General features: G+C 42.3%; 1 long non-coding RNA gene across 3 annotated transcripts; it reads left to right on the top strand.

Annotated features, from left to right (window-relative positions):
• Positions 1–31,555: 31,555 nt before the first annotated feature.
• Positions 31,556–108,305, top strand: LOC311230601. 3 transcript variants are annotated; one of them, XR_014619821.1, is made up of 6 exons: positions 31,560–31,622; positions 32,682–32,742; positions 33,642–33,741; positions 60,322–60,421; positions 66,550–66,662; positions 106,666–108,305. It is a non-coding gene; the product is annotated as an uncharacterized lncRNA (long non-coding RNA). The 3 variants fall into 3 exon arrangements; XR_014619822.1 differs by having other exon boundaries at positions 31,561–31,622; positions 32,682–32,761; XR_014619820.1 differs by lacking the exon at positions 32,682–32,742 and having other exon boundaries at positions 31,556–31,622.
• The last annotated feature ends 35,874 nt before the right edge of the window (positions 108,306–144,179 follow it).

Genomic DNA, 144,179 nt, shown 5'->3' with positions numbered 1-144,179 from the left:
GACTACTTCGGGCACTAGACCAAGCGCTCTCGGATATCGTATTTGATTGTGTTATGTTGTACGTACGTATTTATTTACACGTACGTATGTATTTGCCCTGTGAGTTGCGCACGGACCGTGGAGCTGAGATCGAGCGCCCATGAAAAGGGGTTGGAGGGGGCTAGGCCGCTAGGGGCCAGGGGGCGTGAATACTTTCCTTTCTTCTTCTTCTTTTAACCAGGGAGGGCGGCGGCATAGCGCCCCCTATTGACCAGCCGCCACTGGCATGATGAGACTGAGTCAGAGTTAATCAAACCGTGGAAACTTTTTAGAGCTACTATGTACATTGTTTTCAAAGCATGATGAGATCCAAATTACGGAAAACGTTTCCTTCATTGCCGTCGGCACCGCAACTTGTGAACGGCCTTTCCCAATGAGGCGCATCCAAAACTGGCTAGAACAATATGCGCCAGTAGAGACGGTCAACTCTGAGTCCGCTTCACATTGAAAGTGATCTCACAGACAAACTTAAAGCAGAAAAGATCATTGATGCGTGAAACGTCGCATTTTTTTTGTTGCATTAAGGTAAGACAATGGTTAATCATATTGGATGCCTTCATTTGAACAATTAATTTGCACTATATGAAATGAGTGGGGCTCACTGTAGTAGCCTAGTAGTGTGTGTGTGTGTATATGAAATCAGAACCTGGACAGCACCATTTGCGTGCAAGCAAAAAAGAAAAAGGGAAAATTTTGCGCGCTCCGAGCAAGGTCCATCAATAATAGCCTCCTACCCTAATGTCCAGCTCACCCGCCGCCTATGCCCTCAATGTTTATCCAAAATGACTATTAGCTATTATCACAAGTTATTTTACGGTAATTTGCTGCCCATCATAATGAATCTGTACTTTCTACTAAAGTGTGGTCTCTACCTTGTACTATGTCGTGGCAAACAACATATATTTGGACAAATGTTGGGACAGACTGATGGACCTTGCTTGGGGCGCAGATAAAACACACCAGTGATGTAATTTACTACATCAACTACTGTCTTAGCAGTATAGTGTTTGCGTGCCTCTCGTATAATCTTACACACTGATACAATGCTCATTTATGGAAATAATGTTGCCTTTTCTTTCTTTGTAGAACGTCTCTCGTCAACTATGGAGTTCACTCAGCCCCGACGCTGGACTGTTGGCTCACGCTTCCGGAGGCTGCTCTGCAGAGGGCGCTGTCCGACTTCATTGCCACTCAACTTTAATAGGGAACATTTTACTCACATAATACTTATAATTCTTATAATATACAGTAAACACCATGTCGTATATTCCTAATGAATATCTACTGTTAATTACAGCACAATGAGGTTGCTAACTGGATGAAGGGAACGATCACAGAGTGATAGAATGGTCTCCTCATCTGACTCCCAAAAATAGCCAGTAGAGAATAAACTTGTGCAGCCAGACAAAAGAGGAACTATGGTCCAAACTTATTTATTTTGCAGCGCGGCCAAGAGTGGATAATGCATTAGTTACATACAGGAAATGTATTTCAACATAATACATGATTGTACAAAAGGATTGATGAGGTAAATCACAATAGCCCTTACACGTTGGCTCTCTACATCAAGACAGTATTGCACATAAAGAGTATTCATGTTATGTTATGAAATAAGACCATAGTACTTTGTTGCCGTCATGTGGTAAACCTGATCTAAATAGACATCTTCCTATATAGTTATCACCAACAGTGATTATCATACAGTTTACTTACATAGCGGCAACGTAGAGACCATGGTCGGTGGAGAGGTGGAGACCAGAAAGACCCCCTGGGTTGGATGTGGCGGGTCTCAGCTGGCCTGGCCTCTCTCTCACTACTGTTCCAATACTTATAGCTTTAATGACCTCACTATTCTTAAACTAGTTCAACCAATCACAAGTATCTAAAAACAGGCAGTCTTCTTGTTGGGGCTTTCTGCCCCAACATGTCCTTGTCGTGTGGGTGCCTGTAGCAACCGGGGGGGGGGGGGGGCCCTGGTATGTTGATGAGTTGGCGTCTTCTCCCCCCTGACTTCCTTTCTGGTGTCTTCTGGGAGGCGGTCCCAGTCAGATGATCTTCAGTGTGTGGTTTTGTTTCACAGTTCCCCAACTGTCTTCAAGACTCCTTGTATGTGTCACAAACAGTTTTAGCATGAGGGGGCTTTTATGACCTGCCCCCGGTGTCTCCAACTGTTCTTCTAAATACCGTTGAGTAAGTAGTTTTAGCATGGGGGGTTTGCCTGAAGGCTCCCCAGAATGTCACACAACACTGCCGCCTGCTACTGTTTGTTCTATCACTCTGAGGGTCCGTGTTATGAACTATTACCACAGATATTTTCAGTTTTCAGGGTTAATCTAACAGTTTTGATTATGAAATCTCAGTCAAGGGTACCACAACCATCTTTGAACTTACTACAAAATGTTTACATGCAATTCACCCCTGATCTAATTCCGTCTTCCATCCCTTGATTCTACTTGCTTCGACTGTTCAAATGAGATGTCAACCATCAAAATTTAACAAGGGGTTCCAGAGATATCACTGTGCAAAACACCGGTCAATTTAGACTGAAAATAGTATGAGAAGAGGGGTATGACCTAACGCAAGAAAAGGGTTAAATTCGTTTTTTGGGGGAATGTAAAGGAATATAACCATTCATTGCATCTTCAATGTTGAATATAAATTTTTTGTATATTTTTCTCATTCATCATTTTAATCAAATTAAATTCTGTATTTGTATTCTGTTATTTTCTTGTGAGGACCCCAGGAAGACTATATATGGTCAAAAAGGGCAACAAAAGCCAGGTTAGCAACTACAGGCCAGTGTCAAGCCTGAAAATGTTTCAAACGTTTTTGAGAGACTAGTGCACAATCAACTAGAAGAATATCTCCTCAAAAAAAACTGTTCAAGTACCAATCAGGTTTTCGAACTGCTCATTCCACAGACACCTGTCTGATAGACCTTATAAAAATGGAGTCAGAGAAAGGCGACTACACAGGTATGGTCATGCTAGACCTACAGAAAGCATTTGACACCGTAGATCACACTATACTCTTGATGAAACTAAAATGTATTGGACTAAATGAAATATCTGAACTGGTTCAGATCATACCTATCTAATAGAGAACATGTGTGCAAAGTAGGAGAGGCTCTATCAACAGTCAGTGAAGTTACATGTGGAGTACCACAGGGATCCATTTTGGGTCCTTTATTATTCTTAGTGTATATTAATGACATGCCAGCAGCAGTATCCTGTATGACAATGATCTATGCAGACGACTCCACCTTACTTGTGTCAGGAAAAGACCCAAACAACATCGAGGTAACTCAGTAGAGAACTGACCCTTACCTAGTGGACTGGCTGATAGATAACAAACTCTCATTGCATTTAGGAAAGATTAAATCTATTTTATTTGGAACTAAAATGAAGGTCAGGAAGAGGAAAACGATCACAGTACAGTCTGAAGGGAACATCATAGAGTCCAAAAAAAGTGTGAAATATCTAGGAATTGATTGATTGAATATTGTATTAACAGATTGCAGAATGGGTACAATACAGTACGGCTCAATACACAATTGTTAAGGGGATGCAGACCAGAGAAAGACTTTCGTCTTGTTTACATCAGGGTCCCCCATTTTCAATTCATCATAACATATATGACATACAGATAGACAGTACTGTTACATCCAGACATTTATGACATACCAGATCTAAAAATATACAGTACTGTTTAAGAGTACAACGCCTGTCATATAGACCCTGGAGTTGGAAACTCTGATTAATTGACAGATTTTCTAAAAAGAGAGTATATACATTATACATTTGAGAGTATATACATTTGAGGGGGAAGAAACTGTACATTGGAGGCAGTTGGGTAGGTGGGGGGGGGGGGGGGGGGGGGTTGAGTAGGTGGGGGTGGATGGGGTTGGGTTTGGACATTTACAGGGGCCAGTTTTGAATTGCAGCCTCCCATAGGTGCTCTTTGAGAGCGATTTTGAAGGTGGGTAGTGATTCACATTCCTTTACAGCTGTGGGTAGGGTGTTCCGCACTGATGTGGCGTAATTGCGAAACTAGTCCCTTGTTTGAGCTGAATCTGGGTTTAACATGATTTGTGGAGCTCCCTCTGGTGTTGTGGTCATGGTAATCACTGACCTTTGGGAAGTATTTTGACATGTACATCTTAGTGGTGTAGTGTATCTTGTAGACCAGGCCCAATGCAAGTTGCTGTACTCTGTCGTCTACTCTAAGCCATCCTAGGTTGTCAAAGTGGGCAGGGGTGAGGTGGGTTTTAAGAGTGAGGTCAAGCAGTAGTCTGACCAGTTTGTTTTGTGATGTTTGTAATCTTGGTACCATGAGGTGCAGGCATAGTCGTAGTACCCTTGAATGAGTGCTCCTGTTCGAGTCTTCAGGGTATTCTTGAAGAAGATCCGGTACAAGAATCTTGTTCGCTGGTTGACTTTTTTTATTACATTGGTTGCCATTTTGTCACAGGAAAGATGTGCCTCTAGGATGGAACCCAGGTATGTAATTTCATCCTTCCTTGTGACAATAATTTTTCACCCACTGTAACAGAGAAGCCGTTGGTCTTGCTAAGTTTGTTATTTGATCCGAAGAGAATGGACTCTGTTTTGCCCAGGTGTAATGATAGTTTGTTATCAGCGAGCCAGGTGCAGATTCTGCCGAGTTCAGAGCTGAGGGGTTTTTCAACCTGCAACTTTTCCCTGTCAGAGACCAGCAGCTGAGTCGTCCACGAACAGGAACAGGTTGCAGTCACAAGCTGAATCACTCTTGACCAGTCTGTCTCTGGAGAAGAAATCGCAGTGACAGTCCTGTCCAAAGTCACAAAAAAAGTTTAATTTCTATATAGATACACACATGATCTAAACCTAAACGTTCTAAAATTATTAGTTGCATCTCTAATCCAGTGTAATTTTGATTATGCTTGTTCTGCATGGTATAGTGGTCTTACCCAAAAGCTCAAAAATAAACTGCAGGTTGCACAGAACAATGTGTAGATACATGCTAAACGCCCCTCTCAGGACACATAGGACCGATAGAAAGAAAAGTAGGACTATTAGTATTTAACAACTTAAGCTAAACCACATGCATAACATTGTTAACGACAGGGCCCCTGAATATTTGAAAGGTCATGTGGTTATAGTAAGAGAGCTACACAATCATAACACCAGAGCTAGAATTATGTCTTGCAGTGTTCCTAAAGTTAGAGTAAGATAGCAAGCTCCTTTTTTTTTCACAGGTGTAGTACTCTGGAATGAACTACATCTGCCTACCAAGCAAAGTCAAACCAAAAGCATTTAAACAAAGGTAAAGGCTAAATTATGAGATTAAATTAAATTAAAAATCAGATTCCAGGGCTAGAGTAGAAACTCTAGTTCTTCCTAGTAGGCTGTGTTTTTATGTTAATTTATTTTTTTATGTCTTTATGTTTGTCTTCCATCACGGACCACCTTGGAAATAAGTATTTTAATTAATGCTTTTAGGTGATATCCTCAGGAATACAAATTGGTCATGATAATTAGTTTTTATGATGCGTTTGTAATTTCCAAATAAAAATCAAACCAAATACAGCAACTTGCAAGGGGCCTGGTCTACAAGATACACTACACCCCAAAGATACCCATGTACCTGTCGAAATACTTCCTCAGTATCAGGTCAGTGAAGTCCACAACCACAACACCAGAGGGAGTTCCACAAATCACGTTCAACCCAGATTCGGCTGAAACAAGGGACTAAACACGTTTCGGAATCATGACACAATAATGTGAATCCCTACCCTGAGTTGGGTAGGTGTGTTGGACCCAGGTGCAGTGTAGAACAGAGGAGACGGAATGCAGGGGTTGATCTTCACAATATAAACAAACTCTTTATAGCCGAGTAGTGAGTAGCATGTAGCAAACAAAAGACGAGACAACTGTCTCTGCAAAACACGATAGCACGTAGCAAACACAAGGCGAGACAACTAAAAACACGATACGAAAACAAAAGCACTAGACAGGGGAGAAAGCAAGTCTCCAAAACGGGATAAGCTAGAGACTAGCATAGCGATTGATGGTGCTGCAGACAATGTATACTTTCAATGATTATTTCGCACGACAACAAAGCAAATGGAAAACGGACATATTCCTCATGGCAGGAGCGATAAATCTTCGTAAATCACAAAGGTGTACTCACGGGTAGGTTCAGTGAACGACTGACAATCTGAGTAGTAAGCAGGGAGGAAAATAAAAACAACGATATTCCGAGTGCGGTCCCTACCTCCTTTTTTGCAACTTAATTAATGTTGGACTACGCACCTGTCTGAGCACAGTGGTTACCCCCTTTTTCTAGTAAGCAGGGAGGACATATAAAGCAAACTAAACTATACACACCAGGTACCAATCGAGCAATCAGGGCAGATAGACAGGAAATTACCATCTGGTAACGCTAGGGCTTTTGCCCCCTGACGAGAGCAAAACCCCAAATGTTACACTACCCTCCTTCAAAACCGCTCTCAAAGAGCACCTACGGGTGGCTGCAATTAGAAACTGGCCCCTGTAAATGTCAACCCCCCCCCCCCCCCCCCTCTAATTTACAGTTTCTTCCCCTTCAGATTTCAATTTGTTATGATGTTCTCTCTTTCTTACACAGTACGGTATATTATTTGTATGTCATAAATGTCTTGATGAATTGAAAATGGAGGACCCTTATCTAAACAAGACGAAAGTCTTTTTCTGATCTTCATCCTCTTAGCAGTTGTTTGTATTGAGCTGTACTGTATTATACCCATTCTGCAATCTGTTAATAAAGTTTTCAATCAATCAATCAATCAATCCCTACTCGCAAGTTTTCCTCTATTTAGTAGAAAAATTATTGTTGAATCAGTCTTTTTATCAGTTTTGGACTATGGTGATGTAATTTATAGGCATGCTGCGGCATCAACTCTTAGAATAGACAAACATTTGTTAGGAACATCACCACTGGCATACAAACATAAGATATAGCATGTGCAAAATAATAATGTCAATAATAATAGTAATATAGTAATAAAGTATCAATGTCCCAATGTCCTCAATATATAACATACCATCATTTGTTCCAAGTGCATTTAGTGCTAGTGCAAATAAATTAATAAATATAAATATTTCAGTCCAGTGAGTTGATGGAAGGAGGGGGGGGGGGGCGTTGACTTGCAAAGGATGAAATATTGTATAGTGCAGCAATGCAAGTCCGGTTCACAGTTATTGTTGTAATGTGGGAGTGGGAGTTATGTCACCGGGGGTGGGATGCGGGGGGGGGGGGGGGGGGGGGGGCAAGTTGATGTTCGTCGTTGAGCATCCTGACAGCCCGTGGGTAGAGGCTGTTGGTCAGTCTGCTGGTTCCGGACTGGATGGATCTGTACCTTCGACCAGAGGGCAGCAGTTGAAAGAGATGGTTTGCTGGGTGGTACTGGTCTTGTAAGAAGTTATTTATACGCCGTAGGCAGCGGGAGGTAAAGACTGTGGAGATATCTGGGAGGCTATCTCCAGTGATCCTCCTCGCAGCCTTGACCACTCTGTGGTCTTAAACCTCTGGATTCTGCATATCACTCAGCTCTTAGATTTATTACTGGTGACAGATATGATACTCACCATTGTGTCCTGTATGATAGGGTGGGTTGGCCTTCTCTTACAGAAAGGTGCAACAAACACTGGTATTTATTTATTTTTATTACATGGCGTTTTAACATTCGCCGAAATGCTTGATTGTGATTGGTCAATAGCCCCCGACAGCGGTGAATTATTTTTCGATAACCACCGGTGATTATTGTTTTTCGCAGCTGTTCGCAATCAAGCCCACTGACACACACTGGAGCAGTGCAATCAGTCCACACACCTGCCGGCGATAATAATAACTTTATTTGGGCTGACAGCGGGCGGAGCCACAGAACAACTGCGTCTGCATTTGATCTCGTCTCGTCGATGGTGTACAATGAATTAGGTATATTGTTAGTAAGTTAGCCATGTAATAAGCGGGATAATGTATAGCTATACTCGGTCATTGTCGCAAAATAATTGACCTTCACTGACGTTTAAAACACCTCGGCGAGGCGCTTCTGTATTTTAAGCTCTGTGTCGGACAATGACCTCGTAGCTATACATTATCCCTTACTTAACTCATTGACCGCCACGCTTAAGTGTGCGAGAGGGCGCTAGAGCGCCACCGCTTTAATCAATGGGAGGACTGGGAGATTTGCGAGTGCTTAAAATATATCTTAAATTATGGCTATGGGTCTAATACACTCGTCGATTATCAGTGAGTTGCTTGCAGTCAACAGGTACAAAACGGATTGTTTTTTCATCTGTACATTTCCGTTTTATACCGTTTTGAATACGAGTGTAGTTTTGGTGAGCCCTTTAGTGGACTACACAAAACACGTTGTCATTTTTCGGCTGATTATCGAATCTTCCTGAAATCAACGCTAGATCATCATTATTGTCCTTCCTCGTGCATACATGATATGATATGATATGATACATTTATTTATATTGCGCCCCTCAACCAATAGTTACATCGGCCCGGGGCGCATCCCGGGAGAGAAAGAGAAAACAAACTAAAAAGACAGGAACAAAACGAAAAACAGAAAAAATACAGGCAGTCCAACCAATCAGATAGAGAACGACAGACATAATACACCACCCATCAATACAAAAAAACTAGCTCATGGATTGTTTATGGCGAATAGGTGGGTTTTGAGCATGGCCTTTGTGGAATAATATAATGATTCCCCAACTCCCTCATGTAAAGACATTCCCCTCCCTTTTCTCCCCTATCCTGTGTCCCCCCCCCACCCATTTGACCTTTCAAATGGGACCACACCCCCCCCCCTTTTAACTATATAAGGCTCCTCCCGACTGCAATCCAGGTCTCTCTACCTGGGTCATTCAGCTGACCACCTGGGGAGAGCCCCTCAGCCATTCTCTCTAAATACTATGTGTATATTTCTATCTGTCTGGATAATAAACCTTATTATCTTGATCTCGGTTGACTGAGTACATTCTTCAGGATATCCACGATATCCCACAATTGGCGTCTACGAACTCGTGACGGACTCTTTGCGTCCTCCCAGCGTGCCGTCTCTATACAGAGAAAAGTGAGTATATAGATGGTCGACCAAAATGTATGGCAAGGAATTAAAACCTTCCCGCTTTTCTCTGCGCCAGGTGAATATTACGTTCTGTATCGTTAGTGGCTTAGCTTGGCATCGCTACTGCACTATCTCGCGTACGTGCACGCGTACTGAATAAACCACAAATGTACCTCTAATACCAGTATTAGTCTGACCACACCCCTCATCAGCTTACCTTCATAAGCAGGTGTGTGGTCACCTGCTCTCCTCCTTCTCGCTTTCACCACAAGGAAGAAGTGCCTCGGTAGATCCCCACACTTGACACCATGATGGAAGAAATTGGATTAGGAACAGCTTGGGAAACAAGGATACGTTGACATCATATCTTTATTTTCTCTCTCACTATTTTCGAGAAAATACGGCGATATTGTCTTCGTACTGGAGTGTCTAGAAGATGATGATCATTCTAAAAACCCTCCACCGGTTTTCGTATTGGGAGCACGCCGCTGCATGCTTCTCAACTGCAGTTCCTTGCTGTGTTTGTTGGGGTGAAACCTGTCAGGCCACAGCTGAACTGTCGGACATGCCGCTGTTGTGAGGAGCGGTGCGTTCCAGGTTGGGTGAGTAGTGTTTGCTGGCGGGCTCCACTTGTCTGTTAGTGCTATGGGGGCTACTTGACAAAGTTTATGGAAACCGGCCCCAGGCTAGGGTCCTTTGTTTAGCCGCCTAGGCGACAGAAGGCCTTGGTCTGGCGACCATTATAGTTTTAACTAGTGGGCCGCGACCATTGACACTGGTGATCCCTGTGTGTTCTGGACGAGTGGATTCTCTCTGTCACCGTGTTAAGACCCCATCTTTCATATCCAAATGAGAGTATTCCTTCACGAGGGGATATGTGCATGTAATGTGCGATAGCGGCAGATTCATGTTCAAAGTCAGCTATACAGGCCAGTTGGTACTGTGCTGATTCCGCCGGACGTGGTAATGTCACCGTTGTGAAGCGGTGTTGACGTCTTGTTTTCTCTTTTCTCTTAAAAAGTGAGGAGGGGTTCAGAACGGCGGCCTGTCTGGGTGAGTGTTATGTCATTGTTTACATGTTCATGGCTTACGGTTAGCCGGTCAGTGGCCTGGCGCGGGGTAGCTTAGCTTCTCGCGCGCCGCCGGGAGCTCGCTTCTGATCGCGTGCGTCGTTAGATCGGCGTCTCGCGAGCGGAAGCAATAGCACCCGAACGGTTGGAGCAGCCGTTAGCTTGATGCTATTCTGTTGAACGTGCTTTGATTTTAACATGTTTTACACTCTTGACCACGACGTCATCCTTGACAGGGGATGTTCGTCGACCCTGCCCTGTGCCTGGACGGGGATTGCGTCAACAAAGAGGACTGTAGCGACTGGGGAGCGGCGACGCTGCCCGGATCGAACAACACAGGACGGCTGTGTTCTACGGTGTCTTGTGACTGCACTTCGCTGATCTGCGTTCCGGGTAGGTACGGGGTTGGCCAGACCTCATAACACGTCTTCTGGTTTTACTTGGCTAAATGTATTGTGAATAACGGTGTTTTTTCCCAAAACGTGTGTTGTTGCAATGCATTTGGGATACGTTGCGGGTTATGTGTGAGCTGTTTTTGTCACTGGCAGTTAGCTTCTCCGTGCAGATCGTGATGTATTGATCTGGTTGTTGTGTGAGGAACATCATGGTGTTTATGTGTACCATGTACTCACTACTAAGGCAACTAACCTATGAAGCTATGCTTGGTGACAAGTGAGTAAAAGAATCTTCTTTCTCAGACTGTAATGACAATGAACAGTGAGTTCACACATTAACAGGTTTTCCTGTTTTAACTGGCCGTATTGTGGGTAAAATAGGAGGATTGTGTTTTCCCCCCCGGTTCCCTGGGGACTTTATCACCTCCTATCAGACATGTTGTGCATTAATTGTGTCTTTTGTGTGGTAGGGATACGATGTAACTCTTAGCTTGATTGCTGAGGTTGTGCTAAATCTGCTGGAGAAACTTATTTCCTAAAGGGAAATTGGTTTGGTTGCTGTCATGTGTGCTTAGCAAGGCCTGTGGTCGATACTAATCAAGAATGATGTATTCTCTCATTGTAAAAAAACGGCGTTCCTCTGTTGAGTGTTTTTGCCATTTTTTGTAGGTGATGATGGGTTGTGTGTGTCATGTGACCTACAACTGGGTTGTACTGGCCACAGAAGCACATGTGTATGTTGGACCGGGGTTCTTAGAGCCCTCTCTATTCTGTGTTTTTCCTTAGTAAAAATCAGATAGCAGGTTAGCTCGTGCGCTGTGTGGAGCTGTGAAACGCTTCATAGAGCTGACTATGACTGTGTCATATTCTCTTTTTGTCGTTACGTCGTATCATGGGTGTGGGGTCGTAAAGGGGTGAACTGGTAACCTTTCCTCTCCCCATTGTTCTGTCGGTCAGGGGTACACCCCCTGTCCTTCAAGGTTCCCGTCACGTGGCGGTTCGGCACGTTACGGGGGGGGGGGGGGAGGGAGTTCCTGGTCCCACGGCCTGGTATATTGGGCGTGTGCACCGCAGGAATTCCCCCGCCATAGAGTACGTCACCGTGCGCGTCTCTGTTGGTAGGACTTCCGTGTGCTGTTCAGGTCCATGTGATGGATCTGTTTTCAGGGGGGGTGGTCAGGGCTCCTCCTCACCAAGCGCCTACTCAGGCCTTCTGTGAGTTCGGACTCCTTCTTCCATGTGAGGAAGCCTCCATCAGAGTACAGAGCCTTCCTCCTCAGATTGTCAAAGTGAGTGGACCCTCTAGAAGGGTCCTTTTCTATTGTATGTATATTCGATTCAATTCGTTTATTGAGTGTGTATGGGTTCGGTGCCTCTTCCCCGGAGGCCCTAAAACCAGTTTTTTACATGGCTCAAGGTGCAATATATTCTTTTCAATCTGTACAGCTCGCGTGGGAAGTCTCTCTGGGGATCCCCGTCTCTTTCCTATGGGAGGGTGGTGGGATGTAAAAATGTGAACATTTTTTACCCCGGCTGTGTAGACTGGGATACATACTGTTGATGCTTCCTTCTTTCTATTCCAGAAGTGTTGGAGTTAGGGAGTGTCACACCCCTCTTGTCGTTCCCCTGGGCGCCTTGGGGATTCAATGACGGGTCTAAATAGCCTGTTCATTGATGGGGGTGTGTCCCGACGCACGTATAGTGCTAGCTCGCTGTAAACAGGCGATTGACTGGCACGCCTTGGTTGCTTGTGGTTGAAACAGCGTTTTTATAAAGCAACTGAGATGGGGGTTTTTCCTCTTCCGGCGACCACATCCCATGACCTGGGTGGGTTGTCGACGGATTCTCGTTCATGTCTGGGGGATGATGACGGGATGGATCTGAACATATGTAGTGGGGTCTCACGCCCTTGGGGTGGGCCACCAGGCGCGGTTCGTCCGAACGTCTGGGTGGCGCCTTCTTTTCATGTTAAGATCAACACGCATATCTGCCCTTCTCCTGGAGTAGGCATGTCGGCGTGGTTAGGGCACGGGACTGGTTCTGGTCACGCTGGTCCAGATCAGTTGAACCCGTTGTCCGCCGGGGATGCAGATCTGCTGTTCTGGTACCCTGAGGGACTTGGGCTTTTTTCAGGGGGAAAAATGCCAGGTCGGTCTGGGTGTCACAGGGTTAAGCGCTATGGAGACCCTGGTTGGGTATGTTTTTACTCAGCACTGTCGTCATGGCTTACAGCCATGCCATTCTGTACGCGCTCGATCTCGTCGGATCTCGGCCGCTACACAGGTTGGTCCTGGTTAGTACTTGGTTGGGAGACCGCCGGGGAATACCAGGTACGGTGTGCTTAGGGGCTGGTTCTCCATTATTTTTCGCTCCTCTCTCACGCATGGCGAAGAGGGGCCTGTGGGGGTGGTTTTTTGACCTCCTCTGGTGACCCTGTGCTTCCCGTACCGCCAGGCCCGGTCCGAAGTGATGTTTGCGACCCGTAGGCCTGGGTTAACCCTTTTTGGAAACTGAAACACTTGTACTGCGGTATAGCCGGTGTATACCCGCAGGTGTGTTTTGGAGTTTTTTCTTGAGGGGTTATAGGAACAACCACCGCATTGGGTAACACCGAGGTGGTTGATTCCCTGGTGTGTTGGAGCAGTGTCAACTCCCGGGTTCACCGTTTGAGGGTGCCCCTGCACGTTCATGACGTCTGCCAATCGTGTCAGCCTTCTCTGCCTCGACCCCTCTGGGTGGGGGTTGTTAAATGGAGGCTTGGTCATGCAACACCGCCAGCTTACGCTCCTTCCGCCGGGGCGGCTGTGTTCAGCTGTCCCCTCTGGCGCCTGTCTCGTCCGCAGTCTCCAGGCTAGGGTTAACAGCCTGTTGCCTGGTTTTTCCCCGGTGCGCTGCCTGCTTCCGTTGGTTAACCTTTTTTGTGTGCTTACGGCCATGCTGACTGCCTATTCTGCAGGGTCAGTGTGCCAGGCGGTGTACTATTGGGGGGACGGGGCCCGCTCGGCTTACGGCCATACCGACCTGAACACGCCCGATCTCGTCCGATCTCGGAAGCTGGGCAGGTTCTGGCCTGGTTGGTTCCACCTGGGAATACCAGGTGCAGTAACTGAGGGGCCTTTGTCCGAATACGCTGGCGATGTGGGGGGCGGGGCACTACGTGCCCACCTGGTGGGGTCTTGATGCTGGCATCATGGACTTCTCCGGGCCCCCATTCTAGGGAGTCCAGTCCTTTTGGTGGGTCTGGGTCTTCCTTCGTGCTCCGCTGCTACGGCCTTGCCACGGGGTTGGGTTTGCCCTTGACCCCGTGATTCTGGGGGCAGTAACGAGGTTGTTCCTCCGTTCGTTCCCGGGTGGCATGCGGGTTGTGCGTGTGTGTAGTCGTGGGGTCAAGCCACGGTCTGCTCACCCTGTGCGTTGAGTTGCTTGAGTGCCTCTTCGCACGGTCGGGTCCGTCGCCCTCCCGTGACGTCCCTAATAGGGGGGCTACCCTCCATTAGGGGGGGTCGGGGGGGCTCGGCCCTCCCTGTTCTGATGGTTTTGGGGGGCTGTCAGCGGGGTGTATTTGTCAGCCAAGTGGCTCCGCTTGGCCTCCCTTGTGCAGTAGCGATGCCAAGCTAAGCCACTAACGATACAGAACGTTAGGTTATGACTATAACCAAGTTCTGTTAGTTAGGGGCGATGCTTGGCATCGGACGGCCGCTGCAGCCCTTGTCCTCACCTTGTGGTGAAAGCTTGGGAAGGAGGAGAGCAGGTGACCACACACCTGCTTATGAAGGTAAGCTGATGAGGGGTGTGGTCAGACTAATACTGGTATTAGAGGTACATTTGTGGTTTATTCAGTACGCGTGCACGTACGCGAGATAGTGCAGTAGCGATGCCAAGCATCGCCCCTAACTAACAGAACTTGGTTATAGTCATAACCTAACGGTATGTTGTCAAATATTGAGATCATGGCTGAGCGAGAGTATTAATGCATTAATATATCTGATCTGTATTGAGAATCGTTACGGGGGAAACGCGTGTACTCCGGTCCTTATCAGGCGGTTCTGAGAGGATTTTTCTGGGTTGTAGTGCTATTCCCGGTCGAGCTGGTGCCGACCGAAAGCTAAGGCACAACATAGGTTGTTGGATTGCTATCCCTAGTCTAGCTGGTGCAGACTGAAATATAGGCAACAAGGTAAGATACATGGGCTTATTAGACGTGATATCCTTGGAAAACGCTACTCTGTTAGAAACTGTTCTATGATTCTTCGGCAATAGGCAGGAAGAAGACCGAGAGCTAGGAGTATCATGATTAGATTTACCAGAGTAACGTTGTAATATTCATAGTTTCAACCTCAAACTAAGCCCACGACCTCTTCCATTCCTGAAAACGATGTATTTGGATTAGGTGAACCAATTGATCAATACAGATAGCGGGAAGCTGACTACGGGACGTCCCGGTAGGACATGTCCTACATTAAACGGGACATTAGTCGCGTGCTGAAGAGACCGTGAGTTTGATTAAATGGTATATTGAATCTAATATAGCGCTGTTAAATTTCGAAGTTCAGGTTCGGTCGTTATGCGTTAATAACGGTGTATAGTGTAGATCAAGGGTATAAAAGCCTTATCGCAGCATGGTGCTGGTCGATTAAACGAACAGCGATCCGATACAGATAAGGTATACACACACGTTATCTTTTATGTATTATTGTTTGTTTGTTTGTCTGTTTACGGTTCGTTTGTATGTGCACAGTATTATAGAACCCGTCGCGTTGCTTTATTAAGATATAAACCGGCTGATATCGCGTTTTTCTTGTCTGTTTGTTTACGTTTCACATGGAATCGCATATGATGCACAGGCTCGTTCATTCGGTTACAAAACGCTGGTTCTAGGTGAATTCCAGGCTATTGAGAGCTCGCGGAAAAGTACTGCATGGATTGCAAAGCTTTATTTCCGAGGTGAATGGGAACGCATGATTTTGATATGAAGCTATCCATGGGCTAACGTGAAGTTTAATATGCCCGAGGCCGAGGGTATATGAAATCCACGTGTAGTATCTGTTTTATTTGTATGTGTATGTACACGCTGCTATTAGAACGTGTCGTGTTACTGTAGCGAGATGCAAAAGAGTTTTTCCAAAGTTGCATTGTCCCAGACCACCGGAGAAACGAGCCGAGCATTGCATTGACGACACGTAGCATGTTACAGCCTCAAGGACCACTATTCGATTGAAGATACACATAAACACAAAAGGGGGTAAGTTATAAGGGTATTCAATAACTGAACACAACTACGAGGACGACGTCATCACAACAACTTGTCCGGTGAGTATGAAACAAACCTTGATGATGCATGACACAACTAATATCAGTCACGGTGAATTACAGCTATCTCAGATCACTTGAGGTTTATGTCTCTTTAATATACACGTTATAAGTCACATAAAGCTAGTCTCAGTGTCTGTCGCAGAATGTTGCATCTGTGAACACACCGGTGGACTCGATCATCATAAATAGGTGTCTACATCTTAGAATCAGCACGAAGCTAGTGAAAAGGCAAATGTGCTAAGGTATTCAACAAATTATTTCTATGTTAAAACAATGTTTTAACTCCCAGGTCTCTATTGTTTTGATACAGGGTACCATAGAGAAGCATGCATCATAACTGAACACAACACAATTTATGAGTAACACACACGTACTCCCATTATAAGACCTTATATAGATGAAGACTAGATGATGTGTTTTTGAACTCAAAATCAAAGAGAACACACTCAAAAATGGTCTTAGAGGAGTGGGAAATTAACATGTGTTTGTGTTTACAGACAACCAAGAGACAGACAGATCTGGCTCTGAGGCGACATGCAGAGCAGTGCAGACACCCAAATGATACAAAAGAATGAAACTCCAATGATTTGCATCTGAACACAGACAGGACACAGAGTGAGACCAGCTACAATCATGTACATTTAGACCCCAAAATAATCTACATTTGAACACAAAAAATCAACCAAGATGGTGTGGAGCTGAAAGACAATGCAAATAGCTAGAGAGGACTCTGACCACACCTAGGGGCTCAACTTAGTATCTCTACTATACTTAGTATAGTATGAAGTATCACTTTAGATGCAGATGTTCTCGTTGTACCCACCGAAACTCACCTGACAAAGGATGGTAACGAAGCACAAAATGCAATGAATGCAATGTTTTAAAATGAACTTATCCGTGTTTATTTATACAACATGAATTAGACACAGGTGATGATATTGCAGTTATGAAAAGCTACCTAGTTCCCATACTAACAGAATAACTAACCAGTCATTTTCATCATCTCTCTGTTCATGAAGGCACATGAATTAGAGATATGAGTTCTGCTTAAAATCAGACAAAGTAGAAGTGCCCAAAATGAAAGATTAATGATGAAAATAACATAACTTGCATGCTATCTCCTCCTTCTATCCTCTGCTTATAACCACTAAATCCTTGCTATTTCAAGTACTTTCCATGACTGCAAATATCCAAACCACCAGTTGGAGCACAATGATCAAAACATACAAAGTGTACATTTACATGGTTGTCATTTAACTGACACTTTTATCCAAAGCGACTTACAAGTTCTGTGCGACAGGTCATCAGGAAGGGTACAACTCTATCAGCTGAGTAACAACGTCCATCAAAGTATTGAGTACTACAGTGTAGGTTAGTTTATTAGGACAAGTGCATGACAGCAAGGTTAGTTAGGGTTAGATTTATTTGTATCAGTTGGAAGCAGGATAATCATTTACACAATGATTATCAAAATGCACAAGATGTATTAGAGGTAATTGAATTAATGCTACTTAAGAGTAGACGAGAAAATGAATGGATGTATTTCATGCAAAAATAACTGCCTGGCTGCCTAGAGGTTTGTGTTTGTGTTTTTCTCTATGCTAATATCGTGTCACATGAGCCACACTAGAGGTGTGAGGAAAGCCAGAGAAGTCGTGACGAGGTAAGTACACCCATCGCACGCATCCTGAGGTAAGATCAACTTCAATTTGACATCACAGATTATAAAGATAAAGAGAAATTTTTTTCTGATTCCATGCAAAGATCGGATCCAAACATATAAAATGCATGATGGTATTACAACAATGAATTGAATTAACCCTAAATGATTTTCCACTTTAACAGAAGGTGTTGAATCATGTAAGGAGTTGTCTAAGGCAGGTTTTTATCATCCTCAGATCATATATTGGTGAGAGGACAGGACGAGTGAGACGACACGTGACCTGAACCACGAAAGACAACGGGACCAGGCAGAGAGGAACACAACCCAGAGACCTGAGCGACCCACAACAACAGAGGACCACGAAGAACACCGCCAAGGAGCCGGGGGAGAGCCGCCATCCAACCCAGCCCACACGACACAGACGTCCCCAAAGGAAGGAGAGCAGAGACAGAAAGGACGACATGCAGCCTCACCCCGCAGCCCACGGCAGACCAAACTCATCACCTATAGAAAGGAGCTGGAGCCCCCGACCATCAAGGTGGACATCCATGACAAGATTACCATCCGTGTGAGAGAGAGCGTCCTACTGACGGGCCACTACACCGGCAAACCCTCGCCCTCCACCAAGTGGTACCACGATGACGGAGAGCGGGGGACCGACCAACATAGCACGTTCAAGAACACCATACCGCCATGTCTCTGGGCCTGATGAAGGCCAAGCGTGAGCACAGCGGCAGATGGAGAGCAACACAGGCTCCGGGAGGGGAATCTGCAGCGTCCCCGTGGACGGCCACCCCACCACTCCCAATAACCCTGTGACCTTTGACGAGATACACAAGGAGTGGATGGCGACCTGAACACACGAGAAACGCCTAACACTTGCAGTAAAACAGGCCTAGCACATATTGTCCACATTGTTATTTTTTTTAGATTACTATCTTACTGTCTGGCGCTGCAGAAACATCAACTGAATGTACGATACATTCAACACACATCAAGACCACCACAGAAGGACGCACCCCTGGCAGAGAACAGCTTGTCAACAGCGAAGCAACATCTGTCAGATTCATGCCTTCACAAACAAGAATTGTATCAAAAATTTTACATATATCTGGAAAATTATGAACTAAGAATGTGATGTTAACACGGTTAGCATAATCATCTGTTATATCATTTATTTTTAATGTTCTCTTTATACACATTAGCCACTAAGGTAATGTCTATTGTAAATATTACTATGTTTATATGTGTACAACCATGATCTTAGCTCCCATAGAAATTATCATGAAGACACATACTTACCACTTAAATGTCTGATTCACGACGTGACTGACTGGAGATAAGTGCCAAGCCAAGATATAGGCCTTCTAATGATTATGTTATTTGTTGTTTGATATCAGAGTTGAGGACCAATCATTGATATAGGTATGAATGAATGAATGAATGAATGAAAACTTTATTTAACAGATTGCAGAATGGGTACAATACAGTACGGCTCAATACATACAATTGTTAAGGGGATGCAGACCTGAGAAAGACGTTTGTCTTGTTTCCATCAGGGTCCCCCATTTTCAATTCATATAGACATTTATGACATACACAACATACATGACATTTATGACATAGGGACATATAGGTATTTAGTACTGATACATTTGTGACATAAACGGTATTCAAATATACAGTACTTGTAACTGAGGGGTACAATTCCCTGACTGTATTATATAAGTATGGTATCATTAAACCACTACTGTCTTATGTACATTACTACTGGCCATACAGTACACAGGTATATCAGATGAACACTTCCCACAATGACACGGTTCCACACAAAACTGGGTTATAATAATATTTATTAGCAGCAATGATAGTATATAACAATACTTTACGTAGGGTCGCGCTTATAAGGCGAAGAATGTGCGTGAGTAAATCAATAACGTAAGTCCATTATCATATTACGCAGGAGATAATGAATACCACCTGTATCTTAGGAATTATATCTATGGTACACTAGTAAGGCAGCGGGAGATACTGGTAGGGTCCCTCCGGTTGTAGGCCAGCAAGGGGAGAGGATTTGTCGGTAGTAGAGTCTGGGTCAACGAAGAATAGGGAGACTCCAAGTACAGGAGACGGTGCAATAATCTCTTGATCCGCAGACGAATAACAGCTATTCTCCGGCATGCAGCTCCGCATGGAAGAAAGCTAGCCAGCCTCAGGCTTCTTAGAGGCGGGCTCGACGTTGCTCCTCACAGGGTAAATCCCACACAATTGTGGGTGTAGACGATTCCCCGCTCCATCAGTTACAGGACCAAAGCAAATATAATCCAGCCGAAAAGGGCTATGTAGTCGTCGGGTAGGTTATCCAGTGTACATGTCCACACGGTCCTCGTCTAGGGCTCCTCGGGTGAAGGCGCCAGGGTAAGCTGCCCAGCCTGGATAAGCACACTAGCTGGTACGAGGAAACGTTGGTGATGCTGGTCACTGTAGAACGGTAGCCGCACAATACACTATACATAAATAGACTATTACTGAATTAATAGAATAGGTCGAACTCGACGGTACAGCGTTAAACTCTGATACTTCAGCTATTAATTCGCACGCGGTCTCAATGCTCTATTTGGGGCCAAACAGGCCATACTTCACCGCACGTTGTATCGTGGGTGAGGCTTCAACTTATTGGGTAACTTAACTTCTGTATTCACCTGCGCCGTATTTATACGTTAGGTGAACAAACTAGTACCAGCCTTATTCCTGTCTCGTATTCTTGCGCAGAGCCGTTCATGTCCAGGCATGTCTTTGGCGGTGACTTTGAACTAGACCTTGGGGGTATGGCAGTGGCGTCTAAGGGACCGCTGTCCAATAGGAGAACGAAATATTATGGTCTGTACTAGGTAAAGGGATATTCCGTGTATATGTACAAGGAATACACAAGGGATATCAAACGATATACAAATATTATGCAATATATATCAAGTAATAAATATATATATTCGGTTTAATCTGATCCTTCGTAACAGTACTGTTACCCCTAGATCCTGACAGAGTATATATGATGGGGAGGGGACTGTACATTAGGAGGGGGTGGGTGGGTGGGAGAGAAATATACATACGGCGGGGAGGGAATATATACATGCGGTGGTATGTGAGCAGTCAAATCAGACCATTATTAATAAAAGAAAAGGGTGATATCTATTCCCACATCTGATATCAAAATAACACACAGACCTCAATCCAGTCAATCATGTCATGAATCATGTATGTAAATAATTCTATTTTAAACTGTTATGCCAACCACCAGATCAAGGTTTTAAAATGATTTCATTCAATAATCCGGTAAACCAACAGATCACATTGGCCAAAATTTTCATTATTTTAATTGTTTTCTATTTCATTCAGTATCTGATAACCGATGGGTTACATCGATCCCATTCTTTTACCATGTATATTCACTTATCAATATTTTACCTGTTCCAAATGATCCTGGTATATTATATATATTAATCTCACCCACATTATGAAGAGAAAAGTGAGTAACTGTTGAATAATATAATGATTCCCCAACTCCCTCATGTAAAGACATTCCCCTCCCTTTTCTCCCCTATCCTGTGTCCCCCCCCCCCCCCACCCATTTGACCTATCAAATGGGACCACACCCCCCCCCCCCTTTTAAAGGGGAACTATTTTACTATTTCTTTCACTATTTGGGCACTTTTACACAATTCCTGTGAGTCTATGGAACACCTCTGTAATATCTTTTTTTTTTTATTCATTGTTTTGTATTTCTAATCAAGTCCTCAAAAACAGCATTTTTCTACCTCAAGATCTCGAGCCGTTTTGAGCCTTTGGGCTCCAACCACTGTGTGCAGCTCATCTTGTACCTCGCCATTATCATGCAGCGGTGTCTTTCTGACATCACAAATCATCACATTTTCAGATGACTCAGTTCAGTGAGGGTGAATATTGTGAGAGGAGAATTGGAAGAATGCGCCAATATGAGAATTAGAGACATAGATCATATTAATATAAGTTCACATAGCTAGGAAACAATGCTAAACACTCAAAAAGGCCATTTATAAGATAGTTCCCCTTTAACTATATAAGGCTCCTCCCGACTGCAATCCAGGTCTCTCTACCTGGGTCATTCAGCTGACCACCTGGGGAGAGCCCCTCAGCCATTCTCTCTAACTACTATTTGTACATCTCTATCTATCCAGTTAATAAACTTTGTTATTATCTGAACCTCGGTTGACTGAGAACCTTCTTCTTCAGGATATCCACAAATATCCCACACCTTAAAGGTCCGTAGGGTGCTTGCAGATTTCAGGTTGAGTGGGAGCTTGTTCCACATGAAATGGACCTCGTAGCGCGGCGCCCCCCCCCCCCCCCCCCCCCACCTCCTGCACCCAACGAAAAACAGCCACACATACACACACAGATACAGCGTCGATCTTGTTCTGATGTAATGCAAAAGAAATAATCCAATTATCTGATCGCCATTTGAAGTACTGGGCGCGGAGGTCCGTGCCACGTTCAACAGCATTGCATATGAGGGGGGGGGGGGGGGGGGGGCAGCCTTGCAGATGTATCGTTGAAATCAGGTTACCTAGCCTGAATATTTAAACCACGCCCGCACGGCTTGGATCGTCCCAGAAAAAAAACTATACCATTCCCAGTGGAGTGCAATACCAGCCGGAAGGCGTAGGGGGCGGTATTTGCCCTTTTGCGATCTCAGACCCATTCCCAACGATAACATCAGGCTGGATGGATGAAAATGAATGGATATCGCTAATAAAAGAAATAACGACCAAAACCCGACTATACTTGTGATTGGCGCTCAAGCGATGGCGAGTTAACCTGACTATACTCGTGATTGGCGCCGAATGAGTTAAAGCCCTTATTGGTAAACAACCTGTTTATATCTCTTCACTGTTAGATTGGAATATTGGAACCTATTCAACTCGATCGTCATTACATTACACCTGGGTAAAACAGAGTCCATTCTCTTCGGTTCAAATAACAAACTCAGCAAGACCGACGGCTTCTCAGTTACAGTGGGTGACAATATTGTCACAAGGAAAGATGAAATAACATACCTAGGTTCCATCCTAGAGGCAAATCTTTCCTGTGACAAAATGGCATCCAATGTAATAAAAAAAAGTCTACCAACGAACTAGATTCTTGTACCGGATCTCCTCTCTGGTAAACAAGAATACCCTGAAGACAGTAAGAAGCATTTTGTATAAAAGTATTCTGTACTTCTGTATGACAACTATTAAAGAAACTTGAAGACTCTGGCAGGAGCACTCATTCAAGGGTACTATGACTATGCTTGCACCTCATGGTACCAAAGCACCTCAAAGGCGCTAAAAACAAAATTACAAACATCACAAAACAAACTGGTCAGACTACTGTTTGACCTTAGTCCTAGAACCCACCTCACCCCTGCCCACTTTGACAACCTAGGATGGCTTAGAGTAGACGACAGAGTACAGCAACTTGCAATGGGCCTGGTCTACAAGATACACTACACGACTAATGTACTAATGTACATGTCAAAACAGTGAATACCACGACCACAACACCAGAGGGAGCTCCACAAATCATGTTAAACCCAGATTCGGCTCAAACAAGGAACTAAACACGTTTCGCAATTATGCCACATCAATGTGTAATGCCCTACCCACAGCTGTAAAGGAATGTGAATCACTACCCACTTTCAAAACCACTCTCAAAGAGCAGCTACGGGAGACTGCAATTCGAAACTGGCCCCTGTAAATGTCCTAACCAAACCCCCTCCAATGTACAGTAAATGTCCTAACCCAATAATACACGAGACCCTCTTCTTGGGACCAAGTAAGGTTTTGTCGATAATCCAATGTACAGTTACCCCCCCCCCCCCACCCAACCACCTCCAATGTACAGTTTCCCCACCCCACCCCACCTACCCAACCCCCCCCCCCCCCCTCCACCCCACCTACCCAACCTCCTCCAATGTACAGTTTCTTCGTCAAATGTATACTCTCTTTTTTAGACTATTTTTGTATCACAAACAGTACTGTATTTGTAAATCTGTTATGTCATAAATGTACTGTAGCAGTACTGTCTATCTGTATGTCATGTATGTCATATATGTTATGATGAATTGAAAATGGGGGACCCTGATGTAAACAAGACGATTCTGGTCTGCATCCCCTTAACAATTGTGTGTATTGAGCTGTACTGTAGTATTGTACCCATTCTGCAATCTGTTAATAACATTTTCAATCAATCAATCAATCAATCAATCAATCAATCAATCAATCAATCAATCAATCAATCAAACGAATTACTGGATGGTTCTTACGGTTCCTCAAGTTTGCCCTGATCTAGGGAAGTCAGCCTTTTCCTTTGATGCCTCTAACTCATGGAATGTCCTTCAACTCTCTCTGAAATTGGAGGTTCTCCCTTCCCTTGGAATGTTTACATATGATTTCAGACCATTGTGTGACTACCTGTAACTGTTTTAGCTGATATCTTTAAATTATTTGAAACGTTTTTTATTTTTTACTCTGGTGTTTACATTTCTGTGAATATTGTTTGTATTATGCACTGTTTACATTTTGTACAATCGTCGTTTCTGTAAATGAGGGAAACCTCAGATTATTACGATTTTTAAATAAAGGTTGGAAAAAAATATAAATAAAATCGGACAACATTATTAACGATAGGTTATGACTATAACCAAGTTCTGTTAGTTAGGGGCGATGCTTGGCATCACACTGCACTATCTCGCGTACGTGCACGCGTACTGAATAAACCACAAATGTACCTCTAATACCAGTATTAGTCTGACCACACCCCTCATCAGCTTACCTTCATAAGCAGGTGTGTGGTCACCTGCTCTCCTCCTTCCCAAGCTTTCACCACAAGGTGAGGTCAAGGGCTGCAGCGGCCGTCTGATGCCAAGCATCGCCCCTAACTAACAGAACTTGGTTATAGTCATAACCTATCGTTCTGTATCGTTAGTGGCTTAGCTTGGCATCACACTGCACAAGGGAGGCCAAGCGGAGCCACTGGCTGACAAATACACCCCGCTGACAGCCCCCCAAAACCATCAGAACAGGGAGGGCCGAGCCCCCCCGACCCCCCCTAATGGAGGGTATCCCCCCTATTAGAGGCTTCACGGGAAGGCGACGGACCCGACCGTGCGAAGAGGCACTCAAGCAACTTAACGCACAGGGTGAGCAGACCGTGGCTTGACCCCACGACTACACACACGCACAACCCGCATGCCACCCGGGAACGAACGGAGGAACAACCTCGTTACTGCCCCCAGAATCACGGGGTCAAGGGCAAACCCAACCCCGTGGCAAGGCCGTAGCAGCGGAGCGCGAAGGAAGACCCAGACCCACCAAAAGGACTGGACTCCCTGGAATGGGGGCCCGGAGAAGTCCATGATGCCAGCATCAAGACCCCACCAGGTGGGCACGTAGTGCCCCGCCCCCCACATCGCCAGCGTATTCGGACAAAGGCCCCCCAGTTACTGCACCTGGTAAACCCAGGCGGTATCCCAACCAAGTACTAACCAGGCCAGAACCTGCTTAGCTTCCGAGATCGGACGAGATCGGGCGTGTTCAGGTCGGTATGGCCGTAAGCCGAGCGGGCCCCGTCCCCCCAACAGTACACCGCCTGGCACACTAACCCTGCAGAACAGACAGTCAGCATGGCCGTAAGCACACAAAAAAGGTTAACCAACGGAAGCAGGCAGCGCACCGGGGAAAAACCAGGCAACAGGCTGTTAACCCTAGCCTGGAGACTGCGGACGAGACAGGCGCCAGAGGGGACAGCTGAACACAGCCGCCCCGGCGGAAGGAGCGTAAGCTGGCGGTGTTGCATGACCAAGCCTCCATTTAAAAACCCCCACCCAGAGGGGTCGAGGCAGAGAAGGCTGACACGATTGGCAGACGTCATGAACGTGCAGGGGCACCCTCAAACGGTGAACCCGGGAGTTGACACTGCTCCAACACACCAGGGAATCAACCACCTCGGTGTTACCCAATGCGGTGGTTGTTCCTATAACCCCTCAAGAAAAAACTCCAAAACACACCTGCGGGTATACACCGGCTATACCGCAGTACAAGTGTTTCAGTTTCCAAAAAGGGTTAACCCAGGCCTACGGGTCGCAAACATCACTTCGGACCGGGCCTGGCGGTACGGGAAGCACAGGGTCACCAGAGGAGGTCAAAAAACCACCCCCACAGGCCCCTCTTCGCCATGCGTGAGAGAGGAGCGAAAAATAATGGAGAACCAGCCCCTAAGCACACCGTACCTGGTATTCCCCGGCGGTCTCCCAACCAAGTACTAACCAGGACCAACCTGTGTAGCGGCCGAGATCCGACGAGATCGAGCGCGTACAGAATGGCATGGCTGTAAGCCATGACGACAGTGCTGAGTAAAAACATACCCAACCAGGGTCTCCATAGCGCTTAACCCTGTGACACCCAGACCGACCTGGCATTTTTCCCCCTGAAAAAAGCCCAAGTCCCTCAGGGTACCAGAACAGCAGATCTGCATCCCCGGCGGACAACGGGTTCAACTGATCTGGACCAGCGTGACCAGAACCAGTCCCGTGCCCTAACCACGCCGACATGCCTACTCCAGGAGAAGGGCAGATATGCGTGTTGATCTTAACATGAAAAGAAGGCGCCACCCAGACGTTCGGACGAACCGCGCCTGGTGGCCCACCCCAAGGGCGTGAGAACCCACCACATATGTTCAGATCCATCCCGTCATCATCCCCCAGACATGAACGAGAATCCGTCGACAACCCACCCAGGTCATGGGATGTGGTCGTCGGAAGAGGAAAAACCCCCATCTCAGTTGCTTTATAAAAACGCTGTTTCAACCACAAGCAACCAAGGCGTGCCAGTCAATCGCCTGTTTACAGCGAGCTAGCACTATACGTGCGTCGGGACACACCCCCATCAATGAACAGGCTATTTAGACCTGTCATTGAATCCCCAAGGCGCCCAGGGGAACGACAAGAGGGGTGTGACACTCCCTAACTCCAACACTTCTGGAATAGAAAGAAGGAAGCATCAACAGTATGTATCCCAGTCTACACAGCCGGGGTAAAAAATGTTCACATTTTTACATCCCACCACCCTCCCATAGGAAAGAGACGGGGATCCCCAGAGAGACTTCCCACGCGAGCTGTACAGATTGAAAAGAATATATTGCACCTTGAGCCATGTAAAAAACTGGTTTTAGGGCCTCCGGGGAAGAGGCACTGAACCCATACACACTCAATAAACGAATTGAATCGAATATACATACAATAGAAAAGGACCCTTCTAGAGGGTCCACTCACTTTGACAATCTGAGGAGGAAGGCTCTGTACTCTGATGGAGGCTTCCTCACATGGAAGAAGGAGTCCGAACTCACAGAAGGCCTGAATAGGCGCTTGGTGAGGAGGAGCCCTGACCACCCCCCCTGAAAACAGATCCATCACATGGACCTGAACAGCACACGGAAGTCCTACCAACAGAGACGCGCACGGTGACGTACTCTATGGCGGGGGAATTCCTGCGGTGCACACGCCCAATATACCAGGCCGTGGGACCAGGAACCCCCCCCCCCCCCCCCCCCCGTAACGTGCCGAACCGCCACGTGACGGGAACCTTGAAGGACAGGGGGTGTACCCCTGACCGACAGAACAATGGGGAGAGGAAAGGTTACCAGTTCACCCCTTTACGACCCCACACCCATGATACGATGTTACGACAAAAAGAGAATATGACACAGTCATAGTCAGCTCTATGAAGCGTTACACAGCTCCACACAGCGCATGAGCTAACCTGCTATCTGATTTTTACTAAGGAAAAACACAGAATAGAGAGGGCTCTAAGAACCCCGGTCCAACATACACATGTGCTTCCGTGGCCAGTACAACCCAGTTGTAGGTCACATGACACACACAACCCATCATCACCTACAAAAAATGGCAAAAACACTCAACAGAGGAACGCCGTTTTTTTCACAATGAGAGAATACATCATTCTTGATTAGTATCGACCACAGGCCTTGCTAAGCACACATGACAGCAACCAAACCAATTTCCCTTTAGGAAATAAGTTTCTCCAGCAGATTTAGCACAACCTCAGCAATCAAGCTAAGAGTTACATCGTATCCCTACCACACAAAAGACACAATTAATGCACAACATGTCTGATAGGAGGATGAAAAAGTCCCCAGGGAACCGGGGGGGAAAACACAATCCTCCTATTTTACCCTCAATACGGCCAGTTAAAACAGGAAAACCTGTTAATGTGTGAACACACTGTTCATTGTCATTACAGTCTGAGAAAGAACATTCTTTTACTCACTTGTCACCAAGCATAGCTTCATAGGTTAGTTACCTTAGTTGTGAGTACACGGCCGTGTTTCTCACACAACAACCAGATCATTACATCCCGTTTGCACGGAGAAGCTAACTGCCAGTGACAAAAACAGCTCACACATAACCCGCAACGTATCCTAAATGCATTGTAGCAACACACGTTTTCGGAAAAACACCGTTATTCACAATACATTTAGCAAAGTAAAACCAGAAGACGTGTTATGAGGTCTGGTCAACCCCGTTCCTACCCGGAACGCAGATCAGCGAAGTGCAGTCTCAAGACACCGTAGAAACACAGCCGTCCTGTGTTGTTCGATCCGGGCAGCGTCGCCGCTCTACCCGTCGCAACGGTCCCTTTGTTGATGCAATCCTTGCCGTCCTGGCTCAGGGCAGGGTCGACGAAAACATCCCCTGTCAAGGATGACGTCGTGGTCAAGAGTGTAAAACATGTTAAAATCAAAGCACGTTCAACAGAATAGCATCAAGCTAACGATCAGAAGCGAGCTCACGGCGGCGCGCGAGAAGCTAAGCTACCCCGCGCCAGGCCATGGCCATAGCAGCAAGCTAACGTTACCTAGCGACCACGACATGCTAGCCCCGCAGCTAACAGCTGACTGGCTAATAGTAGGCCCTAAGCAGGCCATGCAGCGATCCAGCAGGCTAACGCAGCAGTTAACAGCTGACTGGCTAACCGTAAGCTATGAACATGTAAACAATGACATAACACTCACCCAGACAGGCCGCCGTTCTGAACCTCTCCTCACTTTTTAAGAGAAAAGAGAAAACAAGATGTCAACACCGCTTCACAACGGTGACTTTACCACATCCGACGGAATCAGCACAGTACCAACTGGCCTGTGTAGCTGACTTTGAACATGAATCTGCCGCTATCGCACATTACATGCACATATCCCCTCGTGAAGGAATACTCTCATTTGGATATGAAAGATGGGGCCTTAACACGGTGACAGAGAGAATCCACTCGTCCAGAACACACAGGGATCACCAGTGTCAATGGTCGCGGCCCACTAGTTAAAACTATAATGGTCTCCAGACCAAGGCCTTCTGTCGCCTAGGTGGCTGAACAAAGGACCCTAGCCTGGGGCCGGTTTCCATAAACTTTGTCAAGTAGCCCCCATAGCACTAACAGACAAGTGGAGCCCGCCAGCAAACACTACTCACCCAACCTGGAACGCACCGCTTCTCACAACAGCGGCATGTCCGACAGTTCAGCTGTGGCCTGACAGGTTTCACCCCAACAAACACAGCAAGGAACTGCAGTTGAGAAGCATGCAGCGGCGTGCTCCCAATACGAAAACCGGTGGAGGGTTTTTAGAATGATCATCATCTTCCAGACACTCCAGTACGAAGACAATATCGCCGTATTTTCTCGAAAATAGTGAGAGAGAAAATAAAGATATGATGTCAACGTATCCTTGTTTCCCAAAGCTGCTCCTAAACCTTTCTTCCATCATGGTGTCAAGTGTGGGGATCTACCGAGGCACTTCTTCCTTGTGGTGAAAGCGAGAAGGAGGAGAGCAGGTGACCACACACCTGCTTATGAAGGTAAGCTGATGAGGGGTGTGGTCAGACTAATACTGGTATTAGAGGTACATTTGTGGTTTATTCAGTACGCGTGCACGTAAGCGAGATAGTGCAGTGTGATGCCAAGCTAAGCCACTAACGATACAGAACCGTCATTAGTAAAAACGCATGCTTTTATTCCGTAGCCTATGTGTGCGAAGACTCTCTCTGATTGGCTAGCCGCGTACAGCGAATACCCTATCTGATTGGTTTAGCGCCGAAGGGTCCCTTCCGCCTAACCCTAACCCTAATCTTAACTTTAACTTTAACCCTAACCCTAACCTTAACCTTAACCCTAACCGTAACCTTAACCCTAACTCTAAGCATAACCCACTTCGAGAGAGGGCCAAAGCATAACCATTAAACAAGGGACTAAACACGTTTCGCAATTATGCCACATCAATGTGGAACGCCCTACCCAAAGCTGTAAAGGAATGTGAATCACTACCCACTTTCAAAAACACTCTCAAAAAACACCTAAGGGAGACTGCAATTCGAAACTGGCCCCTGTAAATGTCCGAACACAACCCCCTCCAATGTACAGTAAATTACCAAGTATGGTCTTGTCAATATTCCAATGTACAGTTTTGTTTGTACAGTTGTACAGTGTCCCCCACCCACCCCTCCTACCCAACCTCCCCCCCCCCCACTCCTACCCAACCCCCTCCAATGTACAGTCCCCCCACCTACCCAATCCAATGTACAGTTTCTACGTCAAATGTATATACTCTTTTTTTCTGGACTCTTTTTGTATCACAAACAGTACTGTATTTGCAAATCTGGTATGTCATAAATGTATAGATGCATGTAGCAGTATCTGTAAAAAAAGTCAACCAACGAACTCGTTTCTTGTACCGGATCTCCTCACTGGTAAACAAGAATACCCTGAAGACTCTAGCAGGAGCACTCATTCAAGGGTACTACGACTATGCTTGCACCTCATGGTACCAAAGCACCTCAAAGGCGCTAAAAACAAAATTACAAACATCTCAAAACAAACTGGTCAGACTACTGCTTGACCTTACTCCTAGAACCCACCTCACCCCTGCCCACTTTGACAACCTAGGATGGCTTAGAGTAGACGACAGAGTACAGCAACTTGCAATGGGCCTGGTCTACAAGATACACTACACGACCAAGGTACCCATGTACATGACTAAATACTTCCCAAAGGTCAGTGAATACCACGATCACAACACCAGAGGGAGCTCCACAAATCATGTTAAACCCAGATTCGGCTCAAACAACACCCCCCCCCCCCCCCACTCCTACCCCCCCCCCCCCCCCCCCCCCCCCCAACCACCTCCAATGTACAGTCCCACCCCCACCTACCCAATCCAATGTACAGTTTCTACGCCTAATGTATATACTCTTTTCTTTCTGGACTCTTTTTGTATCACAAATACAGTACTGTAATTGCAAATCTGGTATGTCATAAATGTATAGATGTAGCAGTACTGTCTATCTGTATGTCATGTATGTCATATATGTTACGATGAATTGGAAATGGGGGACCCTGGTGGAAACAAGACGAAAGTCTTTCTCTGGTCTGCATCCCCTTAACAATTGTATGTATTGAGCTGTACTGCACTGTACCCATTCTGCAATCTGTTAATAAAGTTTTCATTCATTCATTCATTCATTCATTCATTCATTCATTCATGTATGTCATGTATGTCATATATGTTACGATGAATTGAAAATGGGGGACCCTGATGTAAACAAGACGAAAGTCTTTCTCTGGTCTGCATCCCCTTAACAATTGTATGTATTGAGCTGTACTGTACTGTACCCATTCTGCAATCTGTTAATAAAGTTTTCAATCAATCAATCAATCAATCAATCAATCAATCAATCAATCAAACCACTTTGAAGCAGAGAATATATATGTATGGCGGAAGAGACCCTTTGGCGCTAAACCAATCAGAGAGCGTATTCGCTGTACGCGGCTAGCCAATCAGAGAGCGTCTTCGCACACATAGTCTACGGAGAAAAAAATCACGCAGTAAAATCTGCGCAGACCTGAGTAGGCCTCGCCGATCTCAAACAAGCGCATTATTAGTGCATCCATCGATTTGTGAGTATATTTATTAGGCTAAATTATTGCTTACTCTGTAGCTACGTTCTCTTAACAACATTTCACGCGAATTGGAGACAATTGGTTTCTAAACATGTCTTAATTATTGAACTATATAACGGATCTCGAAATGTTAGCTAGCTAGCTAAACGTTAGCTTAAGTTAAATTCGCTAGCATAGATCGCGCTAGCCAGATAATGAACTGCAAATAAATGCCATTTCATGCACGGGTAACGTTAGCTACGTAAACAATGTACACCTCTTCGTTATTTCCCACAAATTAGACATTTTGGCTAATGTTCATTGCTAGGAAGTTAGCTAGCTAGGTTACTTTCTTTGTTGGGGGGAGCATGTGTCTCGTGGTGGTGAAACCAGGCCTTGTCAGGGTATCCAATCATTTGGACTACGAGGAATCTGAAATAGGACGATATAGAATAAAAATAAGGAAATGTTAAGGCTGTTTTTATGATTCATGGCTGTTTGTGGATGGGAGTGTACACGTTTGAAGACGAGGGACTTCTGAAAACTAGCCCCTTTTGTGACTGCGGTGCTGCGGTGGTAGAGCCCCAGCACCGCAGTCACGAAAGGGGCTATCTAAAAACCTACTAAGTTACAACAGCTAACGTTAGCTAGCTAACGTTTACTGTTAATGCCATTTCATGCATAGGTGCCTTAACGTTAGTAAATTAGAAACAAAGGCTTCTTTCTACAAGTCTTCGTTATTTCCCACCAAATTTGAAGATTTGGCTAATGTTAAAAGATAACGTTAGCTAGCTTAGGATAACGTTAGGAAGTTAGCTAGCTAGCTAACGTTCATTTGCACTGCAGGGGGAGCATCTGCTTTGTAGTCTGGTGGTGGTGGAATGAGGGGATCTCTAAGGATGTGGACAACGAGGTATCTGAAATAGGACAATATAACGTTAGAATGCTGTTTAGGCTTTTGTATGATGCATGGTTGTTGATATGGATGGGAGTGCACGTTTTGAAGATGAGACACTTGCTTAATATTACAACAGAATAGTTGCATATTTGGTGGTGAGTGTTTGTATTATGTTGCAGCCTCACTGAAACTCTGGTGTTGGGCTTGGTGGCAAAGAGAGAGGGAAGTTGGAGGACCTAGGTGAGATTGAAAACACAAGGTATCTTTCAATCATTTAACCTTTATTTAAACAGGGAGTCATTTGAGACTAAGGTCTCTTTTTCAAATTAGCCATGTGTTGTTAATACAAAGAAGATATTACAATATGACTCGGAGTCTTAAAAATATACATGCATATGAATGCAGTGTTTCCCACACCTCTCGTCTAGAACCCCCAGCCAGATCAGGTATTTGATGTGTTCTATATCAAGCAGTAGTTTACATAATGACCCAGTGCCTCATCCGTAGCTTAACACTGTATTGCACTATGTATGTATGTTTTAACGTATGTACATTATACCCGTTATGTCTTATTCTTATTACTTGTATTATTGCACAATCGCTGCGGGCATGACCACCTGCCGTGACAAATAAAACTCTTGACTTGAGCACACCTGATGCAACTAATCAAGGGCTTGAGATGGAACACATCCAATACTTGGACTGGCTGGGGGTTCTAGAAGAGCGGTGTGGGAAACACTGAATTGCATAGGCCGGCCGTGGTTGGGAGTGCTTTCATTCATTGAGGCATTCAATTGATCAATAAATGAAACCACCCCCAACTAAAGTCTGTGAGGGCACAGTGTGGACAATGAGATTGGGCTAAGGACACGTTTGTGTGCACCACAATGTGTTTTCAAGACTTGTCATCTCATAGATCCCACGCATGTTTTCAAACTACACACACTATCTATATTGTAAATCAATGAGCTGATTTCAGTACATACCTCTCGTGCTGTCAATTAATTTCAAATGGCCCGCCAAAACCACAATTAGTTTGGAACTAAATTAAGCCTACATGAACCATGTGACCGCCGGCTTCCGGTTAGCTTTTTGGTCCTCCATTGACGCAACTTTCTTTTTATATGCCTTTGCTATAGGGTGAACGTGCTGCCTGCTTCTCATTCATCATTACACAGACGTGAACGAGAGCAACAGTGTGTCCTGTGTTTGATTGATTCTTCACTTCCCCCTATGCAGGTAAGAATGTGGACAATTGAGTTTTCGTTTGGTTGCTACTGTTATTGCTTTGTACATGTTGTTGTAGGCAGGGACCGAAACTAGAGAGCGCCACCCGCCATTTGCGCTCAGTTTTTACGTTTGGCGCCTCCCACTGAGAGGTCTGACCGCTGTGTGGTGGGCAATCAAATAGTCATGTGAAAACCAAAAATCATGATCCAATTCTTTAGCAGAGTTCTCACTCGCTGTCTCAGCACAGACATGCAGCACACCGCGCACTGCTGCTGCTGCTGCTCCTATACTCCCCACCTGTTTCTGTATGCCTGCATGTAAACGGAGGCTATTGCCTCAGACAGTCACCGTGACATTAGTCTAGTCAGAGGGACCTCCGTGAGATAACGTTAGATACCGTTACAAAATGACCCAGTCAACTATTCACTTAGTTTAATACATGAGGCATTGTGTAACGTTATCCAGCTGGCTAGCTACGGATAGCTCCCGACATCAACAAATGCAATAGTCCAGTGCATAATACCTCCGTTGGCTAGGTAGCTCACTAGTCACTACGAAATGTCTCGGTAAACTAAATAGTTCACTGAGGCGTTGTCCCAACGCCATCCAGCAGTAGCTACAGAAAGCTCCTGACATCAATGTCCTACAACAACAACATGCGTATTCGAGTCCCTGGCTTACATCGCTGCTGAGGGTCCAGCTGTAGCTCAGGAGAATCCTTTTGCATGCTGAATGTAGCGTTTAGGGACCAGCTGCAGCGCCGGAGAATCCTTGCTGGAGCTGGAGGCCACTCGAGTATACACACAGACAGTGAAGCTGTTTGCAGACAGCGAGGTGGCGATGTCTCGCAGATAACACAATCACAAGTATGATTATATAATATATATATATATATTTTTTTTGTATATAAAATAATAATAATTTTTTTTATCAAAAAAAAGTTGGCAGGTAAGAAATATGCTTGGCGGGTAGATTCTTCCCATCTACCCGCCACTGGCCGGTGAGTCAAAAAGTTAATTTCGCTCCATGGTTGTAGGGCTGGGCGATATGGAAAAAATCATATCGCGATAACGATATGATAATGTTATCATATTTCTCTATATCGATAATTATCGAAATTGTTATAAGTATACATTTTTTTTTTATATAAACTGATGTACCGGTATGTTTATTTTGCAGCAATTCTTTGTCATTGCCACCATCTTTAGTGTTACATCCCCTCACACTCCAGTTCTCAGGCTGCAGCTGGTTTAAAAGCTAAAGTAAACCGGCTTCTCTGCTGGCTGTGGCTCCAGGGGAGTTGAACAGTTCTGGCTCTGCTAGTTTATTTTCGATCTTTTGGCGCTTTTTTGGTGGACAAACCACCGCACATGTGCACCGTGACTTGTGACTGGAGTCTAGTTCTGCTAGCACACATAGCCTACTGTGTACAGACGGTTTCAAACTGTATTTTAAATTAGAAAGCAAACAAAATAAATGGACAAGAGAAAAATAAATCTCAATTTGGTCAATATTGTCATTTGGACAAGCAAAGCCATTACTTTAAGTTGCAGGCAAGAAAGACAAGTCTGTCCACTGTCTCTGGTTTTAAAACTGCCCTGTTGCAGGTCACAAAAAAGAAAATCGATTTTTTTAATTTCGATATTCGCTATCGATTATTAACTCTTTCAGTGCCACTCACGAGATTTCTCGTGTTTTTTTATAGGTGGTTGCTAGCCACTCACGAGATTTCTCGGATTTTTTTTTTTTTTTTTTGCGATCTGAAAAATTATTGCATCACCCGAGCCTACCCGAGTATAGCCGAGCGGCGCCGGCGATCACTGTGGAAAAAAGCGCCCCCTATCGTCTCCCAGATGACATAAGTGATTTTGGAATGGACTCAATGAAAATGAATGGGGGAAAAAATCCGGTACTCCACATTTTCCAGTCCACTGATCCAGCCGGGGTTACCACAGTTCATTCTGGAACCTCAGATCCCCGCTGATCATGGAGTTCTACAGTATCGCGTTGGATCCATACACGTATCGATTTTTTCGAATGGTGATCAGGAATTAGAATATACCAGTTGGATACCATCTGATGTCAGGTAAGGACTCTATGTTATCAGTGTTAGGATAATCAGAGTAAGTTTGATGAAGATATAGGCTGTTTTGTGAAATGTCTTCTTTCGGTTTCACTGTAAAAGTCAGAGGAAATCAACGAGGCGATTATCCGTGCGTGGCCGTAATGTGCTTGCGTGCACGTATAATATTGATCATCTAGCGTTTATTTGAAAACGATTCATAAAAAGGCAGACGAATATCAACGTTGTGGAATATTCCACTAAAAGACGATTTTCATAGAATGCTCCAGAATGGGCTGTTTTTTATATCAAAACGGGGGCTTTTCTAACTGCTCTGAAACGGAAACGACGCGATAAAAAAACAATCTGCCTTGACAGCACTGACTGGAAATAGTCTTTGATAATGCGATGGGCAGATTAGACACATAGCCATAATTTAAAACATAGATTAGGCGATATTAACGTTAACATTGGCGCCGATGGTGGCATTCAGCCGGTAAAAAGGAAAACCAGGCATGGCGCTCAAAGTGTTAAAATATATCGCGATATTTATCGTTATATCGCCCAGCCCTATGTTGTTGTGTATGAAAATGCCAATGACATACTCATTTCTATGTAAAGCGAGTTGCCTGGTTGGATAGCATATCTACAGTTAGCCAGTCGATGTTAGTTAGCGAGCATTGACCACTGCACTTCCACGCAGGGTTCGAAATTAAGGGGGGCTTGGGGCAAAATGCCTTTGAAAATTGACCAAATGCCCTTGAAAATCAGTTAAAGGGGGCAAGAAAAGCACCTGACACTTTGCACAGATGTTTAGCCCTTAGTATGCACTAGGGATGGGCATTTTAAAGAAAAATCCAGATCGATTGATCGCATGCTATACTCGAGTGATCGTGTATTACTCGAAAAGGGGAAAAAAACGTTAATAAATAAATAAATAAAAACATTTTTAGATTTTTTTTTGTTCATTCACATATATATGTTTAAGGAAACCAACAAACAGTTATAATCGTACACATACACGTGAAAAAATATGTTAAAAAAATACATTTAATATTTCTTTTTCATAAAAAAATATTGCTAATTTCGATGTTTTTTTCTTTTTTTCTCAGAGCTACGAGTAATCGATTACTCACGCCCATCCCTAGTATGCACACACACAGTATAATATGCATGTAATAAATAGTTTGTTAATAAACTCTGTTACTCGAACAATTTTCACTGTGCTCCTAAATTTCTTGTGTTCCTAAATTTTTATTTAGATTTTATTTATAAAAAAACTATTTAGGAGCACATGTGCTCCTTGGGAAAAAGGTTAGCGTAGAGCCCTATATATGGAGACATTAACATTACCGTACTTTTCGCACAATAAGCCGCACCTGAGCCGCAGCAGCTAAATTGAATAATTTGTACATATATAAGCCGCACTGGACTATAAACCGCAGGTGTTTTAATGTTTAATTACCATAATGTAAGGGTTCGTGCACAGAGGGGATTGTCGGGAAAGAGATGGCTGTTTGAGGAAGCTCCCATTTATTAACATTTTTGTTTAAACAGTAACGGTAGCTAGGTACTAACGATAGCTACTTAGCCAACACTAGGTAGCTATTAACGTTAGCTCACGGAACGATAGCTACTTAGCCAACACTAGGTAGCTACTAACGTTAGCTCACGGAACGATAGAGCCAACACTAGGTAGCTACTAACGTTAGCTCACGGAACGATAGAGCCAACACTAGGTAGCTACTAACGTTAGCTCACGGAACGATAGCTACTTAGCCAACACTAGGTAGCTACTAACATTAGCTCACGGAACGATAGAGCCAACACTAGGTAGCTACTAACGTTAGCTCACGGAACGATAGAGCCAACACTAGGTAGCTACTAACGTTAGCTCACGGAACGATAGCTACTTAGCCAACACTAGGTAGCTACTAACGTTAGCTCACGGAACAATAGAGCCAACACTAGGTAGCTACTAACGTTAGCTCATGGAACGATAGAGCCAACACTAGTTAGCTACTAACGTTAGCTCACGGAACGATAGAGCCAACACTAGGTAGCTACTAACGTTAGCTCACGGAACGATAGAGCCAACACTAGGTAGCTACTAACGTTAGCTCACGGAACGATAGCTACTTAGCCAACACTAGCCAACTACTGCGAAATCGAATGCCAAACTGATGATATCAGACGTTGATATCAGGAGCTATCAGTAGCTAGCCAGCTAGATAACATTAGACAATGCCTCATGTATTAAACTAAAGTGAATAGTCGACTGGGTCATTTTGTTTAATGCTTCAGTTATGTTGAAAGAGGAGCTGCTCATGCACTCTACTGTGAGGGGGAGGAGGGCTCAACTGTGAGGGGGAGGAAGAGGAGCAAGGCGTGCACTGCTGCAGCAGATTTACGAGTCTGATCCGACGGTCACAGAGCTGAGGGAGCGATCCCAGTTAGCTGTAAAAATCCATATATTAGCCGCACCGTTATATAAGCCGCAGGGTCAAAAAAATGGGGGGGAAAGCCGCGGCTTATAGTCCGAAAAGTACGGTACGTTATCAAACATAGGGACGAATACTGTAAAAAAAAAGTGTTGACAATGTTTTATAATCTTTATGTTAATTTTCATCATAAAAATTCCGTGCTCCCGAAATACAAAAAAAGACCCCGAAAATCAATTAAGCGGGGCAAAAAAAGCCCTGGAAAAAAATCTTAATTTCTAACCCTCCATGTTACATTGAGAGAGTGGGGGGAGAGAGTGGGGGGAGAACATGAATGAGGGCCAGTCCACACAATCATGGGTATTTTCGACACGTTAAAATTTTCTTTTTAAATAAAATAAAACTGTCCACACGACTGGTTTAAACTCCGCACCGAGTGATGTATATACATGTAGTACAATGTAGTGTTGTCACGATACTGGAATTTCTAACTTTGATACGATACCTTGAAAAGTATCGATATTCGATACCACAGGGAAAATATTTTAATCTTAACACATTCCCTGCCACGCTTCTATCCATCAATGTATGATCACTGCCACCAGTCTAAGCCTATGGAGATGTTCACCTTCTTTGCAGGGCTATAACTTTTTAAATTGTATTGCTAAATTGACATTACTATGGCCCATTCAACATCGATTATCTATCGTTCAGGATGTAGGAACGTTATACTTTTTCATTCATATATTCATACGAAAATACCGTTTAGAATATAAATATGTTTTTATCGTTTTCTGCAGTAATTCCTAGAACGTGAGTTATAGGCATAAACGCATATATAGATTATCAACTGCCGTTTGTTGGCGATACACGCTATATTAAAAATGTCCACTGTACATGATCCTAAACGTTATGACTTATCATGCGCGGATGAACGGGGGGGGGGGGTCGTTTATAATTCCGCAGTTGTCAGTAAATGCTTTATGTAGTATGGGTGATATATTGATCAGAGCAGTTTGCATTAATAATAATAAACAAACAGGCTGAAAGTAACGTCAGCGTCCTCTTACCGTTCGCCGATGAGACTGGAGGAAAAAGATCCCACTTATTTGACGGCGATCTCCTAAATCCATTTCCGGGTTGTATAATCATAATAAGCGCCCAAATCATATAGATTATTGCGTTATGGCAGCGATCGCTACACACGGACGTGTGTCTAGAGTCCCGTAACAATATGTGAGTGCCAGACGCATTTGCCAGGTACACGGAGATCTCCAGAGATCCATTTCCGGTTGTAACTCGCTGATCATCCACCAGGCGGCAGTATTGAAGCGTTGCAGAGTTGTGCAGGCTCCCACTGCATCAGACCAGGCTCCGTGAGGGAATTATGAATAACATGGCGAAAAATTTAAATATGATCTCAATAACGTCGTACGCCGTGGAATGGCAGAATTAGCATAACCTTGAAACACGTTGTACGACTCAGGTTTTTGGCGCAGGATGTGTTAAAATGTAAATTTCTTTATTAAATGTTTATTTATTTTTTTTGCTTTTGTTGCTGGTCGATTCTCCTCACCTTCTCTCTGGTATTATAAGAGAAGAGAAATATAACACTTTTAAAACCCTTTGTTTTAGGGCTGGGCGATATGCGCCAATCACGTTGTACGACGTGTTTCAAGTTCATGCTAATTCTGCCAGATCACGGCGTACGAAGTTATTGTGATCATATTTCATATTTTCACCATGGTATTCATATTTCCCTCACGGAGCCTTGTCTGATGCAGTGGGACTCGGCACAACTCTGCAACGCTTCAATACTGCCCCCTGGTGGATGATCGGCGAGTTGCCAAACCGGAAATGGCCGGTTGGATATCGGTGCGTCTCCTAAATCCGTCCGGCCACTCGCATATCGTCGCGGGACTCTAGCCACACACCGTGGATATGGATCGCTGCCATAACTTAATAATCGACATGATTTGGGCGTGTATTAGTATTATACAAACCGGAAATGGATCTACTCGATCCCCATCAAATAACTGGGATATTTTTGCTCCAGTCTCATCGCCCAACGGTAAGAGGAGGCTGACGTCATTTTCAGCGTGAGTGTTTATTTTTTTTTATCCACTTTTTCTCCCATTTTCTATATTTTCTCCCATCCCAATTTCGTATCATCCAATTCAACCCTCCCCTGTCACGAACGCCGTTTCTTGCCTCCCACAAGCCGGCTGCAATGTGGACTAAGTCATACATAGCACAAGTCCCCTCCGGTACTTGAGGTAACAGCAGTCGCATCTTTTCACCTGCGCAGCTCGATCTCTCAGTGGCGAGGAGTAACGCGTGGGAGGCTCACGCTGCCCCCGACACTTCCTGATTCTACTGCGCAGGCGCACCAACCGACCTGTAGGAGTCGCTGTCCACAACGCCCGATCCCCACCCATCAGTTTCCCACCCCCTAATACGGCCAATGTGTATTAGTATGAACGACCAGCTAAACTGAAAGCAATGTGGAGCGCTGGGCTCGAACAGGCGAGCCCAGCGTCTCCGCATTCGTGGCGAGCGCCTTGCCCACTATGCCACGTAGCCGCCCAGCGTGAGTGTTTATTATTATCCATACAAACTGCTCTGATCTATATATCACCCATACTCCATAAAGCATTTAACGACGATCACGGAATTATAAACGACCCCCCCCCCCCCCGCTCACCCACACATGATCAGTCATAACGTTTAGGACCATGTACAGTTGAAATTTGTAATATAGCGTGGATCGGTATCAAACGGCATTTGATAATCTATATATGCATTTATGCCTATCTCACGTTCTAGGAATTACTGCAGAAAACGATAAAAACATTTAATTTCTAGACGGTATTTTCGTATGAATGTGTGAATGAAAAAGTAAAACGTTCCTACATCCTGAACGATAGATAATCGATGTTGAATGGGCCATAGTAATGTCAATTTAGCAATACAATTTAAAAAGTTATAGCCCTGCAAAGAAGGTGAACATCTCCATAGACTTACAGTGCTGGCAGAGAATGGTATAAGATGATCAAACTCTGTGGCAGTTAATGTGTTAACTAGAAATAATTCAAAAAAAATATCAAACCAAGATGAATTTCCCTATTGGGATTGAAGTGCAAACCTAACTTTCACCAATCTTCATTTAAAAAAAATAATAATAATAATATATAAAAGGTTACTCTTGATCAAACAAAGATGAATGTCCCTATTGGGATTAATAGTGCAATAACTTGCTTTTTCACCAAACTTCACTTAAAACAAATAAAAGGTGCCTCTTGATCATCAAACAAGAATGAATTTCCCTATTGGGATTAATAAAGTGCAAATCTAACTTTCACCAAACATAACTTTTTGTAAAATAAAAGGTTTTTTGAAAATCAAAGTGCAGAAAGTATCTATTGCGGGAAATTACAGGGCTCCAGACTAACTTTTTACATTGGTTGCACCAGTGCGCCTAACTTTTTCATTTAGGTGCACCAGCACATAATTTAGGTGCACCCAAACATTTTCGCCGCTGCAATAATACATTTTAAGCGTTACCGTTACCTTTTTTGTCAGTTCCCATACACATTAGTAATTTCTTAATGTTATGTAAATTATTGTAAACAGGAATAAAAGGTACAGATAAATGTTTTTTCTTTATTTAAATCACAAACAAGAAATTGTCATAATTATGACACAGCAGGTCTTAAAGTTCAGACAAATGGCTTTCAAACTAATTGTCTCACAAAATTCCACTGGAGCTTAAAATGTAAATAAGATTGCAATAACCTCAATTGTTTAGAAGAAGGGGAAAAAAGGTGCTGTGCTTGACTTGGCAGCATAGACTCCATATGAAAAAATAACATTGTATTACAGTTAGCAAAGTCCAATCCTTCACTTTTTAATGTCTATTTGAACACATTCAGCTCAGCTCCAGTAGCCTAAATCCAGGTTGTATGTCTATTACTCATTATTATTACTCAACATTAACTCTTTCAGTGCCACTCACGAGATTTCTCGTGTTTTTTTATAGGTGGTTGCTAGCCACTCACGAGATTTCTCGGATTTTTTTTTTTTTTTTTTTTTGCGATCTAAAAAATTATTGCATCACCCGAGCCTACCCGAGTATAGCCGAGGGGCGCCGACAATCACTGTGGAAAAAAGCGCCCCCTGTCGTCTCCCAGATGACATAAGTGATTTTGGAATGGACTCAATGAAAATGAATGGGGAAAAAAATCCGGTACTCCACATTTCCAGTTCACTGATCCAGCCGGGGTTACCACAGTTCATTCTGGAGCCTCAGATCCCTGCGGATCATAGAGATCTACTGTGTCGCGTTGGATCCATACACTTATCGATTTTTTCGAATGGTGATCAGGAATTGGAATATACCAGTTGGATACCATCTGATGTCAGGTAAGGACTCTGTGTTATCAGTGGTAGGATAATCGGAGTAAGTTATAAGCTGTTTTGTGAAATGTCTTCTTTCGGTTTCATTGTAAAAGTCCGAGAGGAAATCAACGGGGCGATTATCAGTGCGCGGCCGTAATGTGCGTGCGTGCACATATAATATTGATCATCTAGCGTTTATTTGAAAACGATTCATAAAAAGGCCGACGAATATCAACGTTGTGGAATATTCCACTAAAAGACGATTTTCATAGAATGCTCCAGAATGAGCTGTTTTTTATATCAAAACGGGGGCTTTTCTAACTGCTCTGAAACGGAAACGACGGGATAAAAAAAGAATCTGCCTTCACAGCACTGACTGGAAAATAGTATTTGATAATGCGATGGGCAGATTAGACACATAGCCATAATTTAAAACATAGATTAGGCGATATTAACGTTAACATTGGCGCGGATGGTGGCATTCAAGCGGTAAAACGGAAAACCAGGCATGGCATTGAAAGAGTTAAAACTGAAAATTATATTGAAAAAATAAAACGTAATAATAACAGATTCCATATAGTTAGGGCCCGATTTTTCTCCCATCCCACTGTTAGTCGTTATGCCAATTCCCAACCCCCTTCTTGGTTGTTGCGCACTTTCCCCTACTGTTGGTCCGAGAGGCCGGAGACTGTCGCATGCTTTCCTCCGACGCATGTGCAGCCAGCCTGGCCGTGCAGATTCTCACTGGGAGAGTGTAACGTGTGGGAGGCCGCACTACCTCTCTCCAGATCCTACCCTCGCTGAGCAGGCGCCCCGACTGAACTATAGGGGTCGCTGTCCACAACGCCCAGGACCCACCCGCCAGCTTTCCCCACCCCCTAATACTGCCAATTGTATTAGTGTGAACGGCCAGCCAAGCTGGTGACAACGCCGGGAGCTGGATTCGAACATGCGAACCCAGCGTCTCCAGCGTTGGTGACGAACGCAATCTCCGCTACGCCACCTGACCGCCCCTTCTTTTTTAGATGTGTCTGCAATCACTCCTATGAACTGGGCACAGGCAGTGTCAGTGCTGTACGTCGGGTTGACGTTTAAGCAGTTTTTTTTCCATTAGGGTGATCTGCGATTTGAATTTAGTAAATGCCAGCTCTTTTGTGATATTATAAGCAGTGTTGAATTTGATTTTCATTTCTTCCTCCTCGCTTTTTCTATTTGCCACTGTCTGGCGCTGAAATGCTTTGTGGAGAGGCACTGTTGATGTGCTGGCAACACACCTGTCACGACACAGTATGTGTTTTTTGGAGACACTATGCTTTTTTTAAATATTTCTATTCTGAATGTTGATGATCTGACAGCAAACGCAGTACTGCCAGCCATATTAGGACCAAAACATATATATATTCATAATCGATATGTATCGAAAAATCGATATTTTTGACAACACTAGTACAATGCCAAAGCAGTAGGTGGCGATGTAGTTCAAACATGAAGGCCATTTTCAACCAATCGGAAGGGTTACTTGAGCCATCACTACACGTCCTGCTCAGAAACCCACCATCTTTAATGACCTCGCATGGACCATTTAGCAACATAGCATTTATTTGCAGCAATAAACAAAGTGCAATAAAAGTGCAATTAACAAAAAAGGATACATTCACTGCGTGTTCTTCCTCATTTGTTGATGAACAAAACTGACATCAACACAATTCACCACCAAGAGCGGAGAGTTTAGTCTCACAAAAAGATCTCTGATGTTGTTAGCTACATGCTAATGTGATTGGCATTTTCCATCTATATAGTTAGCATTGAGGCTAGCGTACATTAATGTAGTAACGCTAGTAGAATAAATGGATGAAAACGTTTAACAGATTGCAGAATGGGTACAATACAATACGGCTCAATACAAACAATTGTTAAAGGAAAACTCCATTTGGGAAATTAGCTTATTTGCCATCTATCTACCCTGGAGTTAGACAAGAAGATACATACCTTTTTCTTCTGTGCATGCAGTAGGAGTAGGTAGCTGGAGACATGATCCAATATACTTTTCTAATAGTCTCCTAAACACGGAGAGACCAATCCCAAGTTGATCGGATCGAGCTATAGCAACTTTTTCGCACGTACTCTCCAAACTCCCCAATGCACATGTCTAGACTCTATTATAAAAGTCTATAGGATCATGTCTTCAGCACAGCCGTAGCTACAACCACTTACGTCAACGGCTCTCATCCACATTCATACATTTTCTCTCCCATGATTTCAGAATACCGGAAGTTTTGCGGTGGTCTAGACGTGCATCACGTGACCAGTTTGCGCCGAGTAGTTTCTTTGTTGTAAATGCAAAATGGAGGAGAATAATTTACTGTTTTCTTGTAATAAAAAAAAAGGATTGTAGGAGATCCGGGGCTTAGCCCAAATGGGGAACGAAATGCACACACGGCAGCGTGGAGGGAAACATTTAGCTGCGACACCATAACCTTTAACTTACCACCACCATAACCTCTTAAACCCTAGCCCTATTTTCTGAAAATTTGCTCATTCAGCACCTTCTTGAGATCGCGTGTACAAAAAATCTAAGCAAATGTATAAAGAAGATGATTAAACAGAAGGTTTTGTAGATACAGTACTGAATTCTGCCATCCAGACACATGCAATTTGAAATATGATTATAGAATATCAGGCACATCTATGGATCGGGACAAATCTCCCCTTTCAAATGGCAGAGTTCAATCTGGATTTAGTATCACCAGGCGTGCAGGAAAAACCATAAATGAAATCTACTGCAAGTACAGTTACTTTTTTATAATGTTTTTATAATTTATGGCAATAGCATTCAGGTTTGTTCCACCTGTGAGATATGATCCCGAAAATAAAGAGGGGAAAAACGGAAAAATAAGTCTGATGATTGACAGGGGCTGGCGTGAGCTGGGAAGTGTAGTTTTCTGAAATTCGAAAGCCCTGAGTGGCTGAGTCTCTTCTCCCAAAAGACTACACAAGTTAGGTTGCACCAAATCCTTGCACCAATCATCGCCTTTTGCAGACAATTTTTTTTTAACCATAATCATGTAACTACATATACACAATATCTATATTGTAAATCAATCCATGAATTATTAACTAGTTACACTAGTTACCGTAAAAAGCTGATTTCAGTACATACCTCTCGTACTATCAATTAATTTCAAATGGCCCGCCAAAACCACAATTAGTTTGGAACTAAATTAAGCCTACATGAACCACGTGACCGTCGGCTTCCGGTTAGCTTTTTAGTCCTCCATTGATGCAACTTTCTTTTTATAGGGCTTTGCTATAGGGTGAACGTGCTGCCTGCTTCTCATTCATCATTACACAGATGTGAACGAGAGCAACAGCGTGTCCTGTGTTTGATTCTTCACTTCCCCCTATGTAGGTACGATTGGGTTTTCGTTTGGTTGCTACTGTTATTGCTTTGTACATGTTGTGTATGAAAATGCCAATGACATACTAATTTCTATGTAAAAGCGAGTTGCCTAGTTGGATAGCATATCAACAGTTAGCCGGTCGATGTTAGGGGCCTTTCTCACTCAGGTATTGGGATCGAATCACCGCCCCGGGGCACGGGGGGGAGTGTTCTCACTCACCCCTTTTGGGATGCGAAACGGCGCTCATTCGTTTTACCCCCCGCTGAACGGGGCCAGTTGGATTGAATTGAATTGAATACTTGAATACTTTATTTTGACACAAATCGTATGACAAAAAAAACATTTTAAAAGACAAGACAATAACAGTGTCAATAACGCAGGTCAAAAATGGATAAAACACAATAAAGCCAAGGCTTGTTTCCATTGTGGTCCATACATGGAACATAAAAAGGCACAGAAACACAAATGGACATGTACACTGACAGGACACATTCTTTTTTTTTTTTTATAAAAACACCTAACCTGACAACTCATACAGTTAACTAATGTTAAAAGAAAATCCGCAAACCCTTAAAAGCAACTCATGATAAAAGAAATAAAAGCAAAGTTATGATAAAAGAGATAAAAAAAAACATTTTAAGACCAATTTGAGTTGCTGCTGAGCCATGTTTTTAGGGCGGATTTAAATCCGAGAGGGGAGTTCAGGGCCCTCATTCATCAATGTGTGCGTAGAACTTGACCTATTTCCACACGTAAGCACGGAATGTAGAACTAGTGTACGCACAGGGAAGTCGGGATTCATCACACGGTGCGTACGCAGGCTCTATGCTCCTCCGTGTTGATGAATACCACTTTGTTCTACCGTCAATGCTCGTGCATGATTATCCATATATGGTCATGAAAATGAGGAAACACCCCCCATGGGATGTGAAATAATGGACTGACCCGAGCGGAACTCCGAGAAACTCCACGAAGATTGTTCACTGCTGTCGAACCAAGAAGACACTATCGCGTATTATGGGATAAATAAAAGGCGGACTTGTAAACGGTGATGTCAGATATCAACGGCTCCCTAAGACCATTGCTGCAATTCTGCCTGGACAGCTCAAAATACTAATAAAGACCGTTCGTTGACCACTGTTTGGCGTTGGTTGTGTGTCATTATAACCGTGCTGTAATATGAATGCCTTTATTAGTTGTGTTCGATTGGCTATATGATTTTTAGAGGCATCTATTTTGTTGTCGGCTAATAAAGACCGCGCTGGAATATGACTGCCTTTTCCCGTGTTGTTTGATTAATACCCAGGGATTAAAGTTCTCCTCAATTTTATTCCAAATCGCGATGGATCTCCTGTCAATTTTCTACCTGCTGCATATGATTTCTAGAGGCATACTACAATCTATTTTGATGTCAGTATTGGGTAGCCTATATAAACAATAATAGAGAGCATATACAAGAACAATGAATCTCACTGCATGTATGATGTAGCCTGCCTTTCAATACATGAACTTGAATTCCATCATGTTTGTGTGCGGGACTCACAAGGCTGTTGTCACAATGGGTGGTACCGGTACAGTAATAATTACAGTCCACACAATATCACGATCCATGCCATAGCCTATGTTCTATTAGGACATGATCTGTGACGACAAATGTTCTAGAATGTTTGAAGATATCATACTCTGACAGCATGCCTATGATCAACAAAAACGCGAACTTGAATCCCATCATATACATAGTCTGTCTACTATCTGGTGTCATTGCAATGTGTTTTCTATTCTTTCTTATACAGTAAAAAGGGGGAAGAACACTATATTCATATGACTTGTATTCTGCTTACAGCTTCGAAATTCCACTTGTTTCGTTTAACGTAAAGCCTTTTAAATATAATCAAAACGTTCCCGTGTTTCTGCGGTCTGCGCAAAATAATAACGAGTTGAGCTTTATGATGAATTGAAAATGGGGGACCCTGATGTAAACAAGACGAAAGTTGGTCTGCATCCCCAATTAACAATTGTATGTACTGAACTGTACTGTACCCATTCTGCAATCTGTTAATAAACTTTTCAATCAATCAATCAATCAAGCTACGCGGAGCGCAGTCAGTCAGTAGCCTACACCCCGTATATTCCGATAACGCTATATAAACCATGCTGCTAGGCCTGCCACGATAACACATTTTGCTGGGCGATTAATTGCCCCGAAAATATCGCGATAAGCGATATTATTGCGACCGGTTAGAGAATTTTTTTTTGAGAAATTTATTTCCCAAAACTTTTATTTTGAAGCCCACCGCTCCGTCTTTTCCGGTTTTAGACTTTTATTTTGAAGCCCACCGACCGGAGCGGAAGTATTGTTGTTATTATCCTAGCAGCATCTCGTCCGGTTCTGTGTTTTTGAGCTAATGATAAAACAAATGTTGAGATTGTTGGTGAGCAACTAACTTTAGGTTAGTTTTAACGTTAGCTACTAACGTTAGATGCAGCTACTATAGGCAATCAACGATGAGGAGGAAGCGTCAAAGCCGTATAGAATAGAATAGCCCTGTGGTGCGTAGGCACGGGAGCGCAACTCAATTACCTGTTATAATAAATGTATTCATGTTTAACTTGTCCCCGTGTCCAGTCCTTTGACTAGTCCCACCCGTTCATTGTAAACAATGATGCATGTAATTGTATTAACGTTATTCTGTGTTGTAGCTATGCTATACGTTGTATTTCGTTTGTTAGCTATTTAGCTAATGTTGTTGGCATTGAATGAGCATCAACACTAGATCTTTAATCTTTATTTAGCAGTCCAGTTTCTCCGGGCAGTAGCGAGTAACTACTTGGGTCTAAAAATAGCTAACGTTACACTACAAAGAACGCTATTTGGTTAAAAGGAGCAACACTATTGAGAAATGTAGTTAAGCTATATGTGGCGTTGCTAGTGCCCCACGGAGCTGCCGTGCTGTGCTCTGTAGTAAGGCCAGCGGCCCCCCTCACGGAGTGACTGACGAGGGGTACTGGACTGGTTCCGCCTCATTAAAACAAACGCGCAAATAGCAATTAATCGCGCCCGTCAAAATCATTGCATTAATTTTAATTATCGCGGCAATTAATCGATTTATTGCTTATCGCGGCAGGCCTACATGCTGCATTCATTCTGAGAGAAAGATCTATTATTCCAAATGCTATTTATAGGGTTTTGACCATAATTACACTACTGTTGCTATTTTACAATGAACTATAATGAACTACGGTTCGTACAGAACATCCAGTGTTATTATGCACAGAAGCTCATTTCCTTGTTGTAATAATATATTCTACCACTGGGCGCCAGGTACGCCAGGTCTGACCTGTGCGTAGATGTAAGCACGGAGTCGAGTTCAAATCGAAATTGATGAATCCCACTCTTTGCTTAGAAATGATCGTACGCACAGGGTAAGCACAGATCTGTGCGTAGAACACGTTGATGAATGAGGGCCCAGGAGTTTTATAAATGTTGGCAGGGCATTCCACATTACCGTAGCCGAGTAAAAAAATGCATCTTTCCCCATGCATGTCCTGACTCTCGGCGGGACCAGGTCCGTGGGGCTTCCTCTTGTGGCGTGTTTGTGGACATCTACTTTATTAAAATAATTGACTAGGTACTTGGGGACCGTTTCTTTTAGTACTTTAAAAACCAGTAGCATTTTAAGCTGGTATACCCTTTCTTCAACCCTAAGCCATCCCAGCCTGCTAAAGTGGGCTGGCGTTAGGTGAGTCCTAAAGTGAAGGTTGTGCAGGAGTCTCACTAGTTTGTTTTGGGAGGTCTGGAGCTTTGTCTTCATTTGTTTTGATATGTTGCTGTACCATGAAGTGCAAGCATAGTCAAAGTGACATTGGATGAGGGCTCCAGCTAGGGTCCTCAGAGCGTTTTTATTTATGAACGAGGAAATTCTAAATATAAATTTGGTTTTTTGATTGACCTTAGTAATAACTTTTTGTGCCATTTTTTCGTTAGAAAGTTTGTTATTTAAAATAAAGCCCAGGTAGGTGACCTCCTCTTTATCCTCAATAATGTTTTCACCTACTCTAATTTTAAAACCCTGGGATTTCTTTAGGTTGGCGTTTGACCCAAAGAGTATGGCCTCTGTTTTTCCCAGATGTAGAGACAATTTATTGTCACTGAGCCAGGAGCAGATTTTTTTCATTTCACTGCTCAGGACACTTTCCACTTTAGACTTATCCCTGTCTGAGACCAGGAGTGCCGAGTCGTCAGCAAACGGGAACAGGTTGCAATCGCATGCCGATTTCATGTCATTAATATATATTAAAAACAGTTGAGGTCCCAAAATGCTTCCTTGGGGGACCCCACATGTCACTGGAAGGGACGAGGACAAGGTGCCATTGATGTCTACCACCTGTTCTCTTCCCTCCAGGTAGGACTTGACCCATTTGGCTGACTTGCTATCAAAGCCTATCGCTCTAAATTTTTCTAGTAGGATGGAATGGTTGACCGTGTCAAACGCCTTTTAGGTGGATTAGGTGGTCTCGGAATCGGGCCGTGGGAGCGGGGGGCGTGGCACACACAACGTCGTTACTGTCATGCTTGCTTGAATTTTGGGCAGATAAAACCACACTGGACAATACCCACAAACTATATTTATGGTCAATTTGAGAGTTCAGACCTCAACCAAAAACAAGCATGTGGAACCTCACAGCTCAGTGGATGAAAACATGAAGCCACATTACAAAGCACAGCACTTCTGGCTCGCATTAGGCCTGGCAATTTTTGTTTGCCATGCTATTTCTATACATTAGTTTCTTGTTTGAATGCATTTATTTCTATTAGACCAGTGGTGCCCAACCAGTCGGCCGTGGTCGACCAGTAGATCAATGACATGTAATATAATTGCCACGAGCGATGGGATGTTAGCTGCTGGACAGGCTAAGCTAACTAGCGTTAGCCGTTAGCTTAGCGTTAGCCATTGCTGTATACTATACTTTCTTGTTCGAATGCATTTATTTCTATTAGACCAGTGGTGCCCAACCAGTCGGCCGTGGTCGACCAGTAGATCAATGACATTCAATATAATCGATGCAGCAATGTTACTAGTAAAAGGCTAAGCTAACTAGCGTCAGCCGTTAGCTTAGCGATATCGTTAACCCTGCAAAACGCTCAAAAGCGGACTCTACAACACCATCCATTCGTTATAAAATGGGGTGGGTTATATTGACGAGGCTTGACAACAGAGGTTCAAATATAACTTCATATTTATTGGTAATTTGTTCATTTTATATCAGCATCCAGTCTCCGCAGTAGTGTTAAGACACTTCCTGTTTACATTTTCGAACGTGACATCATCGCCTACGGCAAGCGTAAACGCTCAAAAGGCAAACCGTAAACAGAACCGAAGCGAACCAGGACCGCAGTGTGTACACAAACTAGAGGGGGGAGAAGGGGGTGGGGGGAGTTCGCACTCTGACCCGGAATGAGGACGGTACGGACCGGTACGGACAGAATGAGTGCATGAGAAAGGCCCCTTAGTTAGCGAGCATTGACCACTGCACTTCCGCGTTACATTGAGCTCATGGGAGACAGAGTGGGGGGAGAACATGAATGAGACTCTTGACGTAAGCAGGCATTAAAGCATTCTGTCTTGAGACGGATTCCGTCAATTTGATTTGGAGTCGTGACGGATAATATGATTTGTAGACGGAACAAAATAAGCACCCGCCAAACGCCAATGGCGGGCAGGTTTTAGGTTTGGCGAGTGACATTTGCGAGGTCTGAGAGTTCTGTCCGCCACATGGCGGGTAACAAAATAGTAATGTAAAATAATTAAAGCTGCTGTGTGTTTTGGTCTTACGACAGTCGTTTTTTTTTCCGTTTTTTTTTGCAGCCTCGCGCATCCTTGTTTACTGACGTCACATCCACCACCTGCTTATGTACCTGCTTGCACTGTAACGTTACGCATGCCTGCTATACCGATTAGCTAACGTTAGCTTAATAGCGTTTAAATGGAAGGAGTAAGCCGGCCACTAAAAAGAAAACCCACCGCGTTTTTCTCAGACGAAAAGGATGAGCGGGACCACCTAACAAAAGAAAGTTTCGAGAGGAATGGAAGTTTGAAGATAGCGGTGTTTCAAGAGACTGGCTAGGCTACTGGGGGCTGTAGTGGTGAGTTGTTAACTTGTTCCGTGTGCCGCAACTATGTCAAAAAGAAAAATGGAAACAACACATTTGTCATTGTCGTGTTACTTCACAGTACAAATACGTGAGTCCTCTGCTGTGGTTGTGAGTATCCTTTATTAGCTTAACTCCGTAGCAACATCACACAGGTGTATCTGTAGACGGTCTCCTCTCCACCGTATGTATATATTTTCTCCCCACCGTATATATTTTTTTTCTTCTCCCACCCACCCACCCCCTCCTAATGTACAGTCTCCTCCCCATCATATGTATTAGTGTTGTCACGATACTGGAATTTCGACTTCGATACGATACCTTGAAAAGTATCGATACTTCGATACCATTTCGATACAAAATATATATATATATTTTTTTTAACAAATTTAGCCTTTGTTGCTGGTTGATTCTCCTCAGCTTCTCTCTGGTACTATAAGAGAAGATAAATATAACACTTTTAAAACCCTTTGTTTATCTTTAGATCACGCATTTAAAAATAACTGTTCATCTCACTTCAATCATTTTTATTGCAAATGCAGAACATGGTATTTTCTCAAGCAGACAGATGTAAACACTGTAATCTGTGTTGCATGTACCTGACAAACTGAACTGTTTGTATTACAGTTAGTAACAGTTTCGATTTTTATTTAAAGATAACGAGAGAGAGAGAGCGAGAGGGGGATGGAGAGAGGGAGAGAATGAATGAATGCTCTGAGCTAGGGCTGGGCGATATGGAAAAAAATCATATCGTGATAACGATATGATAATGTTATCATATTTCTCGATATCGATAATTATCGAAATTGTTATAAGTATAATTTTTTTTTTTTTTATATAAACAACAGATGTATGTTTATTTTGCAGCAATTCTTTGTCATTGCCGCCATCTTTAGTGTTACATCCCCTCACACTCCAGTTCTCAGGCTGCAGCTGGTTTAAAAGCTAAAGTAAACCGGCTTCTCTGCTGGCTGTGGCTCCAGGGGAGTTGAACAGTTCTGGCTCTGCTAGTTTATTTTCGATCTTTTGGCGCTTTTTTGGTGGACAAACCACCGCATATGTGCACCGTGACTCATGACTGGAGTCTAGTTCTGCTAGCACACATAGCCTACTGTGTACAGACGGTTTCAAACTGTATTTTAAATTAGAAAGCAAACAAAATAAATGGACAAGAGAAAAATAAATCTCAATTTGGTCAGTATTGTCATTTGGACAAGCAAAGCCATTACTTTAAGTTGCAGGCAAGAAAGACAAGTCTGTCCACTGTCTCTGGTTTTAAAACTGCCCTGTTGCAGGTCACAAATAATAAAAAAAAAAAAAAATGTATATAAAAAAAGAAAAACGATTTTTCGATTTTTTTTTAAATTTCGATATCGATTATTAAAATATATCGTGATATTTATCGTTATCGTTATATCGCCCAGCCCTACTCTGAGCATTTTAGTAACGTTACATTTTCAACAAGATTGCTGCTATTCAAACACTTGATGGAAACGGGGTAACGTTAACCTTATGTCGACTGTAGTATTGTATGACCTCGACATAACGTTTAAACGTTAACTTTACTCCGTTTCCATGCAGTAATTATAACTGTGGCCAGCTAAGCTAAGGGAGCTAATGGCTAGCAGTAGCTAACGTTAGCTGGTAGCTGTAACGTTGCAACGAATCAGCTGTTGATATTATGCGCCATCAGTAGACAACGTATCATGTATTAAACTAGAGTTAATGGTTTAATGCTTCAGTCACAGTGACGTTGAAAGAGCAGCTGTCACGAACCTCTTTCATTTCTTTATGGAGATCCGCGCTGGCACTGCTAAAATGTTTATTTACAAACTGAAGACGGCTCTGTGAGGGGGAGGGCTGGAGCAGGCGGAGGGGCAAGCGCGCTCTGAACAGCGTGTCAACGACTTGTTGTAGAACACTCGCCAGCTGGTACCGATACTGCAGAAAGTATCGGTATTTCGGGAAATGAGTATCGAAGCCGTTTTAAATATTCAGTATCGATATGTATCGATACTTCGATATTTTTGACAACACTAATATGTATATAATCTCTGTTAGGATCTATGGGTAACAGTACTGTATATTTGCATATCGTATATGTCACAAATGTAACAGTACTATATAGGGCTGACCTTCGAAGCTTTTTTTGGCAATCGAAGCTTCGGGGCCGAGCTTCGATTTTAATTTCGAAGCTTCGATTTTTTTTTAAAATATGGCCTGTGTAGACTAAACTATGCACAGAATTATGTCAAGTCTACAAGGTACGGATTCTACATGGTCCGGCAATGTAGACCTTGTAGACTCCACTACAGACCAATTATCAGTGAATGTTCATGCATTTTTAAGAAGGGCTACTTGCACAAAAAAACAAAGAACTCACCAAAACATCTCAGTAGCACCTTATCTAAATGTTCTATTTCATATATGGAGATTCATATTTATTTATGTATTGCATGCATTTCTACATTTTATTTCCTATTTTGTTTATTCATCCCAGTATCTTTCTTATGTGTGGAATTCTACAAGGCATGTAGGTGTTGAGGATGATATCCTTCAAACAGGCAATAGTGATGATATAATTTGGGCAGTGCTGAGCTGGGTTACTTTCCTCCAGTGTATTTGTCCCCCGGCCCCACCCAATGGCCCTGCGCGCGCACACACGCACAAAAATCGAAGTAAAAAAAAATTTGAAAAATTTGAAACTTTTTTATATATACATGTTTTTTAATGTTCGAAGCTTGTGCCATCGAACGAATCTTCGAAGTATTTAAGACAGCCCTAGTACTATATACCTGTATGTTGTGTACAGGGTTTCAGTTAGAATTTTGTGTGGACAAATGGGATAAATTCCGGTCAGAGTTTATTGAGCTTAAAAACAATTGATAGGCCTATATAAAGAATGACATCATCAAGGCATTTATAATATTTTAACTTAAAACTAGGCTACTTTTGCGTATACAGTCATTAATATATTCCAAATAAAATAAGTCCCTCGAGACTTCGTGCTGCTGCCGACTTGAGGTGTCGGTGGGCAGTCTGCCCGACATTAATAAATAGCAGTCTGTTATAATCAAATTTTTATGAGCTAACGAATTCCGTTATATTGGACATTTGTATTAATTATATCAAGCGAAGAACTGAGAAATTTGGCAGAGAGAGACGGCAACATTATCGTGGGTTTGCGTGATGACTCCACCTCCCAACCACTTGGTGCTGGTCATAATGTCATGTGAAAATAATTCCCTCTAAGCACAATTTGATTATTTGAATTGTATTAAAATAGGCAAAAATTAAATAGCCTATGCGATCATTACATTTGTTTCATCGTTGCTTCACCAAGCAGCCGGTCTAATAATGACATCGCTGTTGTCAGCGCGAGCTGGCTGCAGTTAGATTTACGTGAAGCATGGAGCTGCAGACACACAGAGCAGCGGTGTTTTTAGGTCCGGTCCGGTCTGGGCTCAGCAGCGCCCCCCACCCAACAGCTGAATTGCCAATGGCTGAATTGGAGTACTGCACCCTGCCGGCCTGCAGATGGATGTTTCTCACAAATCTAACTGCAGCCAGCTCGCGCTGACAACAGCGATGTCATTATTAGACCGGCTGCTTGGTGAAGCAACGATGAAACAAATGTAATGATTGTTTCGTTCATCGCATAGGCTATTTAATTTTAGTCTATTTTAATACAATTCAAATAATCTAATTGTGTTTAGAGGGAATTATTTTCACCGGACATTATGACCGGAGAGATTAAATATGTCGGACTTCAACAGATTTTGCCGGTCAAATACCGGTAATTACCGGCTAACGGAAACGCTGGTTGTGTATGTCCCTATGCCAGGGCTATTCAACTGGCGGCCCGCGGGATGATTCTGACCGGCCCGCCAAAGATTACATGATAATAATTTTTTTTTTTATTAAAAAATATATATTTCTTTTATTCATTTTTTTTTTTTTACTTTTTCCTTTTCATGTCAACGTTAACACGCACAATTGAGCCAAAAGTCACTCAATTAATGACAGATTTCATTGATAAATTGAGGGAAACTTTGCAAGTCGATTTGATGAATTTGACATGTCCAGAGAATTGATGCATTTTGTAGCTGCTATTTCCACAAAAGGACAAGAGTTCCTTGCATCACTTCACATTGATGAAGGTCTCCTGCAACTTGAAATAATTGACATGCAAGCATCATCTGCTCTGAAGCAGGCACTTGAGAATGAATCCACCACAACATTTTCGATAAAGTGTATTCATGTCAAGACGTTCCCAAAAATAAAAACGCTGGCAATATCTGTGCTAACAATGTTTGGCTTAACATACACCTGTGAATCCAGTTTCTCTCACATGAATGCCATTAAAACAAGCAACCATGCCTCCTTGACAAATGAGCATTTGCATCACTTTTTGCGGGTAGCCCTCACTTCCTATGAACCCTCTTTCTCTGCCATTGCCCAGTCAAAGAAGTGCAATCGCTCTCATTAGATGTGTGTATGTAGGCTAGGCCTGTCTGCCCCCCACCCCCCTGATGTTTGAGAGTTAAGAGTCGACAATAAGTGCTAATAAGATGCTGTGATTTGCTGTTGTTGCACAGACATGAAGCACTTTTTCATAAGCTCAGCTGCACTATAAATGTGTTTTTTTGTTCAAGTGTTGATGTTAGAATGTTCAGATGCACATCATGCACTTGTTCGTTTTTTATTTTATTTTTATATTAAAATGTTGAAGAGGAGATGTTGCAGTTGTTGCACAGTCATAAATGAAGCACTTTTTGCAGGAGATGTTGCAGATGTGGCACATAAATGAAGCACTTTCTTTGAAAAGTATACTACTTTTGCAATGTAGTTAAATAAAAGTTGTGAAAATGTGGTTGCGTGTTGTGTCAAGTGTACATATATTCATAGCACGGGGAGGCGCCGTGGCAGTCCGGCCCATGGCCCCTTGGGTTTCTGACAATGTGGCCCCCTGAACAATTTAGTTGAATAGCCCTGCCCTATGCCATAAATGTCATGATGTCATGTATGTCATAAATGTCACTATGAATTGAAAATGGGGGACCCTGATGTAAACAAGACAAACGTATTGCTCTGGTCTCATCCCCTTAACAATTGTGTGTATTGAGCCGTACTGTATTGTACCCATTCTGCAATCTGTTAAATAAAGTTTTCATTCATTCATTCACTCTGGATCTGGTAGATCCAGTAGCAGAAACGCATTCACATCATTAGGCTATGTCAGAAAACACGTGCACAAATCCTGCATTAGGCCTACTTTAGCGGACAAAACCCAAACAAAACGTATTTCTCACACGTTGATCTACCTCTGATACTCATCGGAGCCCATATGAGCGTGGAAACTTGAATGAATTAATGAAAACTTTATTTAACAGATTGCAGAATGGGTACAATACAGTACAGCTCAATATACACAATTGTTAAAGGAAAACTCCAACATTTTTGGAAATTAGCTTATTTAACATCTTCCCTGGAGTTAGACAAGAAGATACATACCTTTTTTGTCTCTGTGCATGCATTAGGCTTAGGGAACAGCCGCTCCGTTAGCGTAGCTTAGCTTCATCACTGGAAGTGGGTCAGACTTCTACCCTGACGTTCCCTACAGTGCCCTACAGTCACGAAATACACTCCAAATACAACTACAAAACGTTCCTGTAAACATGTTGTGACCTGTGCAGGGCTGTACGCTAAGCTTTTTCACTAGGGGCACACTTGCCCCTAAATTAGAAATTTAGGGGCAAAAAATATGTTTTATGGGCAAATTTTTAAATAACAATTTTACCATTATAGTGCAAAAAAATATGTTCCTCCTGCCTCATTACTGTGGTCCTTTTATTTAACATTTAAGTGCTTTTGTTGTCAGGTTTGTATCTTTTATAATGAACCAACTAGGGCTGGGCGATATGGCCTAAATATGATATCACGATATTTTCTGACCTTTCGGCGATACACGATACACATCACGATGTTTTTCTTTTTTACCCCAAACAATTCATTATGAGGCTTACCAAGACAGTATTTGAGTTTGCAAGCTAACATTAAAGACAAAATAAAATACCCATGCATTTAGCATTTTTATATTATATATTAGATTTAGATTATTGGATTATTAGATTATATATTGCATATATTTAGCAATGAGATATTATATGATTTAGATATGAAATATGATGAATTGAAAATGGGGGACCCTGATGTAAACAAGACAAAAGTCTTTCTCTGGTCTGCATCCCCTTAACAATTGTATGTATTGAGCTGTACTGTACCCATTCTGCAATATGTTAATAAAGTTTTAAATCAATCAATCAATCAATAGCATTTTAGCATTTTTATGAAACTACTGTATATTTGTATGTCTCTAAATGTTTTGATGAATTGAAAATGGAGGACCCTTATGTAAAAAAGCCGAAAGTCTTTCTCTGGTCTTCATCCTCCTGTACTGTATTGTACCCATTATGCAATCTGTTAATAAAGTTCTCATTCATTCATTCTGACGGAAAAACAGAATAATTTTGATTGACAGTAGAGTCTGCCAATTACGTCACAACGCTTGCACCCGCCCTGCTGTTCTTAGCACCAATCGGCAAGCGCATTCGTTTTTGACTTCCTGAATGCCCTGTGTGTGTTGACAACAACACAGCTACATTAGCTCCCCGCGGCCCACGAGTAGGAGACCAGTGCTCTGCAGGATGACTAAATGAGGCATAATGATTTTACCTCAACGAATGTTATAATAAAAGCCTTTCCATACATCGGTCTGATTGAAAACTTTATTAACAGACCGTGGAATGGGCATATCTCAGCACGGGCTGAGATATGAACGAGTAACGTGTGGACCAGATTGACGCGACACAAGGTTTACACAACAGCCCCCATCCCTTGTTTTATTGTATTTGTACCTGTACTACCTGCTGTCAGCTGTTTATCTCTCTCTGTGAGCTTGATTAGCTCACGTTAGCTAGCGTTAGCTCCGCGGCTAACCCTGAACTAAATCAATGACTAAAGCATTTAGAGTAGTTTTCACTGCACATAGAAGCAGCCAAACAGCGGGAGAATTTCGGGAGCATATGGCCAAAACACAGTTAGGAACCATCGATTCCCATCCCTACTACTAACTTTACTTTTCTTCATAGCTAAATCAGACAGTCAGCCAGTCTATCAGTGCTCAGCGTCATCACACGCCTTGGATCATTTAGGAGTGAAATGCGAATGCAAGGCTTGAAATCCCTACTCGCAAGCCCGCCCCCAAATATTATTTACCAATCGCAACGGCCAATTAAAGGGGCAATTTGCGATGAGATCATCGCAGCGTACAGCCCTGGACCTGTGTATTTACCACGTGGAGAAATAAAAAAGAATTGAATTCGACAATTACGTTTTCTAAGCAAATATACTCTGAACTATTTTTTGCCTAACCACTCCTCTCTGGGCGCAGTGATTTCAGTGCTACTTTCTAACGTGACGCCGTGTTTGTTTACATTCTCATTTCATTCAAATGATCCGAACCGATTGAAGTTTATGGATACCATGACTTAAAATCCTCTTACCGTGACGATTAAAAGCCTCCCCAATTTAGAAAACAGTATTCCCATGGCTGGTCTTGATATGCTGCACGCTAACAGAGCTAACCAGCAACCGGACACTCAAGCAGATAACGAGGGTAGTAACTTCCGGTCGGGGAGATCCAAAATAAAAGCGACGTCTATAGCAGCGGAAATATGTTTATTTTGTACATTATCTAACGTTAACACGAACCTAAACTAACGTTACAACTAACCTAAAGTTAGTTTAGGTTCGTGTTAACGTTAGATAATGTACAAAATAAACGTATTTTGCTGGTTAGCTCCGTTAGCGTGCAGCATATTATATATATTTTTTAACCATGATCATGTAACTACATATACACACAATATCTATATTGTAAATCAATGCATGAATTATTAACTAGTTACCGTAAAAAGTTTATTTTAGTACATGCCTCTCGTGCTGTCAATTAATTTCAAATGGCCCGCCACAACCACAATTAGTTTGGAACTAAATTAAGCCTACATGAACCATGTGACCGCCTGCTTCCGGTTAGCTTTTTGGTCCTCCATTGACGCAACCTTCTTCTTATAGGGTGAACGTGCTGCCTGCTTCTCATTCATCATTACACAGACGTGAACGAGAGCAACAGTGTGTCCTGTGTTTGATTGATTCTTCACTTACCCCTATGCAGGTAAGAATGTGGACAATTGGGTTTTCGTTTGGTTGCTACTGTTATTGCTTTGTACATGTTGTTGTGCCAATGACATACTAATTTCTATGTAAAAGCGAGTTGCCTGGTTGGATAGCATATCAACAGTTAGCCGGTCGATGTTAGTTAGCGAGCATTGACCACTGCACTTCCGTGTTACATTGAGCTCATGGGAGAGAGTGTGGGGCAGGGTTAGAAATAAAAAAAAAAATTCAAGGGCTTTTTTTGCCCCCCTTTATTTATTTTCGGGGGCTTTTTTTTTGTATTTCGGGGGCACTGAATTTTTATGATAAACGGTAGGGGTGGGACGGTTCACAAAATGGACGGTTCGGTTCGTATCACGGTTTTGGGGTCACGGTTTTCAGTTCGGTTCGATATACGTAAATTTTTATAAAAAATGTAACACTCAAATCTAAACATGCTTCTCATTTATTAAAAAAAAATTAAAAGGTTTACAGTGTTTACAGCCTTAAATAATGTTTGGCACACAAAGACCGAACTGACTGAAAAATATAGGCTACATTTGTAGTATTAACTTAGTGCAAACAAACAATATGCTCAGCCAGCACTAGACTTTCCTTTCTTTAATATAAACACAAAAAAACAATGTCAACCATGTTTAAATTCCCTGATTGTCAGTTCTTAATGGAAAGATTCGTGTTCTGCTTGAAATTATTATGTATCTGTCTACATTTATTTAGACTAACATTATTTAAATATTGAGTGCAACTGTGGTGGATTACGTAATTCGGTGAGTTGGAACAATCTATGGGTTGGTGCCGGGTCCCCACGGACATTTTAGTGTCACGCACCTTCAGCTCAGGCAATGTTATTATCAGCTCCGGTAGCTCCGGTAACGTTAGGAGGTGATGGCATGCAGTGGGAAAGCGGCAATAGTCCCGGTTGGAGTTAGTAAAACACAGTTGTATGTTAGCCTTCTTGGATGTTGAATAAACGCCTATCATTGTCTTTAAACACCCCGCCTCTCAGACTCCCATTTCCTCCTCTGCTAGCTAGTAGCTACGGTAACATTTCGTTGACTGTATTACCTCGCGGGCTGATTCTATAGTTAAAACGTGCGTCGTGTTGTACAAACTGCTAACGCTATGGCAAGATGTGTGTATGCCTATGTAATGTTAATGGCTATGTTTTTAAAGTCGTAATGAAGATTGATTTAGATTGTGCTTGCCATTTGTACACAAACTGACTAGCACCTGGCTCAGCTGCAGTGCTGCTGCTGCAGCAGCCAGTGCTCACCTCCGCCAAATGATTTTTTTTTTATTTGCGCGTCATCTGAACCGTACGATACACAGACGCGCCATTACCGGATAAATATATATATATAATTAGTAAACTGTCGGGGGCATTTTGTGCCCCCCTTAACTGATTTTCGAGGGCATTTTGTCCATTTTCAAGGGCATTATGCCCCAAGCCCCCGTTAATTTCGAACCCTGGTGTGGGGGGAGAACATGAATGAGACTCTTGATGTAAGTGGTTGTAGCTACGGCTGTGGGGGTGCTGGAGACATGATTCAATATACTTTTCTAATAGTCTCCTGAACACGGAGAGACCAATCCCAAGTCGATCGGATCGAGCTATAGTAACTTTTTCGCACCTACTCCACAAACTCCCCAATGCGCATATTGATAAACCTAGATCTACAATCCAGACTCCGCAGGAAATCTGGGCATGGGGAGTAGGTGCTGAAAAAGTTACTATAGCTCGGCCGAGAATGTTCCGATCGACTTGGGATTGGTCTCTCCGTGTTCAGGAGACTATTATAAAAGTCTATTGGATCATGTCTCCAGCACAGCCGTAGCTACAACCACTTTCGTCAAGGCTCTCATCCACATTCATTAATTTTCTCTCCCATGATTTCAGAATACCAGAAGTATTGCGGTGGTCTAGACAGGCATCACGCGACCAGTTTGCGCCGAGTAGTTTCTTTGTTGTAAATGCAAAATGGGGGAGAATAATTTACTGTTTTCTTATAATAAAAAAAATTATTGTAGGAGATCCGGGTCTTAGCCCAGATGGGGAACGAAATGCACACGCGGCAGCGTGGAGGGAAACATTTAGCTGCGATACCACAACCTTTAATTCACCACCACCATAACCTCTTAAACCCTAGCCATATTTTCTGAAATGAGCTCATTCAGCACCTTCTTGAGGTTGTGTGTAAAAAAAAATCTAAGCTAATTAATAAAGATGATTAAATAGAAGGTTTTGTAGATGCAGTACTGAATTCTGCCATCCAGACACATGCAATTTGAAATATGATTATAGAATATCATGCCTAAATTACCTTATTATGACAAAGTCACACGTCTATGGATCGGGCCAAATCTCCCCTTTCAAATCGCAGAGTTGAATCTGGATTTAGTATCACCAGGCGTGCAGCAAAAACCGTAAATGAAATCTATTGCAAGTACAGTTACTTTTTATAATGTAAATTTGGCCAGCCATTTTCATCAGATTGCAACACCGTTTTTTTGATAAACATTCACAGAAAGGTAGAGAAACTAACTGCGTTCTAATTTATGGCAAGCACGTTCAGGTTTGTTCCACCTGTGAGATATGATCCCGTAAATAAAGGGGGAAAAAAATTAAAAAAAAAGTCTGATTGACAGCGGCTGGTGTGAGCTGGGAAGTGTAGTTTTCTGAAATTCGAAAGCCCTGAGTGGCAGAGTCTCTTCTCCAGGCATTAAAGCGTTCCGTCTTGAGACGGATATCCGTCAATTTGATTTCGAGTTCCGTCATTTGATTCGGAGTCGTGACGGATTTTAACCTGAGCCAATCAGAGGCGTCAAATATCATGAAAAAGGGCTTTTTTCCTACCGCGGTCGCCCCAAGCATAGTCATTTGCGAGCAATCGGCAGGACGCAGCGACTTGAGAGACCGGATTGCGCTAACAGTTCGTCGTCGGAAATGTATAATCGCAAGATGCATTCAGACAGTGTTGGATGAGATCTAACTAAATGGATTTATGGACACATTTATGCCCGGACCACAAAGCTTATCGAAGGGTTAGCGGCGGCTCTACCGGTGAGTCTCAGCCTGTTATGATATGAAAATGTAATTGTAGTGCTGTCAGACCCTGATACAGGTTGTCTTTTCCTTTTAGCTAACGCTATTAAATATAAATACACAGTGTAGGTTAAAATAAGAATGACTTTGCCTGAAAAAAAAGTTCAGTCAGGAGATGTTTTGACGGAGATGACTCATCCCCGCGGGAATAGACTTTACCATAAATCATAGGCTGATATACGCTACATTTTCTTTAAACATACATTCTCTTTAAACATATAATTTGTTACAGGACACAAGTAATAGATTTAATCACTTTTATTCTTTTAAACTTGGTCTGACCGGACCTTCAGCATACATAGACCATGAACAGGCAGTAGATCCAGTAGTAGAAACGCATGTCAGAAAACTCGAGTGCTTGATTGATTGATTGAAACTTGTATTAACAGATTGCAGAATGGGTACAATACAGTACAGCTCAATACACACAATTGTTAAGAGGATGCAGACCAGAGAAAGACATTTGTCTTGTTTACATCAGGGTCCCCCATTTCACCCCCATGCTCCTATTGTCCTAAAGTGTACAGGACAGTTTTAAAATGCTATTGTTTTACTGTATTTGCCCTATACACAATACATCATTTCAACTATACACAATACATCATTTGAACTATACACAATACATAATTTCAACTATAGACGATACATAATTTTAACTATACAATAATACTGAATTTGAATGATACACAATACATAATTTGAACTATACACGATACATAATTTGAACTATATACAATACTGAATTTGGACTATACTGAAAACTCATGTCAGAAAACACATCCTGCATTATGCCTCCTCCACTCTGGAGTCAGAGCCACTACACCTGCTACAGCCTCAAAATCCTCCACTCCTGGAGTCAGAGCCACTACACCGGCTACAGCCTCAAAATCCTTCTTCTCCACTCCTGGAGTCAGAGCCACTACACCTGCTACATTTGAACTACATAATTTGCATTCAACACCTTAGCCAAGTCTTTGCCAAATGCAGTGAAATCTGAGGAGCTTGGTCAACTGAATGAAGAGGTGCGAGCCTACCAGATTTAGGAGCACGGGCCAAACACTTTGAGGAGAATACTGAACGAATCGATGTTGACTGGTGGAGTAAGATCTTGGCCATGAAGACGCCAGAAGGAGGGATGATATTCCCCATCTTAGGGAAGTTGGTAAAGGCCCTTCTGTCATTGTTCACTGGCCCTCTTGTCGAAGGATCATTTAACATCATGGATGACATCATTGAAAAAGACAGGGCCAGGCTGAACATTGAGACATAATTATGAAGGCTTAGCCATTATCAAGTCCCACATGAAGGCAACAGAGAAAAACGCCTCCAAAATGGAAATCAGCCCTGCACTGAGGAGCATGAGCATGTGCCTGTCTTCTTATGAGAGATACCAAAGTCATCTGAAGAAGGGAATCGACTTTACCATAAATCATAGGCTGATATACACTACATTCTCTTTAAACATATAAAATGTTACAGGACAGAGTTTTAAAATGCTATCGTTTTACTCTTATTTGCCCTATACACAATACATAATTTGAACTATACATAATTTGAACTATAGACTATACATAATTTGAACTATACACGATACTGAATTTGAACTATACACAATACTGAATTTGAACTATACACAATACTGAATTTGAACTATACACTATACTGAACAGTTACAGTATGTAGATTTGTTTATTTGTATGACAAAGTCAGTCAACCCTTGCAATCAGTTTCATTTAATTAATTGAAAACGGCATTGATATTACGTAAAAGCAAACTGGCAATAGAAAAGATGTTCAAAATTATCTAGTTCCCTTAACACTTTCAGTGCCAGCAGGGGGCGCACGATTTAGTGCTTGAATGCCCAGCATCCACTTCAATGTTAGCGTTAATAACGCCTAATCTATGTTTTAAATGATGGCTATGTGTCTAATCTGCCCGTCGCTTATCAATGACTCGTTTTCCATTTTTCGGCCTATTTATGAATAGTTTTCAAATAAACGCTAGATTATCGATAGTATATGTGTACGTATGCACGCTATATAGGCAATCTGAAAATCGATTCTCTGATTTCCTCAAAGCCATGCCCACACACACACACACACACACACACACACATAGGGCCGAACGCTGAGAGCTCAGCGAATACAACTCCGATTATCCCAAGACTTGTAAAATAGATTCCTTACCTCAGATCAGATGTTCTCCAAAAAGATCATTCCAATTCCTGATCGCCATTCCAAAAATCGATCGCTTTTATTGATCCAACGCTACATACTGTAAACACATATTCCACGCTGTTCTGATGGTCCACAATGAATCCGATCGGCTCGGGTTACATGCCTGAGAAGTAAAATGTGGATTCCGAATTTTTCTTTTCTCATCCATTTTCATTGAGTCCATTCCAAAAGGGTGCATTACCATCTGGGAGACGATAGGGGCGGTTTTTTCACATCTGAGCTCCTGATGGGGCTGGTTTACCAACGGGAGACTCCGTTGATGAAATATGAATTCAGATCGCTAATAAAAAAATAACACACCAATTGTCGTGGGCATTCAGGGGGCGGGCTGATAACGTGTTATCACGTGGTGGGCTCTCAAAGTGTTAAAACGCTAACGCTATTAAATAAATATATATAGTGGAGGTTAAAATAAGAATATGACTTGGCAGGAAAAAAGGTTCAGTCAGGAGATATTTTTTTGCTTTAATCCCTGCTTCTCTCAAAAGACTACACAAGTTAGGTTGCGCCAAATCCTTGCGTCAATCCTCGCCTTTTCCAGATTTTTTTTTAAACCATGATCATGTAACTACATATACAATATCTATATTGTAAATCAATGCATGAATTATTAACTAGTTACTCTAGTTACCGTAAAAAGCCGATTTCAGTACATGTCTCTCGTGCTGTCAATTAATTTCCAATGGCCCGCCACAACCACAATTAGTTTGGAACTAAATTAAGCCTACATGAACCATGTGACCGTCTGCTTCCGGTTAGCTTTTTGACGCAACTTTCTTTTTATAGGGCTTTGCTATAGGGTGAACGTGCTGCCTGCTTCTCATTCATCATTACACAGACGTGAACGAGAGCAACAGCGTGTCCTGTGTTTGATTGATTCTTCACTTACCCCTATACAGGTAAGAATTGGACAATTGGGTTTTCATTTGGTTGCTACAGTTATTGCTTTGTACATGTTGTGTATGAAAATGCCAATGACATACTAATTTCTATGTAAAAGCGAGTTGCCTGGTTGGATATCATATCAACAGTTAGCCGGTCGATGTTAGTTAGCGAGCATTGACCACTGCACTTCCGTGTTACATTGAGCTCATGGGAGAGAGAGTGGGGGGAGAACATGAATGAGACTCTTGACGTAAGTGGTTGTAGCCACGGCTGTGGGGGTGCTGGAGACATGATCCAATATACTTTTTTAATAGTCTCCTGAACACGGAGAGACCAATCCCAAGTCGATCGGATCGAGCTATAGTACTTTTTCGCACCTACTCCACAAACTCCCCAATGCGCATATTGATAAACCTATATCTACAAACCAGAGACTCCGCGGGAAATCTGGGCATGGGGAGTAGGTGCTGAAAAAGTGACTATAGCTCGTCCGAGAATGTTCCGATCGACTTGGGATTGGTCTCTCCGTGTTCAGGAGACTATTGGAAAAGTCTATTGGATCATGTCTCCAGCACAGCCGTAGCTACAACCACTTTCGTCAAGGCTCTCATCCACATTCATACATTTTCTCTCCCATGATTTCAGAATACCAGAAGTATTGCGGTGGTCTAGACGGGCATCATGTGACCAGTTTGCACAGATTCGTTTCTTTGTTGTAAATGCAAAATGGGGGAGAATAAATTACTGTTTTCTTATAATAAAAAAAAAAAAGAAGGATTGTAGGAGATCCGGGACTTAGCCCAGATGGTGAACGAAATGCACATGCGGCAGTGTGGAGGGAAACATTTAGCTGCAACACCACAACCTTTAATTTACCACCACCATAACCTCTTAAACCCGCCATTTTCATCAGATTACAACACTGTTTTTGCTAGACGTTAACAGAAAGGTAGAGAAACGAACTGCGTTCTAATTTATGGCAATAGCGTTCAGGTTTGTTCCACCCGTGAGATATGATCCCGAAAATAAAGAGGGGGAAAAAAACGGAAAAAGAAGTCAGATGATTGTCGGGGGCTGGCGTGAGCTGGGAATTGTAGTTTATTTAATTTTATTTGAAAGCCCTGAGTGGCTAAGTCTCTTCTCTCAAAAGACCACAAGTTAGGTTGCGCCAAATCCTTGCGTCAATCCTCGCCTTTTCTCGTCTCGATGCCCTGAGATTTCTATAACTCATACAAAGTGCTGAAAATATACAATTTGACCGCTGTTTTGACAGGGGTAGGGTCTTTATTTTACTCTTGGCTACATTTGAGAGAAAACGCAACATTAACACTTTCCGTGCCAGCAGGGGGTGCCAGCCACCGCTGTAGTCAATGGAGGGCGATCATCTTTGCGAACGCATAAACTATATCTTCAATTATGGCTGTCTAATACGCCCGTCGCTTATCAATGACTTGTTTGCAGTCAACATTGTCGAAACGGATTGTTTTTTAATCGGTTCATTTCCGTTTTATACCATTTTGAAAAACGCAAATTTTTTTGATCACATTTTTTTATTATTATTTACATGAAACAAGACAACACAATAACCACAATAACAATACACAGAACTTCACAGGAAAATAACAGAAACAATAATAATACAGAATAACAAATTATAAAGACAAAAAAGAAAAAGAAAACGGAGTTCAACCTTTTAAATTTCAAGGGGTACTATCTAATAAATAAATGGCCTTTCCCAGTATTCAGCACCGTTTCCCGGCCGTGTGGCCCTATATTAATAAAACGTATATCTCTAATTTTCAAAAAGGCCCACTCTTCCAATTCACCTCACAACAATCACCCTCACCGAGCTGAGTCATCACAAAATGTGCATATCAGTGATGTCAGAGATTTCCCAGCTGCACAACAATGTGGCAGATGCCACCGGGTCACACAGTGGTTGGAGCCCAGCCTCAAAACGGCCTAAGGTCCTGAGGTAGAAAAACGCCGCTTTTGATCACACGACCAGAAAACAAAACAATGAACCTACTTGAAAAACAAAAACCTACAGAGGTGTTCCATAGACTCACAGGAACCGTGTAAAAGTGTCCAAATAATGAAGAAAAAGCTAAATAGCTCCCCCCCAATAAAATCCCAAGTTAACGTCAAGAGGACAACACAAAAGACAAGACAGACGAGACATTTCCTCCTCCCCCTCCCACGAGACCGCCGGACTCCCCCGAACAAGCACCCCAACCCCGCTCAGCCGCACACGGCGGTCCTGACCTTCTCAGCTGCTGCGAACCACAGGTCAATCCCAGCCTGCCCCACCCCAATCACCCGCGCCGTGGATATCTCAAGATAAATCACATCCAACAGTGTTAGGGACCAGTTAATCACTGAGCTTCTCAGGCTCCTTCCATCTCAATGCTATAAGCTTCTTCGCTGCTGTGACGCCCGCTAGGACAACCCTTTTTAGTTGTACGGACGCGGGTAGTGTTATATCGTTCAGGAGTAGCGTAACAGCTGTGAATGGGATAGTTAAGCCACACAGATCTGAAAGTTTGTCCGTTATTGACCTCCAGAAGCGGGCCACTGGTGGGCAATCCCAATACATATGCATATAAGTGCCAGTGGCCCTTTGAGAGCACAAAGTGCACCGAGAGTCGGTTACCAGTCCCATAGCAAATAGCTTCCTAGGTGTAAGATAGGTCCTATGAATATAATTAAAATTAATTTGCTGGTGATTGGGGTTGCGGGAAGACAATGCCACATTTGCCCAAACATCATCCCAGTCAAACTCGGGGTCCAACTCCGGGATATCCACACGCCAGATTGTATCCAATGATACATTTTTATACATGGATTGAATTAAGGGCGTATAAAAGTCTGAGACAAACCCTCTGGAGGTCGTCCTGTCCACTATGAGCCTGAGAAAGGGGTGTGGTTGCAAAGCTTGAGCCCACGGCACGCCATGCGCCCTCAGCGCTGACCTTAGTTGAAGGTAAAGAAAGAGACTCGCCGGGAAGATCATAAAATTCTTTTAAGTCCTGAAACGCCCGAAGGCCGTTCTTATCATAAATATCCTCCAGAGTATGAACTCCCCTCCTTTGCCATTGAGGAATACTAACCGGCTTGTGCCCAACAAGTAGTTGCTGGTTATTAAAAATTGGAGAGTCCAGGTGCCATGGGCATTTAACCGCACACGACTTCTGTACATTACGCCATGTTTGGATCACGTGAGTTATGATCGGTCCATACCTCAGTCGGCATTTCGAAATAGGGACAGTGGAGTACACTACATCCTGCAATCTTAGCGGTGAGACCGCCGCCACTTCTAAGGAGCGTCAAGATACAGCCTCTACAGGGTCTAGCCAGCATATCGGAGGTCTCAGTGAAAAGGACCAGAAATAAAGCTTAAAATCAGGGATTGCGAGGCCCCCAACTTGTTTCCTACGTTGAGTAGTAGCTCTTTTGATTCTCGGTCGTTTGTTATTCCAGATAAACTTAGATACCATCGATTGTACCTTGCGCCAGTGGTCTATTGGAGGGGGCAGGGGGAGCATTGAGCTAACAAAATGTATCCTGGGCACGACGTTCATTTTGATTATGGAAGCCCGGGCTTGTAAGGAGTTAGGGAGCGATGACCATCTGTCTAGATCCTGGTGTATTTTATCATAAGTACCCGTGAAGTTGTACTTAGTAGTTTGACTTAGTGTGGGGAATATCTCTATGCCTAAGTATTTAAAATGTTCCACTATGGGGATATCAGCTGGTGGTCGCACCGCCTTGGCCAGCTCATTAAGAGGTAGGCAGGCTGATTTGTTCCAGTTAATCTTAAAGCCTGACAATTTACCAAAGTCGTCGATTATTCCCAGTAATTTTGTGGCCGACTGGGAGGGGTCATCCATAAAAATCAGTAGGTCATCTGCATAGAGAGCAATTTTGTGTGGTGTATTATTGACCATTATGGGGACGATGTCCTCCGATTGCCTAATAAATTGGGCCAATGGTTCGAGGGAAAACGCGAATAGTCCTGGGCTCAGAGGACAACCCTGTCTAGAAGATCTGGAGACAGCGAGGCATACAGGACTTTAATTATATGAATACAATTCTTTCCAAGACTCATAACCTCAAGTACCTTCCACAGGTATGACCATTCTAGTCTGTCAAACGCCTTCATGGCATCCAAAGACAGAACTGTGGACGGAGCTGTATTGTCTTTACTGTTATCGACTACATGCAACAGCCTCCTGAGATTATCTGCAGCCAGGCGCCCCGGGATAAAGCCAGTTTGATCGCAGTGTACCAATACCGTCATAAATCTCTGCAGGCGGCGGGCCAGCACCTTGGCAAACACTTTTAGATCGGCCCCGAGAAGACTCAAGGGCCTATAGCTACTAGGGGTGGGAATCACCAGTTTAATCACGATACGATATCGATTCTTTGGACAACGATACGATATTATCCGATATCACACAGTCTGCCACGATACGATACGATTCGATTCAGGTGCCTGCGATCGATATGAGACGATATTATGTGCCCATTTAATACAATCAGTAACATTTAAATCAACAAACAAAAAAGGCAATGGAAATATCATGACATTTTTATTTTTTAGCTCTTCCAGACATTTAAATGAAAAACAATCTATTGTTTTTAATACAAATAGACCTCCTGTTCACTGTTTTTGATTAATTTCTTTTTTTTCTCGATATTAATATCCTATTCACTGTCACAGAGCTGTATTTTGGCTGGAAAAGCATATTGGGAGTCCCAAGGTGCAGTACCGGCCAGATCCCGTTAGTGGGGCTATCCCCGAGAATGCACCCTCCCAGTCCCCACTTCTCTCTGCCTATGGCTCTGGGTTAGCTTGTTAGCTCACGCTAAAGTAACGTTATCTTCGATCTTTAACGCGACGTGGGCATAATGGAGTGACGAGGATTGCAAAGCAGGTTAGATGCATTGGACCCGTTGTGGAATAAAACAGCAGGGACATGTTTTGGGTCACAGAATAGGCACACTAGTCTTGCTCTAGTAGTGACGCTCTAGACCAGGGGTGGCCAACCCGCGGCTCGCGAGCCGCATGCGGCTCTTTGCCCGTCAATGTGCAGCTCTTCCATCCATTTTTTTTTTTTTTTTTTTTTTTTTTTATAAATACTTTTTTTTTTTTTATGTCACTCATTCCATAAGGACGTAGAATAAACATTTACAATTTTTTTTTAAATGGTCCATTTGCATGTTCTTGGTATCTGAATCTAGGGACATATATGGATCAGTGTCAGAAATAGTGTGTCTGTTACTAGGCTTGAGTAAATTGTAATGAACCAAAGGAGAATATCAATTCTATTTAAAAAAAATATTATCTTTGACTGTAAATAACACCATGCTAAAATTGACCAGACCTGAAAAATCTAAGCAAATGAATAAAGGGAAGATGATTAAACAGAAGGTTTTGTAGATACAGTACTGAATTCTGCCATCTTTTTTATAATGTAAATTTCTCCACCATTTTTCATCATATTGCAACACCGTTTTTTGCAAGACGTTCACAGAAAGGTAGAGAAACTAACTGCGTTCTGTTTTATGGCAATAACGTTCAGGTTTGTGGGAGATAATCCCAAAAAATAAGAGAAATTAAAAAGTAAATCCAGAAGTCAGATGATTGACAGGGGCTGGTGTGAGCTGGGTAGGGTAGTTTTTCGAAATTTGAAAGCCCTGAGTCTCTTCCTTCAAAAGACTACACTCACTTTTGGCTGTGCCACTTCCTCCTGTCAATATGCGCCGGTTTCCGACTCAATGCCCTGAGATTTCTATAATCTTATATTTAACTAATAACAGTTCAAATAATTGGTAAACAAACATAATGCTGAAAATATACACTTTTACTGTATATCTCGGGCTTAAGAGGTTAACCCTGTGAGGCCCAAATTAAAAAGAAATTAGCAACTTCAGAGGCCAGAGGGTGGGACATATAAACACATTTACTATCAAATAGCATTGTGAGGCTGAACAACAGGACCAATTGACTATACATGTGCTTAAAGGGGAACTATCTTATAAATGGCTTTTTTCAGTGTTTACCATTGTTTCTTAGCTATGTGGACTTATATTAATAGGATATATGTCTCTAATTCTCATATTGGCGAATTCTTCCAATTCTCCTCTCACAATATTCACCCACACTGAACTGAGTCATCTGAAAATGTGCATATCTGTGATGTCAGAGATTTCTCAGCTGCATAATAATGTGGCAGTTGATGTGGCAGTTGGCACCAGGCCACACAGTGGTTGGAGCCCAGCCTCAAAACGGCTTAAGATCTTAAGGTAGAAAAATGCGGTTTTTAGTACTTGATTAGAAATACAAAACAATGCATTTTTTTTGAAAAAAACCTAGGTGTTCCATAGACTCACAGGAATTGTGTAAAAGTGCCCAAATAGTGAAAGAAATAGTAAAATAGTTCCCCTTTAACATTTTTTAAATAAACATTATTTTTTTAAATGGCTAAAAGTGATTTTGTAATTTTGAAACCGTGGGTCTCACAGGGTACTTTTAACCCTGTGAGGCCCAAATAAAAAAGACATTAGCAACTTCAGAGGCCAGAGGGTGAGACCTATAAACACATGAAGGGTGCCGTGACTGAAAAAAAAGGTTGAGAAACGCTGGTATATGGTGTGGCTCTTTGTGGTACCACAGTAATTTTTTTGTGGCTCTTAGTCTCTGACTGGTTGGCCACCCCTGCTCTAGACGCTACTGGCAGCTGTTGATGTTAAACGGAGTTTGAGTTTCACAACACTGGGCGCGGGGCGATGACGTCGCCGGATTTTCAAAATAAGAGTATCGCAATATGAATCGATCTTTTTACGTGGCATCGATCCTATTTGATTATTGATAATAGATCGATATATCGATCTGGATCGATGTATCGTCCCACCCCTAATAGCTACCACAATCATTGGGATCTTTATCTTTCTTGAGAAGTAAAGAAATCAATGCCATGTTGACATCTCTTGAGAACTCCCCTTGTTCGATAGCGTAATTGATCATATCGAGCATCAATGGACCCAGTTGGTCCCAGAAAGCTAAATATACCTCGGGTGGAATCCCATCCCAGCCTGGTGCCTTACCCCTTTGCATTTCAGCAATTGTCTCCCTAAGTTCCATAAGAGTGATCGGTTTCCCCAGTTCCTTAGCCTCTTCCTCCGAAATGTGGGGTATCTCAAGCCCGCCAATGAACGATTCAAATTTAGAGTTATCGAAATTAACCTCTGAGCTATATAACTGAGTAAAACTCTTTAAAAGTGTCGTTGATCTTTTTCGAATCAGTAGTGACTGTTCCCTGTCGCGTCTTGATCGAAGGGATATCCGAGAAATGATCATTCGAGCGTTTTTTCATTGCCAACAGATGGCTAGGCCTGGAACCGTGAAAGTAGTAATTTTGCCTTGTCCTATGTATCAAGAACTCAGACTGTTGTTTAAGTATGGAGTTTATTTCTTTCTTGACTATCTTACGTTGTGTGTTTAGTCGTTCATTATAGTTAGTCTGCAAAGAAGCGTATAGGTCCGCGTATAATGTTTCCAGTCCTTCTAGTTTTTTTTACCGGGATTTATGCAAATTGGAGGCAAAGTGTGACATGACTCCTGATAAATCCCTTCAATGCGTTCCACAGGACCCTAGGGTCTTCGACCATGCCGACATTGATCTGCAAGAATTCAGCTAGTTTACTCCTGAACTCAGTACAGAAATCATCGTTCTTTAATAAGGTTGAGTTAAAACGCCACCTGGGAGCTCTCGTTCTCCAGCCTGCCAAAGGTTGCCATAAGGAAAATCCCCTTGTGGTCCGAGAGAGCTAAGGGAACCAATGAGACGTCGAAACTATCAAACATATTAGGGGACGCGAATGCATAGTCTATTCGAGAGAAGGTTTTGTGTCTGGCTGACAGGTGAGAGTAATCCTTGAGGGTGGGATTGGATATGCGCCATAGGTCTGCGAGCCCCGTGTCCTGGGCCCACATCCTGAGGGCCTTAGAGGACTGTTTTTGGTCGCTTGTTTCAGAGGACCCGGACCTATCCATCTTCGCATCCCAGTACGCATTAAAATCGCCACCCACAATGAGAGCGTATCCAGTAAGTTCCAACATATTCTTTGTGATTGTATTATAGAACGCTGACTCAAATGTGTTAGGGGCATACAATGCTATTATTGCCATCTTCCTATGAGAGAACTCAACTTTTGCTATAGTAATCCTTCCCTCCGTGTCCGACCACACATCCAGGACTTTGATATCAAGGTTACGTCTTGTAACTATGACGACTCCTTTTGTCTTATCGTCTGCTGAGGATGAGGAGATAACGTGATATTGTCGATTTGCTAGCCTTGACACATCACCCACCAATAAATGCGTCTCACTAAGGAGAGCAATGTCAATATTTCTTCTCTTCAATAACCAAAGGACACTGGCACGCTTGTGTGGGCCGTTAAGACCCCCTGCGTTCCAGATTAAAATATTCAATTTAGCCATGGTCGAATTTGTCTAAATGCGTGGAGAACATACCAGTGCAGCCAGGCTGAGGACAGAGGCGCTGATCCAGGCGGGCCCAGACGGTCAATCCCAAGAGTTCAGAGGAGGAACAATTACACACATATAGGACAACAGTACAGAAAACACAGAAAAATACCACCCCAGTTACAACCCCCCCTACTTCTACTCTAAACCCTAACCCACCCATCCTAATATTAACCCTCCTATACCCACTCTCCAATCCCCTCCCTATGCTCCATCCACTAAGGATGGTCATCTTCCTATCGTTTCCCACTGGAATCATGGATCCAATAAGACGCTCCACTCCGACCCCCTCTCTAGATAAACCCCTGATTAAACCCCCCACTAGTCCAATAAACACAAATAAAAATAAAGATTTTAAATTAAATAATGTTATCGGTCGAAAACCACCGTGAGCCTTGGCCCTAACATGAGCCAACTATAAGGGAAAAAATAGCTATTATTATATAATAACTCAACATCATCCCTGTAACCAACTACTTCCGAATCTGCGCATCAATGTCGCAATGCTGTAGCACAAATGGATAAAAGAAAATTAAAAAAATTAAAGCATACCAGAAGATGGTCTAAGGCAGGACCCGATCACAGTTAAATTGTGCAAACAGATGTCATTTAAACAGCAACAATAAAAAGAAAAAGGAAAAAGGGTTATTGGTCAAGGTGCAAGCATTTACAGTCCCTCTGGTCAGGCACAAGGGCTGGAATGACATAATCCTATATAAGAATAGAAGTAAACACCTTCATTAATCCGGGGATAGTAATAAGCTATACCTGACGCAACCTGTTATTATATATTGCATATATATACATAACCGACCTTCTACGACTGGAGCCTAAGGCTCAAAAACAGCCAAACCCCGTCTAGACAAGGAAAACAAGACCTAAAAACACAACAAAACAGATCAGCCGAAGGTGTTACTGGCGAAAACAAACGTGAGCCTTGGCCCTAATATGAGCCAACTATAAGGGACAAATTTGCCATTATTATATAATAACTCAACGCCATCCCTGTAACCAACTACTTCTGAATCTGCGTATCAACGTCGCAATGCTATAGCACAAATGGATAAAGAAAATTTAAAAAAAAATAAAGCATACCAGAAGATAGGTAGGGCAGGACCCAATCACAGTTAAATTGTGCAAACAGATGCCACTTAAACAGCAACAACAGCCAAAATACGTAAACATTAACGGGTCCCGAATGACTCGGTGCGGGCGATAGCCATAGCATGCTAGTTAGCCCGAGGCTAGCGCGCAAGCTAGTGATGAAACCAGCCAGCACGCTCGTATCTGATATGAACATTGTCCAGCTAGCTCGCTAGCTTTCATAGAGGCGACACACACGTACGACCATGAGGTCAGCATTAGCAAGTAACAGAAGTCATTGGGATGCCCCGCTAGCTTGGATGGGCAATGCCCAGTTAGCCTGTTTGGGCATGACAATAAGCATTTGTGAGTAGTCCGCCCTATCAATGTATTTAGGCCCACATCGCCACGTCACTCACCCGACATAGTTATCCAGCTACAGTCTGCTATCCCCCCGAGATATTCCTCCGCTTTAGCCAACGACCAAAATGATCGACGATCATCGCCCTTACACAGCACAGATAATCTCGCAGGGGAGAATAGCGTAGGCCTCAGGCCCAGTTTCCATAGCCTGGCCATGACCACCTTGTATTCGCCTCTCTGTGCTTGAACCTCCGGCGTAAAGTCTTCGAAAATGGCCACTTTGTGATTGCTGAGACCGAGTTCACCCCTTCTGGCACGGGCCGACCGCATGATGAGCTCCCTCTGTTGTAGCCTGTTTAGCTTAACAATGATGGGCCTCGGCTCCTTGTTCACTCCAGGACTGGCCTTGCCCGCTCTGTAGGCCGACTCGCACATGGGTGGGCTGGGGAGGACATCGTCCCCCAGTATTTTCTGCAACAACTCCGGCATGGTCTCCGAGAGACGACCTCCCTCGCTGCCCTCCGGGACACCAACAATCCTGATGTTGTAACGTCTCTCCCGGGACTGCATTTCCACAATTACCGACTGTAGTTTGGCAACGTCAGCCTGCCTAGCCAGCAGGGAGCTCTCCAGACACGCCATCCTCTCGCCCTGTTGTGAGGCCTCTGTCGTTAGCGAGGCTAGTTCGTTAGCATTAGCCGTGGAGGCAGCATGTAGCGACTCCATCTTCTCTCTCAGCGGGTCGATCGCCAATCTAATTTCCTCTGACATTGTCCGATGAAGGGTATCAAAAAATTCCGCCTGTGCTTTTCTTTGTGTTTCAGCGAAGCGTACCTCAAAGTCTGCATGGAGTTTGGTCATGACCGAGAGAACGGCTTCACTTATTTCACTTATTCCACTTATTCCGGGCGAAGGCGAGGATATATTCGGTGACAGTTTGCCGGCTGGAGTGCTCATGGCTCTGGTCTCCATCGACATCGCAAAAAGTTGAAAAAAGTCGACCAAAGTAGTTGATACTCGACGACTCAACAAGACCAATAACAAATAAAAATAAAATAAAGACTAGTGGGGAGAAAAGTGTATTTTGCACGATAGTAGGGAGCTCTCGTGAAACACGTCTTACTCCATGAACGCCTGGCTCCGCCCCCAACGCAATTTTGTTTTAAACTTTCAGAAGATTTCAGAAGATTCTGTGATAAACGCCCTTTACTGTATACACAAAACACGTTATCATTTTTCGGCCTATTTATGAATAGTTTTCAAATAAATGCTAGATTATCGATAGTATATGTGTACTTATGCACGCTATAGAAGCGGGGTGAAAAATCGATTCTCTTATTTCCTGATCGCACACACACACAGGGCCCATGTTGATATCTCTGTGAAAAAAGCTCTGATTATCCTAAGACTGGTAAAATAGATTCCTTACCTCGGATCAGATGTTCTCCAAAAAGATTATTCCAATTCCTGATCGCCATTCCAAATATCGATCGCGTTTATTGATCCAACGCTGGGTGCTCCAACACATTATTCCACGCTGTTCTGCGGGACCACAAAGACTGCAATCGGCTCCGGTTACTTGCCTGAGAAGTAAAATGTGGATTCCGTACTATTTTTCTCCCATGCGGTTCATTCAAACCATTCCAAAGGGGTGCAGTACCATCCGGGAGATGATAGGGGGCTGTATTTTCCCAATGGAGCTCAGAGAGAGTTTGCAGCACTAACGCGAGGCTAGATTGATGAAATATGAATGGAAATCGCTAATAAAAGAAATAACTATTAAAAAAAAATTAGATTTCTCATCCGTGGCACTCAACGGTCGGCATGAAATAACGAGAATTCTCGTCCGGGGCACTCGACGGTCGGCATGAAATAGTGTTAATGTCTGAAGGAGTCGACTGAAGGCTTCTTGTCCTCTGCAAAAGCATGCATTTGGTCTACTGATGGATACATTGATATTTGTCTAGTCTCGTCCGTGGCACTCAACGGTCGGTATGAAATAACGAGAATTCTCGTCTGTGGCACTCAGTGTTAACACTTTCAGTGCCCATGACATCATAACTCGTTTTATCAGCCCAACGCCTCAATGCCCACCACGTGTATTAGCGTTTTATTTTATTAGCGATCTGAATTCATATTTCATCAACCGAGTCTCCCGTTGGTACAGCAGCCCCTGTAGGAGCTCAGAATGGAATAAAGCGCCTCCTATCGTCTATCCCTGTGTAACTGCAGGTCAGTCGCTTAGACTGGCTCCTTGAGCTGGCAAGCTGTCTGCTCAACATGGAAGTCATCGCGGGACGGGAATCAGTCTGGAATATATATTCACAGTAGCCAATACTCAATCAATAAGTGTGATCGATATTTGGAATGGAGATCAGGAATTGGAATGATCTTTTTGGAGAACATCTGATCTGAGGTAAGGAATCTATTTTACCAGTCTTGGGATAATCAGAGTTGTATTATGTGTCTGTGTGCGCGATCGCTGATGAGGAAATCAGAGAATCGATTTTTCAGCTCGCGTATCTAGCGTGCATACGTACACATATACTATCGATAATCTAGCGTTTATTTGAAAACGATTCATAAATAGGCCGAAAAATGACAGTTTTTGTGTATTCTAGAATATTCCAGTAAACGTCTTTTATCATGGAATATTTATATTTTCCTTGAAAACGAGGGCTTTTCAAAATGCTATAAAACTAAAATGAACCGATAAAAAAAAATCCGCTTCGACAATGTTGACTGAAAAACGAGTCATTGATAAGCAACAGGCAGATTAGACTAAAAGCTCTGGATACATCTTGATATTTGTCTAGTGAAATGGGTGAAATCCTCTTTTCTGTGCCTGTTTTCGTAGGCAGTTAGCCTCTGGTCTTTTGGAAAGAATGATAAATTTGGCTATTTTGAGTATATATCTGCTTAGAAAACAAATGTCATATAATCTTTTTCCCATGTGGTAAATACTAGGGATGGGCATAAAAAAAATCCGATTACTCATGGAGGAACACACAAGTTACTTAATGTTACTCAAGTTAGCTTGCCAACGTTAGATAGCAGTTTTATAAGGAGTCGTCTGCCAACAAATATATTGTTTCAACAAATGTATTCACAAAATGGATTGCCACCCAAATGTTATTGAAGACTCCTGTGACCAGTAAGTAGGGGTACTACATACATCTTAACTTTTATTAACAATTTTTGACCGCAGAAATATGCGTAAATGTTCTATGTTATATGCATAAATGTCCGCTATGTGCCTAAAGTCAAGACTCGACAGTGTGTGTGTCCTGACCCCACTTCTCCATGTCCACACGGAGACGAGTTTAGGTGTATCCACCAAAGTATTTTTTTTATGCACGTTTCGTCCACACGGAACCTCAACATTTGTATCCTAGACATTTTCAACAAGTCAAAGGAAGACAAATATTAGCTAGCTTAACTAGTGTTAGCTAAAGCACAGAACCGGACGACACAAGTTGTCAACAATAATACTTCGGGTTGCGGGGTTTCAAAACAAAAGAGCGAAGTCTAAGGTCGCTTTCACACAGGGGCTGTTTGGTCCGGACTTTCGGACCAGAATTCGATAGTCCGGTTTTTCGGGTCTGTGTGAATGCGCGTTCAACTCGGTCCGCGGACCAAGCAGGCGAACTCTAGTCCGCCTGAAAACGTAGGTCTCGGTTCGGCTTCATCGAACCAAACGCGAACCAAATATAGGAAGTGATTATTATTACCACTGCTCGCAGCACTCACTGCAAAACAAGCACACTGCATCTAATCTCTCTATCTATCTATATATGTCTGTGCATCTTGGGAAGAAGGAAGAAAAAACGCGGCTTATTATTATTACCGAGGCGCGCGGCTTATTATATTATTAAAACAGCTACTTGTGGGCACTCATAAAAACACCGTGGTCTACAAGTTGTTTAGCGAGAGGATGGTGGTAATGTGCTTCAATAGAACAATGGATCAATGCCATGTCAAAACTCGGCTCCGCTGATCTGGAGGGCTCCGCAGTACACACACAGACACACACACGCGCGCGCGCGCGCACGCACACACAGGATCACAGCCACACACACATTTCCACTGTCCAATAGACAAGCGCCCTTTTCGACCGCGTGACATTGTTCAGAAGGTCTCGGTCCGCCTCACAGATATCTGTGTGAAAGCAGGCGAACCAAATGAAGAATGCAACAATGTTGCAACTTCACCCCCAGAACCGCACAGAGTCCACCAAAACTATATGTGAAAGCGACCTAAAACATAAATTTAAGATCGTTTTCTCATAGCCGTGTGTAATTGATCAATCAAATACTTACGCCCACCCCTAGTAAATACACAGGTCACTGGTACACAGGTATAGGTTTAAGATGGGGGTTCGCTTATAAGTCATTGTGCTTTTTGACCTTTCCTGCACATTTTAACTGTTCTTCCTTTACTTATTTTATTCCAGAATGTATGTTTGTAAGTGCAAATAACAATAAACATAACAGGCTTTCTATCGAGTTTTATCGTCACTTACTTACGTCCTCATATGAGGTCCTTCCTCTAGACTTAGTCTGGAGGAAGGATATACCAAACTTGGAAGTAGATTTTGATTGGGATGAAGTTTGGGCAAATGTACGGCTTTCATCACGTAACCCGGATCATCAACAGATTAATCTTAATTTTATTCATAGGATTTACTTAACTCCTAGACGTTTGTTCCTAATGGGGCTTAAACAAGACTCTCGATGCTCCTTATGTTTAAACGGTGATATTGGTACATTTATGCATATGTATTGGGAATGCCCTCCGGTTAAGACATTCTGGGAAGAAGTAAACACGTAATTATCAGAATTTTTATCTCTGACCATACCTGTACTGCCTTCTGTATTGATGTTGAATGATGTTTCTCAGTTAGCAGCCTCTATACAGGTAAAGAGACTAATTTTGTCCGGTCTTAAGGCGCTCCCATAGTCCAGCAGACTGTACACAGAGCAGACTCCGCGGACGTCCGCGCGGACTCTTGAGCTTTGATCTCTGCGGACAGCAGACCCACAGGTGCGACGCTCCTATTTTCTGAGGCGCGGACATCCGCGCCGCTGACTTGGTGTCACACAAAACGCTGCTCGGCGTTTTGGTTGACATCGAACTGCATTTAATGTGACGCCGCGGCGCGAGGAGAGAGATGAGCCCGTGAAGCTCTTCTCTCTCTCTCTCTCTCTCTCTCTCTCTCTCTCTCTCTCTCTCTCGCTCTCGCTCTCGCTCTCGCTCTCGCTCTCGCTCTCGCTCTCGCTCTCTCTCTCTCTCGCTCTCGCTCTCGCTGATAATGTTCCCTCCAGTAGAACAGACAGAATTGTGGGAAATGTAGTAAAACTGGTGCGAGAAATGTAGGAAATAGACCGCGGACGTCCGCTGAGATCTGCTGGACTATGAAAGCTCAAAGAGCCGCGCGGACATCCGCGGAGTCTGCTCTGTGTACAGTCTGCTGGACTATGGGAGCGCCTTTACGGCTGCTAAAAAGCTGATAGCATCACGCTGGATTCAACCGGATAAAATGTGCCGGAAGGTATGGGTTCTTACCTATCTCTGTGATTTATCTAGAGATATCTACCGCAAGAATTTTAGGTGTAAGTGAAGCCAGCATAGCAATCTGGTTAGAGGTGGTGGAGAGAATAAAGGTTAGCATATGAATTTGTAATTTCTGGTGTTAAACGGAATAATGGATGGATTGTCCAAGAAGGTGTCCTGAGGGGGGGGGAAGAGCGAGCAAGAGCATAGGTATTGTATTGCATTTATTATGGGTAAATCTTTTAATTTACATTTATTTTGATTTAAGTTCTGGACTGTCATTATTGTCATTATTGTGTCAATCATAGTCCTGTGATTTATTGTGGATTTCCATTGTTTATGTATTGTGTCTGGTTTTATGTAAAAAAAGGGGAAAAATTAAAAACATTTGTTCAAAAAAAAAAAATACATAACAATAACAATTTATACTGCTGTAGAATGAAAGACTTTGATTTAGATTTTGTATTTGTCTCGAACATAGAAACATAAAACAAGTTTAAAAAAAAAAAGGCAAGGTAAATGGTCTTTAAGACTATTTCCATACAATAAGTGTTGGCGAAGGAACGGGGGGGAGGGCGAAGTAAAAAACGTATCAAGCCCTGCCCCTTCCTTACAATATTTTACATAATAATTTAATACTAATAAAAATAATATGACAAATAATGAAAAATTAAATAAAAGTACAGTACTTTATATATCCAAATGAGAACAAATATGTATTAGGCAGTCACATTACTGCTCAAGCTCCTCTCTTATGTGTCCATAAGTGCTTGTTTATAGCTACCTTTAAATTGATTGATATTATTGCAAAATTTTATACTCATCCAGACCATTCCAGAGTGATACCCCACAAACTGCAATGCACATACTATAATAAGAGTTGTACTGTAGGTTGTTTTAATGCTAATGTCCCTCTACTAGGGCTGACCTTCGAAGCTTTTTTTGGCAATCGAAGCTTCGGGGCCGAGCTTCGATTTTAATTAGAAGCTTCGGGGGGGGGGGGGGGAGGGGGGAATAAAAAAATATTAATTATAATATATATATATATTTTTTACTCTTATGTTGTGGGACTTGTAAACTTTGTTGTTTTTAAATGTGCTCTATAAATAAAGTGGATTGGATTAATTAATTAAGTAGCCCCTTTCTTTATGTTTATTTAGGATCCCCATTAGCTTTTGCACTAGGCAAAAGCTATTCTTCCTGGGGTCCGGCACGCACAAATGTACAACAACATTCAATACATTACAGTACATTACATCAATACATACATTACATCATCATCAACATCAGTCACATCATCAATTACAGTACATCACTATCAACATCAGTTAGAATGATATTGTACAAGATATCCACCAGCAAAAAGCATTCAAATAAAATAACTAAAATAACTAAAATCAAACAAATAGTGCTTCCTGAGCAGCACTCACCGCCATCAACTTAAACACAACCAACGTGAAAATAACTAAAATCAAACTAATAGTGCTTCCTGAGCATTTGCCATAATGGCTGCCAACAAGGTTTCACTCGGCTGCGCTGCCTGGGTGCAGTGGGGCTGCTCTCACAGCCAACGACATGACATTACATACCGTGTGTATATATATATATATATACCGGTAATTATGTTGCAACCTTCGTCTATCAAGCAAACAATTATATTATATATAATTTATAATTATATCAGACAATGCACCTACAAAAGCAGATGATTACAATTAAATTAACCAACTTGGTAACACATTAGTCATAGCAGCATAGGCATAGCCTTATTAACACTTTGGCTGCCATGGGTTAAATTAATGATATACCATAGATTGCCAGCGCTATTTGTCTATGGAGAACGTCCCCTTCTTTGCAGGGCTATAACTTTTTAAATTCTATTGCTACATTGCCATTATTAGGGCCCATTCAAAGTCCTATATGTATTGTTCATTGTGTAGCAACGTTAAACTTTTTCATTCACATATTCATAGTAAAGTATGGTCTAATGTATAAGTATGTTTTCATCTCTTTCTGCAACTTTCTCCAGAACGTGATATATAGCCCCAAATGCATTATATTGATGATGAAATACAGTTTGATGGCAATCAGCGCGATATAAAAAATTCCAACTAGACGTACTTCTAGAAGTTACTACACGTCATCTGATGTTGACCGGATGGGCGAGGGGGCGTTTATAATTCCGTGGGCAGCGTTATACCAATCATCTAATGTGGGTCAAATGTTGATAAAAGCAGTTAGTATCGAAGATGGTAACGTTACACGCTGAAACTCACCCCAGTCTCCGCGCGCCGTTGGGCGATCATCGTCGAGTAGAAATTTTATCATTATGGGATATATTATTACCCGGTCCATCTCCAGCTTGTATAATGGTATATACGTCCAAATCATGTTGTTTATCGAGTTATTGGCAATCGATCGCTATGTAGAGTGACGAGCTAGAGTGCCGGAACCTATCCCGAGTGGCCGGAAGCAATAGGGCCGACCAGCAAAACCTCTACTGCGCTTCCTGTTAAGCAGTTGCGCCGATCGGCCACCAGATGGCGCTCCTGAACCGCCAGAGAGCTCAGTGGGTCCTGCTGGTGAATCTCAGGCCAGCGGAGGGGGAATATGAATCCGATTCCAGATTTTTCAAATATTGATATAAGGACGCTGTACAGCGTCCCCCGGCAACTTTAGCATCGCCAGCAAAGACGTTGTAAATCGTTTTTAGGCAGTCAAAGTGTTAATGTTTTGTGTGGCGTCGCCGTTGTGTACAACTCCAAGGGATATTCCCTTGGAGATGCATTTTGGAGGCAAAATGTTTCCTATCTGTATCGAAGTCAAAATGTTTGGTATAGTGACAACGGTACAACATACAAAAGCAGCTTGACAACCGATAGTTTCTATCGAGGATAGTATTCCTGCCTGCGGAACCAATATTATTATACGACAGCCCCGGCCCCCGCCCCCATTCACTAACCAACCAATCAATGCTACGCAACATCAACGCAACGGTTGTGTTGCAGTCACTCAGGTAAAAATTGTGATAGGTACACAACATCTTCGCAACACCCTCTGCGACATCTGCAACCATGTTGTGTCGCATTTGCTCGAGCATGTAGAGCCCTTTAACACTTTCAGTGCCCAGCAGGGGGCGCACATTTAGTGCTTGAATGCCCACCATCCACTTCAATGTTAGCATTAATATCGCCTAATCTATGTTTTAAATTATTTTAATGTGTCTAATCTGCCCGTCACATTATCAATGACTCATTTCCAGTCAACATTGTCGAAGCGGATTGTTTTTTTATCGGTTCATTTCCGTTTTATAGCATTTTGAAAAGCCCTCGTTTTCACGGGGGAAAAAAAGATTACATGATATTCACCCTGTACTGTAATATTCTAGAACGTTGTCATTTTTCGGCCGATTTATGAATCGTTTTCAAATAAACGCTAGATTATCGATAGTATATGTGTACGTGTGCACGCTGGTGCCGCGCGCTGAAAATCGATTCTCTCAGTTCCTGATTGCTCTTACAGTCAAACAGCCATATCACATTATAGGGGAAAAGCTTATATCTCTGTGAAAACGGGTCTGATTATCCTAAGACTGGTAAAATAGATTCCTTACCCGAGATCAGATGGTATCCAAATGGATTATTCCAATTCCTGATCGCCATTCCAAAAATCTATCCTTTTATTGATCCCACGCGTATACTGTAAAACACATATTACACGCTGTGCCGAGGGTCCAGAATGAAGCTGATTGGCTCCGGTTACATGCGTGAGAAGTAAATGTGGATTCCGGAGTATTTTTTTCTCATGCTTTTTCATTGAGTCCAATCCAAAAGGGTGCATTACCATCTGGGAGACGATATGGGGCACTTTTTTCACATCTGAGCGCCTGGCGGGGCTGCTATACCAACAGTAGACTCGGTTGATGAAATATGAATTCAGATCGCTAATAAAAAAAATAAAATGAGAATTCTCGTGATGGGCATTCAACCCGCGGGCTGATAACGAGAGATATCTCGTGATGGGCATTCAAAGTGTTAAAGTAATGGCTTTGCTTGTCCAAATGACAAGACTGACCAAATTGAGATATTTTTCTCTTGTCCATTTATTTTGTTTGCTTTCTAATTTAAAATACAGTTTGAAACAGTCTGTACACAGTAGGCTATGTGTGCTAGCAGAGCTAGTCTCCAGTTGCGAGTCATGGTGCACATGAGCCACAGCCAGCAGAGAAGCCTGTTTACTTTCGCTTTCAAAGCAGCTGCAGCCTGAGAACTGGAGTGTGAGGGGCGGCAACGACAAAGAATTGCTGCAAAATAAACATACATCTGTTTAAAAAAAAATATATATATATATAATATAAATAATTATCGATATCGAGTGATATGATAACATTATCATATCGTTATCGTGATATCATTTTTGGCCATATTGCCCAGCCCTAGTATAAGTCTTTATTTGTCATCAGATTAACACACACATGCGATGGGCGACCCACAGGAACACACTGAGACGTGTGTGTGTGCGCTCGAACGTGCGCTAAGGCTGCCTCGCTAAGCCATTTATTTATTTATTTCTGGAGCATTAAATGCATTTATCCTCTCCGGTTGGATGGTGTATTGTGCTGTATAATACATTTGAACAACCCGTAAATCGCTTCCTTTTAAATGGATCACCATGAAATACACCTGGGTAAGAACAGATTTGGACGTTGATGAATGCGGCGGTGGCTTTTCTTATTTTTCTCAACAGACAGTTAAGCAAAGATATAAGGAAAATAATAAGAGAAATGAGGTGAATGAGGCCCATTGTGCCTGAATTGTGTTGTAAATGTCGGTAGATAATCTTACCTGCTTCTCTACTTGGCATCCATTCCGGCTCATCTGGGTCTGACTCGGTTATCGCAACACCCTCTGCGACATCTGCAACCGTGTTGCAGTTGTGTCACAGTTGCTCGAGCATGTATTCGGGCTCTGGACGTGCTCTCTTGCGACAACTGCGGCACGGTGAGAAGCTTCGAGCAGACACCCCACTCCGCCCTGCCTGGCTTGGCCCCTAGCTCTGCCCACATTTCTGATTTACCAGAAATGTGGACTCCAGTGTAGTCTGGTGAAAATGCACCTTCTGGATAGTCTTGTTTTTCCTCTTTATCATCTCCAATCGTTCGCTACTGTTCGCAATCGTTCCTGAATTTCCCCAAGGGGATCAATAAAGGAATATCTTATCTTACACACCGATCAATAATGCCACCTCCTCTCTCTCAAACAGTTTGCTCTGTCTGTAACTAGGTGGCACGATGGTGTAGTGGTTAACACTGTCGCCTCACAGCAAGAAGGTCCAGGGTTCGCTTCCTGCTTGGGGACCAGGTTTCCGCGTTGCCAGGTACCCAGGTGGGGTATCTCCCAGGCCTTTCTGTGTGGAGTTTGCATGTTCTCCCCGTGCTCGCAAGGGTTTCCCCCCGATAAGAGAAACCCAATGGAAAAACATGCACAACAGATCGCTGTCCCTGACGAAGACGGGCAGAACCACTTGGATTGGTCCCCGGGGCATGGTTCCTCGCCGACGCCCCTATCGGCTCCCGGCTGCCCTTGGGGGGGAAGGACGACGGATGGGTCAAGACTCGATTGCATCGGTGACCCAAAAAACAATGCATGTGTGTGTGCCGCCCATCGCAAGTGTCGTTGCATGCTGAATAAAGACTTCTAAAAAGTCCTGCATTATTATTATTATTATATTTATTAAGTTCATGGGGACAGGACCACAACGCTTCTTTTCATTTTCCTAGCCCAGATGTACTAAAAAGTTTGCTCAGCTGCTAAAGTTCATGCAGAGTTCATGGGGACAAGACCAACTGTACAGGATGTACTGAAAAGGTAGGCGAGACTATCGGGATTCGATCGTCATTTATTTCAGTTGTATTTATCCCAGGGTTCCCAAATCCATACATGAGGTGTGCGTGAGAGTGTCTATCGTAATGAAAAACATAAAACAAATATACTAGTTTTTGGCATTCAATGCATGGGCGCAGAAAACAAATACTCATTATTGAGTTAATAATAATCTTCACAGCAGTAAAAAAGACGGGCATAAAATGTGCACAAAATTGGCAGATCAAGAGCAATGCATAACGTGCAGACATAAAATAGATGGCAGCAAAATAGATGGCATAGAATATTAAATCATAGTTTTTCACATTAGGATCTTAATTAAGATCTTAATAGGCTTCTTAGTTTAGTTTGATTATCACTGATGCACAGTAAAATAGTGCAGTGCAATAACATTTTTAGTAAAATAGAATAAAATAATCCAATAGTGCTGTGCAATTTCTTTTCCTCATCTACAGTATAGCACAAAGTGCTTCAGCACAGCAGTATTTTAGTATGTTTAGTGCTGTCAGAGCCATGGGTCTTTCTCACATAAATTTTCCTCCGTTATTCAATTAACTTAATGGTGTCTTGACAGTTCTATGGTAATTTAAAAATAGACTGCAATAAAGGAGAAATAGTAAAATAGTGCAATAAAAGAGTTCTCATCTACAGTACAGCAATCACAACAATCTGTCTGGATTAGGGTGTTAGGAAATTTGATTTGACGTGGACAATTCTGCATCGGTGACGAAACATAATCAATTAGTATATCCTACTAACGTTGAAAAAAATTTATAATTCCGGTTAGCTGTTTTAGTTGCAAATGCGAGTGAAACGCTCTCTATCGAGTCTTGACTTTACACATAACGTAGAACATTTGTGCATATTGCTGTGGTGAAAATGGTTAGTAAAAGTTGGGACATACTTAGTACCTACTTACTGGTCACGGGAGTCTTCAATAACGTTTGGATGGTAATCCATTTTGTGACTCGATTTGTTTAACCTCTTAAACCCGGAGTGCTCTGGGTGCCTTGAGTAGAAAATTGTTCATTGATTGTTCATTCAAAATCGAGGAAGTGGCAGGACTAACGAGATCAACAAACATGGCAGATGAGAGGCTGATTCTTGCGGTGTCTGACAACCCAGTAATATACGACCTATAACGCGATAAGCGCTTCCTGCGCTTTGGAAGTGCTCTGGGCATTCATATTTTTGATATCCAAAGTGCTCCGCCTTGAAAAAAACGCTTTCTGTGGACACAGCGCCTTACAGTATTCATTCAGGGTTTTTGCTACACTGTCAGGGGCGCCTTGTGATACTAAATCCAGATTGAACTGCCATTGGAAAGGAGATTTGGCCCGATCCATAGATAGATTATGACATGGCATTCAAATAGCATGTGTCCGGATGGCAGAATTCAGTACTGTATCTACTAGGGGTGTAACGGTACACAGAAGCCATGGTTCGGTACTTACCTTGGTATTGCGGTCACGGTTCGGTACGAGTTTGGTACAACAGAAAAAATATATAATTATTATAATATATTTATGATTATTATTATTAAATAGAATAATGGCTTGTCGTGGTAGTCAGTGATACTGGTGGCATTCTGTGTTGCGCGACTGGTGTTTGCTAGGGATGCACCGAAATTTCGGCCACCAAAAGTTTTCGGCCGAAAATGGCAAAAAATTGCCTTTCGGCTTATGGCCGAAAGAGTTTTTTCACCGAAAATATATCACAGAAACAATCTGTAACCTACCTAACGTGTTGTTGTGATGACGTAATCAAAACTCAGCTTCAGTCATTACATGCGCAACATGAGCTCTTCAGTCCTGCGTTCTAGCAGCCTGTGATAACTCCTCTTGGGACTTGGGAGTCGCGCTGTTTCCATGTAAACAATGCGCGCAACGCGTCCAATAAATGCGTCTTTAACATGCTTATTTACCCGTTGCGGTTAATCACTGAGTGATCTAATATGCATATTCTTCAGAGCGAGAGGGGGAGGGGTTGTGTTTCTCACATTGACGCTGTCTGTCGTTGATAATATAATCTGAAGAGCATTATTATTATTATCATTCTCGAGCATACACGGCGCGCGTCTACTGTGCCAAAGTCAAGAGAGCACATTCATCTGGGGACTAGAAAGGTGCGCTCAGTAGAGCACAGATGTCCGCCATGGCGGCAGCCACACATGTCTTCTCTCTCTCTCTCTATCTATCTATCTACCTCTCTCTCTCTCTCTCTCTCTCTCTCTCTTTGATTGATTGATTGAAAACTTTATTAACAGATTGCAGAATGGGTACAGTACAGCTCAATACACACAATTGTTAAGGGGATGCAGACCAGAGAGACTTTCATCTTGTTTACATCAGGGTCCCCCATTTTCAATTAATCAGGACATATATGACATACAGATAGACAGTACTGCTACATCTATGACATACCAGATTTGCAAATACAGTACTGTTTGTGATACAAAAAAAGAGTCCAGAAAAGGCAGTATATACATTTGACGTAGAAACTGTACATTGGAGGGGGGGGGGGGGGGACATTACAACTGTACAAGCAAAGCTGTACATTGGAATATTGACAACCATACTAGGTAATTTACTGTACATTGGAGGGGGTACTTTTATATAAAATGCTTACTGTAGCCACTACAGTAACATCATTAAGTCTGCTATAAGCTATTCTCCCTCTCATGTGTGCAGATCTTTATGCAGTTTTAAAGCACATTGGCTTTGTTCTGAATGCACTTTGTAGTAGTTATCCTAGAGAGAAAAGCAAAATGCACTTGACTTGGAATGAATGTACTGTATGCATTCAGAAGTGCTGAATAAATGTTTTATGGACCCATAATAGTGATTATTTATTTAAGTTAAGTTTTGCCATAATCATATATTTTTCCATAATCGGTTAGCTGAACAACATTGGTAAAAAAAAAATTCTATTCTGTGAATTATTTTCGGCCTTTCGGCATTCGGTTTTCGGCCAACTGTTTCCTATTTTCGGTATCGGTTTTGGCCAAGAATTTCCCATTCGGTGCATCCCTAGTGTTTGCGCTGTGTGGCGTATTCTTCGTATGGCTGCACGTACCGCACCGTGACAGCCGTACCGTAAATTCGTGGGACGAATACACGTACCGTTACACCTCTAGTATCTACAAATCCTCCTGTTAATGATCTGCCCTTTATTCATTTGCTTAGATTGTTTTTTACACGTGATCTCAAACCAAAAAGAAAAAAAAAAGGATTACTCACAGGCAAAAAGTCTGTACTGTCTTCTGACACCATGTAGAAATGTACTTCTGTTATGCGAGTCAAGGATCACACCGGGTTGTACCAAAACCATTATTATGTAGCATCAATGTAGCGTGATGGCAAGAGTAGGGATGGGTATCGTTAGGATTTTATCGATACTACTACTCCTATCGATACTGCTTAACGGTTCGGTACTTTATCGATACTCTTATCGGTTCTTTTTGATAATTTTTTTATGATTTTTATATTTGCAGTTGAGAGCATTGGTCATCTCCCTACAGTAAAGATTAGAAATTATTGAATTATTGTAAATTTGTGTGGAGTGGTGGGAATAGCTGCTTCAATAATAACTTATAACAACAACAGACAAGTTAGACAACTATGTATACAAAAAAACGATATACACTGAATGATTAGTTGTTACCTAAAGTCCTTGGACTCCACTGTAGAGAACGGGTGCAGGCCTTTGACAACAAACTTTGTCACAGCCCTGTGACACTCGTTCACCCTATCCTCTGTCATCTTTCCTCTAGCTGCTAGGGAGAAAGGACTTTGGGTGGTGGAGGTATAGGGAGGATGTGTGGTGGGCTCACTGGGACACATTGGTGGCTGACCTCAGCTTGACGATCTATAAAAAGTGTTTAGATTGTAGTGTAGCTAAACAATTATTTTGTTTATTAGCCTATTTGTAATAATTCGTTATTAGCCTAGGAAACTCCGTATCTTGGCTTACCGGCTGCAGTGGATGCAGATGGACCACTGCGCGCAAGGCAGTCGAATACGGCGCATTTCTGCAAACTAATATAGTGTTTTGCAAACAAATGTTTTGATAGATTGCTCGTATTGCCACCCTTACTGGCAAATGTTTTGTTGCACTTGTGAACGCTTCGCTCTATCCGCCATCACGACTCAGTCCATGCAGAGCTGTCTGTGTCTGTGTGCAGCGCGCGTCAGCACGGAGACAGCGCTGAGATGCTTCCAGCTGCAGCACATCAGGTGTGCGGGGCTTGTATGTGCGGGGCTTGTAAGCGCTGCGGTCTGACGTGCTGCAGCTGCATACTATTGACAGCGCTTTCATTAAGGAGTACCCGTATGTATGTGTAGCGCGACTCGCGAGGAGTGTGTGTAATAATGACTCGCTGCGACTCACTTCTCGTGCAGAGACAGAGAGAGGAGAGATCGTTCGCAACTTTTAAATAATAATAATAATAATAATAATTTCTCTAGAGTATCGATAGCAGTACCGAGGACGTCGGAGCTTATAAATACTCCGGTATTTTCTAATATAGTACCGGTTCCCGTTTAAAACCGGGGTCCGGGGGGCATCCCTAGGCAAGAGGCAGTTTTCATTACCTAGCAGTTGATCTCTGAGCACATTGATAGACACCTACCTGAAGGTACGGTGGCTCATGGTAAACAAAACAGGATAATAATTTTGTCAATGATCTACAATAGGTATATTTCAGAATATGCTATTCCAATACTGAGATGCACACAGTCTGTAAAAAACGCAATGCTGTGGAAAAACACAATCTGTGAAAAATACATTGTACCTCGTTCAACTAAGCCGATAATTCTTTGGCGAGTGGCCGTCATAGTTCAAAAGGGGGAGGCGTCGCCGAAACCATGATTTTCTAACTGGAAAATATCGCAGAAAATGCATATGTATAGGCTCATTTTAAGTGCCTCATTACCCCATTCAATCAGATTATATTTATTTAAATGTGCCTGCTGGCAGTATGCTTAATGGAATGAATCATCAAATTCATTGCTAGCGAAAATAATTATTTCAACTTTAAGAATAAGTAGATAAAAACAAGCCCAATGAGTATCTAATTGATACAAATCAATAGATACTTATGAGGACATACTGTATGTGCTTGGGTATCATGTACTATATAAGTACATGGTTCCCAAAGTTTTCAGGCCGCGACCCCCGAAATAACAGTGTCGGAGAGCTGCGACCAGTGTTCATTTTGTTGACTAAATTGATGACGAAAGATGTTCGTCAACGAAGGTTTTTTTTATGACTACAACGAGACGTGACGTCACGTTATTGAATACCATGTGACGGTAACGAGACTAAATAGTTAATTAAATATCGTTGACCACAACTGAGGACACAAAAATGTAATTTACAAAAACCAGGACGAAATTTCTCTTCATGTATGTTGATATTGTTGACTAAAACAAGACGAGACAAAATAATTAACTTTTCTTAATGCCATCGTCCCGAGTAGAGCAGTGTGACGGGGAGCTATGTTATTAGCATTAGCTGGAGCTATTTGAAAAGCTAGTTTTAGCTTAACGTTACCTTGGCTAAAGTTGGGACTATTCATAATCCAGCTGCAGACCTGCAAGCAAAGTACAGCAAGCTGGCAAAGGAGTATTCCAAGGTAAATAACTTTTTCACCAGTAAAGTTACATCGTTTGTATTTCCATCTAGCCCACATTAGCTAGTGGCTAAGCTAGCTCACGCTAATGTGGCTAACTGATCGACCTCTCCCACACAATTAATGACATGTTGCGGACAGCCATACCGGTGACAATGTTTAGCTTTTAGTGCCAAATGATAAGAGTCTGAGGCGGAGTCTCAAAAGGGAATGTTGAATATTTATTTTGCATTAAAAATCACAACAGGGATCCTCTGCTACTACAGTAGCCAACCTAAACGGAGCAGCCTGGGTAGGAAGTGCGCAACAACGTATAATGTCCGTGTGGAACCAACGTGCCAACAACAACCATTCTGTGGGTGAAGCATAGTTGAGCATAGAACTTTTAATGATACTAATACTAATCTATACAATCACCTGTTGTTGAATAAATACCATTACTTTCTAGTTATTACTAAAAAAGAGTATATATATAAAACAGTAGCTGTAAAAAAGAAAAGAGAAAAAAGTTGTATTATTTTTATTTTTTTATGTATGCACTGGTATTGGATCAGTATAACCAGACCTAGACCACCTCTAACTCTAACCCCTAACCAGACCTAGGCCACCTAACTTTAACCCCTAAGTTAGGGTTGTGACTTAGAGGTGGTCTAGGTCCGGATAGGGGTTAAGAGTTGGTCTAGCCCTTTACATCCATCTATCTAAATAATAATAATAAATTATAATGAATGCTTAACTACCCCTAAGTTACCCTAACCAGACCTAGACCACCTCTAACTCTAACCACTAACCAGACCTATTCCATGTGGCACTTTAACACTGACCTCAGAATGTGATTTTATATAATGTTTTTATGCAAGCAGATTGCAATCAGTGTGTACTACTACTAGTACTACTCTGTGTTCTGTTTACTTAGTTTACAGTATCCTGTTATAGAATAAACCGCTGCCGGACACAGCAGAGAGAGAGAGGACAGACATGACGGAGAGGACAGACACAGCAGAGAGAGGACAGACATGGCAGAGAGAAAGGAAAGACACAGCAAACAGAAGACAGACAGAGTTCAGCGTCGTCTCTGGTTAGAAACAACGTCACCACATCCGTAATGCTCTCTTTGATGCATACATTGGACCATGTCTACACCAACATATACTGTAGGAGCAACAATACATTGGACCATGTCTACACCAACATATACTGTAGGAGCAATAATACATTGGACCATGTCTACACCAACATATATACTTCCTGTGTATCTACTTGTGCCGCCGACTCGGATTCCCCTAGGTTAAAAAATTAATACGCAATTTAAATCAGAAAATGTTCCATGTTGACTATTTCTGACAAGTTTTTTTCCATTAACTAAAAATAGACAAAAATGTCGTCCGTTTTCGTCGACGAAATCTAGACTAAAACAAAAAAGACAAAATTGAGACAAACTGACTAAGACTAAAATGCTCAGACATTTAGTTGACTAAAACTGACTAAACGAAAAATAAATGAAGATGACTAAATATGATGAAAACGAAAAAGGAGCACTTGACACATGACTAAGACTAAAACTAAAATGAAAATAGCTGCCAATATTAACACTGGCTGCGACCCCCACTATTATAGGAGGTGGTTGAAACATGCAAACACACTAATTGAAACATGCTCACATGCTAATAAGCATTGGAGGCTTTTAACACGCACATTAACTACACGAAATAACACAATAATCAAACAACCATAAAATGAATACATATAGCGTGTTTCATTTAGAAGGCTAATGTTCAACTCGCCTAATGAGATGGATGGGCACTATGCTTGAAGCACAAGCACAACAAGTCCAGCCTGGGTTTAATTTGAGACGGTGACTCTGAGATCATCCTCCACATTCAGAAGTGATCTGTACTTATTTTTTAAGTACAGCTGTGTGTATTCCCCCTCAATTGATATCCATAAATCAGTGAGCGGCTTGGACTGAAAAACTGTTTAAGATTCTTCTCTTGATTTCCTTGGGGAAGTACTTTTTAAACCGCTCAAGAAGGGCTTGAAGGTGAGTTATAGACATCTTCACTGTGTTCCTTTTCCTCCATAAATTCATCAAGCTCTGGAAACGTATGAATCCGGCCCATTTCTACTCCAGCACTCGAGCGAGCTGAGACGCATTCTCCGTCACAAACAAGTGCGCCTCATCCCGCAGCTCAAACGGGTGTTGCACGCGCCGTAGCTCTGACATGCAGTATGTAGGAAATCCATATGCTGAATATGATTTATCAGCATTTTAGGTCTATTATTTTACATTTCAAAAGCATTTATCTGACCAGTTTAATGATTTTAATTGTTTTTAATTATAGGCCTATTTCACACATTCTATGAAATCAATACATTCTGGAAATCGTCTCGCGCCCCCCCCCCCGCGGCTACTCGTGACCCCTCTGGAAAAATTATGCACAAACATTCAGAATGGTATAATGGGATCTCTGAGGAAGGGAGCTGCCATTTCTTCCCAGAGGGAGTGGCAAGCTTATCCAGCTAACTTAAAGGGGAACTATTTTACTATTTGGGCAAGTTTTGTATTTTTAATCAAGTACCGGTACTCAAAAACAAATGTTCTACCTAAAAATTTTAAAGGGACATGCATTATAAATGGCTTTTCAGTGTTTAGCATTGTTATATAGTAATAGGAGTTAGTATCAATGGGTCTGTCTCTAAATACCATATTGGCGGATTGCTCTCATTCAGTTGCGACAATTTCCTCCATTTAATTAGGCCATTCTGATTTGACTCGCACGGTGACGTAACAAGGCGCTGGTGGAGCTGATTGTGATCCTATTGGCTCTGTGGTTGGAGCCAATGCCCGCCCACAATTTTCATTTTCATTGTAACCCGACTTCCTCAAACGGGGTTTGACAGGCAGAGAACAGCGAGAGGGTGGGAGGGGCAGAGGGAGAGGGAGAGAGAGACTGCAGAAGTGTGTGTGCGCCATCTCTCCCTCGTCAGGGACACACACAAACTTGTGTCGGGGACGTAGGCATAGTGTAACCCGACACTTCCTCAAACGGGGTTTGACAGGAGAGCGAGGAGAGAGAGGGACGGCGGGAGGGACTGCAGAAGTGTGTGTGCGCGCCATCTCTCTTCCTCGTCGGACACACATACACAAACTTGACTGCGTGTGTGTCGGGGAAGCATCTATTTGAAAGGCAACCGGTTCATGCTTCCGCGTTTGCGTTTTGCGCTCTGATTGGCCACTGCTGTTTCTGGTCGCACCAATCGTGTGACGGCAAGTTCTTTCGTCGGTTAAGCTTAGGCACTCTTTCGAAGTTGGTTAAGGTTAGAGTTTGTCTTAGAGCATGGCGATAGAACGCCAGCCCTGATTCCAAACTCTAACCTTAACCAACTTCGAAAGAGTCGCCTAAGCTTAACCAGTGATAAACTAGGCGTTAGGTAGTTTGCTGCTGGTCGAGGCAGAAATGGGCATGTCACGCGATTGGGCGCACATGTCACATGACCAGAAACGTCTGGCCAATCAGATTCGCAAAACGCATGAACCGGTTGCCTTTCGAATAGACGCGCCGGGGACATCTCTTTCGTTCTCTCGCTCTCTCTCGTATGCATCACGCTGTGTAGTGTGGGTGACTCACTGAAAGCGCTTATGCCCATCCAATAACAGGCTGAAATCCTGAGGCTGGAAAATTATGCTTTTGAGTACTCCGTTAGAAATATAAAACTATTTTTTTTTTTTTTTTATAAATAAACCTTACAGATGTCTTCCATAGATTCACAGGAATTGTGTAAAGTTGCCAAAATAGTGCAAGGAATAGCAATGCATGGCCCCTTTAAGCCGTTTTGAGGCTGGGCTCCGCCCATACTCTGAATGCGATTTGAGTGACGGAGAGAGAGAGAGCGGTCTTTCTTAATGAGTAATACAGGTGGCTGGCAATTGGCTACAAGCATAGCTGGCAGTTGGCTACAAGCATAGATGCTAGGGATGCCCCGATCACGTTTTTTGCCACCGATACCGATCACCGATCGTCGTGAGCCATATCGGCCGATACCGATCCGATACCGATCGTGTTTGATTAAAAAGAAATTAAAAATTATTTATAAAATATATATATTATATAATTAGACTTGTACTTGTATTATCTGCGAGACATCGCCACCACGCAACAAGTCAAAATGCTCGCTATCTGCAAACAGCGCCACTGTCTGTGTACTCTAGTAGCCTCCAGCTCCAAAAAGGATTCTCCGGCGCTGCAGCTGGACCCTATTGGTATAACGTTACTACTGTGCTTTGGTCATATCACATTCAGCAAGCCCTCAGCTCGAATACGCATTGAATCAATGTTATAAGACATTGATATCAGGAGCTATCTGTAGCTACTGCTAGCCGGCTAGATGACGTTAAGACAACTATTTAGTTCAATCGGACATTTCGTTTTGAACTGTGAACTAACGTCAGCTAACGCAAGCTAACACAAGCTAACGGAGGTATCAACATGGACTACTACACTTGCTGGAGCATTTGTTTATATCCGGAGCTATCAGTAGCTAGCCGGCTAAATACCGTTAGACAATGCCTACTAAAAGTGAATAGTTGACTGGGTAATTTTGTTTAAACAGTAACGATAGCTAGGTAGCTAACGTTAGCTCAGGTCGAATGCACTATAGACTTGAGCAGAGGAGCCGCCTCTCAGTCCTCTGTGTTTACAAACTGTACACGGGTGCGGGCGGGGCTAGGGAGCAGCGGCAGTTTGCAGGTCCTGTGCGTCTGAGACAGACAGCGAGTGAGATCTCCACTTGATCGGTTTCCGCGATCGGCGAATATGACTCATTATCGGAATTCACCAATCGCATATTTATACTGATTATCGGCCGATAGCGATCGGTGGCCGATCGATCGGGGCATCCCTAATAGATGCATAGCTGGCAGTTGGCTACAAGCATAGATGCATAGCTGGCAATTGGCTACAAGCATAGATGCATAGCTGGCAGTTGGCTACAAGCATAGATGCATAGCTGGCAGTTGGCTACAAGCATAGATGCATAGTTGGCAGTTGGCTACAAGCATAGATGGGACGGGCGTTATTATGCAGATGAGAAACTTCTGACGTCTGTTATGGAAAATACTAAAGGACAAAAGATGAGCCGTTTGTATAAATCATTCTGAGTCAAGTTATAAAAAAAATAGAAGGCATTAGTTTAATTATTTCCTCTGGCCACAGCAGAAAGGACAGTTTACAATCGGAGACATGTTCACACACAAGCGTCTGACCATAAAGTGACCAAGAGGTCTGGGCAGAACGTACATTATACACACTAGTGTTGTCACAATACTGGAATTTCGACTTCGATACGATACCTTGAAAAGTTTCGATACCATTTCGATACCAAAATAATAAGAGAAGATAAATATAACACTTTTAAAACCCTTTGTTTATCTTTAGATCACACATTTAAAAATAACTGTTCATCTCACTTCAATCATTTTTATTGCAGATGTAGAACATGGTATTTTCTCAAGCAGACATGTAAACACTGTAATCTGTGTTGGCATGTACCTGACGTTTGGGCTCAGCCCTAGAATGTGTGTGTGTGTGTGTGAGAGAGCGAGAGAGAGAGATCACATGCGCCATCAGTAGACAAGGTATCATGTATTAAACTAGAGTTAATGGTTTAATGCTTCAGTCACAGTTACGTTGAAAGAGCAGCTGTCACGAACCCCTTTCATTTCTTTATGGAGAGATCCGCGTGCCGGTCCTTCAGGTGTTTTGCCATATTTGAGGTGTTTGCACCTTTCGTTGGCACTGCTCTGTAACACCGCTTGCAAATGGGCATCTTTAGCTTGTCCTTCGTTGTTTACTTCAAACCCGAAGTACTTCCAAACAGCACTTCTGCTGTTTTCTTTATCCACAAGTAGAGCTGCCGCGGTATTGATGTTTTCCTTACCGCATACATTTGCAAAATATTTCCTACCGCCGCGGTTATTACCGCACCGCACACAAAAAAAAATAAAAATTTGAATGCATTTTTTTTTTAGTAGTAGTCTACTCTTTATAGCATATAGCCTGCCTCTAGTCTAAATGTCTATCTTTAGAGGATGACTTTGCAGCATGAATATTGTTTGGGATTCGGCAAGCACGCATTAGTTATTGAAAGTGAAACACGGATTCGAAGTTTCCCCTCTGGTCGTGCGCAGTTCACTCGGTGTCGCGGGCAGGGGTGGTTACCCCTAACCCCCCCGACGCTTTCTTATTATTATTACTATAAAGTTACTACTTTATAATAAAGGCATTCGTTTTGTGGCATTAACATCATATAGTTATACGTTCAATAACATCAGCGTATTTACCGGACCATAGCAAGGCAAGCAATACTCTATTCATATCTCAGTTCCTTTCTTTGCTCAGAGCGTGCTGAGTTGTCCCATTCTGCGGTCTGTTAATAAAGTTTTCAATCAGACGAGTGTATAGAACGAAGGGCTTTTATTATAACATTCGTTGCAGACAGTAAAATCATTATGTCTCATTTAGTACTCCTGAGGAGCGATGGTAGTCCACTCCGGCGGAGAGTTAAAGCTAACGTTATTAGCCGTGTTGTGATGAGCTGACATTCAGGACGTAAAAAAACGTATACGCGCTTGCCGATTGGTGGTAACACACTGCATGACGCTACAACGTGTGACGCGTCTCTCTTCTGACCAATCAGTGGTCTGCAATGTTTCACGTGACTTTTCTAGTACCCAATAGGGTCGCTTGGAACCTCGATAGAGGAGTAGGGTATATCTGCAGAGCCGCAAGCCCAACGAGAGGAGGGTAATTTATTATTATTATTATAAAAAACAGCGGTGACGCGGTATTCAGCCTACTCTGCGGTGGCCGTGATGTAACAGCGATACCGTGGTAATGCGGTAATCGCGGCAGCTCTATCCACAAGCACAAGTTGCGGAGGCTCTGCATGTGCCATCTTCAGCTCAAATGTTTGTTTACAAACTGAAGACGGCTCTGTGACTCTGAGGGGGAGGGCTGGAGGAGGCGGAGGGGCAAGCGTGCTCTGAACAGCGTGTCAACAACTTCCGGTATAACACTGCGAGCAAGCCAGCTGGTATCGATACTGCAGAAAGTATCGGTATTTCGGGAAATGAGTATCTAAACCATTTTAAATATTCAGTATCGATATGTATCGATACTTCGATATTTTTGACAACACTAATACACACTTGCAAGACGTAACATGATACATCAGATATGATGATGAATAGTAAATAAAAATGGTTCCCAGTTACGGGAAGTAATAACACAACCTTGCTTTTGCTGGCTGGGAAGATAACCTTGGTACTTTGGAGTCTCGAAAAGAGACACACATTATACTGGCTGGTCATATTGAACCAGTCAAGCTGTACAAAGATAAAATGATATCTCAACACAGATCTATAATCACATGATAATATTTCCCACGACACGTCATACGCTAAATTTCAGATGACTCACTTGAGTGAGGGACAATATTGTGAGATGAGAATTGGAAGAATGTGCCAAATTGAGAATTAGAGACATAGATCCTATTAATATAAGTCCACATAGCTAGAAAGTAATGCTAAACACTGGAAAATGCCATTTATAAGATGGTTCCCTATTAAGTAAGCCTGCGCTGGAGCAGGTTCAAATTGATGGATGTGTTGCTATAGTGATTTAGCCAAACTTGCTTTGTGGAACCGAAAAGCCTGACTTATGTCAAGTTATCCTGAAAATGATCCGGCTAACTCAGTTAGCCACGTACGAGGAACAGGGCCCTGGACTCGGTGAGGAGAATGGCGTAACGGATTCAGTTTATGGGAAAGAACTATCGGAGGAAAGGATTTCTGTGGTGTTGGAATTCGTCTGCATCTACGAGCAATAAGATTCATCCAACGGGGCTATATGCAGTATTACATGGTCTTCTGAGTGATTTTTATTTATCTTGAAATCTTTTTGAAATGACATTGTACAACAGTTCACATGCTTATTTACATCTATGGGCACAGAGGTAACTACTATGACGGACAGATATGACAAAATCAACAGAAAAAGGTATCAAGTCTTTACTCCTTTGCCTTTCAGCCATACGCCACAACAGGATTAACGAACAGCATCAAGGCTGCAATGCCAACAGTTGTCTTGGTGCTGGGCAGACAGAAATGTTATAGGGTGGAAATATGCTGGATACTATAAGACTGTTGAAAGAAACGGGCAAAATGTGATCTTAATTCTTGATCTGATAAACATATTATGAACGAATGATCAATAGGCTACTCTTTTGCTAAACAATACATGGATTAATATCTAATAATAATATGTAATTCATATTGCTAATATCATACCCATTCCATTGAATATATAATTTCAGACGGAATTAGCCGTACTAGTGGTCTGTGTACTCTTAACCTGTTAAGCCCTATTTTCTGAAAATGCATACAAAAAACGAAAAAACAAAGGAGAATATTAGGGATGCCTCGATCGGCCAGCGATCGGTAATAAACTAAATACAGCAATGTGGCTATTTGAAAACATTGCATTCGCTAAATAAATACGTCAATTGTAGCTTCACGTTAGCCAACTTAGCCCGCAGCTATCGTCTAGGCCAGGGTTCGAAATTAACGGGGGCTTGGGGCATAATGCCCTTGAAAATGGACAAAATGCCCTCGAAAATCATTTAAGGGGGGCACTTAATGCCCCCGACAGTTTACTAATTATATATATATATGTATCCGGTAATGGAGCGTCTGTGTATCGTACGGTTCAGATGACGCGCAAATAAAAAAATTCATTTGGCGGAGCCGGTGTTCTGCACTGGCTGCAGGCAGCAGCAGCACTGCAGCCAGGTGCTAGTCAGTTTGTGTAAAAATGGCACGCACAATATAAATCAATCTTCATTACGACTTTAAAAACATAGCCATTAACATTACATAGGCCTACACACATCTTGCCATAGCGTTAGGAGTTTGTAAACACAACGCACGTTTTAACTATGGTAGCCCGACGCAGCCCGCAAGCTAATACTGTAGTCAATGAAATGTCACCGTAGCTACTAGCTACTGTAGCAGAGGAGGAAATGGGAGTCTGAGAGGCGGGGTGTTTAAAGACAATGATAGGCGTTTATTCAACATCCAAGAAGGCTAACATACAACTGTGTTTTACTAACTCCAACCGGGACTATTGCCGCTTTTCCACTGCATGTTGATGTTATGAACTCCTCCTAACGTTACCGGAGCTGATAACATTGCCTGAGCTGGTGGTCCGTGACGCTAAAATGTCCGTGGGGACCCGGCGCCAACCCATAGATAGTTCCAACTCACCGAATTATGTAATCCACCACAGTTGCACTCAATATTTAAATAATGTTAGTCTAAATAAATGTAGACAGAAACATAATAATTTCAAGCAGAAAACGAATATTTCCATTAAGAACTGACAATCAGGGAATTTAAACATGGTTGACATTGTTTTTGTGTGTTTATATTAAAGAAAGGAAAGTCTAGTGCTGGCTGAGCATATTGTTTGTTTGCACTAAGTTAATACTTTGACAAATGTAGCCTATATTTTTCAGTCAGTTCGGTCTTTGTGTGCCAAACATTATTTAAGGCTGTAAACACTGTAAACCTTTTATTTTATTTTTAATAAATGAGAAGCATGTTTAGATTTGAGTGTTAATTATTTTTTAATAAAAATTAACATATATCGAACTGAAAACCGTGACCCCAAAATCGTGATACGAACCAAACCGTCCATTTTGTGAACCGTCCCACCCCTACCGTTTATCATAAAAATGCAGTGCCCCCGAAATACAAAAAAAAGCCCCCGAAAATCAATTAAGGGGGGCAAAAAAAGCCCTTGATTTTTTTTTTAATTTCTAACCCTGGTCTAGGCGTTAGCCCGCAGCTATCGTCTAGGCCTCGGACACACTCAAACAAAGCGATGTTTTCTGGGTGTTTTTCTTGCATCACATCGGTACTTTTAGAAACAAGCTTTTTGAGTGGAAAATATTACCAAAATCTCTGGAAAAACATCTCGCAAACACTATAGACTGTTGTAAACTGAACAAATGCTATAATATGGCCAACAATTGCTTATAAACAGTACTTGCACGTCGTTTCAAACTGCGCGCATGACCTAATTTTCCTGGGGAGGAGTAATTCCACGACCGCTTGCTAAAATGTTCAGGGCGGTTTCATATACTCCCTGACACGACTTAGGGAGTGATATTACCGTCGATTTACCACATGGGGCATAGGGACAAGCCCATGCAAAAAAATTCCCTCTTCCCGAATGGGAGGAGATCGCCTGGCAACAGGCTCTAGATGGCGCCAACGCCTTCATAGCGCCAAGAGAGTTAAGAACACTTTAACCTATTGGTAAACAAACTTATTGCTGAAAATATACACCGACTGCTGTTTTGACAGGATTAGGGTCTTTACTCTTGGCTACATAAAAAAAAGAAAAACACCATAAACACATTGTGTGCCGGCCGGATATGATGAATTAGCGCTTGTATGCCAGCACTGTAATCAATGGGAGGACGAGCACATTTGCGAGCGATTAAACTATATCTTAAATTATGGCTATGGGTCTAATACACCCGTCGCTTATCAATGACTTGCTTGCAGTCAACATGTACGAAACGGATTGTTTTTTCATCAGTACATTTCCGTTTTATACCGTTTTGAATAAGAGTATAGTTTTGGAGATTTCTAGAAAGAAAAAAAGATTCCGCAGTAATAGCCATCTACTGGAATACACAAAACACGTCATTTTCTGGCTGATTTATGAATCTTTTTCAAATAAACGCTAGATTATCGAGAGTATTTGTGTTCTTATGCACGATACAAAAGCGGGCTGAAAAATATTTTATTCATGCCACGCCACACACACACACACGTTGTGAACACTTAAAAACTGGTAACATACAGTCCTTACCTCAGATCAGATGTTCTGCAAAAAGATGAATCCAATTCCTGATCGCCATTCCAAATATCAATCGTGTTTATTGATCCAACGTTATACTCCGAAACACATAATCCACGCTGCTTCCAGACTCCTCAATGAATCAGGTTGCATGCCCCAGAAGGAAGATGTGGACCGGAGTTTTTTTCTTCTGACGCACAGTCCCATCGACTCCAATCCAATGATGTGCAATACTATCCAGGAGACGATATGGGGCGGTATTTGCCCTTTTCGAGCTCAGAGCCATTCCCAATGATAACATCAGGCTGGATGGATGAAAAATGAATGGATATCGCTAATAAAAGAAATAACGATTAAATAACGAGAACTCGTTATTGATTGATTCGATTTTTTTTGACGCATGGCGAGTTAGGACGAGAAATCTTGTTGTTGGCACTCAAAGTGTTAATCCATACAGTCTGTAGACATGGATTTATGACGTGATGTAATTTTGGACCCGTCAGCGAGCGGTCTGGTACCGGTACAAGATTGATATCACACCATAAATCCATCTCTACAGATTTTCATTTAGGAACACCTGTGCCCCTAGTGAAAAAGGTTAGCGTAGAGCCCTGCCTTTAGGCCACACCCCCTTTGTGTATCTCTTGAACCGTTTGTCGTAGCGACTTGCGGGTTGTGGCATTGTACTCTGTAGGAATATCCTCTTTCATTGGTTGATGTTGACCACTCCCCCGATCCTTAGACCACACCCCCGTTGTCTATCTCTTAAACCATTTGTCGTAGCGACTTGCGGGTTGTGGCATTGTACTCTGTAGGAATATCCTCTTTCATTGGTCGATGTTGACCACTCCCCTGATCCTTAGACCACACCCCCTTAGGCCACCCCCCCATTGTGTATCTCTTGAACCGTTTGTCGTAGCGACTTGCGGGTTGTGGCATTGTACTCAGTAGGGATATCCTCTTTCATTGGTCGATGTTGACCACTCCCCTGATCCTTAGACCACACCCCCTTAGGCCACACCCCCGTTGTGTATCTCTTGAACAGTTTGTCGTAGCGACTTGCGGGTTGTGGCATTGTACTCAGTAGGGATATCCTCTTTCATTGGTCTATGTTGACCACGCCCCCTCCCCCTTATCATTAGGCCCGCCCCCTTTTTGCATCTTTTGAACCGTTTGTCGTAGAGACTTGCGGGTTGTGGCATTGTACTCAGTAGGGATGTCCTCTTTCATTGGTCTGTTGGCCACACCCCCTTAGGCCACCCCCCCGTTGTGTATCTCTTGAACCGTTTGTCATTGGTCTATGTTGACCACGCGCCCTCCCCCTTATCATTAGGCCCGCCCCCTTTTTGCATCTTTTGAACTGTTTGTCGTGTGGCATTGTACTCAGTAGGGATGTCCTCTTTCATTGGTCTATGTTGACCACGCCCATAGTTTGGCTCCTCTCCCTTTGTGTATCTTTTGAACCGTTTGTTGTAGAGACTTGCGGCGGGTTGTGCCATTGTACTCAGTAGGGATATCCTCTTTCATTGGTCTATGTTGACCACTCGCTCGATCCTTAGGCCGTTGACCATGCCCATAGTTTTGCTCCTCCCCCTTTGTGTATCTTTTGAACCGTTTGTCGTAGAGACTTGTGGGTTTGTGCCATAGGGATATCCTCTTTCATTGGTCTATGTTGACCACTCGCCAGATCCTTAGGCCGTGCCCCTTTGTGTATCTTTTTAACCGTTTGTCATAGAGACTCGCGAGAGACCCTCTCCCGTTGGCCGGCGGTGCACAGGCGTTCTACCTTTCTGTGAACGTCTAGCAAATAAACGCATTGCAATCTGATGAAAAATGGCATCTGATTAAAAATGGCGTAGCAATTGACATTATAAAAAAGTAACTGTACTTACAGTAGATTTCATTCACGTTTTTTCCACAACAAAATTTTATTGACATTATAAAAAAGTAACTACAAAACATTTTGAGAACTTGAGAAATGCAAACACAAAATCTGACTCATTGGTGTACTTCTCTCTTCTCCAGGTACAATTGCTGCATTGCTCCCCAACAACAAGCTGAGATATGAATGAGTCAAGGCCTCATATCTGTGACCAGTGTGATAAGACCTTCAGTGTCTTTCGAAGCTTAACAATACACCAGCGCACTCATACAGGAGAGAAGCCATACCACTGTGACCAGTGTGAGAAGAACTTCAGTACCTCTGGAGAATTAAAGACACACCAGCGCATTCATACAGGAGAGAAGCCTTACCACTGTGACCAGTGTGAGAAGTGCTTCAGTCAATCTGCAAACTTAAAGACACACCAGCGCACTCATACAGGAGAGAAGCCTTATCACTGTGCCCTGTGTGAGAAGAGCTTCAGTACCTCTTCAAACTTAAAGATACATCTTCGCATTCATACAGGAGAGAAGCCTTACCACTGTGTTGGTACTGAAGCTCTTCAGTGTGAGAAGAGCTTCAGTACCAATGCAGAATTAAAGACACACCAGCGTATGCATACAGGAGAGAAGCCTTACCACTGTGACCATGACCAGTGTGAAAAGAGCTTCAGTACCAATGCAGAATTAAAGATACACCAGCGCATGCATACAGGAGAGAAGCCTTACAACTGTGACTTCTGTGACAAAAGCTTCAGTCAATCTGCAAACTTAAAGACACACCAGCGCATTCATACAGGAGATAAGCCTTACCACTGTGACGAGTGTGAGAAGACCTTCAGTACCGTTGGACATTTAAAGTTACACCATCGCATGCATACAGGAGAGAAGCCTTGCCAATGTGACCAGTGTGAGAAGAGCTTCAATACCTCTGCAGAATTAAAGATACACCATCGCATGCATACAGGAGAGAAGCCTTTCCACTGTGACCAGTGTGAGAAGAGCTTCAGTCAATCTGGAAACTTAAAGACACACCAGCGTAGTCATACAGCAGAGAAGAAAAGAAAAAGAAGAAAAAAGCGTCACCCCTGTGACCAGTGTGAGAAGAGATTCAGTACCCCTTCAAACTTAAAGATACATCGGCGCATTCATACAGGAGAGACGCCTTACCACTGTGCCCAGTGTGAGAAGAGCTTCGTTACCAAACTAGAATTAAAGAAACACCAGCGCATGCATACAGGAGAGAACCCTTACCACTGTGACCAGTGTGAGAAGGGCCTCAGTACCGCTGCAGAATTAAAGACACACCAGCGCATGCATACAGGAGAGACGCCTTACCACTTGAGAAGTGCTTCAGTACCTCTACAGAATTAAAGACACCAGCGCATGCATATAGGAGAGACGAGCACTGACCAGCATGGGAAGAGCTTCAGACAATCTCCAGACTTAAAGAAGCACCAATATATTCCAGTATTAATTCAGGTGTCAAACCCTAAAATTGTGTAAAAATATGCTTTAAATATACTTAACCTCTTAACCCCTAGCCCTATTTTCAGAAAATCCGCCTAAAAATGTATTCCCAGTGTCAGAAATAGTGTGTGTTACTAGGCTTGCGTAAATTGTGATGAATGTTATCACATTTCTTTTTTTCTTTTCTTTTTTCATCTTTGACGGTGAATAACACCATGCTAAAATTGACCAGACATGGACAATTCTCATTCAGCACCTTCTTGAGATCACGTGTACAAAGAATGTAAGCAAATTAATAAAGGCCATATGATTAACACTTTGAGTGCCTCCGCTGTTTTCGGGCCCAATCTATTCATGCCACGCTTTAAAAGATAGGAGTCTGTCACCTTGTTTGTAGAGCTATAACTATATTCTATATTATATATATATTTTCTATGAACTCATATTTCACTAACACTTAAAATCATTGGTAAACACGTAGTGCTGAAAATATACACATTGACTGCTGTTTTGATAGGGTTCGGTTAGGGTCTTTACTCTTGGTTACATTTGAAAAATAAATGCTACATTAATTAATACAGACTATTAATCTATTTGTCGTGAAATAAATATCGGCCCGATACAGGTCACCCACTCACCTCTTAGGCCCGAGCCCTATTTTTTGAAAATCCGCCTAAAATACATAAGTAAATGGAAGATTGCTCCAATTCTACAAGACCTCGAGAGTGCAATGCCGGTCGAATCCTGCTAGGTGGCAGTATCGCCTACCCTTTGGCTTCCTGTTGCACCCCTTTCCAAGATGGCAGCAAGTGAAATGTTTCTGTCCAGTGTTTGTTTTATTAGCTTTTAAGATATTTTGCACTCTTTTTAAAACAAATATTTTAATCCTTCACCCTGCCATTCGTTCAACCCTGAGTAAGGATTTTTCATTGCGCTGCCCTGAAGCAGCTAGCCACCAGCCCTGCAGCAGATGGCTATCAGCAGCTGGGTCATTCCACCAATCCGGTCCCATTTGGACTTTGGGATTTTTATATATATTTTTTTACCAAGAGCTTTGCAGCAGCTAGCTACCAACAGCTACCCACCAGCCCTGAAGCAGCTAGCTGCTGCAGGGCTGGTGGGTAGTTGCTGGTTGCTAGCTGCTTCAGGGCTGGTGGGTAGTTGCTGGTTGCTAGCTGCTGCAGGGCTCTTGGTAAAAGAAAACCCCTCCAAAAAAAAACAGCAGCTACCCACCAGCCCTACAGCAGCTATCCACCGGCAGCTATCCACCAGCAGCTGGCTACAGGCAGCTAGCCCCAGCCCTACAGCAGCTATCCACCAGCAGCTGGCTACAGGCAGCTAGCCCCAGCCCTGCAGCAGCTACCCACCCGCCCTGCAGCAGCTAGATACCAGCAGCTAGCCCCAGCCCGGCTTCGTGCTGGACCGATGTTGCTGGCAGGGGAAAACATGCCGGTAGGTCACACTCTCGAGAGCCCCAGGGGATCCAGCTGGAGAACAGATACGACGTCCTGGATCTGCAGGAATGGCCCACGCTGGCTTCCCGGTCTGTGGATCGTCGCTCTGGGACAGCAACAGGCTCCCCCAAGCTATCCACCGGGAATGTGGTCAAGCCGGTCGACCACCACCGCCTGCACAGGGGGCTATTAGGAAGCATTCCTGTCAAGCATTCCTGTCCCTCGACCCCATTAATCCACTGTAAACTCTTCCGATTGAGAACCCCCCCACCCCCTGTTGTCCTACTGTCCGAGCCTGTCCCCTCAACTAGCCGGCTGCAGTTTTCGCCACACCAACGGAGTATTGGACACAGCTGAGGCAAATCGTGACATCAAGGAAATCCCTGTTCCCGCTGCCAGCATCGTCAATGGGGGTTCCCCCAGCGACCTGCTGGACTCAGCTTCAGCTCTCAGCGACAGAGCTGTTCCTGTTACTACTTTGTCCCCTATTGTCTCTGACACTTATTATAGGTGACTCAATCGTCCGCTATGTCTCTGTGAAGGGTTGCGAGACAAGGTGCTAAAGTGGTGGACATTAACACTATGATACCTAGTCTGTTGTCTGAGGTGTGTCATAACTCCCTGGTGGTTCACATTGGAGCCAATGATATCAAAGCTAATGCATCAGAACTGATAAAAGGAGTTTAATAGATTACTGGATACTCTCTGGGAGACTGGTAAGACCATAGCCATCTCAGGGCCCTTACCGTGCATATATCATGGGGATATGAAATAGTCGCCTTCGCCAATTACATCTTTGGCTGAAGGAAAGCTGCTGGTTCTGGAACATTACCTACATAGATAACTTCACTATTTTTTATGACAGATACGACCTTCAATAGAGATGGAGTACATTTAAACAGGTCTGGAGCCAAGCTGCTCTCTATGAATATGTCTGACACATTGCAAGCCCTCTTCATTTCTCCAAATGCCTGTAAATTGATGCTTTGTATGTCCAAGTTCTACAGTAGCTCAATTAACTTACCCCCTTCAACTCTCCCCAGTCTAGGCTTGGGCAGCTTAGTAATCAGGAATATAGTACCCCTAATATCATCTTAAATTTTATCATCAAAGTTACCTCTACCATTCCATCCCATTCCAACAATAATTAGCAATAGACCTCCGACCTTTAAAATATTACAGTCCAGTAAAATGTCATGGTCATGGGATAAAGGCATAAATCAAATCTCTGCAGCAGTGAAGGCTTGTTTTCAGCCCACGTCCGCAGCAATACAACCGGTTATTGCGAACCCTCTCGACAGCTCTTCCTCCTTCCCCATCCCAGCCATTGTGAATCACATGACACGTAGTCCACGGGAGTCTGGTGGCAGGTCCCACCGGGTCGTGGCTGCCTCTCACCTGCGCCCACAAAACATCCACTTGCTTCGTCCCTTGCCACGGGCTATCAACACTTTGTGTGATGGAATACATGAAACTCTTCTAGTCTAGATGGAAATAGGGGTCCACGCTCACCCCCCGGAACTTTTTATGCCACCTGATTTTTCTTAATCCTTAAAGTGTCTACTTTCAGAATCTGCCAGGTGCCAAGCTGAAATAATGTCCGAAAGGCTACATTTTTAACCCTTTATTGCACCTAACCCAAAACCCAAACATTAAAATTTGATGTAGCAAGAGGCATAACCTTTGAAGTAAACAACATACAGAGACTAATGAATACATTTTTCCATACAATTCTGACCCTAGGAATTCAATGGAATGGTTATTTTTGACATTTGACAACATTTTGACTATTTCTGGACAAAAACAGCAAAAAAATGCAAAATATGTGTGTCTGACCAACTACTTTTTAATTTTTCAAACGCATAGAGTGAATATTTGTTGACAATCAGTTTTTTTTCAATCCTCCAAGTGTTTATTTTAAGATTATATTGGGTACCAAGCTGAAATAATGTCCCAAAGGCTAGTTTTAACCCTTTATAGCACCTAACCCAAAAATCGAAAAATTTAAATAGAATGTAGAAGAGGCATAACTTTTGAAGTAGACAACTTACAAAGCGAAATGTATACATTTTCCCACACAATTTTGATCATAGGAATTCAATGGGATGGTTATTGTTGACATTTGACAACAGTTTGACTATTTCTGGACAAAAACAGCAAGAAATTGCCAAAAATGTGTGTATGACCAACTACCTTTTCAACACATAGGGTGAATATTATGTTCACAATCAGTTTTTCTCTAATCCTTTAAATGAAATTAAATGATTAAATAAAATCTTGTTGGCTTTATTTTTAACTCTTTATTGCACCAAAATCAAACATGAAAGATTATGTAAGTGTGATATAATTACAACTTGAACAATGAATACATTTACTTTTTCATGTCACTACCAACTTGCTGACCTAAACTACTCATCATCCTCATCGTCACTGAAGAGATCTTCTAATTCAATTTCTTCCATCTCTAGCTCTTCATCCTCATGCTCATACTCTCCATTCACTTCACCCACAGACAAGTTATTGTTGGTGTAATCGGTCACCTTGTCAAGAGCTGCATGCTCTTCTGACTCTGCTCTCTGAGCCAGTACCTCAACAAGAGAAGGAGGGAGGATGGGTCCAATTGCCCAGACCGGTTCCAACACCTCCTCTTCTCCTGTCTTCTCCCAGCCCATGCACATGCTTACTGAATTCCTCCTCGTACTTCCATACTATAGGACAGGCTTTCATGATGACTCTCAGGTCAAACGTGTTGATGGTGTATGGCTGTCCAACCTCCTCAGTTGCTGCCTCGGATCTCTTGAGTAGCTCATACACTACTGCGTTGTTCAGTAATGGGCTGGTTGATGGGGGTGTAAAAGTCGATGGTAGATTTACTAGGAGGCACTTTCCCTGTGCTTGAAATAAAACCACCAAATCCAGACACTTGCTGCTTGCCCTGGCTGCTCAACCATCTGCTGAGGAGGTGGGTGTTGTACTGCAACATTGAGGCATCATATGACACTTGGTTCTCAGCAGGAGGGGTAAAGTTGGCATTCTTGGGGAATTTTGGGGCCAACTCTTGAATGCCAGCGTCGAGGGAGGCGTGATCTTAAGGCTTCTCATCTTGGATGTCCTGTCATAGAGAGGAAGGGTCCTTTTCTTGGTGCTCGCATGGCTCTCCTTCACTTCTTGAATCATGATTCCCCCGGCGCTGTTTACCACATTTGAACCATGAACGTTGGTGGTGATTCTGTTCAGGTTGTCCCACTCGCTGTGAAAAACAGTGTTTCCCTCGCCAGTGATGATTTCAGGGGTCAGGTTGGTGGACATCTCATCAAAAGCCATGGCTGTCTCAAGTTCCATACTGAAGTCATATGTCTCTGAGTGTCCTAGTCGTGAAAGGATGGTTGTGAGCTGTAAAGATAAACAAATGTTTTTTTTTTTATCAATATCAAATACCTGTATGCAGGGGCGTAGCTGTAGATTCTGGGCCCCCTGAAAGAATCCTTATGGGCCCCTAATACAAGCGAGCGAGCGCGCGTAAGCGTGCAAAAAAAAAAAAAACGCATAATATGTTTTTTACCTATACATTCGGATCAGCAGTTCAGCACCTGAACTGTTGGGTGAGCCTATATTTTTTATTTAATGAACACCTGTACGTGCAATTTCCTGCAATATAGAGCACAGAACTGTCTCAAAATCCCATGGGATCCTAAAGGATTGCTATAGGGTTCCAAAAACGTATAGAGATTCCTATAGCATCTTTTTTTTTTTTTTATAGGGATGTTATCCTACACTTTAAGCTGTCTGATATCCCATTACCTGTAACTCTTGGGTCTCTTTCTCACTTCCTCTGCCTCCTCCCTGAGTCTGCAGTCACCACATCATTCTACACAGGAGAGCAATACACTTAGGAATACACTGAACTGGTTTGAATACATGATTTTTTTCTTTTTTCTGCCATGTTCTACCTGGTTGGCTGGCTGGCTGGCTGGCTGGCTGGCTGGCTACACACACACACCCCGGCCCACTTTGACAACCTAGGATGGCTTAGAGTAGACGACAGAGTACAGCAACTTGCAATGGGCCTGGTCTACAAGATACACTACGCGACCAAGGTACCCATGTACATGTCAAAATACTTCCCAAAGGTCAGTGTATACCACGATCACAACACCAGAGGGAGCTCCACAAATCATGTTAAACCCAGATTCGGCTCAAACAAGGGACTAAACACGTTTCGCAATTATGCCACATCAATGTGGAACGCCCTACCCAAAGCTGTAAAGGAATGTGAATCATTACCCACTTTCAAAAACACTCAAAGAACACCTACGGGATACTGCAATTCGAAACTGGCCCCTACAAATGTCTTAACCCAGTTGTACAGTAAATTACCAAGTATGGCTTTGTCAGTATTCCAATGTACAGTGTACAGTGTCCCACCCCAACCCCCCCCCCCCCCCCCCCTCCAATGTACAGCCCCCACCCACCCAACCTCCTCCAATGTACAGTTTCTACATCAAATGTATATACACTCTTTTTCTGGACACTTTTTGTATCACAAACAGTACTGTATTTGCAAATCTGATATGTCATAAATGTATAGATGTAGCAGTACTGTCTATCTGTATGTCATGTATGTTATGATGAATTGAAAATGGGGGACCCTGATGTAAACAAGACGAAAGTCTTTCTCTGGTCTGCATCCCCTTAACAATTGTATGTATTGAGCTGTACTGTACTGTACCCATTCTGCAATCTGTTAATAAACTTTTCAATCAATCAATCGCACAGTGTGCAGGTTAGTTACAGTAGGAGATGGGCTTCTATCATATTATCTTCTAGCATTCTATAATGCATTCTTCTCTTTTATTTTCATTTCAGGTACAGTAGTTGTACCTTAAGATACTTGAAGGCTGGCATCTGTAAACGCAGATATAAGTACTTTATTCTTATTTTATTATCATTATTTTCTTTCCAATGAAATTAAATCAGAAAGTGGTATATGATGGAAAATATGAAAGTCAATGCTTGAAGGAAAATGATAGTTATGAGTTGATGAGACAAGGAGTGGCAGCTGTTTGCACATCTGTAATCAGAGGTAGAGAGAGAGAGAGAAAAAAAAAACTAGTGCAGGGGAGGAGGGGGTCTGGATCTTGACTACACCGTTAGCTAACAGCTGAGCTAGCTAACATAAAGACTGTGACCTGTAATTCAAAGCAGCGAAAATTAAGAGAAGATGATTATTATAAATGTGTTTTATTGTATTGAGCATTGTAACTTACATGAAAGGTCTGCCTGCCACCACCACCAATGACAGACCCGGACCCAATAAGAATGACTTTGCCTGAAAAAAAAGTTCAGTCAGGAGATGTTTTGATGGAGATGACTCATCCCCGCGGGAATAGACTTTACCATAAATCATAGGCTGATATACGCTACATTTTCTTTAAACATACATTCTCTTTAAACATATAATTTGTTACAGGACACAAGTAATAGATTTAATCACTTTTTTTCTTTTAAACTTGGTCTGACCGGACCTTCAGCATACATAGACCATGAACAGGCAGTAGATCCAGTAGTAGAAACGCATGTCAGAAAACTCGAGTGCTTGATTGATTGATTTAAACTTGTATTAACAGATTGCAGAATGGGTACAATACAGTACAGCTCAATACACACAATTGTTAAGAGGATGCAGACCAGAGAAAGACATTTGTCTTGTTTACATCAGGGTCCCCCATTTCACCCCCATGCTCCTATTGTCCTAAAGTGTACAGGACAGTTTTAAAATGCTATTGTTTTACTGTATTTGCCCTATACACAATACATCATTTCAACTATACACAATACATCATTTGAACTATACACAATACATCATTTCAACTATAGACGATACATAATTTTAACTATACAATAATACTGAATTTGAATGATACACAATACATAATTTTAACTATACACAATACATAATTTGAACTATATACAATACTGAATTTGAACTATACTGAAGACTCATGTCAGAAAACACATCCTGCATTATGCCTCCTCCACTCTGGAGTCAGAGCCACTACACCTGCTACAGCCTCCACTCCTGGAGTCAGAGCCACTACACCGGCTACAGCCTCAAAATCCTTCTTCTCCACTCCTGGAGTCAGAGCCACTACACCTGCTACATTTGAACTACATAATTTGCATTCAACACCTTAGCCAAGTCTTTGCCAAATGCAGTGAAATCTGAGGAGCTTGGTCAACTGAATGAAGAGGTGCGAGCCTACCAGATTTAGGAGCACGGGCCAAACACTTTGAGGAGAATACTGAACGAATCGATGTTGACTGGTGGAGTAAGATCTTGGCCATGAAGATGCCAGAAGGAGGGATGATATTCCCCATCTTAGGGAAGTTGGTAAAGGCCCTTCTGTCATTGTTCACTGGCCCTCTTGTCGAAGGATCATTTAACATCATGGATGACATCATTGAAAAAGACAGGGCCAGGCTGAACATTGAGACATAATTATGAAGGCTTAGCCATTATCAAGTCCCACATGAAGGCAACAGAGAAAAACGCCTCCAAAATGGAAATCAGCCCTGCACTGAGGAGCATGAGCATGTGCCTGTCTTATGAGAGATACCAAAGTCATCTGAAGAAGGGAATCGACTTTACCATAAATCATAGGCTGATATACGCTACATTCTCTTTAAACATATAAAATGTTACAGGACAGTGTTTTAAAATGCTATCGTTTTACTCTATTTGCCCTATACACAATACATAATTTGAACTATACATAATTTGAACTATAGACGATACATAATTTGAACTATACACAATACATAATTTGAACTATACACAATACTGAATTTGAACTATACACTATACTGAAAAGTTACAGTATGTAGATTTGTTTATTTGTATGACAAAGTCAGTCAACCCTTGCAATCAGTTTCATTTAATGAATTGAAAACGGCATTGATATTACGTAAAAGCAAACTGGCAATAGAAAAGATGTTCAAAATTATCTAGTTCCCTTAACACTTTCAGTGCCAGCAGGGGGCACACGATTTAGTGCTTGAATGCCCAGCATCCACTTCAATGTTAGCGTTAATAACGCCTAATCTATGTTTTAAATTATGGCTATGTGTCTAATCTGCCTGTCGCTTATCAATGACTCGTTTTCCATTTTTCGGCCTATTTATGAATAGTTTTCAAATAAACGCTAGATTATCGATAGTATATGTGTACGTATGCACGCTATATAGGCAATCTGAAAATCGATTCTCTGATTTCCTCAAAGCCATGCCCACACACACACACACACATAGGGCCGAACGCTGAGAGCTCAGCGAATACAACTCCGATTATCCCAAGACTTGTAAAATAGATTCCTTACCTCAGATCAGATGTTCTCCAAAAAGATCATTCCAATTCCTGATCGCCATTCCAAAAATCGATCGCTTTTATTGATCCAACGCTACATACTGTAAACACATATTCCACGCTGTTCTGATGGTCCACAATGAATCCGATCGGCTCGGGTTACATGCCTGAGAAGTAAAATGTGGATTCCGGATTTTTCTTTTCTCATCCATCTTCATTGAGTCCATTCCAAAAGGGTGCATTACCATCTGGGAGACGATAGGGGCGGTTTTTTCACATCTGAGCTCCTGATGGGGCTGGTTTACCAACGGGAGACTCCGTTGATGAAATATGAATTCAGATCGCTAATAAAAAAATAACACACCAATTGTCGTGGGCATTCAGGGGGCGGGCTGATAACGTGTTATCACGTGGTGGGCTCTCAAAGTGTTAAAACGCTAACGCTATTAAATAAATATATATAGTGGAGGTTAAAATAAGAATATGACTTGGCATGAAAAAAAGTTCAGTCAGGAGAGATTTTTTTGCTTTAATCCCTGAGACCGTCTAAACACACGCACTCAGCCGGTGAGCCGGCAGCACCTGGCTGCATGATGGACTGGACTGTTGTGGGTGGGACTCGTGAGGCAGTAGATCAAACCATTGTTAGAGAAATGCAGGGGAGTCACAATCTATGGAAACTTAAAAAAGCACCTGTTTGTTTCTTTTGTGACGTTTTTCTTTTAATACGGGCAATTATACTTCTGAGTCATCTACATTAACTTACTTTAGGATAATAATAAAACCATATTAATAAAAAGATAATAATAGTGTTCTCTGGGCCCCCCCGCCAGTGCTGGGCCCTTAGAATCATCCTAATCTACCCCCCCCACCCAGCTACGCCCCTGCCTGTATGAAGCATAGTTGAGCAATGACAATATAGGACCTCATAAGCAATACGTTAGCTGATCACTCACCTGTTTGCTTCGATAGAGGTGCCGAAGTGTGGCACACAGGAGGATGTGCTTTGGGAGTTTCCACTTGCTGTTAGTTGCTGCTCGACACACATCTTGTGTAATCGAATAGACCAGCCTCTGCGTCTTCTCACACTTTTCTTCATCAAGTGTCCCAGTCACCACTGAGCTCAGAAATTGCACAAGATGCTCTGGGAGCAGTTCATCCATTTTCACAGCATCCAGCTCCTGTGCAGTTGGGGGCCATGGTAGCTCCTTTGACTCTTTGAATGCCTTTTTAATGTGAGAATTGAGGGTGAGTGCTGCTTCTTGTAGTTGATCAGATGTTCCAAGTTTGTACGCACATTTAACTGCTTCATCTACAGTAATGCTTGAGCTGTATATAAGGTTCAACTCAAGACAACCATGCTGTGGTACCTTTGAGAATGTGAGTTCACGAGATATGTCTTTGTCTCCTTGTAAACGTCTTGCCAATTTCTCACTGCGGTATTCAGGATTAGGAAAACCTTCACCTTCCAGTGTCTTCCTGTACAAGTTGCACATGGATCTTAGCTGGACAACTTCTTTGTGTTCAACCACATTCCTAAGAATGTAATCCTTTACTACACAATACGACTTGTCATGTGCTGCCATTTTCCGGGCCTGCGGGCTGTCAATGTTGTCTGCTGCCTTTTTCCCTCTCTTCCTTCCACGCTCATGGTTTTGGTACTCATTTTTGAAGTTATTTCTGCATATTGGATCTGAGCTTCCATAGCAAAGAGGTCCTTGCCCTGCACCTTGCGATAAAGATCCTCTTTCTTCAATTCCTGTGCCCTAGGTTCGATAACTTTCCAGGCTGGTTCTTTGTGTTTCCAACTCTGAAACTTTTTTAGCTCTTCAGTCTTCCCCTTGAACTTGGTTGTTGTTTTGTCACAGAAGATACACTGATCTGGGAACAAGAAGGAACACAGAGCCCCTTCAGTTTGACTTGAGAGACATTTGAGATGGCGTAGGGAGTCCTTTATCGATGACGATGATTCACCAGATGTAGAAGCCTTTGACACTTGTAAACGATCCAATTTCCCTGTGAAGGTTTTGTAGCAGTTTTGATGATAGCCAGTTTTATCCAAAGGCAAGCCTTCTAATGTCAATGGTATTTGGACACAAATATCCTTCATGCGGTACAGTAGCGGCTGGTGAACTTGTGAACTTGTGGGTCGCAGTTCACGTTAGGAGGTCGAGTTGAAAATGTAATGCTCTGAGATGCTCTGGAGCAATCTCTCTCTCTGTCTCTCGGATCAATCAAATAAAATTAACACATGTATGTTGTCATTTTAAACAACTCACCATTCATTCATTATGCATCAGCAGCAGCTAAATTAATGTTATAGTTCACAACACAGCAGCGCGTTTTGAATCGCTAGCCTATTATCGTCTCAGCAAGCACAGTCAATACTTTTTTCCGTAGCCGCATTTCGCGGAGACAGCTGTGTATAGCAAGAGAGAGAGAGCGAGAGAGAGAGAGAGACTCACTGTTTAGTTGAAACGTCCAGGGCAGGAGGGCTTGATAAAGTGTATAATCCACTGTTGATGTATTCCAGACCACTGTCCACTGTGTCCAGACTGCATCCGCCATATAGCTTGTTAGCCAAGTGTTAGCTTGTTAGCAGTTAGCACCACACAACACAAGTACTTCATTTCTTTGTCCATTTCCGCGTCGAACAGACTGCAAACTACCTGGCGTTCTATCGCCATGCTCTAAGACAAACTCTAACCTTAACCAACTTTGAAAGAGTGCCTAAGCTTAACCGTCTAAAGAACTTGCAGTCACGCTCTAAGACAAACAGCTGCATCTCACAATCGGCCAATCAGAGAGCGTCTCCGCGAAATGCGGCTACAGAAATTCTTGACGCTGCTGCCTAGACCGCTTCAAATCGCGCCCGGATTCCAACATAATAGTCATATTTCAACGCACAACGCGTTACGCACTGATTGGCTGCGACGGATACAGCGATCAAACCGTGACGCGCACTCAGAGCGCTATCGCGTCTAGCCCGGGCCGAGAAATACAAAAAAAAAAAAAAAAGTGAGTCACTTCCTGTTCAAGAAAACGAGTATTTTTTATTTTATATAATAACGTTATATTGTGCATTGGAAACACAAACATACTTAAAATGAGTAAATATTATTCATTTTAAACATGTTTATATTATTTATAGGGCTATAAAACAAAAAACTAAAAAATTATTTTTCTTGTTCTCTCATATAACCAGGGCAGGGCCTGAGGGGGGGCGGCGCCCGAGGGCCCCTAGTGGCGAGCCGCCACTGATGCGGTATGGTGAGGTGGCTGTTTCGCAGAGTCTCATATCACGAACACTGTAGATACGATAGCTTCTCGCTTGCCCCTCCCTTGCATTTGCTGAGCGTGATAAAATTACCAGAAGTTGAGACATGTAAAATACATGTTATCGATCTAATCCTCTTTGGAGGCACTTCAGCTGTGTTACAATGTTTCCTTTTCCCCATTGTCAGCAGTTTATGAAGTAATCAGCCTGAATAAAGAAATTAGAAACATTAGATAGGAGGACCTGAGGAGGACCAAATGATGAAGTATACAATGTTTCCGTTTTCCTATGGTTAGTATGAGTAATCAAACTGAAAATAAAGACAAACATTATCTAGCTACTAACTTAGCTAGCTACCAACACTATAGTCAAGAATACAATGTTTTTTCCTTTTCCCTATTGTTAGTAGTGAGTAATCAGCCTGAAAATGCTGAAAAACATTAGCTAGCTATCAACTCAGCTAGCTACCAACTTAGCTAGCTACCAACACTATAGTCAAGAATACAATGTTTTTTCCTTTTCCCTATTGTTAGTAGTGAGTAATCAGCCTGAAAATGCTGAAAAACATTAGCTAGCTATCAACTCAGCTAGCTACCAACTTAGCTAGCTACCAACACTATAGTCAAGAATACAATGTTTTTTCCTTTTCCCTATTGTTAGTAGTGAGTAATCAGCCTGAAAATGCTGAAAAACATTAGCTAGCTATCAACTCAGCTAGCAACCAACTTAGCTAGCTACCTACACTATAGCCAAGAATATTTTTTTTTCCTTTTCCCTATTGTTAGTAGTAAGTAATCAGCCTGAAAATGCTGAAAAACATTAGCTACCAACACTACTTAGTCAAGATTACAGATGTGATTTCTGTAGACCTTTTGTTGAAGAATGACTTGTATATGACTATTAGGTATATCTTAATAATAGTTAATAATAATAATTAATAATACTTACTAAGAAAATCCTTGAGATTGTTCCCAAAGAAAGCAGTGGGAGACTGCCATCTGCAGGTAACCAGGTACCAGGTAACCAACGGCAACCAACTGTCCAACCAATTGCAGAGCCTCGGTCACCAACATCATCAGCTTGGTACCCAATATTATCCAAAAATAAACACTTCTAAGGTATTAGAAAAAACTGATTGTGAACGAATATTCACTATGCGCTTTAAACATTTAAAAGGTAGTTGGTCATACACATATTTTTGGCAATTTCTTGCTGTTTTTGTCCAGAAATACAGTCAAACTGTTGTCAAATGTCAACAATAACCATCCCATTGAATTCCTAGGATCAAAATTGTGTGGGAAAATGTATACATTTCGCTCTGTAAGTTGTCTACTTCAAAAGTTATGCCTCTTCTACATTCTATTTAAATTTTTTATTTTTGGGTTAGGTGCTATAAAGGGTTAAAACTAGCCTTTGGGACATTATTTCAGCTTGGTACCCAATATAATCTTAAAATAAACACTTGGAGGATTGAAAAAAAACTGATTGTAAACAAATATTCACTATGCGTTTGAAAAATAAAAAAGTAGTTGGTCAGACACATCTTTTGCATCTTTTTGCTGTTTTTGTCCAGAAATACAGTCAAAATGTTGTCAAATGTCGAAAATAACCATTCCATTGAATTCCTAGGGTCAGAATTGTATGGAAAAATGTATTCATTTGTCTCTGTATGTTGTTTACTTCAAAGGTTATGCCTCTTGCTACATCAAATTTTAATGTTTGGGTTTTGGGTTAGGTGCAATAAAGGGTTAAAAATTTAGCCTTTCGGACATTATTTCAGCTTGGCACCTGGCAGATTCTGAAAGTAGACACTTTAAGGATTAAGAAAAATCAGGTGGCATAAAAAGTTCCGGGGGGTGCGTGTGGACCCCTATTTCCATCTAGACTATTCATTTTGCGCTCTTCAACGCCCGATCCATTTGCAATAAGTCCATCCTGCTCAACGATCTTTGCAAGTCAAAAAATCTGGATCTATTGTTTCTCACAGAGACCTGGCAGCAGGATATGGATTTTTCTCCATTCATTGAACTATGCCAGAATGACAAACTTCATTAGCTCCCCCAGACTCACTGGTGGTGGCCTGGGAACAGTGTTTAAGGCCAAGTACGTCTTGTGAGGTTAACGTGGGAACGTTTTCGTCATTTGAGGTTCAATTTGTTAAACTGGCACGCAAAAACGCTGTCTATTGTGCAGTGGTTTATCGCCCCCCCTGGACATAATAGCCTATTTTTATCTGAGTTCTCTGAGTTTCTCTCCAGTGTTTATAGGCATGAACAAATCATTATAATGGGTGATTTTAACATGCATATTGATGACCTATCGGATTCGTTTGCTGCTGCGTTTTTAACACTTTGAGTGCCAGCCACGAGAAATCTCGTTAGTTCATGCCATGCGTTGAGTGCCAAGAACGAGAAATCTCATAATTTAATCGTAATTTTTTTATTATCGATTTCCATTCATTTTTCATCAATCTAGCCTCACGTTACTAGTGGGGATCTGTCTGAGCTCGAACAGGGAAAATACCGCCCCCTATCGTCTCTCCGGATGGTACTGCACCCATTGGATTGGACTGAATGAAATGGATGGGGAAAAAAGAGTCCGGAATCCACATTTTACTTGTATTGTCAGGCATGTAACCGGAGACGATCCCACTCATTGCCGACCCTCAGAACAGCGTGGAATATATGTTACCAGTATCCAGCGTTCGCAATCGATATTTGGAATGGCGATCAGGAATTGGAATAATCTTTTTGGAGAACATCTGATCTGAGGTAGGGCTGGGCGATTAATCGATATTTCGATTAATTCGAATGAATGATTTAGGACAATTTAAAAAAAATTGATTTTCAAAAAAAAAGAAAAAAAATTAAGACTTTATTTTACAAAAAGTGATGTTTGGTGAAAGTTAGATTTGCACTTTATTAATCCCAATAGGGAAATTCATTCTTGTTTGATGATCAAGAGGCACCTTTTATTTGTTTTAAGTGAAGTTTGGTGAAAAAGCAAGTTATTGCACTATTAATCCCAATAGGGACATTCATCTTTGTTTGATCAAGAGTAACCTTTTATATTATATATATATATAATAATTTTTTTTGTGAAGATTGGTGAAAGTTAGGTTTGCACTTTAATCCCAATAGGGACATTCATCTTGGTTTGATAATATTTTTGTGTCAAAAAATAAAAAAAATAAAAATTAAATCGTATCGCCATATCGCCCAGCCCTAATCTGAGGTAAGGAATCTATTTGACCAGTCTTGGGATAATCGGAGCTCTTTTCACCTATATCTCAGCGTGTCCCATATGTGTGTGTGTGGCTGTGAGTGTGTGTGTGTGCTGATCAGGAAATAAGATAATCGATTTTTTCAGCCCGCTTCTCTAGCGTGCATAAGTACACATATACTATCGATAATCTAGCGTTTATTTGAAAACGATTCATAAATAGGCCGAAAAATGACAACGTGTTTTGTGTATTCCAGTAAAGCGCGATTCCTGCAGAATCTTTTTTTTATTTTATTTTTTGGAAGTTTAAAAAAACGAGCGTTTTTCAAAATGGTATCAAACGGAAATGAACCGATTTAAAAATCTGTTTCGACAATGTCATTGATAAGCGACGGGCGTATTAGACACATAATTTAAGATATAGTTTATGCGTTCGCTAATGTGCTTGTGTAACCTGTCTCGTACTGCTCTGCGTTGTGTTTCAAATTCCTATTCGACCCCTGTTAAGGGATCGCCCTGAGTGGGAGTTGAACCCCGGTCTCCCGCACCGGGGCCGACATCACAAACCGCTGCGCCAAGAAAGGATATCCCTCCTAAGCGCTCAGTTTGGATGCCTCTGGGGAGTGAGTTTACTTGCAGTACCGCTTACCATCCACAGCCACCGAACTACTTGTACCACGTGACTGTGGATATACTGTGGTACCTCCGTTACACTCGCTCTCTCATTGAATAGAGCGTTGGCAATCCAGCGCTAACCCGTGCGCCCCCTGCTGGCACTCAAAAGTGTTAAGCATGACAATCTTTTAATTTTACGCAACATGTCACTGAGCCTACGCACAACAAAGGCCATATATTGGATCTGGTTTTTACTCTGGAAATAAATATGAATAATTGTTATTTGTACCTGGCAATATCCGACCATAAGTGTGTGGTATTTGACATTCCTCTGACGATTGAGTCCATTCCTAAGCGTGATTTGCGTAGACTCACTATCAACAACCAGACAGTGGATACATTTTCACATGTATTTCTAGGGTCTGATTTGTCCAATATATTAGCACCTGCCTTGGATTGTGACACTCTGGTACAAATTTGTTTACACTTGTGCAATAACATTTTAAATTGTTACTCCTTTTAAAACACGGAAAGCACCCAAGGAAAACTCCACCCCATGGATCAATGAGGATATACATGTTTTTAAAATACTTTGTAGAAGAACTGAGAGACTATGGCGTGCAACCAATTTAACTGTCCATTTAGTTAGGGAATTTTAGCAAGATGTTTGGACCATCTGTGAAAAAATTTATTACCAATAGCTTTCTCCACCAAAGTGTTCCTATAGGTGTCTACTAACACCTCTCAATTTATTCAAACCCAAATCCTCTGGGAAAATTCTGGAGAGCCAATCAAAGTTAAGGAGCCCAGGGGGCTTGGGCGAAAAATATGAAAAAAATATAAATCAAATATTAACGTGTGGGGTGACCAGGCCATGTGAGCGGATCGGAGTGTGAGCGGCGCGGGGCGCGGAGCGGGCGGTTTTGACGTGAGCGAGGAGTGGGTTTTAAAATGGGTCGGCGCGACGTCCGGAGCGAGAGTTCTCCTCCGCTCCAATCCACTCCAGGTCGCTCACAGTGGTTTAACACTGTTGATGTAATATACATGCAGTACAATGCCAAAGCAACAGATGGCGATGTACAAACATGAAGGCCATTTTCAACCAATGAGAAGGGTGAACCTGTGATATCCGGTTCAGGCTTTGTCACTGTAGAGACGCCCACACTCACTCCTGTTAGAAAACGTATCGACGCCATTGTTGTTGACGTTAGCTTACATGCTAACGTTAATGGCAGCGACCATAGCATTGTGGCTCGGCTAGCCTATCATCGCTTAATAGAGCTAGTGGATGGATAAACAACGTTATTTAACATTGCAGAATGGGTACAATTACAATGCGGCTCAATACAAACAATTGTTAAGGGGCCCAGGGGGTGTAGACTGTTGTAGTTTGAGCTGATTTACACCATGCTCCAAAAAAATAAAAAAATCTGCCGAGCGATCTGGCGCGGGGCTCGATTCAAGGTGAGCGGGGAGCGAGCGGAGAGCGACTTGGGGGCGGGGTCAACATGATCGATTAGCGGAGCTTTCTTTTTCCATAAGAACATATATTTTTACTTTATTCCAAGAGAAATGTAACGTTACATAGAATGGAATGGTATAGAAATGTGCATTATTGATACATGGTTTCAGTTTTTTTTTACTAAGCCAACTCCCCATCTTCCTCACTCCTTTTCTCGTCTGTCTGGTTGTTATGGCACTCTCCTTTACACTTGCCACAAGCAGATATGCACTTGACCCCCTGTTTTTTACAGCAGCACCTGCGTGTACTGCAGTCTCCCTCACAGTTGCAGCTGATGAATTTCAGGAGATAGTCTGGGGCAATGGGGTCTGTGGTAGGGACTGGTGCATAGCCTTCGTCTCCCAGTTTCCAGCCATAGTCCAGAACATCCATTTTTTTCTTCTTTCTTTACTTTAATGACCACCCAGCCAGGCTGGTGGAATTTGGTTTCAATGCATTGCAGTTCCAACATAAAACATAGAACATATAACATCACTTACACCGTACATACTACATGCAGTTAGGAGAAAACACAATTACATAGATTACAGTTCAGAGTTTATGTCCATGTCAGCAGAGGTAAGGGGGGTTGGGGGGGGGGGGGGGGGTACTACAGGGAGTTCAGTGTCCGTATGGCAGTGGGGAAGAAGCTGTTTTTGAAACGGGATGTTTTGGTGGTCAGGGATCTGTAGCGCCTCCCGGAGGGCAGCAGCTGGAAGATGTGGTGTGCTGGGTGAGTGGGGTCAGAGATGATTTTTCTGGCTCTCCTGATTGTGATTTGGCGGTGGAGTGATTCGAGAGAAGGGAGGGGGGTGCGGATTATTTTTGAGGATTTATTGATGATTCTTTGAAGTTTGTTTTTCGAGTGAGTGTCCAAATTGCTGTACCAAACAGTTATGGAGAAGGTGAGGATGCTTTGTATGATGGCCTGGTAGAAACGGAGCAGGAGATGTTTTCTGACTCTGTATTTTTTGAGCTGGCGGAGGAAGAAGAGTCTTTGATTGGCTTTTTTGTGTATGTGGTCTGTGTTGGTTTTCCATTTGAGGTTATTGCTTATGTGAGTGCTGAGAAATTTGAAGGAGTCTGTGGTGATAATGGGTTTGCCGGAGATGGATATGGGGGTTTTGGGGTTTGGCTGGCGTCTGAAGTCGATGATGAGTTCTTGGGTTTTTGATGAGTTGAGGAGGAGGTTATTGTCTGTGCACCAGGTGATTGTGTGGTTGATTTGTGTACGGTATTCTGTTTCGTTATTGTCTGTGATGAGGCCTATAAGGGTTGTGTCGTCTGCATATTTGTATATTTTGACGGAGTTGTGGAGGGATATGAGCAGGTTGGTGTATAGGGAGAAAAGCCAGGGTGTAAGGACGCAGCCTTGGGGGGCTCCTGTGCTGACATATGGAGGGTGGGATGTGATGTTATTTATTTTGACCTTCTGTTGTCTGTTGGAGAGGAAGCTATGGATCCAGTGGCAGATGCAGGGGTCAATGTTCATGTCCAGTAGTTTATTGATGAGTTTGGCTGGGATAATTGTGTTGAATGCGGAACTGAAGTCCATAACCAGAATGCGGGCGTATGAGTTGCGGGTTTCCAGGTGTTGCAGCAGGTGATGAGTGGCTGTGTTGACTGTGTCATCCACAGACCTGTTGGTTCTGTAGGCAAATTGGTGTGGGTCCATGAGGGGGGTGGTGCTGGTTTTGAGGTGGGTGAGAATGATGCGTTCAAATGATTTCATTACTACGGATGTGAGGGCAATTGGTTATTGGATTTTGGAACAGGGATGATGGTGGACTGTTTGAGACATTGGGGGACTGAACAATTACGGAGGGAGGTATTAAAAATGTTGGTGAAAATGGGGGCCAGTGATGGACTTTGTAGTAGAAGCCAGTCTCTGGTTTGGAGATATGCCCGGAGAGAATGTTGTGCTGCTGCTGCTGTAGTCGGGGGCAGTTTCTCAGGGCTGATTTTCCCTGCTGCAGCCCGCTTGCTGAACATTTCAAATCTCAAGTCCCCCAAGCCTTTGGGTGGTTTCCCATGGAACATGAGTTTGAATATTTCACAGCTGGCTGTGATGATGGTATCTTTCTGGGCTTGGATGTCAATAAAAACTTCCATGGCCTTCTCAGCTTGGTCCGTCTTGCAGAGTGTGCGTAGCAAAGTTGGTTTGCTAAAGCCCGAAATTGCAGACACGGTATCGCAAAGCTGTGTAGAAAGAGCAGATATTTCCTGTATTTCTGAGGGCCTCTTGTATCTTTCCAACATCGTAAGACACATTGTTTGCTGTTGTGAAGAAGACTGAGTGGTCTGCATCATGATGAATGAGCATAACCAGGATGTCCGTATCCTCAGCTCTCCCCTCAACAGCGGACTCTCTTGCCTCATCTAGAGCTGCCTGGACGATAGAAGTGTCTGCATCATCAAAGCATTGATGTACACGGATTCCATTACTACTGAATGTCTCAGCTAGAAGCAGGATAAGCTGGGCCTTGTTGTTCTTGTTGTCTAGGAACTTTTCTATAGGAATAATGGTTTGGATGTCTGGGCGAATCTGGATGTCACAGCATGCATGCTTTGTACGTCTGAGATGATCATGGTCCTTGGTCGGGTGGTCATATCCGTCAAAAACCACAGTGATCCGGAGGTGCTGGCTTCCCATGGCCTTCACAAACCGGAGGTAGCTCTCAGCGATGTCCTTCCAGGTGAGGTTAACCTCCCACTTGACATTGTGCAGGAGCCACCCACCATCAATCACAAGGCTCGTGCATGGGGTTTTCCCAATGGGTTCCACAAATGTCTTTAGGAACTTTGCTAGGGCAGCCTTATCTGACTTTCGCATCTTCTGGTTTTTGTCAAAAAGAGACATCAGTGTTGGCGTCAACTCAAATAGCAGAGCTTCTTTGGTCTTGACTTCACGCTCACTGATGATGATGAGGCGGTTGAAGAGCCTGAGTGAGTCAATAACCAGCTTCTCCCCACTGACTTTGGGTCCAGATCTGAGGGTTGCTAATGATTTGACTTTGTACTTTGTTTGCATTGTATCATTAACAGTTTTCCCATCCATCTTGGCCTGTATGGTTCTGCCAATCTCCTCTGCCTGATCTGCATTTACTGGGTCTCCGGGAGAGCTGCTAAACCCTGTAGAGAAGGACACCAGGGTCTTCCTGTCCTGTGAGTTATCGAAGGGGTTTACTTCTTCCAACCATCCAACTATGGTGGAGCTGCTAGCACTTTGACTACTTGACCCAGACAATACGCTGCGTCTGTTCAACCTGTCTGGATGTTGGTCTTGCTCATCTTGCCCTAAAGAATAGAATTTGTTAAACGTTTTTATTAAATTGAGATGTCACTCACAACATAGAATATGATTGAAAACTGCAAGTGCTTTCATCACAATGAAAAATAAAACAAACGTACGATTTCCAGTGGATTTACTTCTTGCACCATTGTATAGCTCGGTTCTGCATTCCAAATGGCGTCTAAGCTTGGGATCATCTCCGTTTTTCCAGTCTTCATGTAGTCTTCTGATTAATGCTTCATCGTCCACACTCTCAGAATAAGACAACATTTTTGGGTGACTTTTGAGAGCTTTTTAATCCCAGTCTCAGGACCACCACAGATGAAGCACCTTAAGCAACAAGCTACAGAATCCTCTTCCATGTTGTAGTCTACTAAAAGACAAGTGTCATGATTTGTGTCAAAACATACAGAACTGGTCCACACAGCAAGACTTATTGATGGAGTGAGTGAACTACAAGATTATCTTCACTGAAAAAGTAGATCACCACACAAAGTCCAGCTGATCTTATAACCACTCTGATGCTAGCTATCTATCTAATGTTAGCTGTAAGCAAACGTTAGCTAGGTGAATGGTTGTTTATTGTTGGCAATAAACTATAGAAAATTGATAAAGTGCTACATTTACAGTTATCAAACCTTTTGCCAGCAGAGGAAAACCAATTAGTCTCCCAAAGATTAGTTAAACGATCATACCTTAAAATAGTTTTTGTTGTGCAGAAATATTTGCCATGATGCAGCACTCCTGCTCCTTCCCCACATGCAGACAGTGTATCCTACTGAGCATGTGCACAGTAGGTGAACAACACTTATTAGTGTTTTGCAATATTTTCATATTTTATTTTCCAGAATAGAATCAAACCAACACCTCAGTCCCATACCGTTGAATATACCCTTTTTGCTGTACATTATAGCTTAAAATATATTATACTATATATATAATATACCAATATTTTATGGCCAGGGAGCCATTCTTACTCAAAACTAATGGTTGGAATAGATTCAGCACCCCTGAAAACCCCTAGTTAGTCACCCCACACGTTAATATTTGATTTAATTTTTTTTCATATTTTTCGCCCAAGCCCCCTGGGCTCCTTAACTTTGATTGGCTCTTCAGAATTTTCCCAGAGGATTTGGGTTTGAATAAATTGAGTGGTCTTAGTAGACACCTATAGGAACACTTTGGTGAAGAAAGCTATTGGTAATAATTTTTTTCACAGATGGTCCACACATCTTGCTAAAATTCCCTAAAACATTTGAAAGACATGCTTGCCAAATATAATAATGGTCATAGATGCTAGAGCAAACTATTTCTCCAACCTAATAAGGGATAGTAAATGCAGCCCCAGAGTCATATTTGAAACCATAAACAGAATTGTAACGCCTCAGCATGATTGCAATTCATTTCTGTAATTTTTTGTGGACAAAATCTCAATTATTAAAGCTCATTTTTCTCCTTTGCCACTCCATGCAGTGTTTCCACCCAAACCCACAATATTGGACCAGTTTGCTCTTCTGTTGTTGAAAGAGCTCACCACAATTATTAACAAAATGTCTTCTTCTACATGCACCCTTGATGTAATTCCCACTACTTTTCTTAAGAACTCACTACCTACTATTGGCCCTTCTCTTCTAGCCATAATAAACAGTTCTCTCTCCTCAGGCTGTGTTCCAGGCCACTTCAAAAAAGCTATAGTTGAACCTTTGTTAAAAAAGCCAAATCTTGACCCTTCATCACCTCAACTACAGGCCTATATCTAAACTCCCCTTCATTTCTAAAGTCACTGAAAAGGCTGTAGCAAAACAGCTTCTTGAGACTCTGGAGGAACATAATATTTTAGACAAATTTCAATCTGGTTTCAGTCAGCGGCACAGCACAGAAACCGCTCTCCTACGAATTACAAATGATATTCTAATAAATGCTGATCATGGTCAATACACTGTCCTACTACTTGATCTGACAGCTGAATTTGATACTGTAGATCAGGGGTTCCCAAAGATTTCAAGTCATGTCATCACAAACACTGGCATTTAAAGGGTACAAATAAAACAATTCCTGCACCAGAATGCAGGAAATGAAGTCTTTGTAACACAAAATTTCCTGGTGGTCTGACTGGGGCTATATTTCGCACTATATTTCCTGGCCTGAATGATTTCTCCAGTCTGGCCCTGGTTAAAAGCCTCCAATGCTTATTAGTGTGTGTGCGTTTGAACGTTTGCATGTTTCAACCATACATTTCCATTTATATAATTTTTTTATAATTTACTACTTTTTTTATTATTTTTTTTGTACCTCCTATAATAGTGGGGGTCGTGGCTCTCTGACACTGTTATTTCGGGGGTCGCGGCCTGAAAACTTTGGGAACCCCTGCTGTAGATCACAACGCACTTCTTCACAGGCTTGAGCACGAGGTTGGGGTAGGTGGGACTGTACTGAAGTGGTTCACTTCCTACCTGTCAGGAAGGTCTTAGATGGCTGCAGTGTGAGAGGTCGTGTCTCAATTGCTTGTCTGTTTGTCACAGTTTGTAGCCGATAATACTGCTAATTTTGATCCACTTTAATTAGTTTGATCAGTTTAACCATTTCAGTTTTATTGCAGTGTTTTTTTTCTCTTGAGTTTGTTTGTGAAAATGTCAATTATTTCACTGCAAAGTTTGATGGATGCCATCGAGAAGAGCAAGACTGAAACGCTGAGACACATTGATTCAAAAGTGGATACAATTCAGGCTGGCTTGACTAGTATTCAGACCTCCCTAGAGACGTTGGGAGATCAAGTCGAGTTAATTGAGGAGAGAGTCGGCAAAAACGAGAATAATGTCGATAATCTACTTGCTCGGATGAAAGTTCTAGAGGAACACAACGCTTACCTACGTGAGAAGACGGATGACCTGGAGAATCGGAGTCGTAAATTGAATCTTCGTGTCGTCGGAATCCCTGAGTCTGCCGAAGGCACCGATGTGATTGGGTTCATGTCCAACTTAATTCCATCGCTCCTGGGTCGGGATAACTTCCCCACCTCTCCAATCATCGAAAGAGCCCATCGTTCACTGACAAATCGTCGGAATGAGCGTGGCACTCCTAGGCCCATCATCATGAAGTTGCTCTACTTCCAGGACAAGGTGAAAATCCTTCGACTTGCCAGAGAGAGTAAGAGAGTGGAATTCAATGGGTCTCGTGTCTACTTCAACCCAGACCTCAGCGCAGACTTGACGAGACGTCACAAGAGCTTCGCCACCATCAAACGCAAGCTCCGTGAACGTAAGATCAAGTACTTGGTTCGCTATCCATGCACATTATGTGTCACCATTGATGGTAAAGAAGAATGATTTAACTGTCCCAAGCTTGCTGAAAAGGCCTTAATATCTTTACCGAAAACTCTCCAGAAAATATGCGGTATGAATGATGGTGTTTATGGCTGGGCTAGTGCTCGCTAGCTCTGCTTATGGTCCGAACTGGCGAATTAATTGGCCGTTTCTTCTCCTCGTCTTAATTCTCCCTTGTTCCTTCATATGAAGTGATGCCTTAGTCTGCATTATGCGTTTTGTTTCATTTGTGCCATGTTTATGATTTGGAAATATGTGCTCAATGGCTTCATCGATGTTACATGCTGTTGTGTTTACATTCTGAATGTCGCAGAAGAAACGCATCACTTCCAGTAGCGCCTACGTCCGTACGTCACGTTAATACCGTGACTAATTCATAGTAGAGATTTAACAGAATTAAAGATTTAAAGCCTTCGATGCCGCCTGAATTCCCATAGACATGCCCGGTGCTGCTGGGACATGCTGGGATTTAGTTGTGTTATGTATTTATGTTATCTGTTGTGTGTGTGTGCTTGAATGTATGTTGCTCTCCTGCGCCCTGCCCTTTATCCACTGTCCCTCCCTGCACAAGATTGTATATCCCGTTTTTTTATTTCTTTTTTCTTTTAATACAACTCTGGTATGATGAATACTTCTAAAGGTTTAAATGTTATCCACCTAAATATAAGGAGTCTGTACCCCAAAATGTATCTGAGAGCTTGGCTTGTCTACAATAATCCCAGTGTAATTACTGTGTCTGAGACATGGTTGCATAGTGCAATCTCTGACAACGAGAACTATGTTCTGTACAGAGCTGATAGGGGTACTAGAGGTGGAGGAGTGGCTACATATGTCAAATCAAACCTGACATCTGAGCTCCTCATGCCAAGGGTAAACCCTATAAACTTTGAGTGTCTTTTCATTAAAATTTATTTTCATGAAAATAAACAGTTGACCATAGGAAATATTTATAGACCTCCTGATTCCCCCTCTGAATCTACAAATGATATATTATCCACCATTAACTCTTTAGATCGTCCAAATGAAATTATCATCTTGGGTGACTTTAACAATAGATCGATCATCTAGTAATGTTCGAAACCTATTTGGCAGTATCAACTTAACTCAACTCATTAGTGAGCCTACTAGAGTTGATACTAGATCCAAGTCCCTGCTAGATTGGATTCTCGTCTCACATCCAGATAGAATCTCAAACTCTGGTGTGTTACCTGATAGTTTCAGCGACCATTCTATCATCTTCTGCATTTGGAAGATAAAGCTACCACGTCTACCACCAAAATTAATCAGGATAAGACAATGTAGGAATTTGAATATTGAGCACTTTATTCAAGATATAACATCTATAAATTGGGACAGGTTTAAATTAATTCCATTTGTTGAAGATGCATGGAATTCCTAATACACTGAGCTTACTAATGTTATTGACCATCATGCTCCCTGGAAGACACTCAAAGTCAAGGGTAGACACTTGCCCTGGATTAATAGTGAATTTATAAATCTGTTTAAACAAAGAGATGAGGCTTGGGAAATGCATCGCCTGACAAAGGATTCTGCCGACTTCAATGCATATAAACAAATACGGAACTTATGTACAACTAAAACAAGAAATGCTAAATCCAACTATTTCAAAGATTGTTTAAGCAATGATTTTAGCAACCCAAAGCAGTTTTGGAAGAGAATCAACAGTATAACTAAGAAGTCATCTATAAGTCGCACTCATATTAGAATTAATAATGAAGTTGTCAATGATCCCTCATCAATTGCACATGCCTTTAATCAGCACTTTAATTCTGTCTGCAGACTCAAATTTAATGACCCCTCCTACTCTGATGTGCCTCTTAACACATTCGGGGCCATTGGGATTAGACGGGGCCCACTCTATACGGCCAGCATATTACAACCTTTCATTGTGCGTGAGGCTGTTTGTAGAGCTAAATCTATACTTTATATTATTGCTATCTGTCCATTCTCATTGTCAATTGACACTATAAACCGTCCCTTCAATATGCCTTAAATAAAAAAAAAATGCATCAATACGTTCCCATTTTATAGCGTCTTGAATATGAACGTTATAGCAGAATGTTCTGGGGTATTTCCTGGAACGCGAGATATAGGGTGCTAAGCTAATAACGTTAAATCGAATGGCGTTTCGGCTATAGACAAGCTAGAGTTAAAACTCAAAATGCATATAGTCTGTACCATGGTCCACCATGAATGCATGAAAGGGGGGGGGGGGGGTGGGGGACATCGTTTCTGATTATTGATTACCAATAACGGCATTAGCCTCAGTAGCCTCATTCGCTGACCGGGTGGATGGCTATCAAAGCAAGGCCCGGCCAAGCTGAAATTGACGTCAAATCGTTCTTACCTGTGGCCGGTTGGACTGCAAAAAGGATTTCCCAGTTATCGATCGCCATCTGGTAGATCCATATGTCCATTGGCTAATGCTATATTCCTTTACTGCATACTGAATTCACTGTCCCAAAAACTATTCCAGGCGATCGGCTACATGCATAGCTTTAGGCAGAAACAGAAAAGTCCATTCATAATAAAAAAAAGAAAAAAACACTGGTCTGTAACAGGGAACACTGCATTATCGAGACAGCGCCCCTACGAAGATCTGGCCGGTAATGCACTTTTCCGAATTCCAATAGTAGGGTAAATCTGCAGTGCCGCTCAGTGACATTGAGTAGGATATTACAATGGAATAAAAGCCAAAACAACCTTGCCACGTATATATATGTGGTTGGCCCTTTAAGCATGGCGCCGAAACACGTATATATATATGTGGATGGCCCTGAATGTGTTAATAACACCAGATGCAACAGCTCTTTTTCCTTTAGAAGTATTCGTCCGCTTGATGTTCAGAAGGTCATTGATGAATTAAGATTGGGTACTAGCTGTGGTTCAGATGGTATGGAGATCAAGTTCATCAAACTTGCCTCATGTATTATCTGATTTATTTAATCTATCTTTAACATCTAATGAAACTCCATTAAGCTGGAAATGTGCAAAAGTCAATAATTATAGACCAATTTCAATTATTAATAGTATAGCAAAAGTCTTTGAAAAACTAATTTTTAATCAATTATCCCATTATGTTAATGAATCTCATATTTTATCCCCATGCCAATCTGGTTTCAGGCCATACTACTCCACAACTACAGCCCTTCTGAAATTGACCAATGATGTTCACTCAGCAATGGACAATAACATGGTCACTGGTGCAATATTTATAGATCTCACAAAGGCCTTTGATTTGGTTGATCATTATCTTCTTCTTGACAAACTGTGTGCTATTGGTGTCTCTAATAATTCTTTACTTTGGTTCAATTCATATCTCCACCATAGACGCCAGTGTGTATCATATCAGGGTAAACAGTCTGACTTTTTGATTATGGACAAGGGTGTTCCTCAAGGTTCATCTTTAGGACTATTATTATTTTCTATATTTGTTAATGATCTCACCCAGATACCATCTGACTGTCTTACTCAATTATATGCTGATGATACAGTGATTTATTCCTCTAAGTCTAATATTCAACAAATTCAGTATGCTTTACAGACTCATTTTGATGCTGTTCAGAAATGGTTAGCTATTAACAAACTTTTATTAAATAAGTATGTTAAATAAGTCCTATAGTATACTGTTTGGTACTAGATCAAATCTGTTGCAAATATCGAATCAGTTGTCGATTAAGTTTTTAGATGATTCTCCTCTCTAGAATGTCGATGAATATAAGTACTTGGGTCTTTGGCTTGATTCTCAACTGACTTCAAGTCACATATTGATACTGTGATAAAGAAAACAAATTGTAGCCTGAGAATATTGTTTCCTCATTTAACTTTTCCGTCAAGCCAACTGAAGAATCCATTGTGATCGCCGGCCCGGAAATTGCGTGGATTATGTATTTACAGTACCCAATGCTGAATCAATAAACGCGATCGATATTTGGAATGGCGATCAGGAATTGGAATAATCTTTTTGGATAACCTCTGATCTGAGGTAAGGAATTTATTTTACCAGATAATCAGAGCTATTTTCACAGAGATATCAGCGTTTGCCCTATGCGTGTGTGTGTGTGTGCGATCAGGAAATGAGAGAATCGATATTTCAGCCCGCTTCTATAGCGTGCATAAGTACACATATACTATTGATAATCTAGCGTTTATTTGAAAACGATTCATAAATAGGCCAGAATATTCCAGTAAATGCCGATTATCACGGAATCTTTATATTTTCCTTGAAAAAGAGGGCTTTTCAAAATGCTATCAAACGGAAATGAAGCGATTAAAAAAACAATCCGTTTCGACAATGTTGACTGCAAACAAGTCATTGATAAACGACGGGCAGATTAGACACATAGCCATAATTTAAGACAGAGATTATGCGTTCACAACGCTATCATTGAAGTGGGTGGTGGCATTCAACCATGCTTTACCATGTTAACAAGTGGCACTGATAGTGTGTCGAGGAAGGCTTCTTGTCCTCTGCAAAAGCATGCAATTGGTCCACTGATGGATACATCTTGATATTTGTCTAGTTAGTGTGTTCATTAGATGGGTGAAATCCTCTTTCAGTGCCTCTGTGCCTGTTTTCTTAGGCAGTTAGCCTCTGGTATGCGTGCCATTAGCGTTAGCCATGCTTCTAAGCCTCTTTTTCTTTTGGAAAGAATGATTAAAAAATTTTATAAAAAAAAAAAATAATAAAAAAAATTGCATTCGACTAAGAGGTTGGCAGTCGACTACGGCTCCTTTCGATCGATTACTCGACTATTCGACTAATAGGGGTCAAAGTCGGGTTGTTTATTTATTTATTTTTACTGTTTGCATACGAGGTGATCCACAAATGTTCTTGATAACAATCTAGTGGTCCGCATAAACAAGAAGTTTGGGAACCACTGATATAGACTATCTCTAAATATGTGTTCTATGCTACGTATACAGTACTGTATATCTGTATGTCATGATATATATCTGTTGTGTATGTCATAAATGTCATTATGAATTGAAAATGGGGGACCAGTCCCCGATGTAGACAAGATGGAAGTCTTTCTCTGGTCTGCATCCCCTTAACAATTGTGTGTATTGAGCCGTACTGTATTGTACCCATTCTACAATCTGTTAATAAAATGTTCAATCAATCAATGGCCTGGGCGGCCAGACTATAACTGTTCTAACAGCAATATATAATCCATTTCAGACAGAACAAGTTATAAGTTATAATAATTATTGAAAAGTCGTATTTGTGGGCAATTATTAACCAATGGAAGTTTTAAATTTTTTTGGTACGATTTTCTTATATGGGTAAGAGTGCTCTCGACCACTCTTAGACTTTGGTCTTGCCTGAGAGAAAAGCAACAATAAGAAAACGTAGCTGAATCCCAGGTAAGAACAAAATAAGAAAAAATGCTAGTTAACTCATTCAGCGCCAGGGATTAGCCGGGTCCCGTTGTAGCTATGCCACGCTTTAAATATAGGAGTGTGTGACCTTGTTTGTAGAGCTATATTCTATATTATAGCTATGGAGACAATACTATAGTCATTTGACACTGACTTTCTTCCGTCCAAGATGCAAAAAAGAGATAATTTTTTCATGCATACGTTCACGCATTATCCCGTGGTGAATATAAGTAAAATTGTGATCCGGGATAATTCCTGGGAAGCGAGTAATGGGGCGCAACGTGAATTCTATTATAAGCGTTGGCGTTTCTTGCCTGGACACACTACTATTTCCAAATTAAATCTGTATCAAAACATTGTTGTATCAAGCTGTCAGATAGTCCTTACCTCTGGTCGGGGGTAATCCAAAAATAATATTCCAATTGTTTGATCACCATCTGGTCCACGACATAATACGGCACAACACATGCATCGAGGGGCCCGGACCCGTTTCAATGTGACCGAGTGAATCTCTAGGCTTCCCTGTACTAAAAAACTGAGCCCGGAGCGGTTTAAACGTAACACCCGGTCGCGTCTATATTAATCCCAGCCGAAGAGTGCTTCGCGTTTCTCTGATTGGCCACGACGCCCATGTGACCGCGGCAGAGCGGTAGAGCGGAAATAGGCTGCTGCCGCGTCAAGAAAGACAGACAGGCATTCTATTGCCATGCTCTGCGACAAACCCTAACCTTAACCAACTCCGAAAGAATGCCTAAACTTAACGCTAACCTTAACCAACTCCGAAAGAATGCCTAAACTTAACCCTAACCTTAACCAACTCCGAAAGAATGCCTAAACTTAACCCTAACCTTAACCAACTCAGAAAGAATGCCTAAACTTAACCCTAACCTTAACCAACTCCGAAAGAATGCCTAAACTTAACCCTAACCTTACCAACTCCGAAAGAATGCCTAAACTTAACCGGCGAAAGAATGCACGTTTATAGCGAGAGATGATAAATTAATTAAACGTAAAAAAAATAAAATGTCAATATACTAAAAAGAGATTAACGCCATATATAGACAACAATCTGAAATGCAAATACGCAGCACAAGACAACAGCAGTACTCCCAAGGTTCCAAACCAAGTCACCTATTAGCTATGCGATTAAGAGTCAACGCAAAATTTGCAGATATAACTACCATTAGAGCACAACAAGGACTTGTTACAGAACCAAAAGAAATAAACACGACATTCAAAGAATTCTACTCCAACTTATACAAATCAGATACAACCTTCGATCCAAACAAAATGGACACATATCTTAATCAAATTAACCTCCCTAAACTTTCAGAGGATGACCCTAAACAGTTAGAAACACCGATCACACTAGATGAACTTAGGGAGGCCATATCTGAAATGCAAAGTGGTAGGGCTCCTGGAAGAGACGGTATCCCACCAGAAATGTACCTCTCTTGTTGGGACATAATTGGACCTTTATTACTAAATATGATTTTATACTCCGTCAAGGAGGGGAACTTCCATAAGAATGACAATATTGCACTCATAACAGTCCTCCTTAAAAAAGACAAAGACCCCACCGAGTGCGGTAGTTATAGACCTTTAAGCCTCCTCGGAACCGATATCAAATTGTACTCTAAGGTATTAGCCATCAGACTACAAAAGCATATGACGTCTTTAATTCATCCGGACCAAACTGGCTTCATAAGAGGTCGCTTGATCACTGATAACATAAGACGATTACTACACGTACTAGATGCCAACAAGGAAGACAACACACCTAAGGCGATACTGTCCCTGGATGCAATGAAAGCTTTTGACAGGTTGGAATGGTCGTATCTATGGGCAGTATTAGAAAGGATGGGGTTAGGAAAAGGATTCATTGATATGATTAAAGTATTATACAAAGACCCATCGGCCATGATTACAACAGGTACAATCATCTCCGAAATCTTTCCGGTATCACGCTCAGCCAGACAGGGTTGCCCTCTTAGTCCCGGACTATTCAATCTATCATTAGAGCCTTTAGCACAATATATAAGACAATCCCAATCCATAGAACCAATCATAATCAAGGGCACACAACACAAAATTAGTTTATATGCGGACGACGTAATACTGTTCATGCAAAACCCCAACACCGCATTGCCTCATCTTCTCAAGCTGATTGAGGACTTTGGAGATCTATCGGGATTTAGGATAAATTGGCCGAAGTCGGCCTTCCTCCCACTCAACGCCCCTGCAAAAAGAAATATAACCCTCCCAAAAGAGATACAGATGGTAAAACACTTTAGATGTTTGGGAGTTGAAATATTCCCTACCATAAGCCAAACGGTGAAGCACAATTACATAAAAATCCAAAACAAAATCAAATACGACCTTGTCAGGTGGTCAAAACTTAAAAACTCAGTACAGGCACGGATAACAATAGTTAAGATGGACATCCTACCTAGAATCAACTTCTTCAGCTCAATGCTACAGTTACCCCCTCCAAAGGGTTACTGGAAAGAATTACACTCCTCCACATACAAATTTATTTGGAATAACAAACCACCACGTATAAAAAGATCCACCGCACAGAGAAACAAAGCAGACGGAGGTATGGTATTTCCAGATTTCTACCACTACTTTAAGGCGTACACTTTAAGACCACTAACAACATGGTTTGATCCCCAAGCATTAGTATCCTGCAGAAATTTTGAAGAAAATATAGTAGCTCCACATAGGCTGAAGGGCATAGTATACACCAAATTATCAATTAAGCAATGCGAACGGAAATTTGTCCCCATAATCACTCATGCGATCCGGATATGGCGCGAAACACAAAAAAAATATTCTACCCCACATAAATGGCATAATCATACTCCATTATTCAATAACAATGCACTCTTGATTGGAAAACAACCTATAAGATTCCCTAGATGGGAAAAGCAAGGCATACACTCATTAGGAGACGTTTTCAACAAACAGGGTTTTTGTAGTTTCAATGAAATACGCAAAAAATTTAATCTCACCAAGTCCACATATTATTTTTACGCACAGTTATTGGCATGTTTGAAGGCTCACGGTGTTCCATTAAAGATACCAATTGTACACCACAGATACCACAAATTTTTCTATGAAAGAGAGACATCGAGAGGTTTTGTATCAGATCTTTATCATCAATTACTAACTGCCTCGTATGAAACCTAGATCTAGACTCAGTCTGGAGGAGGGATATACCAGACCTGGAGACAGACTTTGACTGGCAAGAGGCCTGGGCAAATGTACGACTTGCATCAAGGAACCCGGACCATCAACAAATCAATCTTAACTATATTCACAGGACATACTTAACTCCTATAAGACTGAACAAAATGGGTCTTAAACAAGACTCCAAATGCTCCCTATGTACAAATGGGGACGAAGGGACATTTATGCACATGTACTGGGACTGCCCACCAGTTAAGATATTTTGGAAAGAAGTGACCCAGCAATTAGCAAATCTCTTAACTCTGGATATACCTGTACACCCCTCTGTATTACTGCTGAATGATGTCTTTGAGCATGCAGTACCTCCACAGCTAAAGAGATTGGTTTTATCCGGTATCACAGTGGCTAAAAAGCTGATAGCATCACGATGGTTTCAACCGGAAACATTTTGCCGTTAGGTCTGGACTCTTACATATCTCGATGTGATTTATCAAGAAATATCTACAGCAAGAATTTTGGGTCTCAATGAATCCAAAATGACATTGTGGTTAGAAGTGGTGGAGAGAATAAAAGCTAGCATATAATGGTAGTGTCTGGTTAGGAACAAGTTATAATGGTTGGATTATCCAATGGGGGGTCCGGGAGGGGGGGGTTCGAGCTGGAGCATATGTATGTAGGTTTTTAGATAACAGGTATTAGGGGTATATCCTGTATAAGACATTTGACTAAATGGTAATTTCATTGGATATGCACTGTGAATTAATGCTTGTATATCTTATCGTGTGTTGTCATGTTTGCTTATATGTCTGTTTAAAAAATAATAATAAAAAAAAAAAATTGAAGTGATTCGAACTTGTCACCAACCGCACCGCAGGCTCCACAGCAAGGCGGCGAACGAGTTGAGCTAACCGTCGGGGGGATTACAGGGGGGATTACGCTCTGCCGCTGCCACTCTGCCGTGGGGCGTGTCGCGACCAATCAGGGAAAATGCGGAAGCACTCGGCAGCACTCTTCGGCTGGGATTAAAGAATAGGCCACCCGGTCTGGAACAGGGTTTACTGCACTCTCGATACTGCCACCTGGCAGGATCTGGCCGGTACTGCACCCTCGGCATCCCAGTATGCCTTTTAACAGCAACATATGGGTCTGTGACATTGAATAGAATATTAAAATCGAGAAAAAAAAGGAAAAACTATCAAATAACGAGTATACTCGTTGGCGTTCAAAGGATGGCGCCCAACAATGAGTATAATCATTGTTGGCGGGGAATGAGTTAAGAACGAACTTATATCACTTCATGCATGAGGCCCATTGTATTATACAAAATAACAAGGGTAAACAAACCATTCTAGCAGCAATTAACTATTCTGCTGATCAAAAATTACACATCTATATATTTAAATAACAAATAAATGAAAGTATTTTACAATTGATTAAACAAACAGCAGCAATTAACAGAGGTCTGGCGGCCGGCGGGTAACAAAATAGTCATGTACAATAATTAAAACTGTGTTTTGGTCTCTAATTTGTGGCTTGTTTACCGACGTCACATCCGCTATACTCTTCTGTTCCGCTACACTGACTGCCTGTGGCGCCTGCTGGCACTGTAGCCTAGGGAGCTAACATTATGTCCGGCTATTAGCTAACGTTGGCTTAATAACGTTAAATGTGTTACAAATATGTGGAACTATGGAAGGAGTAAGCCAACCGCTAAAAAGAAAACCCACATAACACATAACAAAAGAAAGTTTAGAGAGGAGTGGAAGTTTGGAAATAGTGGTGTTTCAAGAGACTGGCTACAGTAATAGGATGCTGGGCTGTAGTGATGAGTTGTTCCGTGTGGCACAAGTATGTCAAAAAGAAAAACGGAAACAACACGTTTGTCATCTGTAGTAAATAAATGAAGCTGGAATCCATTCGTGACCATGAACAGAGCCAGTGCCACATTGGCTGCATGTCTGTGTCCCGGATTCAATCTGAGCCTCTCTAAAGACGCTCTGTGGCTAGGCTAACAGCCATGATTTTTTATTATTTTTTATTATTACGGATCTCCATTAGCTGGTGCCATAGCAACCAGCTAGTCTTCCTGGGGTCCACACAAAAAAAACATACAAAAACAATTATTATTGCAAGACAAAATTATTAAAAGTCAGTACTCGACACACAATGCACAATGAAACTAACAATTAAGATGGCTAAAATTACATGCAAGCACAGAAACCGAAAACAAAAAAACAAAACAAAATACTTTACAGTGTTAAATACAATTTAAGATTATTTTTAAAAGTGAATCTACTGTAAATGCAGGAGAGGTTTTGAGGCGGGTTATTCCAAAGAGTTAACCTCTTCCGCCGACGGACCGCAAATTACATCATGTCATAAATCAATATCCCCAGACTGTTCTACAAAAGTATCGTTTTTTTGTCAAACATATAGAATAGAAATACTTTTATTATCCAGAGGGAAATTTGACACTGAAAATTGCTCAACATTAAACATTTAGACAGAACAGGTCACGAATAAGAATAACAAAAAAATCAAATTGCCTACACTGTAAAAAAATTCTGTTTTTTCACTGGAAATTCACTGTATTATTTTACAGATTACTTTTGTTTTTCTACTTTAAGTGTAAATGCCATACAAATACAGTAAATTACCTTTTATCAAAATATTAACCATTAAATAAAGGTTAACTTGTAATCTGTAAATGTATTTGATTTGACTGTAATTTGACAGTAAGTATTTGGCAACCATTGATGCCAGACATTTACCGTTTTCTTGCAGCTTTTTTTCTTACAGTGTAGGATAAGAATAGAATAAAATAGAATAAGAATGGAATAAAATATACAGTAAATAAATACAGTAAAAATATACTGAAGTCTACAGTAGGCAGTGCCGTCTGGGAGAAATGCGAGGCCCTGTGCGAGATTTAAACCCCTAAAGGTTAAAAAAAATATATATATATTTTATATAATACTTTAAAAAAAAATCATTAATACATTTTTTTATTTTATTTTTGTGCATACAGTCAACGTATTCTTAAATAATAGTTCTGCCCGAGGCTTGGCATACAGTCAACGTATTCTTAAATAATAGCGCTGCCCGAGGCTTAGTGGCAATGCACCTGTACAGTCGTACACCTGGCATTAACAGGGAAAATGCATAAAACACCCCTAGAACCTGATAAACAAGCTTAAAGCCAGGTACATTTTTCAAGCACGACATCCAGATTTGCAGTTTTGCCTTATTTGAATCGAACTCTATAAGCTTAGTACACACGTCACAAACTGCACGATGCAACACACCGAGAGAGAGAGAGAGACGGAGAGAGCGAGAGAGAGAGAGAGAGAGAGCAAGAGAGAGAGAGAGAGAGAGGGCAAGAGAGAGAGAGAGAGCGCAAGAGAGAGTGCGAGAGAGAGCAAGAGAGAGAGAGAGAGAGCGCAAGAGAGAGAGCAAGAGAGAGCAAGAGAGCAAGAGAGAGAGAGCGAGAGAGAGAGAGAGCGAGATTTTCAAAACTACACTTCCTGAAAGGATCTATGGGGTTCA

This window comes from Notolepis coatsorum (genome assembly GCF_963971535.1).
Source record: "Notolepis coatsorum genome assembly, chromosome: 6".
Taxonomy (NCBI): domain Eukaryota; kingdom Metazoa; phylum Chordata; class Actinopteri; order Aulopiformes; family Paralepididae; genus Notolepis; species Notolepis coatsorum.
Note: the sequence above shows the minus strand (reverse complement) of the source record. Positions and strands in the feature narration are given on the sequence as shown.